At 41.1% G+C, this 144,179-nt stretch overlaps 1 protein-coding gene across 1 annotated transcript; it reads right to left on the bottom strand.

The window, feature by feature from the left end:
• Window positions 1-25,213: 25,213 nt before the first annotated feature.
• Window positions 25,214-101,144, bottom strand: LOC126473245 (U3 small nucleolar RNA-associated protein 4 homolog). Its single transcript, XM_050100164.1, has 16 exons — window positions 100,962-101,144; window positions 100,702-100,876; window positions 100,543-100,614; window positions 90,173-90,257; window positions 89,759-89,957; window positions 85,942-86,060; window positions 85,644-85,793; window positions 66,869-66,939; window positions 65,384-65,620; window positions 45,771-45,957; window positions 35,681-35,787; window positions 28,553-28,645; window positions 28,285-28,467; window positions 27,837-27,968; window positions 27,259-27,379; window positions 25,214-25,451 (listed from the first exon to the last, which is right to left on the bottom strand). The coding sequence occupies exons 1-15, from the start codon at window positions 101,069-101,071 to the stop codon at window positions 27,263-27,265; spliced, it is 2,037 nt and encodes a 678-aa protein (XP_049956121.1). The 5' UTR covers window positions 101,072-101,144; the 3' UTR covers window positions 25,214-25,451; window positions 27,259-27,262.
• Between the last annotated feature and the right edge of the window lie 43,035 nt (window positions 101,145-144,179).

The following is a 144,179-nucleotide window of genomic DNA, read 5'->3' as shown; positions in this document are numbered from 1 at the left end:
GGCTCACTGCAAAAGATCTACTAGTTCCACTAAGTACAGATGAGCCAAATAATAGTTTTATAAATTCGGTGAAATTATCGGTATCAAATGAAAGAAGTTTAGATGACAAAGATAGACTTCCAGTTCACAAGAAGCAGTGCTTAAGGTAGACTTGCCAAAATTTGGGTGGCAGACTATTTATCCCCAGGACAGACTGGATGTTGTCATGTCACTGAGCAACTCCAGAACTGAGTATATACATGGTTTCTCTAATTTTGCCATAAAAAGAATAATAGATGTGTTTGACTGTCTCAACTCATAAATAGGATGTTTAGAGAGGGAACATTTCCGGACTGTCTGAAACTGACAATTGTCTTGCACATATACAAAAGGGCCCCCCCCCCCCCCATGAACCATGGACCTTGCCGTTGGTGGGGAGGCTTGCGTGCCTCAGCGATACAGATAGCCGTACCGTAGGTACAACCACAACGGAGGGGTATCTGTTGAGAGGCCAGACAAACGTGTGGTTCCTGAAGAGGGGCAGCAGCCTTTTCAGTAGTTGCAAGGGCAACAGTCTGGATGATTGACTGATCTGGCCTTGTAACAATAACCAAAACGGCCTTGCTGTGCTGGTACTGCAAACGGCTGAAAACAAGGGGAAACTACGTCCGTAATTTTTCCCGATGGCATGCAGCTTTACTGTATGATTAAATGATGATGGCGTCCTCTTGGGTAAAATATTCTGGAGGTAAAATAGTCCCCCATTCGGATCTCCGGGCGGGGACTACTCAAGAGGATGTCGTTATCAGGAGAAAGAAAACTGGCGTTCTACGGATCGGAGTGTGGAATGTCAGATCCCTTAATCGGGCAGGTAGGTTAGAAAATTTAAAAAGGGAAATGGATAGGTTAAAGTTATATATAGTGGGAATTAGTGAAGTTCGGTGGCAGGAGGAACAAGACTTCTGGTCAGGTGACTACAGGGTTATAAACACAAAGTCAAATAGGGGTAATGCAGGAGTAGGTGTAATAATGAATAGGAAAATAGGAATTCGGGTAAACTACTACAAACAGCATAGTGAACGCATTATTGTGGCCAAGATAGATACGAAGCCCACACCTACTACAGAAGTACAAGTTTATATGCCAACTAGCTCTGCAGATGACGAAGAAATTGAAGAAATGTATGATGAAATAAAAGAAATTATTCAGATAGTGAAGGGAGACGAAAATTTAATAGTCATGGGTGACTGGAATTCGAGTGTAGGAAAAGGGAGAGAAGGAAACGTAGTAGGTGAATATGGATTGGGGCTAAGAAATGAAAGAGGAAGCCGCCTGATAGAATTTTGCACAGAGCACAACTTAATCATAGCTAACACTTGGTTTAAGAATCATGATAGAAGGTTGTATACATGGAAGAACCCTGGAGCTACTAAAAGGTATCAGATAGATTATATAATGGTAAGACAGAGATTTAGGAACCAGGTTTTAAATTGTAAGACATTTCCAGGGGCAGATGTGGACTCTGACCACAATCTATTGGTTATGACCTGTAGATTAAAACTGAATAAACTGCAAAAAGGTGGGAATTTAAGGAGATGGGACCTGGATAAACTGAAAGAACCAGAGGTTGTACAGAGTTTCAGGGAGAGCATAAGGGAACAATTGAAAGGAATGGGGGAAAGAAATACAGTAGAAGAAGAATGGGTAGCTCTGAGGGATGAAGTAGTGAAGGCAGCAGACGATCAAGTAGGTAAAAAGAAGAGGGTTAGTAGAAATCCTTGGGTAACAGAAGAAATATTGAATTTAATTGATGAAAGGAGAAAATATAAAAATGCAGTAAATGAAGCAGGCAAAAAGGAATACAAACGTCTCAAAAATGATATCGACAGGAAGTGCAAAATGCCTAAGCAGGGATGGCTAGAGGACAAATGTAAGGATGTAGAGGCTTATCGCACTAGGGGTAAGATAGATACTGCCTACAGGAAAATTAAAGAGACCTTTGGAGATAAGAGAACCACATGTATGAACATCAAGAGCTCAGATGGAAACCCAGTTCTAAGCAAAGAAGGGAAAGCAGAAAGGTGGAAGGAGTATATAGAGGGTCTATACAAGGGCGATGCACTTGAGGACAATATTATGGAAATGGAAGAGGATGTAGATGAAAATGAAATGGGAGATACGATACTGCGTGAAGAGTTTGACAGAGCACTGAAGGACCTGAGTTGAAACAAGGCCCCCGGAGTAGACAACACTCCATTGGAACTACTGACGGCCTTGGGAGAGCCAGTCCTGACAAAACTCTACCATCTGGTGAGCAAGATGTATGAAACAGGCGAAATACCCTCAGACTTCAAGAAGAATATAATAATTCCAATCCCAAAGAAAGCAGGTGTTGACAGATGTGAAAATTACCGAACAATCAGTTTAATAAGCCACAGCTGCAAAGTACTAACACGAATTCTTTACAGACGAATGGAAAAACCAGTAGAAGCTGACCTCAGGGAAGATCAGGTTGGATTCCGTAGAAATACTGGAACACATGAGGCAATACTGACCTTACGACTTATCTTAGAAGAAAGATTAAGAAAAGGCAAACCTACGTTTCTAGCATTTGTAGACTTAGAGAAAGCTTTTGACAATGTTGACTGGAATACTCTCTTTCAAATTCTAAAGGTGGCAGGGGTAAAATACAGGGAGCGAAAGGCTATTTACAACTTGTACAGAAACCAGATGGCAGTTATAAGAGTTGAGGGACATGAAAGGGAAGCAGTGGTTGGGAAGGGAGTAAGACAGGGTTGTAGCCTCTCCCCAATGTTATTCAATCTCTATATTGAGCAAGCAGTAAAGGAAACAAAAGAAAAATTTGGAGTAGGTATTAAAATCCATGGAGAAGAAATAAAAACTTTGAGGTTCGCCGATGACATTGTAATTCTGTCAGAGACAGCAAAGGACTTGGAAGAGCAGTTGAACGGAATGGATGGTGTCTTGAAGGGAGGATATAAGATGAACATCAACAAAAGCAAAACGAGGATAATGGAATGTAGTCGAGTTAAGTCGGGTGATGCTGAGGGTATTAGACTAGGAAATGAGACACTTAAAGTAGTAAAGGAGTTTTGCTATTTGGGGAGCAAAATAACTGATGATGGACGAAGTAGAGAGGATATAAAATGTAGACTGGCAATGGCAAGGAAAGCGTTTCTGAAGAAGAGAAATTTGTTAACATCGAGTATAGATTTAAGTGTCAGGAAGTTATTTCTGAAAGTATTTGTATGGAGTGTAGCCATGTATGGAAGTGAAACATGGACAGTAAATAGTTTGGACAAGAAGAGAATAGAAGCTTTTGAAATGTGGTGCTACAGAAGAATGCTGAAGATTAGATGGGTAGATCACATAACTAATGAGGAAGTATTGAATAGGATTGGGGAGAAGAGAAGTTTGTGGCACAACTTGACCAGAAGAAGGGATCGGTTGGTAGGACATGTTCTGAGGCATCAAGGGATCACCAATTTGGTATTGGAGGGCAGCGTGGAGGGTAAAAATCATAGGGGGAGACCAAGAGATGAATACACCAAGCAGATTCAGAAGGATGTAGGTTGCAGTAAGTACTGGGAGATGAAGAAGCTTGCACAGGATAGAGTAGCATGGAGAGCTGCATCAAACAAGTCTCAGGACTGAAGACCACAACAACAACAACATACAAAAGGGAGATTGAAATACACCCCAAAATTACAGACCCACAGCCTTTGTACCAATAATTTCGAAAATTATTGAAACATTAATGAAAGATCCAGATCTCACCTTGGCATCTGACACAGTCCCACATAGCATTTTGTTTAAGAAACTTGAGACATATGAAATAACTAAAACAGAACTAGCATTAATGAAATCATATTTTGCAAATAGAAACCAGATTGCTCTTGTAAATTTAAATAATAAATCTGATTTTCTGAAAGTAAAATGCAGAGTCCAACAAGGATCTGTGCTGGTACCTCTCTTATTTATTATCTATGTGAATGACTTCTCTAACCTACTACCTTATAAATTTTTCCTGTATGTTGATGATATAACTTTTATTGCATACATCATGATGTGAATGCTGCTAAACAAGTGAACAACTCCATGATGGAAAAGGTACCTCAGTTGTTCCAGAAAAAGCAGGCTGACATTAAATAATAGTAAAACTGAACATATCCTCTTTCCTCTTAGAAATATTAATAATGAACAAAATCACTCAGTAAACTTGTTAGTCACCTGTCTTGATAGTACATTATTCTGGAACACCCACATAGAAAAGCTCTATAGTAAATTATCAAGAGTTCTATTCTTCCCTACACATCTACATTATAGGATACTACTTTTGGGAAACTCTGCTGGGGCAAGAGAGGTCTTTATCTGGTGGAAGAAATCCATCAGATGTTTATTTGGCTAAAGCATATTAACTTCTTGTAAACAATACTTTGTTGAACATAAGATACTTAAGCCCCCAGCCTCTTCATACTCATGATACTTATGCAAGCTAAACAGAATACCCATGAGTATGAAAATAGGTCAGGTGTGCACTTACATAGTAACAGAGATAGGCACTTATTAGTCATTCCGTGGACTCAATTACGTAAAGTCAAAATAATTTTTCAGGTGCTGGCAAAACATTTTTCAACAATATACCTTACAGCACAATGATATTAGATAAAATAAATTTAAAATGGTGGTAATACATGGCTGAAAGAAAATGTGTTTTGTAAAATAAATGTATTTATATGTACTGAAAAAATGATAAACTTTCATTAATATGACTGTGAATACAACCTTATTTGTAGCCTACATAATCTCTGTAACAAAATGTTTGATAATCTAAATCTGTTTATGTTATAACCAATATCTATGTAATGTTATTTATACATGTTAACCTTTGTCCAATCAGGCATGTATTGACAATACCTTATTCAACACCACAGTTGTCCACAGGCAAATAAATAAATTTCAGTTCCATAGATTAGTAAATGCATAATTTATTTTATAATAGTGCATTAATATACATACATCAAAAAAAGTTTTGCATCACCTCAGTTCCCAGAACTCCTGATGATAGACATTGACTGTGGATATTGTATCACAGAACACAGTCCCTTTGACTGTTCAGAGATGTCAGTAATCACCCCTCCCCAAAGATGTAAACAACCATACATGAGCAGCACATATTAGACAGAGGGGATCCGACAGCCGATGCAGTTCCAGTCATTCCACCAGGAAGGAGGTACATGGCTCATGTTTTCTGTAGTTCAGCCATGCCTAGATGGTCAATACTGTGGTTTTATCACATCCGCATTGTTATTTAGTGGCAGGAAGCACTCTTAACAAGGGAAGTGTCCAGGTGTCTCAGAGTGAACCAAAGCTATGTTGTTTGAACATGGTGGAGATTCAGACAGACAGGAGTTGTCGATGACATGCCAACGCTCAGGCCGCCCAAGGGCTACTACTGCAGTGGATGACTGCCACGTACGGCTTATGGCTTGGAGGAACCCTGACAGCAATGTCACCATGTTGAATAATGATTTTCGTGCAGCCGCAGGACGTCGTGTTATGACTAAAAACTGTGTGCAATATCCTGCATTGTGTGCAACTTCACTCCCAACACCCATGGCGAGGTCCATCTTTGCAACCACATCATGCAGTGCAGTACAGATGGGCCCAATAACATGCCAAATGGACGCTCAGGATTGAAATCACGTTCTCTTCACCAATGAGTATTAGATATGCCTTCAACCAGACAATCATCGGACACATGTTTGGAGGTGACCCGGTCATGCTGAACACCTTAGACACACTGTCCGGTGAGTGCAGCAATGCTGTTTTGGGGTGGCATTATGTGGGGCTGAGGTACACCGCTGGTAGTTATGGAAGGCGCCATTACGGCTGTATGATAGGTGAATGCCATCCTCCAGCTGATAGCACAACCATATCGGCAGCATATTGACGAGGCATTCATCTTCATATACAACAATTCGTGCCCCCATCATGCACACCTAGTGAATGACTTTCTTCAGGATATTGACATGGCCAGCATGCTCTCCATACATGAACACCATCAAACATGCCTCAGATAGATTGAAAATGGCTGTTTATGTTGATTTCTACTCCAACTTTCTGTACAGGCTCCGGAACTCTCGGAACCAAGGTGATGCAAAACATTTTTTGATGTGTCCACATCGTTTCTGTTTATAACACATCAATGTTTCTGTTACAGAAGAGAGGCTCTATGTACTCAAGAGAAAGCAAATAAAACATGGGAGAAGAAGTGGGGATTTATGACTCAATATAGAAAGGTACAAATAATTCTACAAGAACAAATACACTATGTGATAAAGAATATCTGAACACCCCCAAAAACATACATTTTTCATATTAGGTGCATTGTGCTGCCACCTACTGTCAAGTACTCAATATCAGTGACCTCATGAGAGAGCAGGAATGGGTGCTCCATGGAACTCATGGACTCCGAACGTGGTCAGATGATTGTAAGTCACTTGTGTCATATGTCTGTATGTGAGTTTTTCACACTCCTAAACATCCCTAGGTCCACTGTTTCCAATGTGAACTGTGAAGGGACATGTACAGCACAAAAGCATACAGGCCGACCTTGTCTGTTGACTGACAGAGACTGCTGACAGTTGAAGAGGGTCATAATGTGTAATAGCCAGACATCTATCCAGACCATCACAAAACTGCAAAATTCCAAACTGCATCAGGATCCACTGCAAGTACTATAACAGTTGGGCAGAAGGTGAGGTATTTCACGGTCGAGCAGCTGCTCATAAGCCACATATCACACCAGTAAATGCCAAATGACACCTTGCTTGGTGTAAGGAGCATAAATATTGGACGACTGAACAGTGGAAAAACATTGTGTGGAGTGACAAACCATGCTACACAATGTGGTGATCTGATAGCAGGGTGTGGGTGTGGCAAATGCCCGGTGAATGGGTCATCTGCCAGTGTGGGTAGTGCCAACAGTAAAATTCGGAGGTGGTGGTGTTGATCGTGTATTTCATGGAGGGGGCTTGCACCCTTTGTTGTTTTGCATGGCACTATCACAGCACAGGCCTACATTGATGTTTTAAGCACCTTCTTGCTTACCACTGTTGAAGAGCAATTCAGGGATGACGATTGCATCTTTCAACATGATCAAGCATCTGTTCATAATGCACGAGCTTTGACAGAGTGGTTACATGACAATAACATCCCTGTAATGTACTGGACTGCACTGAGTTCTGACCTGAATCCTATAGAACACCTTTGGGATGTACTGGAACGCCGACTTCATGCCAGGCCTTGCCGACCACATCAAAACCTCTCCTCAGTGCAGCACTCAGTGAAGAAAAGGCTGCCATTCCCCAAAAAATCTTTCAGCACCTGATTGAACACATGCCTGCGAGAGAGGAAGCTGTCATTAAGGCTAAGGGTGGGCCAGCACCATATTCAATTGCAGCATTATCGATGGAGGGAGCCACAAACTTGTAAGTCATCTGCCAGGTATCTGGATACTTTTGACCACATAGTGTACATATAACACCTTACAATAATGTTTGTTGACTTTGTGTTGAAGGGTATTGAAACACTTCTTATGCCTTATATTCATAACAATTTTGGAAAAAATCTTCATTGAAATTATGACTCAACTATTAAGATATTTTGTAACTTGTCTTATCTTCATATAGTGCATTGTTCTTTTTGTACTCGTGAGAGTAAATTGGTCTTAAATTACAGCTCATATTCACAGCTGTCATGAGTTGTTTTGTCCCAACTGACCTTGCTTTGTCCCTGCTGTAGTACCTGTAATTCCTTTGATGCATCAGAGAGCTGGAGCCGAGTTTCGTTGAGCCAGAGGGAGATCTCGAAGTTTTCCTTGCGTAGGCGAGCGACGTTTTCAAGCTCGACAAGGCACTTGTGCATTGTTTCTTGTAGCGTCGTCGACAGAGACGAGCATGTACGGATGAGATGGGCCCGGACCGATGTGTCACAACAGGGGGGGGTTTGCTCTACAGAGCACGGGGGAAGTGAGTCTTGGACAGGTGATGAAACACGGTGTTTCACACTAGGTCTGGTGAAAGTTTGCGGTGTTGCAAGAAGTCAATGCCTAGTATAGGTTCGTCAATTTCGCACACTACAAAAATCCACTCGAGTTTGCAGTTTGTGGAGAGTGAGACGACGTGGGAAGTTGAACCCGAGCATTGTAGTTTAGTTGAATTCACGGCCTGCAGTGAAGTATGATGAGGGCGGATGTTCGACAATGCTAAGGACGTAGGCAGCAGCGACACATCGGTGCCTGTGTCCACTAAGAAAAGGTATCCCGACGAAATGTCTTTAATGTAAAGTCGTCTGCAATTATCAGGTCGTTTCCAGACAGAATGGAGCACTGGGGGGTGTCATGTTGTGTGCAGGAGGCAGCACCCGGACCTACCTGCGATTGGCATTTGGGAAGTAGCAGGGTGGTCTGCAGTTACATGCCGCCTCACCAAACCGTGTGTGGAAGTAACAGTACGGGTAGTGTGGTTGCATTTCCTGCAGAGCGTTCATTGCCAGTGGTGGTGGCCAAGGTTCGGTGGCCGCAGCAGGCTCGGTTGCAGGAGGGGGCGTGACCGTGGGCAGAGCCGGTGGCATCACAGTAGCTTGTTTACTGCTTCCTGGAGCGAGTGGAACGGTCGGCACAGTGCGGCCCTGGCCGCGTCCAACCGCAGGACGATGAGCCTGAACCCGAGACTTGTTAGGTAGGCAGTGGCTAGCGAAATAGAGCAGTGATGCATCATGTAGCTTGTCAGCAATTTTCACTCTTTTCTCTACAGGTTCGGGAGACCTCTGAGCCAGAGCAAAGCAGATGTGAGGAGATAGTTTATCTGACCAGATGGTGAGGAGAGCTGTGTCAGAGAGTAGATTGGCGCTGACCAGGGTACGTAGCCATCTCCAGAGCTGGGAAGGTTTGTCGTTGCCTAGTTGCTCGATGTGGAGCACTTGCCGTATTGCTGCCTCAGTTGAGTGAGCAAGCCGACGTAGAACTGTCTTTTTGGCTAGAGTGTACCAGGTAGATGAGTCCAGGGCATCGACCAGGTCAGCAATCAAGTCCTCCTGGTCATGCAGCTGGGTGATGAGGCACAGAAACCTGGTTGACTTGTCTGCAATTTTGAACCAGGTTGTAGCTCTGTCGGGATTAAACGGTGGCAGCATCGGTAAGCATTGTAGAATGTTCGGAAGAACAGGCTGAGTTGAGTTCGTCGGGGCACTGCCTGAAACGAGCTTTTGTTGCTGTAGTATTCCATGAGAGTGTGCCTCCATGGGATGTGGCAACAATGGCTGTTCAGGTGGCAGCGTGAAGGTGACATGTTGTGGTTGGGCACGATCCGTCGCGAAGTGGAAGGCCGACACGGGTGAGACACCGTAACATGTCGATTGCAGTTGCGGAAGCTCAACATGTTGCGGGTGTGTTCGGATTGACATGTCGCGGAAGACCGACGCAGATGAGGCACCAAGATGCGCTGAGAACGGTAGCAGAAGCTCTAATGGAGCCGGTGCGGGGGCGATAGGTGCGAAAATGTTCAAAGTTTGAGAATGCATGTCAGTCTGTGTAAAGCTCAATGTATGATCAGAGTTGGGGCCACCTGTGTTGCAGGGAGGCTGTGGAGGTGTGGGCTGTCCAGAAGCACAGTGTGGGAAATTATTTCGAACATGAGACGGAATGTGTGAATGTTCACTGTTCATAGTCACTCCACTTAAAACGGTGTGTGAATAAGGTGAATGTCATGGCACAAAACACTGAGGCATAGCAGTGGGACGGAGGTGTAGGTCAGGCACATATAACAAGTTATTGTTCCTGTTGCAGGCTGAGGTATCGAAGTAGGAAGGCATGTGCTGATGCTGAACCGAGGCAGGCGCGGGCGTGGTCGGATGTTGAGTAGGTTGACCAGTGAACGAATCAGTTCCGGCCACGTGGCAGGTATCCACATGGTACTGCACGGATTGCAGCATGGAAAATCGTTGTCATGGGGGTGGTAGGTTGTCCAACGAAGCATTTGCAGAAATCAGCATTGGTCCCGCACTGCATGGAGGTCCGTAAGAGGTAACTGCACAGTCGATGAAGGAGGGCACATGTGGTGGGAACAAAGGCGTTTGATAGCCGGTGTCATGTGCATCTACTCCATTGAATTCTGCATTATGTCTTGACTGTTCTAAAATCTGGTCCCTTTCAAAGTCTTTTTCAGTTTAGGGAAATGCCAGAAATCACTGAAATGCTAGGTCAGGGGAATAAGGAGGCTTACAAATCACAGCTGTGTTGCGTTTGGTACAAAATCTCTGAATAAATTAATAACAATGAGCAGATGCATTATTGGGGTGAAGGTTTCGACTGCCTGCTGCTCACAGTTCCAGCCGTTTGCATCTCACTTCCATTGCTATGACTGGAACTTTGATTCTGGATCATACCCATAACTCCAGGATTCATCACAAGTGATCACTGGGTTAAGAAAGATGGGATTCTGTTCACAGTACTCACCCGGCATGTACTGTGCAATCTCTGAATATAGTTGCTTCTGCTCAGTTGTTAGCAACATCGGCAAAATTTTGCTTACATTCACCTGAGGTCTAAATGTTTCATTAAAATGGAATGAATGGATCAAATGCTAATTTAACCTCATCTGCAAGTTCTATGACTGTGATTTGTCTGTTCTGGATCACCAGGGTCCTTATGTGATCAATAACAATCTCATTTGTGGGTGTTGATGGCCTATCTGAACGTGCTTCACTCTCCACTGATGAGCATCCATCTTTGAAGCAGTTTTACCACTCTTTTATCTGTGAGGTAGCCATTGCTTCCTCCAACACTTTGTGATGAAGCAAGCTGGGATAATTTTACTTCCCCTATTGTTTTGCCATCTGCGTACTTAAATTCATTTTTGAATTAATTACCATTAACATACATGAGTATAACCTGCATTTTCGAAAAAGAGAAAGGTTGGCTCTTAGTTTTAAGAATATAGCACCAGATCTAATTTTGTGATTAGTTTTATGCATGTAATTGATTTTCCAATTTATTTTGACTATTCCTAGTTAGTGTCTTTTGTTATAGGGTGAAATTAGGGACTGTTTTGTAACTTAAAGTCTATTGTTGATGTAGAAGCAAATATAAATTCCATATTAACTATAAACATTTTGTAGATGAAATATTAGTAATCTTAAAGTATCTATTTGGCTCCCTTCAAAAACATGTTAGCAAAACCAGCCCTTCATCAATTCCAAAGTAATTTTCAGTTTCATCGAAAGCTGATAACTATGTCTGTTGATTTCATCATTTAAACAAGTAATTCAGTTTAGCTCTTGTAGTAGAAGAAACTGTTAAAAAGAACCAATTTTTCAATGTATTCAGTTAATTTAATGAATTAAGTTTTAATTGTAATTTCTGTAAATTTAGCTTTGAACAATGTGTAGTTTCAGTACCTACTATTGTGAGGATATATAAGAGCCCGATTTTTGGTCCCGAGACAGTCAGTCCACGGCCAAGTTTCAGACGAGAAACCTTTGTTGGTTAGAACAACAACAACAATGCTTCAACTTAAATGTGAAATAAGTGCTACACAATTAGGCCATGTGTAAAAACAATGACAGTGTCTGCTCCATACGTACCTTTCTTTTCTTCAAGAACTGTGAACTTTGTGGTTAGGTTTTTACTGCTCACAGATATTCAACAGTAAACTATTGTAGCAGTATGTGAATGTTCGCCTGAAAACTATTAATGAGGCTCATTGAAAGTTAAACAATAGTGCACTGGCCATATTAAATGTGAATATAGGGGGTTATGAAAAGTGAAAGTAAACAACTGTGGAATGCAAATGTGCACCTGTCAGCTTCAACATTTACAGTAGACAGTACTGCACTTCCACCCCTATTTTTTCAGGCAGTACGTCAACACTGAGGACAACAAACGAAGAAATAAAGAAGGCGAACATCATCACAACTTGTTGAATCTTGCACACTGTTTCAACTCGAGAGTTGCTGAGCTCAAAAGAAAATAAGATTCAGTAACATTGTTCCACATTTTATGTCTTTTTCCCACAGCACAAAATCCAATGACTACCACTTAGACGTGTTCACTTGTCAACAGCTAGCCAGCAACTGGTTGTTTCTGCAGTCATGGAAAAAAATCAGGCATTCACACTATGTATGCCTAAAAGCAAAGAGTGCACACCTGATACCATTGTTGGCTTCAACAATAAAAAAATAAGGTTGGATGCTTTTGAACAGCCCTCATGCACCAAAATATTGCAAATCAATAGTCTTTAAAAGAATTCAACTCAATAGCTTCATCTCACATGTTTATTAACAGTGTCCATTGCAGTGACAGCATATGACACACAACAGATGTCACAAGTGTCTCTTATTCCACAACACCTGTATTATGGAACTAAGAATGTCTTGTGAAAGTGTGAATGCAATATCCATAAATCATGCATTTTTAAGGATTCTTTTGTCTCTTTTACTTTTGAACAATCTGTAATATCCAGAATCAAAAATCTCATCTGTTAATCTTGTCTCTTGCAAGGCTAAAATTTCAGTTGTTAAAAAAAAAAAGGCCCCTCAGTGTTTTAGGACTGGGGAGACTGGCTCAGTCAGACAGAAAGTGGAATTTTTATGAGTCCACATGTTTGAGCTGGTAAAAAGGAGTTAAAAATAGCTGTAACAGAATAACTGTGCAGAAGTAGTTACAAGCAAAGTCAAAGTTGTGGCAACTGTTTTCTAGGACTTTAATGAATTGCTCATGTTATTTCAGGGGCCTCCAGTTTTAAGTGTACTCATTTGCAAAGGATCTGCTGATTGATGAGCTGATTCTAGACTCCAGATAACACCAGTCCCTTCATATACAAAGTTTTATCTGCACATTAGAGAAATATACATATACTAATGCTTTAGAGAATCAGTGCTTTTAATGAATCTACAGAATTTGATGTGCACACATGGCAAACAGAAAGCTCTCACTTTTTTTAAGAACTATAATCTTTACAATTACAATAAACCATATGTTTATGAATGTGATGGAAATTTCAGAAAGTGTTTAGGAAACTATCTAGAGGCTGTGATAGTGATGCAAGACTTTTGTTGTTTCAGTTCTTGGAAGAAGAAGCAAAATCCCGAGGGATATCATTAGAGGCAATAAGTAAGGGATCTAAAAAACAAGAGATTACGACAGAGACAGCATTCACTGTTCCACCTTCACCTCCCATTCCTCTGACTAGTTCAGGTTAGAAATTCTGCCAGTTTTTTAAAAGTCTTCATGTAAATAGTGGGTAATTTTCTGTAACACATTCTAGTCTACAAAATGTTAATACTTTTGGATTAAAGGAGGTCACTCACAGAAAAAGGCACACACACACACACACACACACACACACACACACACACACACACACATGCCTGTACACGGTGCTGGCTGCCAGTGAAAGCAGCCATGTCATATACCAGCACTGCTGCAAACACTGCATAGCAAGCTGTCCACCAGGATGAACAGCCATCGCAAAGCAGTTGCAAAGAACAAAGTTCACCACCTGATGGTACAACATGCAACTGAGCACAACACACTCAATTTCAATGGCTGTTTCACAACCCGAGCCATCTGGATTCTTTCCCTCCCCACTAGCTTCTCTAAAACCAGTAAGGAGAACTGAATGTCTCGGTATTAGTGGAAGTACAGTGAAACAAGTTTCAAGAGAATATAGAGAAACTTCATCTCCTGTGTCATAAAAAAAAAAAGAGTTCTGGTGGGTGACAGAAGTATATATTGGATGAGTTTACACAGGGAGTCATAACAAGAAAACCTTCTATGTGGAAAAGCAATTTGCAACAGTGGCAGGTGTGTTGGAAAATTTGAAGGCTGAAGTGGAAGATTTTCCTGATATGAGTGAAACAACCCTTTGGCATGCTATTTGAAAATTGGGCTTTAGATACAAAAAGTTCAATAAAAAATCTTGTCATCATGAAAAATACCCAAGCAATAGGAAAAAGAGTTCTTGTGGGAAAAAAAACACTTGTGCAACAACGGATGGACTATTAATACACTGATGAGAGTTGGTGTGGTGCAAATCATTCCAGGAGGATTTCAAACAATGTCTGGTTCTGGAAAAATGCGTAAAATGTACCATATTCGGAATGAAGATGGGTTAGTGCAAAATGGTTGCTTATATTTTATTGGGCTAAAAAGGGATGTATATCATCATTCTGAAATAGGGCCATTCATTATGAAATGGATAACAGTACAAGTATTTCACATATTACCAATCAGGTACAATCGTACTACCGGTATTAATGTCACATATTACACAAGATTTTAACAACATAAAGCAGAGTCCCACTAATCCGAACCTCGGTAATCCGAATGTTCGGTTAATCCAAACATGAAAAATATTAGGCTAAGTATGGAAAACTGTGCAGTAAACTGCTATACATAAACACTTTTTTAATTAACACAGTACAGTAAACATTTATTAGAAAAACTGGCAAGAAAACATTAGATTTAAACAATGCATAACAAAGAAAGAAAAGTTGTCAAAATTACTAAAATACAGCAGACATTTTATCCCTACTTTTTAGATGACAAAAATTCATTGTTTTTTGGCATAATGAAGACAGTCTTGTTATATATGTGATTTCAGTCTTTCTCACTGCATTCCACTGATTAATTCTTCTCGGGTTATCAGCTGAGTGGTGGGTCATCTTGTCACATTGTTTAAATGAGTTTCATACCCATCATCTTCTGGTGAAGATGGGTATGAAACTCATTGAAACATTGTGACAAGACGATGCCACCACTCAGCTGACAACCCGAGAAGAATTCATCAGTCTGTTATATGATGCATTCTTGCGCCATCGTCTCATAAACATCAAATCAGCAGGTGTATCAGTGGGCTGTTGCTCCAAATAACGCAGCACAAGGTCAAGGGTTTCTGCAGCGTCACTGGTGGCACCAGCTCTCCTTTGTCACTTTCAGGCTCATTGCCACTTCCATCACAGCAATCCACTTCTTCCTAGTCTTGAGTCACAGCAGCAACTAAATCAGCATCAGTAAGGTTCTCCACACATACCCCATACACTGCCATTCACTCATCAACATCTCCTTTACTAGCTTCTTCACATCCAGGGATTGTCTGTATCATTTATAGCAGATTTCACTCTTCATTTTCAACTACGTTGTACTGAAATCCAAGAGATGTCCAGTTTTCTCCACGATTTTCTCAGAGTCTTTTCTTAAGCATTCTACTATGCCTCAGTGGCCCAATAAAAAACATCCCTCACATTGTGGTCTTTCTTATTTTGTCCACTAAAGGAATGCTGTCATATTGGATCAGCATTCTTAAAATTCTTTTCTGTAAATCAGTCTTAATGTTTGCAGTACACCCTGGTCCATCAGCTGTAGAAATGGTGTAACATTTTCAAACTCACCCAAGTATTCCTTCACTGCATCACGGTTAGAAGAAAACTTCTCTCCAGTAATTATTAGCTGACAGATTCCATGACGTTTTTGGAATCTGTCCAACCAACCCGTACTCGCACTGAAAGACTCACCACCATTCATTAACTTGTTCAGGTAAACAGCCTTCTCCTGAACCAATGCTCCACTCAAAGGAGTTCCCCTTTCTCTTCCTGCGTAAACCAAAGGAAGAAAAAGCTTCATCCACTTTATAGTACTTGGACTATTTCGAAGTCTGCCAAATTTTGAGTGTTTTTCCCAAAGACATTGCACAGGACTGTTCAAGCTTCACTCGGTTCTTTTTCCAATCACATTAATTGTTGCTTTAACAACACTCAATTCTGTTGCCAGTTTAGATCCATTCTCACAATTGTCTATCTGCTTCAAAGCACTCAGTTTTTCTTTGAGAGTTAACGTTGTATGTTTCCATTTACTCATGATGAAAATACGTACACCACACACCTGAACGAGTACAATACAACTGTTACGTGTGCCAGCAATCGATAACTAACATAACTGGCAGTGCACTGACCTGACAATACAAAGGTCTCAACAATGCATAACAACAAGGGCAGGGAGTGAGAGTGAGCCAGGGTTCCCACACTTGTTCCCATTTGTTACCATGGTGTACCTACTTATCTGCTTGGTATACTTCATTCTAGAAACTCGTCACTGTAATTCCAGCTAATCTGAACAAATTGGTAATCTGAACAAGGTCCAGTCCCAATTAGTTCAGATTAACAGGACTCTCTGTACTTTAAGGTACTCTCACAAGGGCTTGTGAAGCTTGATTTCCAAGTTTTGCTTCTGTTTGCAAAATTCCTGGAAAAGCATTTGATGTATAATTACTGTGAACATTATTGGTTCAAATGGCTCTGAGCACTATGGGACTCAACTTCTGAGGTCATTGGTCCCCTAGAACTTAGAACTAGTTAAACCTAACTAACCTAAGGGCATCACACACATCCGTGCCCAAGGCAGGATTCGAACCTGCGACCGTAGCTGTTTCGCGGTTCCAGACTGCAGTGCCTAGAACCGCAAGGCCACTTCGGCCGGCGAACACTATTGTTATAGCAATTTGCAGTGTTACTGCTTTCTCTTTCCTGAGTTGGTCCCTGCCCAGTTATTTTTGTTTTAAAAACAACAATTATCCTGTCACTTGCAAATTCTGTACAGAGAAGTTCGGGTTTCATAGGTTTAATGCCGGTAAATTAAAGATAACTCACACAAGATGTACATGTCAGTTGTAATTTGTAACCTAATTACCAAACACACAGAGAAAATTATCATTCACACATTAAATGAGAGTTGAAAATTTTTTATGATAGTATATTTCACGGAAGATAATTCCTTTAGGAATTATTATGAGATGGTTGTGTTACCTGATCATGTTTGCTCATAAAGAATCAGTTCTGGAAGATTTTTCTTATGTTTTCAAATTTCAGTCTTCTCTAACTAGCCCATTGTGTGTTAATCTTGTGTGCGAAACACAGGCGCTGTTTTCTATACTTATCTCTCTATGTACAGTTCCAGCAGCATGAGCTGCAAAGGCTGACTTCCTTAAGATAATGAGAAAGACAACCAAGGTAAAACACCCCCCCATGTATTCTTGAACAAGGTGGCAGGGCTATATTGTTTATTTGTGTATCCACAATGCTATCAAAATATTACATACTATAATTTTTTCTACAGTGTCTTAAATATACCTGATCTTTTTATATTCTTTATTTTTGAGGAAGTACATTAAAGATTATTTTATGTTTATATGAAACACTTTTCTGATATACAGAGTGTTCAGAAACTCCTGTTACAGACTTCTAGGATCTGTAGAGGTGAGTGAGTACATAATATTTTGAATAGGAACCAGTGTCTGGAAATTTACCATTTCCATGTTACAACCACACTACAGATCACACTTTATTAATAATTATAGTACAGTGTTACATCGCCAGTTAGAGTTACATTCTCAGCAAGTAAACCAAGTCCTTTCATCCATACATGTATTTTTTCATCATTGCTAACTTTACGACAGGAACGGGTATACAATGTGAAAGGCATATTGCTATATACATAACTAGGTCTAGACTGGGAGTTAGCATCTATTCCACAATGCCAGGTCTTGTAAGCGATGACATCTCGGTCGGCGAATGATTAGAGTCCAGGTAGAGATGCATTCTCACATCAGACAATAGCTAGAGTAAACCATCCACTTCCAGTACTCCCAGTGCCAACATCCAGACTAAAATTAACTCGACATCCACGGAAAAATATGGGTCCATTCAATATAAAACTTTGCGTGCGGATGTTTTTTTATTTTGGGTTAGGGGCACTCATCATCGAGGTTTATCAGGATCAACATGAAGATCAATTGAAATGAATTTGGTTAAAATGTAGAAAATGGCACGAAAGAATTAAAAGGCAATCTGAATTTATCAGGCATGAGCCAGTACATCACTTATTTTACAGTTACAGTCATTAACAACCAAACAAACAAACAAAAAGGAAACTTAATCAGTTTACACAAACATACTTCGGGTGTGCGGCATCTCCTTGGAGCACCACAGTCATACCTACTGACAGTACTCCTTTCTTGAAGCTGTCGAGTAATTGTGGCAAGAAGGGAGTCAGACATTGTGGATAACGATCTTGATAGATGAGCAGCTCTTCCATTACAGTGAGCTTCACCATATAGAAGGATTATGTCAACATTATTCTGCAAATGTGCACTCAACCATGTTGCTCTGACACTTGCAGACTTGTAAATGGGGGTAGAACCGGATCAGAAAGGGAGGATGGACATCAAATGACATCAGATGATCCAACATAAGCACCCCCACCATGTCTATCCTGTTGCATAACTAGCTAGCAAACATATTTTCGAACAGCTGTAGCATGAAACAGTATGTTTTTGGACATGGGCTCCAGTTCAAATTATTGTCTACTCACTCCTCTCTACAAGTCCTAGAAGAAGTTTGTAACGAATTTCAGAACACGCTGTAGGGCCTTTTTAATGTACTTCTCTATGAAAATTATTTCAACTTTTAGTTTCACAATTGTAAACTTGGTTGTTTAAAATACACTATGTAATTTAACACTACATTCATGAATTTAAAAATGTTTATATGCTGGTAGTCCTTTTCATTATTTCTAGTGTTTTTTAATTCTAAATGATCATTGTCAAAATCCTGCATTTCCCCTCAAACACCACACCATATAACAACAGGTTATGCACATTTGCTTATCAAGCCTATATTGTTTATATTTTCCACAGTCCCTATGCATTCTTAAAATCTAATGGTACGTACCCAACTTTTTGTTCAGCAGAGCAATATTTTTTTTTCTCTCCTTGTAAATTATCATGTAACCAAACACATAGAAACTTGATGTAAGATATTGTTCAATGCAACTGTTGTTGTTGCCTTCAGTCCAAAAACTGGTTTGATGTAGCTCTCCACAGCCAATTCTGTGCAAGCTTCTGCACAGCTACTGCAACTTGCATTTACTTGAACATGTTTACTGTAGCCAAGTTGTCATCTTTCTCTACCGCGTGCATGTGTTTTGTTTTGGGTTAGGGGCACTCATTATTGAGGTTTATCAGGGCCAAATGAAGATCAATTGAAATAAATTTGGTTAAAATGTAGAAAATGGCACGAAAGAATTAAAAGGCTATCTGGTATAAAATCACATTCCCTCTCTCCCAGTCTTATTCACAATCACCTGCTCAATCACACTAGCTCACAACATGGAAAACAATGCCACAAATGGGGAGGTGTGCAAAACTGGCAATTGAAACACAATGAAGACTGGAAGAAAACTAAAGGAGATTCACAGCTATGTGACTGGTTGATCACTCATCAAAAACTTAGATGACCTACCCACCCTAACAATAAATTATAAATGGCACCTTAAAATTTAGAGGAAGAAGTCTGACAATTCACAGAATTTTACAGGTTATATCACATCAGTTTGACTGTCAGCTAAAATAGATGGCAAATAAACTTCTGCCCTTTGGTCTGAAAATGAAACACATCAGGTAAAATAAGGCACGCTGTGATTTGTACACCATAAGCACCACATACTATAGGGTCCTCTCGCTGGAGCAAGAAGCCTGTGGCTTGTGCAAAGATGTGGAAGGAGCAGCTCATCCTAACTGCATGGTTGGAAGGAGGTAGGTCATGGAAATGTGGTGGACTTAATGAGGCGCAGCTTATTATCTGTCACTTCCGGCCATTCTTCTTCCCATCAATGCATAATTCTATGCCTCAACAGCGAGGTGAGAGCATACAGGGGTATGGCACACTGAACTAACAGAGGATTGTGTCATGCCTCCTTGGCTGCTACATCTATCCTTTCTTTCCCTGCAATACATATGTGCCATAGCACCCAGTAAAAACACACCTGCTTGTCCAGTGTTTGCAGTTGGAGGATGGTGTCCTGTATATTCTGGACTATTATATCTAAATGATTAATGGAAAATCTCATATAAAGATGTGAAACAAATACTAACAAAGAGATAGAGGGGCTGGCCAGTACTTACCTCAGCTCAGTACAGCCGATAGATACACATAAAACAGAACTGAAAATTTATGTTCCTAGCTTTCAGAACAAATGTTCCTTCATCGGGGAGGAGAGAGGGGAAAGAAAGGGAAGAAGGGAAAGGAGATTCAGTTACTCACAACCCAGGTTATGAAGCAACAGGGAAAGGAAAATAGGGAGGGTAGCAAGGATGGAGGCATGGTTGTCAGAGGGAAGCCAAAGATATTCTACTGGAAGTACTGTGCCAGCTTCAAACCAAAGAGGATGCATACAGAAGTAAAGAGGTATATAGTATAAAGATAAACACAACTATGTAGGATGAAAAGATGCGTGAATGGCTAAAGAGGAAAGAAGACTATTATATCTGCTGGGTACAACTACTGCACAGAGTGATGGAGACTCAGTGAGTCGGAACAGACAAGGACTCGAAACATTTGACAGCTGCTCCAGTACCTGCAAGACCATGTATAATTCCATGTTGAACACTGGGTAAAATCTTGAAGCTGTCAGATCTTGAGGATACAGTTGGGGAAAACAATAGGCCAACAAGTGAAGTTCCCATATTTAGACCAGTCTGCAAATACAGCAACAGAGTTGTGGTGCTTAGTTATAATGTCATAAAACAATGTATTGAAAACAGATGCAGGAGTGCAATATCTGCTGTACTGCACTAAATCTAAAATCAAGGGCCTCTGCAATAACCACTGTGGTAGGAAGTTAAAACACTGGAGATGGGGTTGCATTTTCTGCATAAAATGGCTACAGCACATGCTGCACACAAATCCCAAATGGTCTTGTTGCTCATGAACGACTGGAGAAAATGTGTTATATGGATAAGCAAAAGTGTGATGTGCAGGTGAAGTCAGAGCTGTGGGGAACTTACATGCCTGACGCACCTTAGGAGCTGCTGCCGGATGGTGACTGGACATTCTCCCACCTCAGCACAGAGGCTGGGTGTGGGGCTGTTCCTATAAGCACCTGTGGCCAGCCTAATCCCCCTCATGGTGAATAGCGTCAATAATTTTCAGATAAGAGGGCCTCCATATACTGTGAACCCATAGTTATCTGTGATCACAAGAAAGCCTTATTAAGCTGGAGCAGATGCGCGCCACCCGATCCGTTTTCCAAGACCTGTGGCTAAAGCACTAAAAGATATTCAGTGCCTTCTGGGTTGTGGCTTTGAATTCTCTCGGGTGTGGTAACCATAATGATTTGGAGTCAAACTGAGACCCAGAAACCTTAATGAGTCTTTAAAACATAAAATAGTGTCATTCAGATGCGATTCAGGTAAATTAAAAACATGAGAAGATTCATTAAAATGTACACAAACATATTTATCTACAGAAAATTTGTCTTTACAGTCCACACCTCTAACCTCTGCACTGTTAAGTTGCAGCTGACGAGTCACTGTTGCAATACTGCAGGAGGAACAGAAAACTGCAAAATTTGCCACCAATAAGGGGCATTGTACAGGACTTCTTACCATAGATGTGATACTATTTATGGTTACGGCAAAACACTGCCCCGAGGAACATCACTCTCCTGCTCAAAATGATCCAAAAGTGTGTCATCGGAACCTAAAATACAACTTACACAGGAAAGACCTTATGAAGATGGGGAGGTGGCGATGAAAGTCCTATTGATGGAGCTGCACAAGAATACTGTGTTTCCAAGTAGTGTTGCACGCCTTACTAAAGTCAAAGAATATACCAAGACAGTGGTGTACACATAAGTAAGCCTGCTGAATAGCTGTCTCAAGCAGGGTCATGTCATTGACAGTGGTTCAAAATCTCCAGAATCCACACTGAATGGGGCTAAGGAGTTGCATGGTCTCTAATAAGCAAGTCAGACGACAGCTAACCATTCGTTGCAGGGTCTTTCCTACACAGCTCATTAAGGAGGCTCTCCGGTAGCTATTGGAACATGTTCGGACCTTTCCTGGTTTCAGGAGAGGTATATTGCTTCTCTCCATGAGTTGGGAAACTAACCTATCTGCCATGTCAAATTAAAACAGTTGAGAAGGATTTTCTGTGACACTGGTGGCAAATGTCGAAGCCTGCAGTATCAAATTTGGTCATGGCCAGATGTAATATCACGAGTCTCAGGCAGTGCTGAATCCAGCTCCCTCATGGAGACAGGGCAGTTGTAAGAATCAGAAGTGTTGGCTCTAAAGTCCAACATGCCCATCTCTATGGTACACAGTAGCAGAAGAATTGTGGATCCTGGCTGGTATTGGCAGGAGTCGTTGCAAAATGCTTTGCTATCATCTAAGTAATGTCTCCGGGTATTGTTTGGAGACATCCCTGTTTCAGCACCACTGCTATTGAGAAACAACTCTGTTTACCAGAAATCCTCCTGATGGCTTTCCATGCTTTCTTAAAACAATTGGAATGGTTGATGGAGTCCAGGAACACTTACCATGACCTTTCTAACTTGCCTTAATGGTGTCTCAAGCTTTGGCTCCCATGACTTGAAAGGCCATGGGATTGTCTGCTGTTGGGCAGTATTTAAACCGTCGAAGAGCCGCATGGCTGTCCACATTGCTGAGCACCACTCACCTGTCCACCAAGGTACAGGTTGCCCTCTTAAGGTGATCTGGGATGAATAAGTCAGCAGCATGAAGGATTACTTGCGTGAAGTAGTTCACCCATTCCTAGATGGTGTCGCAGTGTTCAAACACAACCAGCCGGCTGAACAGTGTCCAGTTAGCTCTGCTGACCATCTATTTCAGTGACTTCTGTTCAGGTAATGCCCGATCCTGTAGGTGGATCCAACATGGAAAGTAGTTACTGAAATGATCATCAGTTGCTTCCGAGTGAGCAGAGCTGCAAAGACTGGAGAAGAGAAAGAGAGGTTGATAGCTGAGGATGATCCAGTAGCAGTGGAGAAATGAGTGGTGCCACATGTGTTGAGGATGCACAGTCCCTCCAAGGCTCGACCCCTACGGCAAGTATAGTTTGAGCCCCATTATACATTATGGGCATTGAAATCCGCATTAGGGGAAATAGATGGTGGAGTTGTTCTGCAAGGTCTGCAAGATCTTCAGTGTCTATTGCATCCTTTGGAGGTAGTACAGTGATAAGATAGTAACCTTCCGACATATATAAACTGCAACGGCTACGGTTTGTAGACCAGTACCCAGGGAGACAGCAGAGAAGTGGTGTGTGTCATTGACAAATACAGCAACACCTCCCTTGGTCCTTTCCTGGTCATGTAATCATAGTGATGAAGGGTATAGCTCTGCAATACAGGGGTATCACATGCTTTAAAATGGGTTTTCTGCAAACACAAGCACAGGGTTCATTCCTGTGCTATGAGTTTCAGTGTTTCCACATGTGTCCTGAACCCATTAATATTTTACTGTAGTATGGGAACAAATTATGATGGGATTGCACTTTCACTGGCTTCCTGCTGAGGGGAATGCAGTATTGGGCCAAGATGAGTGCCCTACAGGGACATCAAGGTCTATTGGCTCCAAGGACCAATCATGATAGACATCACGGTGAGTGACGCCAACATCCTTGGACTGCTTTCTTCGTGCCTCTATCAGAGGCTGAACTTTGCTTCTGGTTTTTTGACCTGTGGAGGCTTCGGAGCCACAACCATTACAGTGGTAGTGGCAGCAGTTCTGGATGGTATACTAGGCTGAACCTTTGGAGGGGCAGCGAGCACCAAGATGTCGGCAGCCATGGCCCTTTCTGGTGTTCTGAGCGTAGGTATGGGCTTCAAAATAAATGAAGCAGCACAAGTGTGTTGACAAATGCAGGTACTAGTGCTGACACTGGCAACCCCTGTTTGTGTAGTAGCATCAGTCTTTTGAACTGGCTGTTTAAGAACAGAAGCAAAGGAGGTAGGCCTAGTGAACGTGGGGTAGGGGTGGCTGCATGATCTTATACATCTTTTTGGCCTTACCATACAGGATGAGCTTTACTGTTTTAATTTCCTGTATCTTCCTTTCTTAAAGGAACACACTGCAATCCCTACTCCAGACAGGCTGATCCTCAGACCAATTTACACACTTTGGAGGAGACGAACAGCCAACTCCATCATGGGTGGCCTGATCACAATTGTCACAAGTGGCTTCTTCCTTACAAACAAGAGTAGTGTGCCCAAAGTACCAGCAATTAAAACAGTGCATTGGATTTGGGACATAAGGCCACATGCTTAGGCAAAGAAAACTTGCCTTGATGTGCTGTGGAAGTTTTGTGCTGTTGAAAGTCAGTAGAAATGAATCTGGAATCTGGTTTGATAAAATTGCCATCAATTGTGTGTGTGTGTGTGTGTGTGTGTGTGTGTGTGTGTGTGTGTGTGTGTGTGTGTGTGTGTGTGTGAGAGAGAGAGAGAGAGAGAGAGAGAGAGAGAGAGAGAGAGAGAGAGAGAGAGAGAGAGGGGGGGGGGGGGGGGGGGGGAGTCATGCGTGCGGGTTGCCCCCCCCCTTCCCTGATAGCTAAAATCCAACAGTCTACAAATGAATGTGCCTCTCTGCTGTTCAGTGCCTTCGCTATGTGGTGTGTAATCTATCCCAATATTCATAACACAACAAAAATAATCAATTTTTAACAACATAACGTACATAATTATATAGATAAAAAATCTACTCAACAAGCAGCAACTGGAGAACACACACATAAAATACAGTTTTAGGTATGAAAGCTTTCAGAGCTAGTGGCACCTTCTTCCGGCAGAAGGGTTGAAGGGTAGGGAAGAGGGGTGAAGGAAAATGAGTAAAGTTTTGAAAATTCCCCAGAACCTCAGGTCAGGGGACACTTACTGGATGGGATGAGAAGGAAAGACAATATTCATATTGTTATTTCATTCTGGATTTTCTATGGTTCAACTATACATGTGCCATTTCGCAACAAAATACTGTGCTACACATAATTTATACGTGGCAATGATGGTTAAGCTCCATTACTGTGGACTGAATTACAAGAAGAAATACAAGACACATTTTGGGCTTTCACTGAATTTCAATTTAAGCAACACATCTCTACACTTTCATCAGTATAACTTTTTATCAACTTCATTTTGAATGCCACAGTTGATAAAAACGTTATACTGATAGACAGACACATTAGGACTTTTAATGACCCTACAATAGTTATCGGAAATCTGTGTGTAAACAACACTGTCTGTTAAAGAGATTACATAGTACTATGGTCTCCACTGTCTGTATTCAAATAGAGGGAAAAAACATTGAAGTACAAAAAGTTTCTTTTTATCAACTCAATTAGTATGTACAATATTTTGTATCATTTTTTAAAAATAAAAGTAGATTTACATGTAATACTGAGACTATATTAGCATTTGTACATTGTACTTTTTCATTATCATTCCAGGTTTCATTGGATGGCGATCTTCCCTGCAGTCTTGCTCCCTTGAGAAAGTGGGTCCATTCTACATTAGCCCAGTTCATACAATTGAGCCACCAGACCTGCCAAAACAGAAACCACAGATTACAATTTTCATAGGCTGAGCCTCAGTTTGTAAGTAACACACACAAAAAAAATCATTTGATAGGGCAAGAAAAAGCTGTCTACCGTGTTCATGACAACATTGTAAACATAATATAGATGAATCTGTAAGCTTCACAATGATCTTATAAGCAGTGTAACTGAGATTGAACTACATTTTTACACTTGGAGTGTTCTAGTAAATAGGAAACTAAAGTATTGTTCTTCTGTAGGAAGTAAAACAGTAAAGTTTCAACAGGAGATTTTTCTTCGATATAATGCACTCCTTTGATGTCACACTAACAGTGTATGGTATATTTATTTGCTACGATACGAGTAACATCAAAATGAAACAGTCATGTGGGAAGGTAGAATTTCAGCACATAAAACTTTACATCTAAAGTGGAAGGTGGTACTGCAGATAGTAGCAATAGTAGATCATCTTCTCTCAGATACATTACAAATTTTTTCAAGCATGCTAAGAGGTTAGTAATGAAATTTAGATGGCTGAAGCTGTGTAATGGGGCACTGCAATATGATGTACTGCACAACAATTTTGCTTAAGTGCAGGAAAGTCTCCATCTAGTATATTTTTGAGAGTCTCAATAAACTTGCTTTCAAGCCACCAATTACAGCTCTCTTTAAGGTATGATTTTTCTGTTTACACTAAATCTATACAGTTGTAACTATCATAAATACACAGAATGTTGAGCTGGACTGAAACTCTCTGGACCTAGGAGGGGGTGATCATTGTAGTTGCCAACTCAAATTATACTCAAGAACACATGACGATTCCACGAAAGCATGCAAAGGCTCTTCAGATTACATCAAATTTTACCGAGAATTTTAAAATACTGAATGTGAAGGCTGTGTATTCCCTTTAATGAGGTGTGGGTTTCATGACGGCTGCTTGTGCTGAAGAACTGATGTTATGATTGCACTGCAGTATATATTTATTTAAAAATATAAATTAGCCAGACACCACTCACAATATAGTATCATTTTGTTCCTCTCAACAGCTACTTGACACAGTGTCTATCAACCTCAGCATGCACAGAACAGCATAAAAGATTCTGCTGCAGTCCATGAGAAAAATTGATGTGTTTCAAATCTCACTGTGGGGCACTGCAATCAGAACAGTTAATTTGGAGTTGGTATCTCTTGACATTAAGACAAAAATTGATAGGGCCACCTAATTCTTTGGACTAATCACAATGCTGGCACACTTACTTAAGCCTGTATTACCTAACTTGCCTTCACACATGTCTTATTCTAAACCAGACAGGAAAACATACCCTGAGTGCTAATTAATAGTCTATCAATTTTACAGAATTGTGCTCTACATTCCTACTTTACAAAACACACATATAACTGATTGGCACAATAATGTTGGAAAGGAAAATTGTGTTTACAATGATATTTAAAATTATTTGCTGATTTTGTAGGTTTACAGAGTTAATGAATTATGGAGTAAAAAGAAACAACTTTGTTCAATTAAGATAATCAGAAATGGCTCTTTATGAAAAATAAAGAATATTCCAGTATGGAAACAATATATACATTAATAAAAAATCTCAGTTACTTATTTAGCATAGCCTGATTTTTTAAATATACAGTAATGAGATATTCAAAGAAAAGTTATTAACTTACAATAATAAGGTATCTTGAGCTCTGTTATAGCTTTAAAATATGTTTATAACCAGGTGACATGTATTATAATAGTGCTAATATAATAAACATGTTCTGTATAAAACCTATATTCATTTAAATGTTAGTACTGGAACAAACCTTTTTACACCCCAAATCTTTTCTTTGCAAGTGTTGGAGGCAACTGTGAAATTAGGGTGGATGGGCTTACTTCAACAACAGCTAGTACGCCATCTGCCAGCCACTCTAAATGAACAAGATGCTGCAACAAAGAAAATTGGCAGCTTGAGTAACCAGTGTTTGAGCTTCAGTATGTGTGTGTGTGTGTGTGTGTATCATTATGGCTGTTACATTAACACAATTGCCACTTCTAAAATCTGTTACCTGATGTTAGAACTATGGCTGCACCATGAATAATGTTTATAAGAAAATTAAAGGTAACATAAAAAAATAGCTTGTAGCTGCTATAAACAAAAGTTAAGCTGTCTATATTTACTTCCTTTTCTCTCCACCAGGTTCACTTCCACCTCAGTTTTTTTTAACTGTATTAACATGTATGCTTGGAGCTTAACAGTCATTTTAGAATTTCCACCATGATCTGTATTTTTTGATCAAATTGATTTAAGTATACTGTAAAATACTTTATCTCTGATTTAGACAATGTGAAAAGGAGGAAAAGGCCAACATTCACAGAGCCCAGAAAACACAACAGTACTCACTTTGTATTTTTTAACAATGTGAAATGCGTGCACTATTGATGCAGCAGGTGACTGGCGTGAAATATTACTGTCTTGACTGTCTGAGGCAGGTGAATCTATTCTTGGTATTTTTGCTTCATTTGCAGGCAGTTCCTGGAATACAAAATAATGACTGTAGAACAAGACTAAGAGCAGCAGGAAATTATACTAACCATTTAGTATTTTATAAAAATATAGTGAATACATTTTAAGCATTACTCCAAAGAATCAATAATGGAGAAATCATCAAAAGAGAAATAACAGTCTAAAATCAATAACTGTTGCAAACACGTATTATGTTTCATTATTCCAGAAATATTATCTGCAATTAAACAGGGTCACTTTAAGTAATTCCATGAGTTTCACTTAGTACATTAAATCGTGAGAGATCTTTAGTCATGCATTCATATTATAAAGATGCATCACTTACCTTCTTTTTGTCTACAATACAGAAGGTGCTGTCATCCTGTAACATTATCATATCTGGGTTTCTACTGTCAAATATGACATTTGTTACCGGGAAGTTCCGCGACAGCCACTGCTTGGGATGTCGACCGTCAAGATCTCGGGAAAACTTTGTGAAAGCTTTCCGTCTTAGATCATATTCAGTAATCTGCAAAAGAGCGAAAGAAGTTTTTCTCTACCGTATAGTAAGTGCACAGACTCACAAAAGATGCTTGAATCTATCAGTTACTAACCTTGTGATCTGAATACACCACAACAAAATTATTGGTTTTACTAATGGCTGCTGCAGTTGCTGGACAGCGATAATGAGGAAGTGTCACATAATGCTGGAAAGAAAAGCAAATTAAATCGAAAATACCAAACAGAGATTACCATATTGTACATCATGGAATTTCCAAAGCATAATAATAAAAGAAGGCAAGGCAAAAAATATGTGTACCATAATTAGCTGTACCTGTCTTCATAGCCAAGATTGCTAATGTATGCACATGTCGTGGTGCTCAGTTCAGAGGTAGCTAGTTCAAATCCTGATGGTGAACAACATTTTTGTCTTCATTATGTGACCAGTATGGGGAGGAAAGATAGTGGCAAAAAAATCCTGATTATGGGGCATTGTACCAATGTGCTGGGTCAAATTCTGAATCTGTACACAATGTCTCAAAGTGAAGGCAAGATACAAAGTTGATGGTGAGCTATATATGTCAATGAGAACATAGAATTTGGTATTATTCAGGAGTAGTTGGCTATGTCTCTGCACCAGATTCTCTCTTCTTCTTTCATCAACAATGTGAACACAAAAATAATAAGCCACATGCACTCGTCGCATCACTTATACTCGAGAGATACCTTTACAACACAACTCTCACACACTGTGAAAGGAGAGGTGCCCCTTGATGCAAAGTAATAAAATCTTTCCAATTGTATCAACGAACCTATCTCTAGGGAATCACCATGCCAAAAAACTCATACAACTTTATATCAAGCTGCATGGAAGGAAAATGATTTTTCCCATCTGGTTTGATACTGTACGGCCTTGCCGTGGTGGATGGGCTTACCTAACTAATAGTGCCACAACTGTCGAAAGCGAAACTAGTGCGGTCATACACATTACACAGTACAATTAGTTTAAGGTGCAACTCATACCATGCGATTCACTTGCCATTTGTAGCCGAATCCATCTATGTTATAATGCTTAAGGTGCCATCCATGGGGAAAATTTTCATTAATGAAAAAAATTTCCCCCTCCCCCTCATACAGTTCCCCTCTTCTTCAATATTGTTCTGTTCAAATTTGACATCATTCTGAGCAATTACTTTTTAACTGGAACTTCAATTATAAGCACCCTCTATATTAGATCTAATGGCAAAAAATACACTTGATCACTGACCATAAAGGAAATGTAGCAACAATGATTATTAAATACTAAGGGCAACAAAAACATGTACAAAGAATTACATATTCTATAGGCTAGATAAAGTGGTAGCAGTGTCATATCTCAAGGAGTAGCTTGAAATATTTAGTTCTGAGCAGGAGCATGCAGAACAAGTGTGACTCAAGTTTACAAAAGTTGACCAAGCACCGAATAGTTATGTACCTGGCAGAACAGTACGTGATAGGAGGGATGCTCTGTGGTATACAATCACTATAAAGAAACTTCTAAGAAATGGTGACAGTTGCATAATCAGTGTACAACACAGCATAGGATTATAAACAGAAAGATGGTGTATGAAGTGAGTATGCTGTCAAAGGGGCAACGCATGAGGCAGTCAATGAATAACTTAGCAGAATCTTGTCGAAAGATCTCTCATTAAACCTGAAGAAATTTTGGTCACATGTCAAGGTTGTCAGTGGCACCAAATGTAGTGTCTTGACATTTTTGAATGAAACAGGAACCAAAACTGTGGGTAGCAAAGCAAAAGTAGAAATGTTAAACTCCACTTTTAAATGTTCTGTTGAAAAGGAAAATACAGAAGCAGTTCCACAATTTCCTTTTGTGCAACTGCAAAAAGCTGAGTGTTATAGATATTAGTATCAGTTTCACTAAGGAACAGTTCAAACCATTAAAATTAATGAATTTGCAAATGAGATAGTCAACAGGTATATTGTAGAACCCTATAACAAATAACTGTGATCACTGGTTGCACGACTTCTAGCCAAGGATCAAGGCTACATGTGGATATGGTATTTTTTATTTCCACAAATTATTTGACTCAGTATGAAAAAATGTCTATTAAGGAAAGTATTATTACATTGGTTAATAAACAAGATTTGTGAATGGATTGAGGATTCACTTAAAAAGTTTCAACAGGTAGTACCAACTGAAGAACTGTCGAAAGCGAAACTAGTGCGGTCATACACATTACACAGTACAATTAGTTTAAGGTGCAACTCATACCATGCGATTCACTTGCCATTTGTAGCCGAATCCATCTATGTTATAATGCTTAAGGTGCCATCTATGGGGAAAATTTTCATTAATGAAAAAAATTTCCCCCTCCCCCTCATACAGTTCCCCTCTTCTTCAATATTGTTCTGTTCAAATTTGACATCATTCTGAGCAATTACTTTTTAACTGGAACTTCAATTATAAGCACCCTCTATATTAGATCTAATGGCAAAAAATACACTTGATCACTGACCATAAAGGAAATGTAGCAATAATGATTATTAAATACTAAGGGCAACAAAAACATGTACAAAGAATTACATATTCTATAGGCTAGATAAAGTGGTAGCAGTGTCATATCTCAAGGAGTAGCTTGAAATATTTAGTTCTGAGCAGAAGCATGCAGAACAAGTGTGACTCAAGTTTACAAAAGTTGACCAAGCACCGAATAGTTATGTACCTGGCAGAACAGTACGTGATAGGAGGGATGCTAGATTGTAGAACCCTATAACAAAGAACTGTGATCACTGGTTGCACGACTTCTAGCCAAGGATCAAGGCTACATGTGGATATGGTATTTTTTATTTCCACAAATTATTTGACTCAGTATGAAAAAATGTCTATTAAGGAAAGTATTATTACATTGGTTAATAAACAAGATTTGTGAATGGATTGAGGATTCACTTAAAAAGTTTCAACAGGTAGTATCAACTGAAGAATTTAGGAATATTTTTTAGCCACAAACATATTGCACCCACAGGGGCCCCAAAAACGAGATTAGATTAATTACAGCAAGCACAGAGATATCTGAGCAGTTGTTCTTCCCATGGTTGATACTCAACTGGAGCTGGATGAAAACTTAACACCTGGTACAATGCTAAATATACTCTTCATGCACTACACAGTTGTTTGCTGAGCATGTGTGCAGATAACCAATAAACAAAATCCCTGAGTGACTCCAGAAAATACTGCCTATCAGATGAACTTGACAGCATCTTTTTGGCTCTAAGTTTCTGGCTTCCACAAACAGCAGTTTCATTTCTGATCTGAAGGGGTGGACCCACATTAACAAATTTGCAAAAAATCACACAGATACTTTTTAACACACTCCAAACATAGACAAAAATTTTGTTTTGGTCAATGTGGCAACAACTTGCACCCTTTGGCGTCAGATATTTCATATACCTTTTGTCCCCTATCATCCAAAATTTTATTGTTCAGAGAAGTACAGCCTATCTTGAATTTACCCCCTGTATCTTAACTGTTGACAATGGAAGAGTAGATTTCTTATAAATTTTTACCAACTTTGGACGAAACACTGTGTGGCACAGCGGAAGAAAAGCAGGACAGTACATGCCACTCAATCAATGAGATCAACGTCACTGATGCACAGGGTGAAGAAATTGTTTCTTATGCAGAGGTAAGAAATAAAAATATAACTTTTGTTATGTGGTGTGTTTATTACTGCAGTCTCTAAAACATTTAGATTTATTTGGAATAAAGTGAAGTTAAAATGGTTTTTTAGCTACAGAAATTCAGTTTTATGAAATTGGAACAGTTTTAATCTTTAGCCACTGGACAAACTCTTTCCTCAGATGTAGAAACACACTCACATTTGTATGCACACCACTCACTCATACATGACCATTGTCATCTCTACACACTTTTTCTACTTCCTGGTGCTTCCTTGTCAAATTCCCAACAGCACACACTTTAAACCCACTTACCACACACACCATGACACACTGACTTGCCAGTCACCCTGTAGCAACCATCTCTACTGCTCACAACACACAACAACCATAAATATTGCGCTCTGTGTCCCACATTCTCCTCTAATATAAGTATTCCTGTATCTTTCCACTACCTCCATTGACACAGACAAATTTCCCTGGCCCTGTCTGCACCACATATATATTCCTACTCCTTGTACCTAACAGACCTGCTGTACACCTTGTCTTCAATATAGCCCCATAAAAAGGAGTCGCATGTGTTCAGATCTGGAGAACATAGTGGCCATTCGAGGCCCACGTCAGTGGCCTCTGGTTACCCCAGAGCCAGAATGCAGTCCCCAAAGTGCTCCTCCAGGACATCAAACACTCTTCTGCTTTGATGTGGTTGAGCTCAGTCTTGGATAATGGGGATGAAATAATCTTCCAAAGCCTTCACATACCGTTCGCTGGTCACCCTGCCATCAAGGAATATTGCACCGATTATTCTGTTACTGGACATTACACACCACACAGTGCCCCATTGAGGGTGGAGAGACTTCTCACCCCTGAAAGGCAGATTCTCAGTCCCCCAAATGCACCAGTTTTGCTTATTGATAAAACCCATCCAACTGAAAATAGGCTTTGTCATTAAAACAAACCATATTCACATCAAAGTCTTGTTCATCAATTCCGTAAACAATGGTGTTGGCGAAACAACTGCTGTTCCATGACCCTGGGGCTTAATGGCTGATGGGTTTGAATTTTCTATGGGAAGAGATGCAGGTCTTCAACAATAATTTGTGGCTGGCAGTGTCTCACAGTTGACTGCCACCCGTTGTGCTGCTTGTCTGATCGATGTCCTGGGGCTGGGTTGAAACACCATACTCGTCTTCTCTATGTTTTCATGTGTTTTCACCCTTTCTGGGCGACCAACACTGCCAGCACTGTCATCACGACAGACACTGCCAACACTATCATCATCAAGTTCTCTCAAACATGCAAATCAAATTCTTGATTGTTAGCACACTTGGACCAGTTGTCTTTAGCTTGAACTTGGTCACAAACTTCCTTTGAGCCAAAGTTGGGCTGTTATTGCTCACATAGTAGGCCTTCACAAGCACTATACAGCCAGGCACGCTGGATCATAACATTTTCATGTGCAAATGGCTAACAACAACAAGGCGCATGCACATGTGCATGCTGATTCCCGTCATGCCCTGTGCAGTTTGAACATCCTAAAACAAACCATTCAGAAATTATGAAGACTTTATTTCATACTGTTCAATAATTGTCATCCCGTGTGTGTGTGTGTGTGTGTGTGTGTGTGTGTGTGTGTGTGTTTTCTGTGTCTATGGAAAGATTTGTCTAGTAGCGAAGTCACCTTTCAAATATACTTTAAGTGTTCCTCTCTGTTGCCCAACACCTCCTATGTGGTTCCATTATTTAGTTTTAATCCTCAAAATGAAGTGTTCATTTTCAAAGATCATACCATAAATGTTGATAAAACCCGGATCAACGTTAATTAGAAAATGAAGCTTTTCATTTTTGGCAATGAGTTAATTACTGAAACAAATCATATGTAGCAAATATAAAACCAGGTAAGTTTTAGTAGGACTCGCACTCTCAGGGTTCAGTACGAACATTCTGATGAGCGTGTTTGCAAGTATCAAAACACATGACATAAAGGGCAGTATTCTCTCACTGCAATGGCTTAGAGGCTTATATATTTTTACACCATCAAGGGTAAGGTATTTGCCATAAATCTGGACTTTGACACCTCTATCTCTTCCGAGGAAAAGGCTCTTAATAGACACAATAAAGTGATCCCATAAGGGTTCCGTTTTTACCAACTGAGGTATGGAATGCTAAAAAAAAGGAAGAAAAATAGGGTTTCACGTATCATTGATGACAAGGTCATTAGAGATGGGAGCACAAGCTTAGAATGAGACAGCCCTTTTCAGCAGAACTATTCCTATATTTGCCGTAAGTGATTTCGGGATATGCCATAAAATAGGATTTGTGAATTATTAGCTCATTCACCATCAGGTCAGTCAATTATGAAATCCAAAGATATATGAATGCAAGGAAAAGAAAACAGGGCGTACACACTTCTCTAGCAAGGAAGAAAGTGGAGGGGAGAGGGAGTGGGTGTACGAGTGGGAGCTGAAATTAACTGTTAACACGTAACTATACCAGGCGTTTTCTATGCAAAATGGAATGTTAGGATACTGGCAGCATGAGGATCACATACAACAATGGCAAATAGAGAATAGCCGGTTAATAGATATGTTGTTTGGAAACATTACACCACAACAACAACAACAACAACACTGACACTCCTGCAAAGTAATAGACTTAGGATTAGTGCAGTGTAAATGAACTATACTGAAAACAAAAGTATAAATTATCTCCAAACAGAAACTAAAATCATATGAAGAGAAGAAATCTTCCACGCAAATGCATACACATACACAAATGTTATGTGGGACAAATGCGCTAGACTTTGTAATCAAATGTTCTTATAATCAGCAACTGAGAAGGAAAGGTTATGGGTAACAAAATCATATAGGGATTAAGCTGTATCAAAATTTAACAGCTTTATTGTATAATTTTTTTCAGAAATAAGAGTTACACATTGAGTCCCATGTCATTCAATGCATTATCTAGTACAAAAGATATTTCACATGATAGAAAATTAATCAACCTATCCTTAATTAAGTGCATTGCACAAAATTTTCATAAAATTTGTGGAATTATACACAATCCAATTACCACAATCAACATGGATTCGTGTGCTATTGACCAACAAAACTTCAGAACTGTGTTTCTTCAGAGGCAACACATCATAACATTGTTCCTGAGTACTGGAGTATTAATTACTTATTGTTCACTATTTCTTCAGCACTGGCTGCATATTACAAGTCTCATTTTTCAACAGTAAACCAGTTAACAGCAGTAAATGGTCACAGGCTTGAAAAATACTAATGCATTTATGTTGATGTAAAAGAAGATATCATGAAACTCAAAAACTTCATACTGACATTGATTTCAAATGACAAGTATTTTACTTACTATATGCATCCAAACAAACTTACTTAGATGACAGAATAGTAAGATATTACATTAATACTACTTATCAAAACTGCTAGGCAAAGACTCTGGTACATAAAAAAGCATAACTTGTCATGTACAACAAAACGATCATACAGTTTCTTTTCCCTTTTGTTTACAATAGAACATATTTTATATATATGGTTTATTACCTTTCCACTCTGAAGGAACCATACTGCAATGTGACTTTCATGGTCAGCAGCAAATAAATATTGATCATCTGGAGAGAGGCCCAGCAGGAACACAGTGTCAGTATGAACTATAACAAGAAAGCACTTTAACAATATTTTAAATTCTTTCTAGCAGGTGAATATAAATTTTATTAGTAGTTTACTTCTGTTCTGTAGCAGAACCCACTTTAGATCTAATAGATCACACCTTTATGGCACTTGCAAGCAGCACCATAATTGCAGTAGCCACCCGAAAGATCGCGGGATGCGCACATCGGCAAGGCGCGTCACGGACAGTAGTTGCCCAAGTAAAGTCTCGCCTACCAGAGGGCATGTGAGAATTCAGCCGCGCCCTCTGCCGACGGAACAACAACAACAACAACAACAACAACAACAACTCAGGCAGCACAGGCCGTGCCCAGCCAGTTCATATCGGGCATGCCTAGGAGACAGTTCCCAGTCTACACTAGGTGGAGTGCGGCAGAAAAGTGAGTCATGTTACTACACAATTGGCAACGAGTAGGGTCGTTCTTTCGCGTGTTGCATTGTTGTTCCTGTTTCGCAGCTTCTCCACAGCATGGAGGATTTAGTGCGGGTTTTGGCTGAGCAGCAGACAGAGCTCATGGCAACCATGAAACAAGTGCTTCCGGCATTGCTCTCCACGCAGTCTGCTCCAGCGCCGTTCCCTCCTCCCTTTCCCCCGTATGACGAGACGGCGGAGGATTGGGACGCATATGAACATCGCCTTTGGCAGCATTTCCAGGCGTTTTTATGTTGCCAATGCGGAGGTATGTCGTGCTCTTTTCTTGTCTTGGATATCTCCCTCGCTGTATCAAGATTTGCGGCAGCTAGCGCTGTTGCAGGAACCCTCGTCCTTGTCTTTCGACACCTTGTGTTCATTGCTGTCTTCCTATTATCGCCGCCGCAAACATGTTGTGGCTACGGTCGAGTACTATCAATGCAAGAAACACCCCATCAGTCTTACCGGGCGTGGGCCGCTATGCTGCACGGTCTTAGTTGCAAGTGTCATTTTGTCACGGAGCAGTTGGTTGGTTGGTTGGGTTGTTTGGGAGAAGAGACCAAACAGCGAGGTCATCGGTCTCATCGGATTAGGGAAGGACGGGGAAGGAAGTCAGCCGTGCCCTTTCAAAGGGACCATCCCGGCATTTGACAGAGCAGTTGCGAGAGTCATATGCCCACGTTATGGTGCGTGACGTCATTGTTCGCTCGGCCCCTGATAGGGAGGTCTGGCAATGGGCCCTGCAGTTGGAAGACCCTTCCCTTGAGGAAGTCCTGTCCATTGCTCAATCATATGAAGTCTCTCACGCTGCAGGTCAACAGTTGGAAGAGTGGTGCGATGTCGCGGCAGTTCAGGGTGGCGCGGCCGCGTCCGCCGCATCCGGGGTGGACGTCGTGTGAGCGGTACAATCCGGCCGTTACGGCCGCTCCCGCACAGTGCGTAAACAGAGTTCTGGCCACCGGTCCCTGTTACCGTCCTGTGTGTCGTGCTATATAAATCATGATCGGTCAGAGTGCCCCCAGCATTGGGCCGTTTGTTGCAAATGTAATAAAAAAGGCCACATTGCTAAAGTTTGCCGCTCAGCCTCAAAAGAATCGAAGGAAGCAGGTACAGAGGACATGGACGTTGACATTCAGGAAGTTACATCGGGCCAGGCTCCGGACACATCGGCACACAAACTCTTTATCGAGGTGTCGGTTCGGTTACGCCGATTGCAACTGCAAGTAGATACGGACGCGGCAGTTTCCTTGTTGAATGCACAAACTTACTCCAACCTTGGGTCGCCCCCGTTGGCACCAGTTTACCGGCATCTACGTGGTTATGGTAAACAGTTCATTCCCGTACTGGGTCAATTCACTACCGACGTTACTTACAAATCAGTCACTCGGCCTCTTACTTTTATTGTTGTCAGTGATGCGAGCTCCGCTAACCTTTTTGGATTGGATGCCTTTCAAGCTTTCGGTTTTCCTATCACAGACACCATACAGTTGGTCTCCAAAGACGTTCCCTACCGATCACTGGAATCTTTGATCTCTGACTTTCAGGATATCTTTGAGGAGGGCGTGGGGCGTGTTTCGAACTTTGAAGCTCACTTAACGTTGAAGGCATCGGCTCGCCCACATTTTCTACATGCGAGGCAGATCCCCTTGGCCTTCCGCCCTCAGGTAAAAGCAGAACTAGAAAGGCTGACAGCCCTCGGTGTCGTTCTTCCCATTTCTTCTAGTGAGTGGGCTTCGCCCCTCGTTACTGTCAGGAAACCCTCAGGAAAATTACGTCTTTGTGGTGATTTCAAGGCCATCATTAATTTCCAATTGGTGGTGGACACCTATCCCTTGCCTCGTTCTGAGGAATTGTTCTCCGCCATGGCGGGAAGCCAATATTTCTCAAAAATCGATCTTTCGGAGGCTTATCATCAGATACCGCCTGGCAGTCATCAACATCCCGTTTGGCCTATACCAATACCAGCGGTTGGCCTTCGGAATATCCAGTGCCCCGCCGATATTTCAGCATTATCTTGAGAATGTCACGTCAACAATCCCTCATTGTATTAATTACCTGGACGACATAATTGTCACAGGCCGCAGCACGAAGGAACACTTGCACAACCTTCGAACCCTCTTTCTCAAATTCAGGTCTGTGGGCCTGCGTTGCAACCTGCGTAAGTCAAACTTCTTCCAACCATCCATTGAGTATGTGGGCTACACCATCTCTCGACACGGTGTCCAGCCGCTAGGAAGTTTGGTCCAAGGTATCGTCGACCTTCCGCAGCCCATTTCGTTGAAGGAGTTATAAGCTTTTCTAGGCAAGATTGCCTATTACCACCAGTTCATTCCCAGGGCTTCCACCATAGCCCACCCCCTGTACTGCCTTCTGCGCAAAGGTGTTCCTTTTGATTGGTCGCCTGCATGCGAGCGAGCATTCACCTCGTTGAAGGGCCTCCTCATGTCAGCACCTTGTTTGGCTACTTTTGACCCCAATAAGCCAATGGTCCTGGCTACAGATGCTTCGCAGTATGGGGTGGGGGCAGTCCTGGCCCATCACAATGAGGATGGCTCGGAGCAGCCACTGGCGTTTGCGTCTAAAACTCTTAGTCCCGCGCAGGCCCATTACTCCCAGGTGGAAAAAGAGGCTTTGGCCATTGTCTACGCTGTTACCAAGTTTCACCCTTTCTTGTATGGCAGGAAGTTTCAGTTAATCAGTGACCATAAGCAATTAGTATCATTATTTGGCCCTGCCTCTAAGATTCCGGATAGGGTGGCCCACAGACTGCAGCGCTGGGCCTTGTTTCTCTCTAAGTACCATTATGACATTCATTTTCACCCTACTGGACAGCATGCCAACGCCGACGCTCTTTCCTGTCTTCCGGTGGGCCCGGATCCTAAGTTCGATCGGGAGAAGATTATGTGTTTTCATTTGGATGTGGCATCCCGCCAAGCGGTTGATGGCTTCCCAATCACTAGTTCTAGAGTCGCCAGGGAAACAGCAGCTAACCCGGTTCTCTGGCAAGTAGTTCGCCTCGCCTCGTTCAGCAGGGGTGGTCGTCCCGACCTCCAGGTCGGGCCTGGGCCCCTCTTCGTAATTATTTTGTTCTACGAGACCGCCTCTCAGTCTGGGAAGGAGTTTTCCTTCTGGCTACAGATGATACAGCTCCTCGCGTGGTTGTTCCTGCAAGTTTGCGAAGGGTGGTCCTCACATTACATGAGGGGCACTGGGGTGTTTCCCATACTAAAACCTTGGGTCGCAGGCGTGTGTACTGGGGCCTGGTATTGACAGAGAAATTGAGCACTTGGTGCAAGCCAACAGGCATCTCCCAGGTCAGCGTTCTCTTCATGGCCGCCTGCAACCCAGGCATGGGAACGTGTTCACATAGATTTTGCGGGCCCATTTCTCAATGGTTTTTGGCTCATTGTCATTGATGCTTATTCCCGATGCCCACATGTGGTTCGCTGCTCCTCAACCACTTCAGCAGTTGCCATCCAGGCACTAGCAAAAATCTTTTCTGTGGAAGGTCTGCCAGTCACTCTGGTATCAGACAATGGACCTCAGTTTATTTCGCAGACCTTCCAGGATTTTTGTAGGCGCTTCAGTATTCGGCACGTTTTCTCTCCCCCCTTTCACCCACAATCCAATGGAGAAGCCGAGCGCATGGTGCGCACATTTAAGATGCAGATGAAAAAGTATGTGCAAGAATTTCCTGCGGAGGAGGCATTGACGTTTTTCCTGACGGCATACCAGACCACACCAATGGGAGAAGGCAGCCCCGCAGTGTTCCTCCATGGGTGCCAACCTAGGACACTGCTGCACCTCCTCCGGCCTGTTCCTCGCCAGTCTTCGCAAAACGGGGTACCCGGCTTTCCACCGGGTATGTCGGTCTAGGCATGTGGGTTTGATCGCAATCCATGTTGGATACCGGTGGTGGTCCTGTGTCGCAATGGCTGCTGGCTCTATACCTTGCAGGTGGGGGACCAGGAGGTACGTCGTCACCAAAATCAGCTACGTCCACGTTTGGGGATCCACCCTCCGACCCCTCAGGTGCCGGCTTCCCCATTGCCGGCAACCGTGTTGTTTTCTCAGGGGACACTACCACCCCTCCCACCTGTGACTCCACCACACTGCGAGGGTTCTCAGCCTTGGCAGCCTCCAGTAGCTCCAGCACCGGCATCGCCATCGTTAGAGATGCCCCAGCGAGAGCCGGCCACCCTTGCGGGGCCGGTTCCTCAGGAGGCTGGTTCACCAGTGGTCGTCCCTTCCCCATCATCACCACCACTGGGTATTGCCCCGTCCGAGGTGGACCGAGATCCGGCGTTCGACGGCTTGTCGCCCGTTCTGTCCAGGGCTCCCGTGGTGGGACGACGGGGGCCTCTTTGTGTGGGTCACTTCCAACCGTATTCGAAGGTTCCGGCTCGAGGGTTGGCGGATCACCCCGACTCCAGCCTTCCAATGGATGTGGAGGTCATCGCTACTGCACAACCCTCCACCTTCAGACGCAGTGGTTCACGGTGGCTTCACTCCCCGAAGGAGGAGGAGTGCAGTAGCCACCAGAAAGATCGCGGGATGCGCACATCGGCACGGCGCGTCAAGGACAGTAGTTGCCGCAATAAAGTGCCACCTACCAGAGGGCACGTGAGAATTTGGCTGCGCCCTCTGCCGGCGGAACAACAACAACTCAGGCAGCGCGGGCTGTGCCCAGCCAGTTCGCATCTGGCATGCCTAGGAAACAGTTCCCATTCTACACTAGGTGAAGTGCGACGGAAAAGTGAATCGTGTTATTACAATAATAAATTAAAACTGCTTTTCATAAAGAAGCACATAAACAAATACTGGTCAAATATTAACATGTTATCATTTCATTGAAAGTTAAAAACAATTATTAACTTTGAAAGAAATCTTTAAAAAATTAGTGTCACAGAAAACTGAATCAGCATGTCTACATTATGAACACTATGTCACAATAAATTTGAAGAAAACCAAAGCATTACAATAAGATACAAGAAATAAAAATCTGATTACAAGACTAGGAAAGCTACAGCACAAAAGAAACTGTTTTTGACAGAATAAGAAAGGATTCTTATTGTTATGATAATGTAAAGTTCTTGTTGGAATAAGAATAATGAAAGAAGTAAAGGTTATAATTCGCTGTACATTTGAGGTGTTTTGAGTTGCTGAGAGAGAGGTAAACAGGACTAAAAATGTTGCTGACAATGACAGTACAATGTAGGCAGATGGAACAATGTAGTCATGCAAGTGTGTTATGTGTGTGTATGTATGTATACTCTGCATTACTTACCTCTGAAGAGCATTGTCTACAAGATAAGCTGAGTTTTCAGTTTTGTTCGTGTGACAATTGAGCACTCAACTATATGGCGAATTCTTAACTTTCATCCCTCCATTATGTATAAAACAAACATATTGGGTTACTATACATTATATTGGGTATGACTACTTGAAAATTATAAATGACAAAATGTAAATAATGCCCCATGATGGACAAAGCAAATAACTGACCAGTCTCTTCAATTTTTCAACATCGTTTCACATATTTTTTTCTTTCAGCAGTTGTTAATCAGCTGTTATACTTAAGATATTTACAAATTACGATGCTACTCCCGACAGTACATAACCTATGTCAACAACTGCTAAGAATCTAATGATCAGGATACATCAATAATATTGTTAAATACTCATACAAGTGTACTTTATTAATGTGTGTATGTATGTCTACTGCTGACAAAGGCCTTAATGGTAGAAAGCTACCATTGTGTAAATCTTTTTGTTGTGCCTATTGCGACTAAGCATCTCCGCTATATGGTGAGTAGCAACTTTCCTTCTCTGGTATTGTTACATTCCATCCTGGATTTTCCATTGTTTGATACGTTATTAATCTCATCATCAAGTGCACAGAAATTAACTTTTACACCCTTTATTCCCATGGATGTTTTAGTGCTCCTCTGCTACTACACGATTCTATGAATGTGCACAAATTTCTTCTCAATTACTTCTGGGGAAATGGGCTAGAATACAGTTTAGGATCACTCCTAAACATCTCACCTAACAGTTAAGATGTTGATGTGTTGACAGGTAAATAAGAAAGTTGTGAAGGTTGTTACTTTCAATCCAAAAACATATACATTCCACCAAAAACTTTCCATTGACACTTTTTTGAGTACAATATAGAATTGTTATAGTTATTTTGTTCTCGAATGAATCTTTACTGGACTGAAACAGCTAGCAATGTTCCCAGCCAGCTTCTGAACAGCTAAAAAGTGAGTTTTAAGTCTTCTTATGGACATGGTCATACAATGTATCATCTCGAAAGTTACTACACAACATATGTTTACCTACGCAAATATGAGGACTTATATTACTATGTTCCTTATGTTGTAGAACACAAATTATTGAAAAAGAAAAACAGCCAGTGACTTTGTATCCAAGATCATTGTGAAAGAAGGTATGTAAAATCATTTAAATATATTTTAAAATGTAAAGACACCATAAGGAACTTCCTCATGATGTGTACTATTTCCGTATAATAGAAAAATTGTTTACATTTTATATGGCAATATATCATGAAACAAAGGAATGAAAATGTGCCATATATTTGTTTAAATTTAAAGTGCCCTGGACTGAGTTTCTTGGGCATTCCATACGGGTAGTGAATCCATCAAGTCTGACAGACAAAGTTGAATTCTGTGCATCACTGCCAATGTCAATTTTTGAGTTGGTAGAACCAATCTGTTTTCCTGAATTTCCGTGATATGTGGTTATTAAAGCGTAACTGTTTGCCATGGGCTGGTTATATACCTGTTTCCCTACTGCATGGTTTGTCTATTCCACTATCATATTTGCCTCATTTAGCAGTGTGCTGTCATAAACAGCAACTTTTACAGTTATAGCAACTATGTATTCCTGTGGCAATACCAGCCATACAAGAAAGATGTCTTAACACAGTAACATCGAAGTCTCTTCCACAAAATGTTATCCACAGAATGAAAAGTCTTAAAAGGACCACATGAAAAGAAAGCAGCATAATTCTAGTTCCTCAGTTGTCATAAATTTTCATCTTGGGATCAAACATGGGATTATTTAAAAAAGCTCTTTTTTTTATTGGGATCAAATGTGGGATTGTTTAAAGAGGGCCAAGAAAGTTAATGAGTATTTATTCTCAACAAGTAAAAAATATGACTTTTTGGGCTTAACAGTAACTACTGTCAAGAATCTGAGCAGTTAGTATGCACCGATGGAAAAAAAAAATTTGCAACACCATGACAGAGTTACGCAACACAAATGAAACAAAAGTTGGTAGGCAAGTTTCTACATCTGAAAGATTATGTCTATTCAAATTTCACACTAGTCGCACCAGGGTAGCGCTAAAACACCACTGTGAGAACCCAAGAAAACTTTTTTTTTAATTTATTAAATACATGCTCTAACGGTCGTGTGCATTAGTTACCTTCGAGACTGGACATGGTGAGTTGATGTCAGTCAAAAATACGAGGGTTGGAACTTAAATAGTGGCAACTATTTATTCACAACCGATACAAAAGAGTTACATGTTTGCACCTGTTACTGTCCTTCAAAGTAGTCACCAGTGTTGTGTAGAACCCATTGCCAGTGGCATGGAAGGTGTAGTATACCATTAGCAGAGCCTGTTCTGTTGTTGACGTGAATGGAGCAGTCTAAAGTTATGGTGATTCTCCTGTACGACTGTGATTGTGTTATCCTAACGCATTACGTTCATCAACAGCAGACCATCAGCGTACATTTTTGGAGCATCACCTGCAACCAGCTTTGCAAAAGAAGAGGTGACACTTTCTGCGCAAACCACCCATCAGTTTTCCACAACAATGTGCGGGCGCATACAGCACAAGTTGTGGCTGCTCTGTTCGGTCGATGGGACTGGGAAGTACTGTACTCCCATGACTTAAGTCCTTGTGACTGATTTGATTCCGAAGATGAAGGAACCACTTCATGGCATTCGCTTCAGAACTGTTCCAGAGATTCGACAGGCAGTAGACCGCTCCATTCGCACCATCAACAGAACAGGCTCTGCTAACGGTATACTATGCCTTCCACATTGCTGGCAATGGGTTCTACACAGTACTTATGACTACTTTGAAGGGCAGTAATAGGTGCAAACATGTAAATCTTTTGTATTGGTTGTGAATAAATAGTTGCCACTATTTAAGTTCCATATCTTTAAGGCAACAAAGACACCACAATCAATGCCTCACTGAATTTGAATGAAGTCCTGTGATAGGGTTATGAGTAGCTGGATGTTGCTTCTGTGATACTGCAGAAAGACGGTAGGAATGTAGTCACTGTGAATAATGGCTGGCATGAGAATGTATGGTTGCAAGACGACCAGGCTCCAGATGGTCACATGGCACTACCTAGAGGGAAGTCTATTGTGTTCAGCATACAGCTTTGGTGCATCATACTGCATCTGCAGCAGCAATCTGTGCAGCAGTTTGCACCACAGTTACATGACGAACGGTTACAAATTGGTCATCTCAAGAACAGCTCTGAGCCAGACGCCCGGCAGTGTGCACTCCACTGACCCCAACCCAATGCCACTTATGACTTCAGCAGTGTCAAGTGAGAGCTCACTGAGGGAGGGGGAGGGGGGAAGCAAGGGGGAGACCTGTTGTGATTTCTGACGAAAGCTGATTCTGCCTTGGCACCAGTGATGGCCATGTGTCAGAAGGAGGTCAGCTGAGGGCCTGCAACCAACCAGTCTGCATGCTAACACACTGGACCTACACCTGGAGTTATGGGCTGAGGTGTGATTTCGTATGACAGCAGGAGCACTCTCATGGTTATCCCACACCACAGTCGACTACAAATTTACGTATGTCAATCTGGTGATTCGATTTGTTGTGCTGCCATCCACGAACAGCATTCCACAGGGTGTTTTCCAACAGGATAACACTCATCCACATACTACTTTTGTAACCCAACATGTTCTACAGAGTATCAACATGTTGCCTCAGCCTGCTCAGGCACCAGATATATCTCCAACTTAACACATATGGGACATCATCGGACAACAACTCCAACATCATTCACGAACAGCATTAAAAAGGGTCCCTACACTGACCAACCAAGTGCAACAGTCATGGAACTCCGTCTCATAAACTGACGTTCAGCACGTGTGCAACACAATGCACATACATTTGCATGCTTGCTGTCTACATTTTGGTGGTTACATCAGTTATTAATGTACCAGAATTTCATATTTGCAATGGCTTCTCTCACACTTACATTAACCTGTGATCTTCTGATGTTAATCACTTAAATATGGTATCTAGATAAATGTATTCCTGAAATTTCATTATTTTATATCAATTATTTTTAGTATTGTGATTGTTTTTCCTTCAGTATATTTCATAAATTTAACACCATGTTCACACGTTACATGCTGAAAGAGCAGTATAACTTTAAGAAGGAAATTACCAGTATACTGAAAGGTGCACTGTAAATTTCAGCAAATGCACAAAACTAATTGGTACATATAATTACTTATGCTTTTGATGAAATATTCTGATTACTTACGTTTTTCATGAATTGGTCTGAGACAGTATACCAAACATGGTTGATCAGACAATTGGAGAACAACTATTGCTCCCTGAAAAGTTGCTATTATAAGTCTTGTACTATCATGACTGAATAGGAGATGATGAGCTGGTTCACACTCATCTGGCAAATGTTTCACTTTTTGTAAGCTTATGTCTTCATCTTTCTGCAAAAACAAAACAAGTTTCAAGTTACACAACTGCTTTACACACTTTAATATTTCCCAACTGATTGCAAAAATAATTACTTAGTTAAAAAATGTATTATTGCAAATACTGAGTAAAATCTTGCTCACAAATAACTCCCTTGGTAAATATACTGTAGCTACTAGATGTTAACAATGTTTATATGATAACTAACGCACTTCATTTATGAAAACACTGGACAGTCATTTTTGAATGATCATTGGAAGCTGGTGATTAATGTAAACTCAATATGTTTTACTTTAAAATGAATGTTTTACTCTAAAGCAGAGTGTGTGTTTATTTTGAAATTTCTTGGCAGGTTACTGCCACTGCGTGCCACCAGAGTGAAACCTGAAAGCTTTACTCCTATGGGAAACACAAGGTTCTGGGTACAGCTTCCAGTCTGGCACACACTTTTAATCTACTAGGAAGTTTCAAAGCACACACATTCTGCTGCAGAGAAAACAATTCCGTCTCAAAGTGGCCACTGACCAACACTCCGGATGCCTTCCTTCAAGGGTGCTAATCTGACAAGTTTTGAAGGAGAGCCTCTGTGAAGACTTCATATAGAAGAGAGGTCTGGTACAGCTGAAGTTCTGAATGTGGACTGCGAGTCATATATGGTTGGCTCAATCAGTAATGGCATTCTTATGAAAGGGACAACAAGATCATTGGAGACGGTGTTGTAATTCAGCTTGTTCAACAACATAGTTTTTGTGAAACACAAATACTGTACAAATAAATCACAGAAAGTAAAAGTTACTGACTCTTCTGGGCATACAGAACTCTGGAAGTTGCTGAATAACTCACATCATAGTGCACAGTACTGTTTATAGCTTTGCCTAAGAAGTACTCCAATACAAACTGCCATCCCACGTATCTATAATCTGCTGGTTCTTTCACTGAAAACACAGCTGTAGGATGAGTGGTGTGTGAGTAGAGTACAGCATTAGGCAGAAAGGCAAATCTGTGTGCTAGGCAAATGTCACCAGTAGGTAACAAAAAAGTCTAAATTACAGTCCAGGACACAGCCATGTAATGCAAGGTTTTCATCAGTCGATACCCAAGAGAGCTTGCTGTAAACATTGACTACTTGACAAATTAAACTGTAATGGTCCACAGCAGCACTTAAATCTGCCGCAAGTGTTTTGTCACGTGACCTGGCACCAGCAGATGTATCCTTCTGCACCTAGCGAGCTTCCTGAACATAATGCATAATATACAAGAAGTATTAAGATACATAACACTACAGTTCAGCTTCTGAACTTGCCTTCAGTGTTAAATCAGTTAATGAGTACACAATATAAAGAACATTACAGAAGGCACCTCCTTGAATACACCAACCACATGTTATTACTATCACTGAGATTTATACTGCCTAGCACTAACAAAGGACACAATGTTTCTGTCTTTCTTTTCCCAAGCATTTATCCCGCCTACTTTGGAACCCAATCTTTAAGATACGGCAAAATTTATCTTGTTACTTAACTTTTTAATGGGATGCCCTTCTTGTTGCCACAGTCATCAAGGTAACATAAGGCAGGGAAGTCAGTGTGAATTCTGTCTGTGAATCGTGTAAACTTTGTTCTGAGTGTCATTGCATTTTAAATGTTTGTATATTGTATTCACTGATGTGGAATTTTGGGACCAGCCCTGCATTTGCCTAAATCAGCATGCGAAACAGTCTAAAAACTGCACTGAGGCTGACCGCCACAACAGCCCACAGTCACTAATCAGCCAAGCAGATTTCATCCGGGTTCGGCTCCCATCCCTGTCTCACAAGTTGGTGCATTGCATATTATGCTTTATGAATTAGTCACTAATAATGGACAGTATCAGAATATTTCTTCAATACATTCTCCCATCATGAGGGAATGAGACAGGCAAGATGTAATGCTACTTACATCAGCACAATTTTTGGATAGTTTATTCCACTTAGTTATCACAAATCGTCTCTGGTTACCCAAAATTTAGGCTGATATCAGATTTATTCGTAAGAAGGAATTAAGTTTTCAGTCACAATATTGGAGTAATATACTGGGGCAGATCTTCAGTAGTCACTCAAAGTACTGAGGTGAGAATGACGGTGACAACACTGATCAGAACCTGTAAATAACACATTCAATTCTGCAACTGGCTACACTGTAATGGTATTAAAGAGTTCAGTACGCTGTGTATTTGCATAGAGGAAGAGAATGTATGGATTTTGTAGCAGAATTACACCAGTTTGGAGATACTAGCTAGTACAACTATGGATACCTGCTCTCAATGATGTAGAAAAACTTTGTGAATACTAAATCTTATCTCAGATCACAATTATATGACATTATAGCTTTGTCAGGAAGGGCACTAATGGTATTCTAGGGGAATATGGTACTTCACAGTGACAGGTAGTTAGTTCTGGTATTCTGAGAGGTTGGAGACGAGACAATTCTAAACTTTTGTACAAGCAAGTCATCAATAATTTGTTACTTTTAAAATACTACACAATTCTGAAATCAACATGCCACCTATATATTACACTCACATTCACACTGCTTATACAACTAAACCGTCATCACGTCTCACCATTTATTAAGCCCAAAATGCATTGCATGAATCAAAAGAAACAAACTTCAGGGTACGAATAAGAGTAATTCTGATTAATTTTTTAATGTTTCTGGTATGATAACACATAGCAAATTGAACACTAAAACCTTCTTTAAACACGAGCTTTTTGTTACATGTGTGTCCAGTTTAGTGACAAGTGTATAATTATAATCTGCAGAATACTGGAAAATCCTTAGTGGAATAACACCCCCTCCCACATACACACCCACCAACAGCTAAACTCTCTTCAGATCCTGAAGACAAACTGATCAATAGGTTTGATTGGTTCTCTCAGATGGAATACTCTCATGAAGTAATAAGGTGCTCAACATCATATTTTTGTGTCTTTTCACCTATCCCATCCTTCCAATATAACAGAGCTGTGGTCTCTTCTTGTATTTTTTAGCACAAATTGCTGATTTTGTGAAACATGACTTGATACCATAGTTGGTAACGTTTCAGATTATAATTCAAAGGTTTTTGCATTTAATGTGAGTATATGTAGTGTGCAAGAGAAATACAACTTAGAATGCATATTAAACAATGTATGCCTCCACACAATTTGTCTGATGGACTGAATCTCTGATTACATAAATCCAAAGTGCTATACCACCTCCAGAACCACACCTAATAAAACACTGTTGTTTTCAAGTCAAACAAGATGTTGATGACTGCCTCTCTTTACCAGTTTTGTGCAGTATATTGGATTTATATATATTTTATAATAGGAAGTATGACTGCACATATCAATGTCTTTTTTGTCAAACACTTTATGACAGTTTATTTTCCAGCTTATTTGAGAGTATTCAGCAAAAACACAAACTACTAAAGAAAGCAATAACTTGCCTAGATTTTACGAAAACTGGGAATACACCTAGTTATTAGGCTGCCGTTTCCTGCAATGACTGAGGGATAATATGGAAATTAATACGGCAGATATCAAACAATTTCAAAGTTGCATGCTGCACTGCAAAGCCACGTAACAATATCTGCCCAAATGTTGCACTCCCATGATGAAGTGGTAATACTGAATGTCAAAATAAAGTTGTGATTGTTCTAGTAAGAAGTTTTTTAAATTTTTACTTGCTGGATATCTTTCTTATACGTATCTCTTATCACTACACATTTCATTTATTTGGTTGCCTAACCATCATCAACTGACTATCAGTTTATAGTTTTATTCATTACTGTGTTTGCATTCCCACTGCATATTCTTTTCATTGTCTCTGGGGTTGTGTCATTATTTCAATATTGCTGCACTGTGTGGTGCATGCATTGGGGCATAGTGGCCGGCACTGATTGCTGGCATGCTGCAGGCCACCAGCTCAAACCCTGTCAGTAGCAATTATTTGTCATCTACAATTTATCATTTCTGGAAAGATCTTGAAATATCTTATGTTTATAACATCTATATACACGAATATTTTAGTTTGCATGTATAGGAGCACTCTCCAGCCAAGAGTTCAGTTCAGTTCAGTTCAGTTCAGTTCTGCTCTGTTCTGGCTGTACATAGGTGTTCATAATAAATGTGCTTTTGATGCTAAGTGTTGTACTTCATTGATGACGTTGCTTTCAGATTTGGACTTGATTTGGGTTACGGTGTAACACTATCTGGTGAAGATGCTGGTACTCCAAAACATACACATCACTGTGGCTGCAATTAGGCAACAAAAAAGCTGTCACCTGTATGGACAGGAACCAGAATACAATCAGCACATTGTTTTCACAGTCTGTATATTCAGGAGACCAGTGGATCCCAGAAAAGAGTTTACCAGCTGCAGGTCTAGCAAGCATCACTGTTTTCTGGAGACACTGGTCAGGACCTCATGAAATGTCTGAGAAGATTCAACCAAGTTGCCAAATACAACAGGTAGGATGACATGACATGTTTGACAAATGAGTTCTTTTACAAGGATGGCACAGCCCAGCAGTGGTTCGCAAACAACAGAGACAGACTCATTAACTGGGATAAATTCCTAGCTGAACTGATGTAGACGAACTAAATATTTGGTCATGATGCCTTTGGTGTGCCACCTTGATGTGCTTACTATGCTTATTGTAGCATACTGGGGGAACACAATAATTTTTTTTTTCCCCCGAAGACATTTGAAGAACAGCTACGCTGCCTGACAACAGTGTTCAGAGTGCAAACCTTTGCCTAAATTAAAAAACCAACTCTTTGCCACTGAAGAAATAAAATTACCTCCATGGCATCTGGTACCAGCCCCACGAACAGCAGCACCTACCCTCCAAACTGGAATCAACCTCTTGCAGAAGTTCCTAAAGTCGACAAATGCGAATCAATGGATAATAATCTGCACTGTCTCATCTAATATGCAGACTTAAGAGCTGTGCTGGCTGAAGAAGCTCAAGAAATTGCGAAGTTCCTTGTAAAAGACAATAATCTGAGGCACAGAGTGCCCCATGTGATGATATCTGATCATGGAATAGTTTTCCAGTTGACTCTAGTATCATAGACAATTTCACATTGCGGCATCAACCACAGTATGACAACTGCCTATCATCCACAGATGAATAATAAGACATCAGTAGATATGCTCTCAATGTACATTGATGTCAAACAGAGAGATTGGAGGTGGGGGATTTGTTTGGGGAAGGAGACCAGACATCGAGGTCATCGGTCTCATCGGATTAGGGAAGGAAGTCGGCCGTGCCCTTTCAAAGGATCCATCCCGCCATTTTGCCTGGAGTGATTTAGGGAAATCACGGAAAACCTAAATCAGGATGGCCGCATGCGGGATTGAGTCCAGTGTCTAACCACTGCACCACCTTGCTCGGTAGAGAGATTGGGATACAACACTGAGCATTCTGACATTAGTCTACAACACAGTGAAGCAAGACACCACCGACTTCACAATGCTCTTTTTTGTTCCACAGTCAAGAGGCCAAAACAACAGAGGATGTAGAAGAAAGGCAATATCCTTGCTTACAGACCCTGGGCACTAAGGACAAAGGTTGAAAGTGCTGTAACACTAAGCACTAGCTAGTGAGATACAGTCCGGGAGACTTGTACAGCTCTCTATGCATGTGTGGATAGAGGGACTATCAGAAAAGTTACAAAAATGCTACTTTGCACCACACTATATCCTTTATTGCTTGGCATACTTCACATATGAAGTCTAAGATTATAATTCTTCACCAAGAGACAAAAGTGCAGAGATGTTATCCATGTCCTCTGTATGAAGCCCTGCTACAGTCTAGAGGTGTAGATCAGTAATGTGAGGTTCAAGGGAACCAAAAATCCACTCAAATGACTGTGAAGCTTTGATGGGAGGGGTTATTGTTGAGGTTCATCATAGTGGAACAACACAACCAGAATGCAAGGCTATGCCAGTGATACCAAATGGAGGGCCAGTGACAAGATCCAGCCCAAGGGTGCTGTAGTCAGCTTCAGTGAGAACTTCTGAAACAATGAGTGATTGTTTCTACAGGAGATGGAACAAAGCTGTGAGCTGTGGGTTGTCAGTTCAAATCCGACCACCAGTAATTATTTGTTATTTATTGTTCCCAAATTTACTGCCTGCCCTCCAGGATAGTTCTTGCACTCAAATTATTCTCGGGACCGAGAGCTGACTGAAACCTGAAGTGGAAGCTCCGAGATATTTAGCGGGTCATGGAACATACATTGGAAAGACAGATTAGAGGCCACAGAAGGGGGAATGTTCATTGCAGTTGACAAAAATATTCTCTCTATTGAAGTCGAACTTGAGTGTGACAGTGAAGTTATCTCTGATTGCATATAATAGGCTAGGTGAAACCAAGTTAATTGTTGTATGTTTTTACCAGCCACCTGATTCTTCTGTGACTGTTCTACAGTTATTCAAAGAATGTCTATGGTCAGCAGTGCGTAAATACCAGATCATGCAATATTAGTTGGAGGCAACTTTAAGCTGCAGAGTAAAGACTGCGATGTTTATAGATTCATAACAGGGGGTACAGACAAAAAAGTCATGCGAAGTACTTTTGTACATGTTTTATGAAAACTATCTTGAGCAGCTAGTTCAGCAGAACACACACAACAGAAATATCTTAGATCTTTTCGACGAAGACAGTACAGACATGGGGATTGGCCATCATGATTTCATTGTAGCAACTATGGTTACTGAAGTTAAAAATCAGTCAAAAAGGCTAGGAGAGTATTTCTGCTAGAAAGAGCACATAATCAGTTGTTAGCATCTCACTTAGACAGTGATATCACTTAGTTCCAGTAAGATGGCCGTAGAGGAATTATGGGAAAAGTTATTGTGCCCAGAATGAGATTAACACTCTGCAGCGAAGTGTGCGCTGATGTGAAACTTTCTGGCAGATTAAACCTGTGTGCCGGACCGAGACCCGAACTCGGGACCTTTGCCTTTCGTGGGCAAGTGCTCTACCATCTGAGCTACCCAAGCATGACTCATGACCCGTCCCCACAGCTTCAATTCTGCCAGTACCTCGTCTCTTACCTTCCAAACTTCACAGAAGTTCTTCTGTGAACCTTGCAGAACTAGCACTCCTGGAAGAAAGGATATTGCAGAAACACGGCTTAGCCACAGCTGAGGGGATGTTTCCAGAATGAGATTTTCACTCTGCAGCAGAGTGTGCGCTGATATGAAACTTCCTGGCAGATTAAAACTGTGTGCTGGACCGAGACTCAAACTCGGGACCTTTGCCTTTCACACGCCTTTTGCCTGCGAAAGGCAAAGGTCCCGAGTTCGAGTATCAGTCTGGCACAAAGTTTTAATCTGCCAGGAAGTTTCAAGTTATTGGGGTCTAGAGAATTATGTGCCTAGTAAGTGGATTAGGTACAGAAAAGACGCACCATGATTTAATAATGAGAGTCAGAAACCGCTAAGGAAGCAGAGGCCTTTGCACCCTCAGTTCAAAAGAGAACGGACAAATAACAAAAGGTAAAAGTTAGTAAAGATTTGTGAATCTGTGAAAAGATCTATTCGCAAAGCATGCAACTACTACTGATGTCATATCTTAGCTAAAGTTCTGGCAGAGAACCCGAGAAAATTCTGGTCCTATGTAAAATCCCGAGTTCGAGTATCAGTCTGGCACAAAGTTTTAATCTGCCAGGAAGTTTCAAGTTATTGGGGTCTAGAGAATTATGTGCCTAGTAAGTGGATTAGGTACAGAAAAGACGCACCATGATTTAATAATGAGAGTCAGAAACCGCTAAGGAAGCAGAGGCCTTTGCACCCTCAGTTCAAAAGAGAACGGACAAATAACAAAAGGTAAAAGTTAGTAAAGATTTGTGAATCTGTGAAAAGATCTATTCGCAAAGCATGCAACTACTACTGATGTCATATCTTAGCTAAAGTTCTGGCAGAGAACCCGAGAAAATTCTGGTCCTATGTAAAATCACTAAGAGGGTCTAGGGCTTCCATCCAGCGACTTGTCGATCAGTCTGGTGTGGCAGTTGAAGATCGCAAAATGAGCTGAAGTTTTAAATTTCACGTTCAAGAAATCGTTCACACAAGAGAATCGTACAAACATACTGTCGTTTGACCATCAGACAGACTCCCATATGGGTGACATACTGATAAGCATCTCTAGTGTAGAGAGACAATTGCAGGAGTTGAAAACAAGTGAAGTATCAGGTCTGGACGGAATCCCCATTGTGTTTTTCAGAGAGCCCTCTATGGCATTGGCAGCTTACTTAGTTCACATTTATCATGAATCTCTTACCCAGCACAACATCCCAAATGACTGGAAAAAAGCGCAGGTGACTCCTTTGTATAAGAAGGGCAAAAGAAAAGATTCGCAAAATTGCAGACCAATAACCCTAATATCGGTTTGATCCAGAAGCCTGTAACATATTCTCAGTTCAAATATAATAAATTTTCTTGAGACTGAGAGTCTTATGTCCACGAATCAGCAAGGTTTAAGAAAGCATCATTCATGTGAAACTCAGCCTGCTCTTTTCTCACATTATATACTGTGAACTATGGTTAAAGGGCACACAGAGAGATTCCATTCTTCTCAATTTCTGGGAAGTGTTTGACATGGTGCCGCATTGCAGGTTGTTAAGGAAGATACGACCATATGAAATAAGTTCAGAGACAGGATATAGTTAGGAGTGCTCCAGGGAAGTGTGATACCGTGATAGGACTGTTGTTATGGTAGGTTTGAACAATGCAAAAGTTTTGCGGAGATGCTTTGGGAACTCAAATGGGAATCCCTGGTGGGAATGAGACATTCTTTTTGAAGATTGAGAAAACTTAAGAGGTCCAGCATTTGAAGCTGACTGCGGAACAATTCTGTCGCCTCCAACGAACATTGCATGCAAGGACCATAAATATAAGATACAAGAAATAAGGGCTCATACCGAGGCATACAGGCAATAATTTTTCCCTTGTTCTATTTGTTAGTTGAACATGAAAGGAAAGGACTAGTAGTGGTGGAGCATACCCTCCACCACAACTGTAATGTGGATTGCTGAGTATAGATGTAGATGTATTTATCATTTCTGCGAGGTTCTTGAAATTTCTTATGTTTTTGATGTTCATACATTCTCAAATACTCAATGTTTGTATGAATAGCTGCACACACTGCCCACGAAGTCCGTTTAATCTGGCTGTATGTTGGTGCTCATAATAAAGGTGCATTCAGCGCTGAGCGTGTTACACTGATGACCCTGCTTTCAAATGTGGATTTGAGCCTGGTTACGATGTGAAAATATTTTGAATTTTTAATTCCACATGAATAACTTAATTTCTGCTATTTTGTCAACTCATTAAACTGTATCTCTTTTTTCCTTAGAACCAAGCTTTCACTACCATACAGCAAAGCTAGCTATACCATTATGGAATTTTAGCAGCATTTCTTCATGTATAACAAAAACAGTGAGTCTAGATGGTTTCAAACAAACATGACCATCTTGAGACCACTAACGATGAAATCAACAAAATTGACCAAGTATGATACAGATAAGCAACATGCAAACTAACATCCAGCAACACAGTTACTAGATAAAATACATATACACCCTTGGTCACATGTGAAGCCAGGACCTGGAGCTGCTGTTGGTTCTGCAAGGTACCAGTCAACAATTGCTGACTAGCATGTAGATGCTAGAGGTTATAAGAGAAAAGCTCATCCTAAGTTCCAGAAGATTGGTAGGGTACAAATTACTGAATAACATGTGTAGAATAGAAAGAGACCTCACACTGTATATGCAGGCATCATAGAATATTGATTATAATCCACAACAATATTTAAAATACTTAAAAGGAGATTAAAAACTTCAAAAGTCAACAATAGTGGTTAGAATTTAAAGCAACTGTCCTCTGTGTGCACTAGATACAACTCTCACATTGTGTACAACTTTCCACAGAATGTAACACAGGTGATACAAGCAACCAAGCAGAGATACATACATTAGGGCGCCAACCAGTTGCCACAGGGATGCTTGCTCACTATTCATGCTGTCCCAGCGGTAACATACCTTGCAGGCCAGCCAGCAGGATGAAGCATGGTCCACCTTATGCTCAGCATTATGTGAAGTTTATGAAATACCTCCACACACTTAAAGACAGTCAATTGATTACAAATCATGAATGAAATTTAAAAATATTTATTAAATTAAAATCCTGTTTTTTTTTTTTTTTTTTTTTTTTTACAAGAAGAATAAAAATGCCACTCGGGCTGTAGAAAGTTTTCTATTAAAACCACGCCAATTTAGGCACACACTCAGGGGATACAAATTTTGTCAACAACAACAAATAATGGAAAATCAAGGATGGAATAATGACAATACTATTAAAAGGATCAATTGCTACTTACTATACAATGGAAATGTTGAGTCGCAGACAGGAACAACTAAAGATTGTTAAACAAGTAAGCTTTGGGCCAAACTCAACATTTCCACTTCATGGTAAGTAACAATGTATCTTTTTCATAATTTTGTCTACAACATTATTTTATGCTGTCTGAAGCCTCTCCCGATCCTTCATATCACTGATAAATTAAAGCTAGCCTTATGGCCGTGTCCACATCAAATCTAGCTGATAATATGGGACATTTCTTTCTATTAATTTGCAAACACTTCTGGCAGGTTTTCATTTATCAAAGACACGAAGGACAGGGAAAGGCCTCAGAACAACATACAACAATGTTGTAAACAAAAATCACCTGAGGACGCACCTAATCTGGCGTGAAACCAGTTGTGGTTTTAATAAAAAAAACTTTCTACTGCCAGAGCTGTGTTTCTTGTCTTCTTAGAAATTCTTATAAAAACATGGTCATTTGGCTGTGGTTGTCTGCAATCCAAAATAATACTACAAAATCAGAGCTGCTGGTAGTCCCACAGTTTATTAGGCAAGTAGCATTAAAAGTACATCAGAACTAAGCACTAGGAAACTGAGATGTCACTGCAAGGACTGAAAACATAACATTAATATTTTTTATTAATAAGCAGTTATGTAGTAGTAGCTATATTTGAAAAATAATAATAAAATCATGTAAAAAGTACTTCTTAGTAAAAAGATACTATGATGTGCATATAAATATTTAGGTACAACTATATTGCAGTAAGTCTTCAATTGCAATAACATACAAAACTGAGCATCAGGAATAAAAGAGTTAAAACAGAAGAGCAGTAAGCACACACTGCAATAAATCATCAAAAACATCACTAATATGTTTTTCTTTGAAATCAATCTACTCATTCTACAAGTTTTGGAGCCAGATTTTATGGTGACTATAAAGCTATATTTTACTATGAGGTGTTTTATATGAGAGTTTATTTTTATTTTTAAAATACAGATGCTAATGCATATGTTTCTGTTTAAAACCAAGTATTAATGTTATGTTTTTAGACCTTAAAGTGACCCTCATCTTCATCCCTTTACTTTTCATGTGAGTTTTGAATGCTTGCAAATGAACCTAACTAACAGTGTCACTAATGGCAAGTAATGATTTTATTTTAAACTTAAAAAGATATTTTTAATTTTCTTTAACAATTTCTAATTAACTGCTTGACTGTAAGCGCATATAGATGTTTTGAAATTAAACCTCGTACAATGCGGAGCAGGAGGCAGACCATACTTCATTCTACTGACTGGCCTGTGAGATGTGTTACTCATGCGACAGCAAAAATAGCAAACATGCATACTTACAGCAACCACTGGCATCATACTGTATCTTTTCAAGACAGTTTGTATAGCTTATGTTACACTCTGTGACATGATGTACACAAGTAACAGTTCTACCTAATGCACTCAGAGATTCTAACCACTACCATTGCCTTTTAAGTTTTTAATTTTAATTCTTTTCTGTAGTACAAATGTTATCTCATTATTTTTTCTCTCACTAGTTTAATCTACCAATCACATTTGAAATGGTGGGTGGAGCTTTCCCCTTTCACCCCTAGCATCTACATGCTAGTCAGCAGCTGACTGGTACCTTGTGGTACATACAGCAGCTTTATGTACCAACTCCACACATCACCAAGGGTATACACATATTTTATCTTGTAACTACGTCACTGTACGTTAGTTTGTATGTTGATTAACTAAATCATACTAGCCCCATTTTGTTAATATCAGAGTTACTGGTCTGAAGGTGGTCATGTTTTCATCTCTTAGAATCGAGTGTACTGTTGGTGATTCATATCTTCCCAACATGATATTTCGATGTCGTAACTAATCATGTTCATCAGGAAACACCTGATGAAGATGCCAAGTTACAATTGTGAAATATTGTGTTAGGAAGATGCGGGCCACCAGCAGTACAACCTGTTCTATGTGATGACAATGAATTGTCAGGACAGTCCAAGAAATTATACTGTCATGTTTGTTTGAAACTGGTTAGCAGAACAAATAAATATTAACTATGGTCCAGATTCACTGTTCATGTCATACTGCTTTACAAGACTGCTGTTATTCCAATATAACTCCAAAAATTTCTTTGTGTACGTATCTTCCCAATATTCTACAGAAATACCAAATTTATCTGACAAAAAGATTATCCTGACTAATCAAATTTATGAACAGTTTTACTGATACAAAATATCTCCCTTAATAAATTAACATTATATCTATTCTCAACTTATGACATTTACTGGTTGTCTACATTTTGATAATTAAAGGACAAATGAAATAAACAACAAGAAATTGTTTACCTTAATTTTTATTTTCACTTTTATTTTGCTTATTATCTTTGTGGTATAAATATTTTTAATCACCACCACCACCACCACCACCACCACCACCACCACCGGTATCACTATCTTAATTTGTAAGCATAATGGCATTTCTTCCGTAGTGACACTCCTCCCTTAATCGGTCATCGAGCCAGGTGGCGCAGTGGTTAGCACACTGGACTCGCATTCGGGTGGATTACAGTTCAAACCCACGTCCAGCCATCCTGACTTAGGTTTTCCGTGACACACACATGAGCGATGGAAATCGTGACACATTCGGAAATAAGCGGCCAAATATTTTCAACAACCAAAATTATAAATGCCATTGCTGCCTGAGAGCTGTGCTGTAAGGTTTCTGCCTAATCACAATTTGTGAAGGCATAGCTTTCTTTTTCGCAATGCTGTTTATATATTAATCTGAGGCATTAACTTGATTTGTTTGACAACATTGTCCATAGTGGTTATATACCGTCTTTACCCGAATCTAACCCGCGCTTTTTTTCCCGTTTTTGAAATCCAAAAAACCGCCTGCGGCTTAGAATCGAGTGCAAAGTAAGTGGAAGTTCTGTAAAATGTTAGTAGGTGCCGCCACAAGTAACTTTTTCCGTCGAATATATGTTGCGCTACACAGGCATGCTTTGCAGGCACAAAGATAAATACTGGCGCCAAAACCTCTGCGTCAGTAAATAAATTAAAAAAAAAAAGAAAGAAGGTGGAAGACGAGCTTTTTCCTCCGCCCCGAGTTTCGACCACTGCATTTTCATACACTATCCAATGAAGTAAATACAAATTCCGTATTGTTCATCTTCGAATGTAGCAGCCTTTCAATGTACTACGAAAATCCGAGTGGCAAGACTGTTTGGGATGTTTGTCAATATGGCCAACTCTACGTTCTGAATTTTTTCCTACCTGTGACAAGAGATGGTTGCTAATAGGAACTTTTATGAATTGTGAATCACATGCAGTATTCTCTTCATCATAAGAATAACACGAATATAAAAATTTTGCCATGTATTCTTTCGTGTTTGCTGCTACTTCATTTAAATCCGGTCTGCATAATAAACTACGAAACTAGAGTGAGACAACAGCAATCGCGGAAGAATATACATATCATGCCATGTTTATATTAGTATTATTCCTACGCCGATTAGAGATACAGTCAGAAATGAAGCACGACAACTGACTAGATTTTTAAATCTAAGATGACTCTAATTTCTGTGCAGAAGGTAATGTACTAAAGAGGCATCTGCAAAGATATTCAAACGGAGAAAAATTTTCACTAAACTCTCCTTCACAACATCTTCTATCACACGCAGTCTATTATTTGGTTCTTGTTGATCATTATCAAAGAAAGCAGCAGTGTAAGTAACAACACATTGCAGTCTCTTGCCATTGTTTCGCTAATGAGACGATTTGATTTATTTATTTATTTATTTTTCAATTGGAAGCGGCAGTAGCGCGTACAAAAGCAAGCCATGCCGCGAGCGGCGACAGGTTGTAAACACTCATTATCAGAATGCGACAAACAATGCGTGACAGAGTACAATAATGCTATTTCAGCTTAGAGTGACGTAAACACCTATAACAAAGTAACGGCACTTATCATATCAAAGAAAAATAAGCAATCAATTCAGCCCAGACGAAGCACGTGAAAAAGGAAGGGTACCCGTATAAATACGGACGGAGCGCCTGACGCATAGCAATGGCTACCTGGTAAAGCTTAACTGCTAAGCTTACGACTCGAACCAAACTACTGTAGCTGTATCGTCATTCATTCGACCTAAATTGTCTCTCATATTACAATGGACCAACTTTGTTTCGATTTGGAGGTGCGGCCTAAAACTTTTCTCTCTCCTTGAATTTCGTATCTCAAATTTCAGGTGCGGCTTAGATTCGGGAAAAATTTTTTTCCTTGATCTCGAGTCTCATTTTTCAGGTGCAACTTAGATTCGAGTAAATACAGTACATACTGAAAGTATTTTAAATCAGTCTTTGCAAACTGTAAGAAATTGCATATTTTGTACACAAATGCATTTTATTGAAATAAAACATAATGAGTGGTGTGTAATGAAAGATATTTACAATATGGCTTGCTTTCTATATCAAAAAGCAGTTCATTACAAAAGATGTTAACTTTATTTACAGTATTTTATGTCCAATTTTCACACACAGGAAAAAACACCATCTGCTTGCACAGTTTTGAGGTATTCCTTTGTGTGGCACAGTTGATTCCAGCCTCTCCCACATTTCTTTGTGGTGCTGCATTTTGTTATGTTTCACCCCAAGTAATGGAAAGTTCTACAAATCAATGTGCAATTACACTGGAATCAACAGTGCCAAATGAAGGAATACCTCGAAACATGCAAGCAGATGGCGTTTCCTGATGTGAGTGAAAATCAGACACAAAATACTATAAGAAAAACCGATATCTTCAATAATGAGCTGTTTTTCGATCTACAAAGAAAGCCACATCATAAATATCTTTCATTAGAAACTGCGGACTATGTTTTATTTCAATAAAACAAAACACGTTTGGTGACAAAATATGCATTTTTCTTGTAGTTGCAGACACACATTTGAAATACCTTCAATATGAGATATAAGTTATCCTTATATTATTTGTGCTGCATGCGTAATGTTCTACAATATGACTGGCTGATGAGTCATGCATTCTGTTCTGTGATTGGCTGATAGAAGCAAATCAGTTAGGTGCCATCTGTATTTCATTGCTTACTAAAGCTTCACCTGCGAATGAATGACAACCCCTATATTAAGCCATTACACAACACAAAAACATTAACCTCAACAACCAAAGCTTTGACTGTGAGTGTGAAACGACCCTGTATTTTTCAAATGATGAATTCATGAAAATGCCTAATCTTATAGTGGGGTAAGTACAGTAATCAAAAAGCCATCAGTTTTTTCTCTATTTCAGCCTTTGATCTGTATTTGATTTCATGGTGTAAGCATTTGAAATATGTAACTTGTTACACAATTAAAATACTATTACAGTTCCGCACCTCAGTCAATAATGGAACCCTTATACGATCACTTTGTTGTCCGCCTGTCTGTTCCACTGTTAAGACCCCTTTTCTCAGGAACAGGTCAGTAAATAAATTCAAATTTATGTCACTTACTAAGAACTACAATCCTTTGATGGAGTAAAACATTTAAACTTTGACGTCAATGCAATTAAAAGATTTTTCTATATTTGCGACATTTTTTGATATTCACAAGCTTACTCATCAAATCCTAAAGGGCGCTTCCTGTTGACCTTGAGTCATGAAATTTGACAAGAAGCAGTGTTTTACACTACATGTAAATGAAAAAATCTGTAATTGGTTAAACTGTAATTATATCCATAAAAATATCTTTTTGCCGTTAGAACTTACATTGCATTCTACATCCATCAAAATCATTATAGAAAAATATTTCTGCAGGGAAACGTAAAATGTGAGCTTTAGTCATGCTTTCCTAAGAAAATAAAAATATTTTAATAAATCTTCTCTCTCTCTTTCTCTCTTGATATATAAACTGAAGTCTCTTGCTTGCTTCTTTTTGTATATCCAGTCTAATCTCAGGGACTACTGTAGAGATGTTGACATCTTCTTGCAATTCTTGGGACTGATATCTTGCCAGTATCAATATGAATAACAACCAAAAATTATTGAGATTCTCAAGCCCCAGCACAGATGAACTATCTGTATACACTCACAATAAAACACCACAAAATAATAAATGTACAGTAATGAGACATCAGGAATATGTTTGGGAGGTAACATAGTTAAGTGACTAACAGTGCAAGACCTCACGTTAACATAAGTGCATTGCAAATGTGACATGCTGGTACATTAATAACTGGTGTAACTGCCAATAATTTTGATCGCAAGCATCCAAATGTGCTTGCATTGTGTTTCACAGCTGCCGGATGTTAGTTTGTGGGATGGAGTTCCATAACTGTTGCATTTGGTTTGTCAATACAGGAACAATTAATGCCGTTTGTAGATGACAGTGGAGTGGTCATCCGATAATATCCTATATGTACTCAACTGGAGACAGATCTGGTGATCAAGCGTGCCAAGGCAACATGTCGACGCTCAGTAGAGCATGTTGGTTTGCAACAGTGGTATCTAGGTGCGTGTTATCCTCTTGGAAAAACCCCCTTGAATGTTATTCACAAACAGTAGCACAACAGATTGTTGGGTAGCAATTGTAGTGTGTGGATGAGTGTTATCGTGTTGGAAAACACCCCTTGGAATGCTGCTCACAAATGGCAGCACAACAGATCAAATAACCAGACTGATATGAAAATTTGCAGTCAGTGTGCATTGGATAAACACGAGAGTGCTCCTGCTGTTATACGAAATCACACCCCAGACCCTAACTCCACATGTGGGTCCAATGTGTGTAGCACGCAGACAGAATGGTTGCAGGCCCTCAACTGGCCTCCTCTTAACCAACACATGGGCCATCACTAGCACCAAGACAGAACCACCTTTCATCAGAAAATACAACAGACCTCCACTCTGCCCTCCAACGAGCTCTCGCTTGACACTACTGACACCACAAATGGTGTTGGTTTGGGTTCAGTGGAATGAATGCTACAGGACACTTGGCTGAGAGCTTTCCTTGAAGCAACCGATTTGCAATAGTTCACTGTATCACAGTGATGCTATCTGCTGCTCAAATTGCTGTTGCAGATGCAGTACAATGTGCCAGAGCCATACACAGAACACGATGGTCTTGCTTCTCAGTATTGCCATGTGGCCATCTGGCTCCCAGTTTTCTTGTGATGTTACTTTCTTGTCACCACTTCTGTCAGGTCATGTACAGTGGCTACATACCAGCGAAGTCTTTAGCAATATCGCAGAATGAACATCCAGCTTCTCATAGCACGACCTCATTCAAACTCAGTAAGGTGCTGATGATGGCGTCTTTGCCCCCTCAAGGGGATAGGGTGTCAAAAATTTTTAAAAATGCAATTTTTCAAAAATATGCCTATTTTGTTGTGCACATTTTCCTGAACAGTTTTTTTGTATAAAACATATATATTTGAGAGATTATAAGGCACCTTATTTGGTCTTAAGTGTATCAAGATGAAGCGCCACACCTCTTTGCACAGCATTCTTCTGTCATATGTAAGTGAAGAATATCATCACAGGAATTCTCTACCAACTGATGTGATGGACCTATATTCCGGGACCTTGCAAATGAAAACTTATTGAAGAAATGTCTTCATGGCAGTACATAAAACCCAAATAAAAGTTTTAACCAATGTGTATGACAAAGACTACCAAAAACCATTTTTGTGGGAAATGCATTTGTTATTGGTGTTTATGATGCAGTTTCATTTTTTAATGATGGTGCGCAAAGCAGGAAATATATTTTAGAGAAAATGGAAATTAAGCCTGGAGTGAACTGCATCAAAGCTTTGTATGCAATAGACAGAGAGCATGTTGTGAAAGCAGATAAATCATTTTCGGGGGTGATAAAATCAAGTAGTGTGTGTCAGAGGAATGTGTAAAGGAAGAAAACTGATTTAGAAAATGAAAAAGAACCTGCTTATGGTGCTGGACAGTTCTAAAAGAACTTTAACAGCCATTTTCCGCAAAACACAAATTTCTGTACTTAGGTACATGTAACATCCAAAATAAATATCGTATTACTTTCAAACTTGGTAAGCTTATTAAACACAAACTCATTAATGCAAAATTCAAGAATTTTCCAAATCTATTAAAAACTGTGGTAAAAAATGAGATAATTCACTATAAAATTTGGGTTTTTTCAAAAGGTGAAGTTCAAAATGTAACAGCCCATTTATTTTTTCATAAATTAAATAAATTCTAGAGTTTCATACACCTGTAAGAATGGTTTGTATGCTGTGCAAAATTTATCGAAAATCTCTCTTACTTATGAAGAAAAGTGTGCCTATAGCAACAAATGCAGCCAATAATAAGTGAAAAAATGATGAAATTTCACATGTAGAAAAAATTATTTTGCTACGTTTTTGAACTTCCACTGCCATGAGTGTGAATTGTGAATCCTTCCTGGCCATGCTGACAAAGTTGTATGAATTTATTTGTAAAAGTATAGATACTGGAAATTAAAATGTCTTGTGGTGCCTCTCCTGCTCAAAGTCCGCCCGTTTGACATCTTACCCCCCTTAAAGTGTTTCTTGCCTAACATCAACTCACCACGTCCAATCTCAAAGCTAAACTAATGCTTACAACAGTTACAGTGTGTATTTAAAGTAAACCTGATTTGCATCCTCATAGTGGCGCTACTAGCACCACCCCATATGCAACTGGCATGAGAACTGAATAAACATCACCTTTCAGATGCACAATAAATTTCGTTTATGTCGTACAACTCTTTATTAGTGTTGTGCTTTACCATCAGTGTAAATAATTAAGTTTGTATGGAACCCTCAGCACGAGAGTCCTGTTCACATTTGGCCTTTTTGTTGTGGTTCAGCTTCTAAATAACCACAATCTATGTCTTTGTCACAGGAACATTCATTTTGTACAGTTTCATTTTACTTGAAAATGGTTTTCTGTAAAGCACTTGACTGTCTATGAAAAGAACTGCTGTCAAGCTTACGTCACCACATATGTATTAGTTTTATATGAAATTAAAACTAAATAAAAAGAAAGATTAAATGTCAATACCACATGAAAACTGAAGAGCCGCAAGCAACTACATGTAGAATAAGCTAACCACTGGCTGTCACCGCTGATGGTTGCTGCTGTGACTGCTTCTGCACCTCGACTGTTAAGGGTCAGCAGTCGTGTGGCCGGTTGTGACATGATACCGTCCCTTTCTTCACCTAGGCGCCACACTTCTACAAAGTTGTGATGTCTTAACAAAATACAGCATGCCTCATGTGCAACCACAACACTCCGTCCCTGGAAACATAATACCCAAAATAAAACATTACCATTAACAAAAATTTAAGAGCCATCATTTGAATACTACTAATTTATATGGTTACTACATCTGAAGTTAATGTTTATTTAAAAACTTGTTTTTGAAGAAATCCTGAAGTAATACACCTTAAGAGGATTATTGTGTCATTGTACAAAGAAAATGACAAGAAGAAACTAAATATATACACACAAACTCTATTGGTTTCACAGTTTAGAAAACCGAAAATTTATCAAACAAGCACACTAACTAGACACAATAGTAATAAGACTATTTGGAACTATTTTACAAGGCATTTTATTTAATATGTGACTGTTTCTTGACATCAAACTGTGTCCTTACCCTGTGAAAAGTTTCATCATAATCTATCACTTCAATTACACTGGGCGACAGATTTACAACAGATTCATCTTTGCTCTCCACCTTAAAATATCTAATGAGCTGATACAAAAGAACCAAGACTGGTCATGCAAATTTGTGTATTTAACAAATGCATTCAGTCAGTTGTGGTGACCTACAAGGTAGGTTCCATTCAAGTCCTTAATGCCCGCATTCTTTCCTTCCACAGAACAAAATATTATTGTATGTAGTTTTCCACAAAGTGGTGGAGGAATTCTGCCATTTACGTTTGGTTGTTTCCTACAGTGGTGATCTAAAAATACAGTACCTCAGTACTTGTGTGTGCAGTAGCCACTATGAAGCAACTGTTGTGCTGGTGGAGGAAAATGCAGTTAGTTAGTTAGTTCCTCCCCCCTATACCCCAGTACCACCATTCTACAGCAGCTGTAATTGGGTAGGGCTTCGGTAGGCACAGTTCACTTCCTCTACTCTACATCGCAAGTGAATACTCATTCGGGATGTCTTGAACAAACTGTATTTATGTGTGCAGTGGAGGCATGTGTTGCTATGAATATTACATCCTGAAGCACTAACTGGAATTTCCTATTTCAGAATAAATATACTGAAAAAAACTTTAAAATTATTTTAAATGATACTGTTTTAATTCAGTTTGGAATTTCTTGGAATTACTGACATGCCACAACAAATATGTTACAAATGGAATTGCAGGTAGAACTACATCAGCATTGTTATAGTACAGAAGATGAGAAATTTGAGTTATAAAAGGGTTTAAAACTTAACAAATTATTTTATTCAGTCAGTTTTTCACTGTGTTACCATTACATCAATATTTCCTTAAATACTGAAGATAGCAGTAAGGCTGGACATACCTGAAGGAGGGGAGGATATTTTACCAGGACCTTTGGAGGATAACTGCTAATTGCCAAATAACCATCTAAACCTGTAGAGTGGAAGAAAAACGGTCACAGTAAAAAATAAACACAAAATATTGCAGAGGTTTAAAATCAAACAATAGTAACACCAGGTTTGAATACCAACAATATTAGGAAAAACAGATTGCTACTCACTGAGTTGCAGACACAATGAAAACACAGTTACAAATTACAGCTTTCAGTCAAACCCTTCTTCAGCAAAGAAAACACGCGCACACACCCCCATGCGCGCGCGTGCGAGGCCCCCCCCCCCCCCCCCCAACACACAAGCTAGCTCACCTCATGCACACGACTCCCACACAGTCTGGCCACCGGGAGGACCTCACTCTGTGACACAAAATGCAGATGAAAATAACATACTTGATTTCAATGGCTGCTTCACAACACAGGCCATCTGGATTCTCCCCTCCACCACCAGCTTTTCTGAACTCTGCAGATGGGAGTATCTTTACAATACATACACTCTCTGCTCCCAAAATTATCCCTGCCTCAAACTACAGTAATTTACTTTTCCCACACCCTCCACCTAACAGTTTCCACCCTTTCTGTCCTATTACCTCCATCCCTTTCCACATCTACTCACCCTCATTGTGTTTTGTCCCCTGCCAATGCACCTGCCCATCCATTTCACTTCCCTGCTCCTTTTGTTTCCCGTTTCCCATTTTATCCCCCTTCACCCCCCCCCCCCCCCCCACACACACACACACATCCCACAGCTTCTGCCACTACAACTGGCAGTTTTGTTAAGTGACCACCTAGTCCCAGCATGCCCCACAAAACAGCACTCTTCTCTCCCCCCGACCCATACCCTGCTATCCCTCCCCCTTCCCTGCCTCACCCCAGATTCCTATTCACGTGACAGTTGGATTCCGGTCAGAGCTGCTGCTGATAACAGTCATATGTGCATTAGGTGTGTGTGTTTATGTGAATAAGAGTGTGTTTTCTTTGCTGAAGAACACTTTCACCAGAAGCTATAATGTGTAACTGTCTTTTCATTGTGTCTGTCTGCAACCCGACAGGTTGTCTTTACAGTGAGTATCAATCTATCCTTTTTTAAATATTATTGAAATGTAGAAATCCATAAATGGCCATTTTGCATACTGGAGCAAATAAGAAAAGACTCACTGCAATATACAAAACTTAAAGACATACATATACTTGGCTGTCTTGCGAGCTGGAGCAAATAGGAAAGGACATTTAAAGAAATACACATTGTGTCTAAACCGTGAATATCTTACCTTCCTTTTTACTTCTGCTAGCTTTCAACTCTCTCCCACTTTAGCTACCTATGGAATGTTTTCAGTTTTTGATTTCAAGTGGCTCTGAGCACTATGGGACTCAACATCTGAGGTCATCAGTCCCCTAGAACTTAGAACTACTTAAACCTAACTAACCTAAGGACATCACACACATCCATGCCCGAGGCAGGATTCGAACCTGCGAACGTAGCGGTCGCGCGGTTCCAGACTGAAACGCCTAGAGCTGCTCGGCCACATCGAGTTTTTAATTCTTGGAAACTTGCCTCATAACTATTCAGTCTTTATATACTTTGTATCTGTAGACCTTCTTACAAACATTAAGGCAGAAATTGTAACTTTTCCATTTTTATACATAATTCATATTAATTTGGTAGGACACTGCAGAGCCAAATTTATCCCTCGAAGTCTCTATGTAGCAAACATAACTGTTCCATCAATTAAGATGTGAAAGTTATGTTTCTATCACGGCAGAATAAATAATGTATTGTGTTTGCACAGTACGAGAAAAATGTTTATTTGTAATTCTTCAGGCTTTTCCAGTGATCTGTAGACATCTTGAAATGCCAGGTGTTCTGCTGGATATCAGTGTAATCCATGCACAATATTTCAACAATCTGACTCGTTGTCTTCATCAGGTCAAATTGAATGTGTTCAATATTTATACCTAATGCCTTCCCACCACGGTCAGTTCTAGACACTCCATATGCTGTCTGTTCCCACTAGAATCATCCTGAGATGTTCCGTTTTCAGCCTGGTGCACCTGGCATTGAGTTGAGTTCTGTTTTCAATCTGGTGCAGCTGGCAGTGAGCTGATGTTCCATTTTTGGTCCGGTACACCTGACAATGATCTGGCATTCTGTTCTCAGTATGATGCACCTGATTGCTCCATTTGGGCTCATTCCCTGTCTCCCCATTCTCAGTTTCTCTTTTTATCAGGTTCTGCTGCTGCAACCACTGTGTTTTTCAGAACTCTAGTGCAGGATCCTGGGCTATGATCAGATGATACTCAGCATCACAATTCATGAGATTTTCTGCCACTTTTATCTGTGTTGACACAAGGGAATTAAAAATGTTAGCTGCCAGTGGGCACTGATTTAGATCAAAGGGGATGGTTGACAATGTGTGCCATAATGGGATATGAACCTGGGTCTCTTGCTTACTAGGTAGATGCACTGATCACTATGCCCTCCAGACACAATGGATGCAACAACTGCACAGACTACCCTAGCACACCTCCCGACACACCCAAATTTTCAACTTATCCAAACACTACCAATGTTGTGCCCCTTTCCCATTATCCTCATTACTTGTGGCATTTTGCTGATTCCCATAAGTGATCAAGCTCAATGTGCATCTGCACTGCAGGGATCATTAGCTGTCCTCACCACAGATGCACATCGAGCTTGAACACTTAGGGAAACGGCCAAATGCCACAAGTAATGAGGATAATGGGCAAGGGACACTATATCAGTAGTGCACGGATATGTTGAGAATTAGGGTCAGATGGTTGGTGGTGTAGGATAGTCCATATAGTTGCAGTGACCACTGTGTCCGGATGGCATCTTGATCGGTGCATCTGCCTAGTAAGCTGGAGATGCGGGTTCAAACCCTGGTCTGGTTCAAATTTTTAATTTTTCCCATTGATTTAAATCAATGCCCTCTGGCAGCTAATGTCTTTAATTCTCTTGTGTCCTGATTCATAGTGGCTGCAGGATTACAATAGTGCCTGTTCTTTCGGACATGTCTGAAAGAACAGGCACCACATACATATTTATCTGTATTGAATCTCTTATAAGGTTGAAAGAATATGTGAATATCTTGGCCAGAATCCTCATTTTTTCATAGATCATAGTATGATTCAGATCTGGACAGTACTCTGCAATGGCTGATTTAGTTCCTATCTTAGCAGGTGTGCGTGTGATGTTCTTATTGTCTAGAAAATGTATGACATGCCAAATTGGCAGTATATGATAAATTTCTGATTCATGTAAACCAAGGACATATGGGATATGTTCCTATGGGAAGAGTGAAAAAGAAGACAAGTGCTCCCTTGAAGGCAACAGACATACCTGACAATGTCATTAAACAACTAAAATTAAGAGTGCCAGTTCCACCTAGACTGTATGGACTATGTAAAGCACACAAAGAGGGTGTGCCACCATAACCAACTGTCAGCAACACTGGTGCAAAGTTCAAGCAAGCAGCCAATTATTTCAAGAAATTACTGTGCTCTAATGTGGAGAAGTTTATTCTTCATAACCACAACTCGGAGAAGTTCTTCAATCAGTTTTGATGTGGCCTCCCTGTTTACTAGCATATCACTGAAAGACTCAGTGGAACTGATTGCAGAAACATTTGACAATATTCTGATGGGCCTGTTCAGACATATACTAACTTCAATATAGAACGAGATTTTCACTCTGCAGCGGAGTGTGTGCTGATTTGAAACGTCCTGGCAGATTAAAACTGTGTGCCCGACCGAGACTCGAACTCGGGACCTTTGCCTTTCGCGGGCAAGTGTTCTACCATCTGAGCTACCGAAGCGCGACTCATGCCCGGGGTTGTGAAACCAGTCATGTGATCTAGAAGCTGAGCTGCAACCACTGTGCTGCATTCTATGTGGGCATGACCACCACCAACCTGTCTGCCCGCATGAATGGCCACTGACAAACTGTGGTTAAGAAACATGTGGACCACCTTGTTGCTGTGCACGCTGACCAACCGGATGTCCTTCATTTCAATGACTGCTTCACAGCCTGTGCCATCTGGATCCTCCCCACCAGCACCAGTTTTTCTGAATTGTGCAGGTGGGAACTCTCCCTGCAATATATCCTATGTTCTCGTAACCCTCCTGTTCTCAACTTTCGTTAGCATTTTTCTCACCCATTCAGCCCCTTCCCTGTTCCCATCCCAGCACTAACACAGTCCCCATTCCATCAATGCACAAAGTCTTTTTACGTCTCTTCTTTTCTGCAATCTCCCCCACCTCTCTCCTGTCCTCCGTCTAACCTCCTGACTGTACCTAGCTGCCCTACCCTCTCTCCACTTCATTCCTGCACGTTCCCCAGCAGCACTTCACTGTCCCCCACCCCAACACAGCTATCCCTCCCTTTCCCTGCACCAGCCTTCTTCTTACCCCCACCCAGTTGCCACTCCCATCATGCATTGCTGGTTGCAGTGTGGCTTCAGCTGCCAGAGGCTGCAGTCGGTGTGTGTGTGTGTGTGTGTGTGTGTGTGTGTGTGTGTGTGAGAGAGAGAGAGAGAGAGAGAGAGAGAGAGAGAGAGAGAGAGATCTGTGAGATCTACTTTCACTAAATCTAAAATTATTCTGGACCTCTTTAGCCACCAAGTTGACAGTTGGTTCTATCCCCAGTTAGAGCTGATATTTGTCTCAAACTAAGTGTCACTAGGTCATGCTTTGCACAGATCCAAAATGGTTCCAATCTTCATTAACAATTAGTCAAATTGCTTCCCTTGAAGGGCAAGTTACGCTTTCATGTACCAGTGATTCTACAACAGTGGAGAAGCTGTACATCTCACACACCATGAGGAACTGCTACTAGATGGTAAAGTCGCAATTCCTCAACTTCAGCACAGAAGCTACATATAAGAATAGCCCTGAAAGCACCTGTCACCAGAATAACCTCTCCACAGTACACAACAGCCTTGCAGTACATAGGTATTGGTGATTCACATACCATGTATCCATAACCTAGCAAGGATCATATGAAAGCATTATAAAAGAGGAGCAGACATACTTTGTTGGCTCCCTAAGACCTGTGCCTAAGACACTTCAATGCCTTGGGGGAACTTGACCTCAGATGTCTTATCTGTATTACCCACAACAGCTTTGAATCAAATATGACCCACACAATTAAATCAAATCAATACAACATCAAATTGTATCCTTCATCCACAGACTAAGGAACAATGCAGTGAGCTCCTTATTTTGAACCTTATACTACTAATGGCAATTGAAAACATAATTACATTTAAAATAATGGCTTGAGGGGGACTCGATTCTCTTGCTAAAACATGTCAGATAAACTTCGCCAGCTCGGTATCTGAGAAATCATGAGCAAAGGCACATCCATGGAAGCCCCATTGATAAAGCTGTTGAAGAATACTGTGCCTCCATACAGTATCATATGATTTTTCTGTTGAAAAATGTGCCCATAAAATGCTTCTTTTTTTCTTTCAGGATCATCAGTCTTCTGAGTGGTTGGATATGACTCTTCACAAATTCCTCTCTTGTGCCAACCTCTTCACTTTTACTTGTTGGATGTATTCAAATCTCTGTCTTCCGATGCAGTTTTCACCCTCTACTGTTTCATCTAGCACCATAGAGGTTACTCCCTGATGCCTTAACTTATGACCTATCATCCTATCCTTTCTTCTTCTCAGCGTTTTCCAGGTGTTCCTTCCTTCGCACATTCTGCGCAGAACCTCCTCAGTCCTTTATCTTATCCATCCATCTGATTTTTAACATTCCTCTGTAGCATCACATCTCAAATATTTTGATTCTCTTCTGTTCCAGTTTTCCCATTGTCCATGATCCACTACCACACAATGCTGTGCTCCTCCAAATGCTCATTATCAGAAATTTCTTCCTCAAATTAAGGCCAAGGGTCGATACCAGTAGACTTCTCTGGGCCAGGAATACTCTCTTTGCCTATGCTAGTCTGCTTTTTATGTCCTCCCTGCTTTGTTCATCATATGTAATCTTGCTTCCAAGCAGAATTCCTGAACTTCATCTACTTCAACTGCCTCTCTGGTGCCTTTACCTTTTCTAAAGCAAAACTGATCATCATCTAACTGATCCTCAGTTTTCTTTTCCAGCCTTCTGTATATTATTATTGTCAGCAACTTGGATGCATGATCTGTTAAGCTAATTGTGCAATAGTTTTAGTACTGATCTGTCCTTCCTATCTTCAGAATTTTGTGGATGATATTTTTTCTGGAATTCTGATGGTGTGCATCACCAGTCTCATAGATTCTACACATCAACTTGAATAGTCGTTTGGTTGCCACTTCCCTCTGTGATTTTAGAAATTCCGATGGAATGTTATCTATACTTTCTGCCTTATTTGATCTGAAGTCTTGCAAAGCTCTTTTAAATTCTGACTCTAATGCTGAATCCCTTATGTCTGACCCCAATTTCTTCTTCTAACATGCCATCAGCCCTTCAATGCACTCTGACCACCTGTCTGCTTTCTCTTCTTTGTTTAACAGTGCAATTCCCATTGCATTCTTAATGCCACCACCTCTGCATTTAATTTCACCAAAAATTATTTTGACTTTTCTATAAGCTGAATCACCCCTCCTGACAGTCATTTCCTTTTCGATTTCTTCACATTTTTCCTGCAGCCATTTCACCTTGACTGCACTGCATTTGCTATTTATTTCATTCCTAAAGCATTTATAATGCTGCATTCCTGTCTTTCCCTGAACATTTTTTTACTTTCTTCTTTAATCGCTCAACTGACAATCAGTCTCTTACCCAAGGTTTATTTGCGGTTACCTTCCTTGTACCTATGTTTGTCTGTCCAAAATCTTTGATTACGCTTTCTAGATATGTTCACTCCACTTCAATTGAGTTGCTTACTCTGGTGTTCCTTATTGCAGTGTCCACATCATTAGCGAACTTCAAATGCATCTCGTCATTCTCAGCATTTCCTTTTACCCCTTCCTTCCACATTGATTCCTTCAGAAGATTCTCTTGAACTTCAGTCTGCTCTTCATGATTACCAAATCATGAACTATGTCTATATGTGCGCCTGGGTACATCTTACAATCCAATACCTGATTTTGGAATCCCTGTCTGACAATGATGTAATCCAACTGGAACCTTATCATTTTCCCCCTCTTTTCCAAGTATACCTCCTCCTCTTGTGATTCTTGAACTGAGAAGATTCTTGAGCATAGTATTCACTATTACTAACTGAAATTTCTTGCAGAACTCAGTCTTTCTCCTCTCTCATTCCTACTGCCAAGCCCATATTCTCCTGTAACCCTTCTACTATTCCTTTTCCTACAATCGTGTTTCAATCCCCTATGATTATTAGATTTTCATGAATTATCTGTTCAACATTCTCATATATTTTCTGTATCTCTTCATCTGCTACTTGCGATGTTGGTATATATACCTGATCTATCCCTGTCAGCAATGGTCTGCTGTTGAATCTGATGAGAACGACCCTATCAAACTGTTTACAGTAGCCCACTCTTTGCCCTACATTCCTATTCATAAAAAATCTACCACCGTTACACCATTTTCTGCTGCTGTTGATATTACTCTACATTTGTCTGATCAGAAATCCTTATCTTCTTTCCATTTCACTTCACTAACCCCACATCTAGAGAGCCTCTGCATTTCCATTTCCATGTTTTCTAGTTTTCCTACTACATTTAAACTTCTGACATTTCATGCTCTGACTCGCAGAATGTTATCCCAGTGTTGGTTATGTCACTTTTTCAAAACATGGTCACCTCCTCCTTGGCAGGCCCCACTTCGAGATCTGAATGGGAGACTAATCCTTAAGCTTTTGCCAATGGAGAGATGATCATAATACTTTTTTCAACTACAAGTCACATGTCCTGAGGATACATATTCTGTGTCTTTAATGCAGTGGTTTCCATTGCCTTTTGCATTCTCGTGCCATTGATAATTGCTGATTCTTGTAAATGCTATCTCAGTACAAAAGCCTGTTGCATAGCTGTCAGACAGGTAGTCAATGGTGGAGAGTGTGCAGGGATGTTTCCTGAACTCAAACCAAGACTTGTTAAGAAGCTTCCTGGTCGCCAACACTCAGGCCACAATGAGTTTGCCATAAGTTCCAAGGTTTTCCATAAAGAACTCGTTAAGGCAATGTTTCAGTAATCATTTGGGTATATGTGGTCCTTCCCTTGTTTTACGAGATGACCAAAACTGCTTCCCTTAACAAACTGAGAATGTATGCTGTCTTCCACATTTTATTGAAAAATTCTAGAAGGATTTCCTTTTATTTTTATTCAGGTTAACCCAGTACTCTACTTGATTCAGTAGTCTACAGTGCAGTATCACAAGCTCAAGACCATAACAAATTCAGCTCCAGCGTGCTGTTACAGAAATCAACTTTTCTTGGACATTAAGTCCAATCCATCACTTTCCATGATTACAGGGTGTGACAGGATGCCAGATACAGTGTGACAACAGCAGTTGTATTGGCAAAATGCTGTGCCATTTTCAGGGTGTTGTTCGGAGATGCTCTTCCTTCAGTATAGCCGCTGCAGGTGGCTTACTTGTGCTTTCCAGAAACCCATTTAATTAGTTCCCATACTTGTTTAGAGCAAGTGGAATGGTTTAGAGAGTTAAGGGATGTAGTCAAAATTTCATCTTAATCTCCTTTACAACAGTGGAATTTGGTTTTTAGCATCCAAAAGGAAGCAAGAGTCTCAGCAGTTTATCAGCAGAGCCACTCACTGATCCTGACTGCGGTGCAGTACTTGAGCACTGCTTGGTCTTCAAAATGCATCCTGATGATGAAGCTGTCATTCGAGTGCAAATCATTGACCACTTCTCACTGAGCAGTGTTGGTGACGTTAGGACAGCATACAAAAAGATCAGTGGCAGAGAATGATCCACGGCAGTACTGAAGTGGACACTCAGCCCCTTCTTCAAGAGGTATAATATTTCAAGAGACATGAGGACCTGTTTTGGAAAGACCTCACTGCTACTACTGTGGAGGCTTAGTTACCCACTGTTGTTACGGCAGGTCGAGTCTATCAGTTCGTGAAAGGGCTTCTGTTGCAGTTCACAGCTAAGACAATTTCTGCCTGCCATCATTACACAGCTATGTCCCAGGGTCAGGTAACAGGACAAGAGAACAAAGGTTCTACAACGCACCAACAAATTAGTAACAAAGTCATACAAATTAATTAAAAGGTTTACTTATCTTTGTGACTAGTCGAATAATTAAGTCTGCAACACTGATTGTAATATAACACAAAAAAGGCCCTCAATGGCTAAGCACAAATAATCATAGGTTAACTTCATAGTACATAGCAAATGCAATTTGCAACTACTGTCTGTTTACTTCTAACAGTTCACTGAACAACATTCCCTGTGTATGTCAGCCCTGGACAATGATCTATAACCAAGTGGGCAAGAGCTGCTCTTCTATCTTCCAAGTAGACTTCTGTCCGTTGTCGTCTGGTCATTGGCAGATTACACTTGGCCACAACTGTCCGAGGCGAAGTCGATATCTTCCTCCTCGGCGTCACCCTTGGCGGTGATGGAACTCGCACAAGTGGTGAACCACTATGGCACTGGCACCAGCTCGTATCTTTGTGCCTGTGGTGTTTTTGCCCTGGCTTTGTCTTGTTCAGATGACACAGCACCCTCGACAGCTCATCCTCAATGACAGTACTTGGTAGATCCCAACAACACATTAGATGCATTGAAGTTTCCCCACAGAAGAGCAACGGACAGTAAACTGTGCAGTAAGGTCCCTTAATAGACTAGAACTAGGCTTGTATCTTCATTAGTGGGCAAGTATATGGGAGTAAGTGACATGCTGTATGTCAGATGCACTACAGCAGCACCTGCTTGCAAGTTAATGTTGAGGAGGAGATGCAAGGAGTGGCATTTGCCACAAACAAATATTGGCACACCGGCCATTAGACCTTCCCCTGTAAGGGTATCCTTACGGTAGTGGCTGTATCTTCTTAGTACAGGGTTATCAGTAACTTCAAGATGAGTCACGTCAAGATAAATACAAAGAAAGGCCTTCCCTGTGCTAATAGTTTGAGCACCTACATGTGTCTTGGTTCAAATGGCTCTGAGCACCATGGGACTTAGCTTCTGAGATCATCAGTCCCCTAGAACTTAGAACTACTTAAACCTAACTAACCTAAGGACATCACACACATCCATGCCCGAGGCAGGATTCGAACCTGCGACCGTAGCGGTAGCGCGGTTCCACACTGTAGTGCCTAGAACCGCTTGGCCACCCCGGCTGGGTACATGTGTCTCCTGAACCTATTCACACTGCACTACAGTACGAGAGTCACTTTGTAGGTGTGGTTTTCCTATGACGATCTTTAACTTGGTGCCAAAACTGTAGACACATGGCAATTGAGGGTTTAGATGAGGGACTGACTGGTTTCACCTGGCAGACTTCATATTCCAATCCAGAGGAGATACCAAGTGGCACAGAGACACAATGAAAAAGGGACTGCTAGATATTGTCAGCTACTGGACTAAGTTATTCAGCAGAGAGAGACAAAATCAAACACACACATTCCCACATTTCCATCACAGACTTTCCATTGTTTGGCTTCATAGTTCATTACTTTGAGAACAGGTCATCTGCAGACTCATCAGTTAAAACAAATGTGAAATGGTCTGAGAGTTCATTCTCTTCCACTTCTGTTTATTTTAATTCCACTGTGATGCTTACTAGGCTTTCTAACAATCTTTTGTTGTTGTGGAGCTCGCTTTCATGTGCACTTAGTACACTATTCATCTTATTTGCTTGTTACTGGCAATGGCATAATTGTTTACTTGCAACATGTGCTTGAGCAAGCATTTGTACTTAATGATGCTGATCTGCATCTGAAAAGACATGCTGCCTTTGGTAATTGGCATCCAAACTATTGAAGCAATTGGTGGCTGCATTGACTTGTGTAATTTTTTTTCCTCAACATGTGACACATACTTGGTGACTAATCCCCTGTGCCTTCTTTTCCTCCTGAAACGTTTCGCAATTTTGACTCCACAGTACATGATCCCAGGAGAACTTGGTATACAATTCAGGAAATCAGTCAGTGACTTCTGCTCTATAAGCTTCCATGCACATCACAATTAAAAGACATTTACACAGAGCTTTCATCCACAGTCTTCATCAGCAGAGGACAAACGTGCCATTCATACTCACAGCAAGCACACCTTGCACACACGACTGCCAACTCCAGCAGCTCAGGCCAGAATGCAACTGTCACGTGGGATGGAAGCTGCAGTCTGGAGCGGGTGAGGAAGGGGACAGGATAGTGATGTATGGGTGGGTGGAGAGAGGGATGCTGACTAGCGGAGTGTGCAGGGACTAGAATGCCAACAGGTGTAGCATCAGCAGTTTGTGGGACAGGGAGAGGGAAAAAGAAAGGAATGAAAAAGGTGAGGTGCAGGGATACATGGGCGGGTAATTTTGCAGAGGGCAGCAAACAAACAGGGTGGGAGACGAGAATAGTGAGGAGATTATAGGACAGAGGGGGTGGAAACTGTTGGGTGTAGGGACAGTATGTTACTGTACGTTGGTGCTGGGATAACTATGGAGCGGAGAGAATGTTTTAAGAATAACTGCCATCTGCGCAGTTCAGAAAACATGGCAGTGGAGGAGAGGATCCAGATGGCTTGGGTAGTGAAGCAGCCATTGAAATCGAGCATGTTATATTCGGCTGCACATTGTGCCACAAGGTGGTCTACTTTATTTTGCCCACAATCTAGCAGTGGCCATTCATCCTGGTGGACAGCTGGTTGGTAGTAATATCAACGCATAAAAAGCTGTGCAAAGACTGCAGTAGAGATGGAAATAACATGGCTGCTCGAAACAAATCCTGACCTAATCATCCTATCTACAGACAAATGTTGCACCATTGTTGTTATGAATCACAGTGACTACCTGGCAGAAGGCCTCCAGCAATTGTCTCACTCCTCCACCTGTAAACTCTGGCAGAGTGATCCCTTCCCGGAAGCCTGACACAACCTCCAATCCCAGCTTAAAGCCTTAGGCCCTTGTTAGAACCTTTCCCCCAAATCCATTTCCCTCCTGACCCCTATGACACTCAGCACACCCACCAACTACATGCTCCCCAGAATCACAAACCCAAGCCTGGATGCCCCATTGTGGCTTGCTGTTGTACCCCTACAGAAAGAATTTCGGCCCTCATTGACCAACACCTCCAACCAATTGCCCGTAATCCAGCCTCCCACATCAAAGATACCACCCACTTTCTTCACTGACTCTCCACTATCACTGTGGTGTCACCGCCAGACACCACACTTGCTAGGTGGTAGCCTTTAAATCGGCCGCGGTCCATTAGTATACGTCGGATCCGCGTGTCGCCACTATCAGTGATTGCAGACCGAGCGCCGCCACACGGCAGGTCTAGAGAGACTTCCTACCACTCGCCCCAGTTGTACAACCGACTTTGCTAGCAATGGTTCACTGACAAAATACGCTCTCATTTGCCGAGATGATAGTTAGCATAGCCTTCAGCTACGTCATTTGCTATGACCTAGCAAGGTGCCATTACCAGTTACTATTGATACTGTGAATAATCTACCGTCAAGAGCGACGTTCACCATTAATGGATTAAAGTTAAGTATTCCACCAGTTACGTCCGTTTTTTCTAAATTCTAATTTCCTTGTCCTGTTCCAGACCTCACGCCAGCCTGCGTGAGCTAAAACGCGTGCCTTTCGGCTTCCTCTAGTAACACGATGTTGGCTCTCCTGCCAACCTCAACATTGGCGACGAGGATGGGATTCGAACCCACGCGTGCAAAGCACATTGGATTTGCAGAGCGATAAACTTATTGTGGACTTGGACATTAACGGCAAAGTGATACCATTCCAGCTCGATACTAGGGCTGCAGTTTCACTGATCAATCAAGGCACTTACAAACTGCTGGGCACACCTCTGTTGCGTGCCGCAAATGTTAAGTTAACTAGCTATTCAGGTCAAGAGATCCCTGTGTTAGGACAGTGCAGCCTTCTTGCAAAATACACGGGGCAAACAAAACTTGTGTCATTTTACATCCTTCGTTCTTCTTCTGCAGTGAACTTGTTTGGTTTCGATTTATTTCAGTTGTGTAACTTGTCTATAGTAAATCAGGTCCTATCAGTGAACCAGACTGTACCTTCCGACAGTGTTTCTTGTCTATGTGAAGAATTTGCAGACATTTTTGCACCAGGCCTCGGTTGCGCTAAGAACTATAAAGCACATTTGGAACTGTAAGTAAATGCGCAACCGAAATTTTTCAGAGCGCGCAATGTTCCCCACGCATTGCGTGATGAGGTCGCAAAAAAATTACACGATTTGGAATCACACGGTGCAATTGAACATGTGCAGGCTTCTATCTGGGCATCACCCTTAGTAATTTTGCCAAAACCTTCGGGAAAATTGAGACTTTGTGTGGACTTCAAGGCAACAGTGAATCCACAACTAGTGATTGCAACTTTTCCTTTACCCCGCCCGGAAGATCTTTTTGACAAACTGCGCCCGGGTAAATATTTTTCGAAATTGGACCTAGCAGATGCGTACTTGCAAATACCGGTGGACAAAGAATCCCAGCGCGTTTTGGTGGTTAACACGCATCTTGGTTTGTATCGATTCAAACGACTGCCATTCGGGTGTGCATCCGCCCCTGCATTGTTTCAGCAATATCTACAAACTGTTTGTGCATCGGTCCCTACTGCAGCAAACTATCTGGACGATATTTTGATCTCCAGAAAGACGGAAGATGAACATTTAGCCAATCTCAGAACATTATTTCAGGTCTTGCGACAGAATGGTCTTCGCTTGCGGAAGGACAAATGTGTGTTTTTTGCTCATGACTTGCCCTACCTGGGACATGTACTCAATGCCCAAGGCATACATCCCAGTCCCGAGCACCTCCGTGCCATACAAGACTTGCTTTTGCCGCAGAATTTGAAGCAGCTACAGAGTGTGCTGGGAAAAATTAACTATTATCACCAATATGTTCCACATGCCTCTTCCACTTCAGCTCCGCTTCATCGCTTACGCCGTAAGGGTGTTCCGTTCGTCTGGACGACGGAATGCGAACGCGCCTTTTGCCAGTTGAAATCGGCGTTGCTTTCCAATACTTGCCTTACGCCATTCGATAGCCAGAAGCCCCTTTTGTTGATGGTGGATGCATCAGATTTCCGGATCGGTGCTGTGCTTGCGCATAAAGATGGATCGCACGATCACTCTGTAGCCTTTGCGTCCAAATTGCTCTTGTCTGTGCAAAGAACTTATTCACAGATCGAGAAAGAAGCATTGGCGCTCATATTTGGTGTTACAAAGTTTCATGATTTCTTGTATGGTCGTCACTTTACCGTCATCACAGACCACAAACCTTTGACATCGCTTTTTCATCCGACCAAGCCTGTACCTCCAAGTACAGTGCAGAAATTCATTCGCTGGTCTATTTTCCTCTCGCAGTACCGCTACGATATCTTGTATCGGTCCACTGCTAAGCACGGAAACGCTGATGCGTTGTGTCCCGTTTGCCTGTTGCTGAGGATAGAGCATTCGATTCCTCCGAACTTGCTTGCATGTACATTGATTCGGAAATCGATGACGTGGTCGAATCGTTTCCGATTGATTTTCGTCGTGTAGCTACAGCCACAGCTGCCGACCCTGTCCTTGCTACTGTTCTGCGTTTTGTTGCTACGCAATGGCCCTTGTCAAAGTCACGGATTGGGGATCCGTTGGTTCGCCGATTTTTTGCTCACCAGGAGAGACTTTTTGTACAATGTGGTGTTTTGCTGTTGCATTCTGATAATGATCAGTCCAGGGTCGTGGTCCCACGTTCGTTACAGTCCTCTGTCTCACAGCTTCTCCACCAAGGACACTGGGGTATAGTGGGAACGAAACAACTTGCTCGTCAGCACTGTACTTGGTTCGGAATCGATGCCGCGATTACGAATATGTGCTCTTCTTGCATGGTGTGTGCCGAACAACAATCAGCACTACCGCGGAAATTTTTTGCATGGATAAAAGCCACTTCCCCTTGGCAACGCTTACACATCGATTTTGCTGGTCCATTCTGGAATGCTCAATGGTTGGTTGTGGTAGATTCATTCAGTAATTTTCCTTTTGTTGTCCGGATGTCTTCCACGATGTCATCTGCCACCATCCAAGCGTTATCTGCTATTGAAGGTCTTCCACAGACAATTGTTTCCGACAATGGCCCACAATTCATGTCCGCAGAATTTCAGTCATTCTGCAAGGCCAATGGTATTCAACATCTGATGTCCATGCCATTTTCGCCACAGTCAAACGGTGCCACTGAACGATTGGTCAGGACTTTCAAGTCACAGATGTTGAAATTGAAAGAGTCGCATTCTCGGGAGGACGCGTTATTGCTCTTTTTGTCCTCGTATCGCTCTCAGCCCCGAGATGGTCGCTCGCTGGCTGAGTTGCTCCACGGTCGCCCTCATCGAACCTTGATGTCTTTGCTACATCCGCCGCATCAGGTTCCTGTGCAGTGGCAGACACCTGCTTTTGCCCCAGGCAACGTTGTCTACTACTGCCACTATCGAGGTTCACGGCGTTGGCTTGAAGGGCGCATTCTTCGCTGCCTCGGCCACGCTATGTATCTGGTTTTGGGGGCCTCTGGTGAGGTGCGTCAGCATCTCAATTAGCTGCGCCTCTGTCGTCGCACGGGATCTGCCGCTCCCCATCTGCTTTCAGCGACGGTGCCGTCCGGTCAGCGCCCTGGGGACCCATCTACTGGCTCGCCTCGGCCCCAGGTGTTACCGACGCTGCCTTCCATTTTGCCCCATGGCGACGCGCCGCCACTGCCGCCTGTTCTCCCGCCGGCGACACCCGCAGTGGACGCATCGCTGCAACTGCCGGGCGCCTCCTTGGGTCACGCGCCGCAGATCGCTTCCCGTGACCAGTTGTCCTCCGACATGGAACTCTTGCCTGCTCCGGACCGTATGTCGTCTTCGCCCGTCGAGTGCCCCGGCCCGATGGAGGTCGACCCTTCGGCCCCTCCTGTCTCTCTACGGGCGCATACACCGCATGTTGGCGTGCACCCTGGAGCAGGTTTTCAGGCGTTTCCTAGCTCCCCGCGGTCCGAATGGCAGCGTGCGGGTGGCACACCCTCGCCTGTTGTTAGGCTCCCCACCTCGTCGCATATGTGAACATGGGGTCCTCCCCACGGCCAGCGGAAGCCTTATGCCACAACCGTATGCCAATTTGCGGGGGAGGAATGTGGTGTCACCGCCAGACACCACACTTGCTAGGTGGTAGCCTTTAAATCGGCCACGGTCCGTCAGTATACGTCGGACCCGCGTGTCGCCACTATCAGTGATTGCAGACCGAGCGCCGCCACACGGCAGGTCTAGAGGGACTTCCTAGCACTCGCCCCAGTTGTACAACCAACTTTGCCAGCAATGGTTCACTGACAAAATACGCTCTCATTTGCCGAGACGATAGTTAGCATAGCCTTCAGCTACGTCATTTGCTACGACCTAGCAAGGCGCCATTACCAGTTACTGTTGATACTGTGAATAATGTACCGTCAAGAGCGATGTTCACCATTAATGGATTAAAGTTAAGTATTCCATCAGCTACGTCCGTTTTTTCTAAATTCTAATTTCCTTGTCCTGTTCCAGACCTCACGCCAGCCTGCGTGAGCTAAAACGCGTGTCTTTCGGCTTCCTCTAGTAACACGGTGTTGGCTCTCCTGCCAACCACAACAATCACCATCCCTTTACCTCCTGGATCCTTATTCATCACTATTAACACCACCTCCCTAAACACCAATGTCCCTCATGCACACAGTCTTAGCACTATTGAACACTATCTTTCCCAGCATCTTTCACACTCCAAACTCACCACCTCATTCGTCATACACCTTGCTTAACATAGCTTTAACATGGCCTAGAACTACTTCTCCTTTGATGGGAGGGTATACTAACAATCCACGGCACAGACATTGGCACTCACAGGGCACCTTCCTATGCCATCCTGCTTATGGGCCATCTACAGGTGACCCTCCTAACATCCCAAACGCCAAACCCCTAGTCTGGTTCAGGTTCATTGATGGTATATTCACGATCTAGACTCAGGGCCAAGACACGCTATCTTCATTTCTTCAAAACCTCAACACCTTCGCTCCCATCTGCTTCACCTGGTCCTCCTGAATCCAGTGTGTCACCTCCCTAGATGTAGACCTTCTCCTCTATGGTGGCTCCATCCGCACCTCTGTCCACATTAAACCCACCAAACACCAACAGCACCTACATTTCGACAGCTGTCATCCCTTTCAGACCAAAAAATTCCACCCATACCGCCTGGCCCCCAGGGACGGCATATCTGCGGAGACAAGAACTCCCTTACTCAGTACGCCAAGAGTCTCACCAAGGCCTTCACAGACCTACTCCACAAATAGATCTCCCATGTCATTTCTCCTCACAGCTCCAATCCTCCCACCAACCACAAGAACCAGCCACAAAGGAGTGCCCCCTTCATCACCCAGTATCACCCTGGACTGGAACCACTGAACCATATCCTTTGCCAGGGCTTTGATTACCTACCATCACACCCTGAAATGAGGGACATCCCACCCCCTTTGTACTCTTCATAAAGTGATGCTCTGGTACCCATCCAACCTCTGCAACATCCCAATCCATCCGTATGCCACTCCCAATCCCAACCCCTCACCATATGGTTGGTTCGTTTGGGGAAGGAGACCAGACAGCGTGGTCATCGGTCTCATCGGATTAGGGAAGGATGGGGAAGGAAGTCAGCCGTGCCCTTTCAGAGGAACCATCCCGGCATTTGCCTGGAGTGATTTAGGGAAATCACGGAAAACCTAAATCAGGATGGCCGGACGCGGGATTGAACCGTCGTCCTCCTGAATGCGAGTCCAGTGTCTAACCACTGCGCCACCTCGCTCGGTCTCACCATATGGATCATATCCCTGTTGAAGACCCATGTGCAAGACCTGCCCAATCCACTTGCCCAGCACTTCTTATCTCAGTCCTGTCATAGGTTTATCAGGGGCCGGGCCACCTGTGGAAGCAGCAATGTTATTTACTGGCTCTGCTGCAATCACTGTACAGCTCTTTATATTGGTATGACTACCAGCTGTCCATGGGGATGAACACCCACTGCCAAAGTGTTGCCAAGAGCAATGTCAGCCACCCTGTGGCATGAACAGCCACTGCTAAACTGTGGCCGAGAGCAAAGTAGGACTCCTTGCGGCAAAACATGCAGCTGAACGTAACATGCTTGATTTCAGTGGCTGTTTCACAACCCAGACCATCTGGATTCTCCCGTCCACTACCAACTTTTCTCCTTGGAACACATTCTCTGCTCTCAAAATGTCCCAGTGTCAACCTGTGGTGAACTACTGTTCCCACATCCTCCACCCCCTGTCCTATCATCTCCTCCCCATTCTTGTCTCCCACCCTATTAATGTCCTGTCAATAACAAGGCGATTACAAATGGGACACAAAGGCAGGGAAAGAAAATGGCCCTGCTCTTTTGAAAGGGACCATCCCAATGATATTCCTTTCTTCGAGTATGAGAAAGAAGGAGGTGGAGCTAAGGTGTGACAAGGGGGCACAGAGAAAAAAGTAGGGTAACAAAAAAGCAGCTGAGAGAGTCAAGAGCTTAAGTTATTATTCAACATATGTCCATTAAAAGCTTAACCTCACTTTCACAAAAAATCTTACCTCCTGAGAATAGGTGACCATTCTCATCCAGAGCTAATGCTCTGACGTCGTGGTCATGAATACGACGTTGTACTGATTTTACCCAGCGACTTTTTCGGCCCTGGCCCTTGATTTTTACATTAACGTAATTGGCAATGATTGGATCCATCCCTGTATGAAAATTAGATATGTAATACACAATAAAAACTGATACACAATTTGACATGCACCATTCAGTACACTAAAGATTCTTATAATTAATGCAAAAGTACAAGACAGATCCCATTTACAGAAGTAATTATTTAATTTTTGCACTAACCAGCACAATAAATGTTTGTTTGATCTCTAGAAAGACACAAACAAAAAATGTCTGCCATGTGGCTCTCATGACTTTCCGACAAAACACCCATGTTGCCATCCCAAAAGCACACCTGACCCCTGAAATGAAGAAGCCACAGATGTAATATTCACATAATTTCATAGTGTTACAGATATTATCTCTACCCATTCCCCATGGTTCTACATGATTAAAATTAATGAATCATGTGAACATTACTGGTAAGCATCTCAGAACATTTACAACACAAGAGACCTGCCACCTGTTCAGTCATACCTATATTTGCTTAACCATGCAACAATAAAGATATTTTGCGTAACCCCAAATTTTTTCTTTTTCTTCTTTGAACTTTCTGGGGCTACTCAGCCGTACACTGGCACATATAAGCAGACAAAATCTCACATATATATGGTATTATAAATGAGAAAGTGTGTGTGTGTGTGTGTGTGTGTGTGTGTGTGTGTGTGTGTGTGTGTGTGTGTGTGTGTGAGAGAGAGAGAGAGAGAGAGAGAGAGAGAGAGAGAGAGAGAGAGAGAGATTAGATTCAATTTTTGTGCCATAGACCCAAAAATGAGATGATTCTTCTGGGTGTGGAACATGTCAGAAAATATAAAATAAAAAAACATAAATCATCTGAATGAAATACTTACCACTCTGATCATTTGTCAGGAGATAGTAAAAATAGGTGATACATTACAGTAAACTGGATCTGCTAATATTTACAGAATTAATACACTGTCGAAATGAAACATAGTTATGCATTTTTAATAAAGTGATCATCCACAAAATACCTTGTCTTGATTGTTGTGGCCAAGTGCTATCAAAACTGAAATATAACAGACATTTTTACTGAAGCTGGTCTAACAGTCCCTGTTTAGAAATTCACCTATTGAGTAGAAGAAGTTGCCTATCAAAAAGTCTTTCAAACTCTGTTTAAACAGTGCTTTATCTGAAACCAAGTTTGTAATGGTAACTGGCATTTTATTGAAAATGTGTGTTCCTGAATACTAGACCCCTTTTTGGACCAAGGTAAGTGATTTTAGGTCTTTATATTGATTGTTCTGATTCCTACTATCGATACTATGTATTGAGATATTGGTTGGAAACAAAAATATATTAATTGTAACAAATTTTATCAAGGAATAAATATACTGAGAAGCAGTGGTTGGAACACAAAGTTCCTTGAACAGGTTTCTACATGATCTTCCTGAATTTACACCAAAAACAATTCTTATTACATGCTTTTGCACGCAAAAAATTTCTTCTCAATTTGATGAGTTATCCCAGAGTATGATCCCGTATGACAAAATGGAATGAAATGAAGCAAAGTATGCAAGTGTTTATATCTCTTACATCTGACATAGTTTTCACAGATTTGTTTAGGCGCTTCAGCAATTCTGTGGTATGCCCTTCCAAATTGAATTTATTATTGAGTTGTAATCCCAGAAATTTAACACTGTCAATCTCTTTGGTCTGCCTGTCTTCATACGTTATACATATGTTGGTAGGAAATCTCTTAAAAGTTCTGAACTGGATATAGTGGGTCACATTTAATAACAGTGAATTAGCTTTAAACCATGGATTAATGTCAGTGAAAATTTGATTAGCAGCCATTTTTAAATATATACGTGACTTGCTACTTATTACAATGTTTGTATCATCTGCAAACAAATCAAACTTAGCATCTGAAAATGTAACAGACGAGAGGTGTCTGTGTAATAGTAAGTTTGTTACTCCTTCAGACTGAAATGGCAGGATGGATTTGATTGAAATTTGGAATGGAGGTACTAAATTAACACACAGGCAATCTTATATACACCTTCCTATCAAAGGAGTGGGGGTGAAAAAGTAACGTAGATCTCAATGCCTGATTACCCATATTTTATTCATCCAGTATTAGAGAATGATAGTACTTAGTGACTTGCAATGAAGTTTACAAATAATATCGAACATCAGCAAAATTTTTCTCGCTGATAACTCCCATGAAATGACGGTAGGAGAAAAAGTTTACTGCTTACTACATTCTCACTGTTGATGCAGTAAGACTGCAGCAGAAGCATGATATTTTACTTTATTACTTCTTTACTACAAAATGTTTCCACAACATTTTGCAGACAGTATCCACATATACCACTGAATGTACCGGCAAAATTATACCATTGGATAGCACGTAGTTCAGCAGGCTTGATGTCATAAACACCGAGCTGTACAAAAAACTGCCGCATCAAGCATGGCATTTCAATTTATTACTTCTTTGCTACTAACTGCATTCCCAACATGATTCACAGACTGTAGATACGTATACCACTGCAAGTGACTGCAAAATTTTATCATTGTACGACACACAGGTCAGGAGATACAACATCATAAATACTGAGTAGATGAAAATAAAACTGAAGGGCAAAATTCACTATAGGTGAGATACGTGTGCAAAAACATGTGAAATATATTTGACAAGGTGCATATGCGGACAAAGCCAAGGGTAAGAAGCTCATCCTAAACTCCTGGAATTATTTTAACCAATTTGGTAAACAAAATAGATATGATCTGGAGAGAAATGGTGTGGGGGTAAGAACAACTGGTTTCCTACTGGGCAGAGTAATAATGTGGAGAAAGAAGGGGAGAGAATGAGATGGACAGAGAGTGGGAAGGAGGAGAAAGGCTAATAGAGGACTTGAACAGATACATACCCAGGTTTTTTTATTTTTTATAAATAGCTGTTTAACCACAGGTCACACTAAGGATCAGACTCTGAATGTGGCTCTCCAGCAGGGATACGACTTCCTCAAATCCTGCCCTGAAATGAGATCCATCATTCATGAAATCCTCCCCACTCCACCAAGAGTGTCTTTCCGCCATCCACCTAACCTTCGTAACCTCTTGGTTCATCCCTATGAAGCCCCACACCACCTTCCCTACCCTCTGGCTCCTACCCTTGTAACCGCCAATGGTGTAAAACCTGTCCCATGCACCCTCCCACCAACACCTACTCCAGTCCTGTAACCCGGAAGGTGTACACGATCAAAAGCAGAGCCACGTATGAAAGCACCCACGTGATTTACCAACTGACCTGGCTACACTGTGAAGCTTTCTATGTGGGAGTGACCAGCAACAAACTGTCCATTCGCATGAATGGACACAGGCAGAGAGTGTTTGTTGGTAATGAGGATCACCCTGTGGCTAAACATGCCTTGGTGCACGGCCAGCACATCTTGGCACAGAGTTACACCGTCCGGGTTATCTGGATACTTCTCACTAACACCAACCTGTCAGAACTCCGGAGATGGGAACTTGCCCATCAGTATATCCTCTCTTCTCGTTACCACCAGGCCTCAACCTCAGCTAATTCCATGTTGCCGCCGCTCATACCTCACCTGTCATTCAACAACATCTTTGCGTCTGTGCTTCCACCTCGACTGACATCTCTGCCCAAACTCTTTGCCGTTACAAATGTCTGCTTGTGTCTGTGTATGTGCAGATGGATATATGTGTGTGTGTGTGTGTGTGTGTGTGTGTGTGTGTGTGTGTGCGCGAGTGTATACCTGTCCTTATTTCCCCCCTAAGGTAAGTCTTTCCGCTCCCGGGATTGGAATGACTCCTTACCCTCTCCCTTAAAACCCACATCCTTTCGTCTTTCCCTCTCCTTCCCTCTTTCCTGATGAAGCAACCATTGGTTGCGAAAGCTTGAATTTTGTGTGTACATTTGTGTTTTTTTGTATGTCTATCGACATGCCAGCGCTTTCGTTTGGTATAGAATGCTACAGTATCTACAACCAACTCTGAAAATATAACAACTTGCCTTGAGTCACCACTAATTACAGTAAAATCATCAGTCACTGCTAAGCACCACACAATAGTTTCTTTTTTGGTTTGTGAGCGTCCTGTTGTCATCCTATGGATGGCGTGTCCAGTATTCACATTCCAGATGCGTATTGTATCACTTGAGCCGCTCACTATGAAATCTCCAGTTGCATCCCAAGAAAGACACAATATACGGCCTGTCAAATCAAATTAACAATAATTACTCATTACAACTGCTCTTTTTTAAAACAGGGAAAACAAATAATGTATTCGCAGTACATCAAAGACAGAAAAACTATTACATAGTATATTTGCAAAGAAATAGGTTTCAAGAGAAAAGATGACAATCCATACCCCCTAATTTAAAAACTATGGTGTTGAAGTGACTACATAATAAAAGTTTATCACAAACCTTCCTGTTTGTCCAGAACTTTTTCATACTGCAGTCCATCATCTGTTATGGAAAATATGTTAATGTAACCATCTTCTGTACCGACCTGGAAAATTGATATATTAGCTAAAAGAACATTGGGAGAAAAATAACTTTCATCTGCACTACTTTTTGCGAGTGTTGTAATCTGATTTATATGAGGTGCTATCCAAAATTTTCGGGAGAGGTGCTATCATCTGTTGAAAACCTTAACTTTGGGCTAATAGTTACCATCACCCTTGAAGTAGTTCCCATGAGCACGTACACACCAGTCCCAGCGCTTGTGCCATTGGTCAAACATTTTCTAGATGTCCTGTTCTTTGACGGTTTTTATCACCACCCAGTGATGCTTCTTGAATCCTCTCTAGAGTGTCAAATTGACAGCCTTTTAACTTGAGTTTCAGTTTTGGGAATAGTGCGAGTACAGTACAACCGCCATGTTGTTTTTTGCCAAAAACGTCCTGGTGAGCAAGGATGTGTGACAGGACGCGTTGTCATGATGCAGCAGCCAGTTCCCTTGATGCCAAAGTTTGGGACATCGTCGCCGCACGTTTTCATGGAGCCATCGCAAAACGTCACAAAAGTACGCGGAATTCACTATTTGGTTGGGTGGGACGAATTCTTTGTGCACAATTCTCTTGGTATTAAAGAAAATGATGATCATGCTCTTCACTTCGCTCTTAACCTGTCTCACTTTTTTGAGTCTTGAAGAGCCACTCAAACACACGCGTCCAGCTCATGCTCTGTCCCCCAAACACTTGCTGAATCATTGCAAGGGCCTCCATAGCACCCGAGATTCGCACAGAATTTGATACACACGCGCTGTTCTGTTCGCAGACCTATCGTAAAATCACCACAAACCAAACACAGAGTACTATGGATATCACTGTGGACATCCAACATGTCCTCTCAGATGAATGCCACTCCGCACACTGTCTCATCAGATATGCAGCTGTCGCCACCTAGTGGTACAAAGATCTACTACCCCTGCTTTCCAAATGGTAGCACCAGTCCCGAAAGTTTTGGATTCCACCTCGTATGTACAGTGCACAATGTTAGTATTGATATGCTGTCAATCTGCTAAACAGTAGGTCTTTTCAATGTGCTACCATTGCTTTCAAATGCGTTTGTACCAACATTTCAGTTTCTATCTCGCAACAGAAGCAATGCCTTCAGTTTGTTACGGGGAGTTAGAATGGAAAAAAATTCTTTTTCAGATTTTTGGATTTTTATCTCATTATACAATTTGCAATTCTCCTAATAAAATGATTATATATATAGTGTATTTTATTAAATATAATCTAGACCGTTTGAAAATGTTAAAATTTTTACATGCATTACTTCAAGATCTAATAAAATCGCTAATGTTTTAATGTTTTATACAGAAGGCTATGGATTGCTGTGTTATAAAGGTTAAATTATGTGTTTGTATTGGTAACACAGTCAAAAACAGTATCGCATCATTTCATAGTATAAACACACAATGTATGTCAAAGTGCTAATGTTTTTCCAAGGAAAAGTAATGAACGGATTGGTAAATGCTTCCAGAATGATATTTTCACTCTGCAGCGGAGTGTGCGCTGATATGAAACTTCCTGGCAGATTAAAACTGTGTGCCGGACCGAGACTCAAATTCGGGACCTTTGCCTTTCGCAGGCAAGTGCTCTACCCCAAAACGATATGGGTTCCACGGTAATAGATTTTCGAATAAAGGAAAACATTGTGTTTGGCATGTGAAGTTACAGGCAATGAAATACAGGCAAACTCGTTAGTATCTAGAGACACACCCATTAGTGCTAAGAAGATTAAAATAAAACATTGTGATACACAGTTTTCTCATAACGAAAGTAATGTAAATGGTAGGTTAGGTTATATTCTGATAGATTTACACATCCTAACAAGGGTGTTGGGTGAATGTGTGTGTTGTAAAATATGTGGAGGGCTAGTTAAAACATGAAGACAGTGAGGTATCAAATGGACTAGCCAGGAAACTTGTCATTAATTGTGCCAGTTGTAAATATATTCATTCATTTTGGAATTCTGATAAGTGTAAAAATAATTATTTTGGAGTAAATGTTAGGTGGTTTTATGGATTGAGAGTTATTAGCAAAGGATACACTGCAGCAGAAACAATGTGTGCGTGATGAATATGCCACACCCACCTTGTAAAATGGACAAGTATGCAGGATTTATTGGAGCTGATGTGGAATCTGTTGCATGTGAGTGAATGAAGGGTGCTGCAAACAAAGCTGATGGTATGACTGACATACCAGTAACTTTTGATGGCACTTGGCAGAAGCACAGAATTCTGTCACTACAGTGATCAGTGTGGACACTGGAAAGGTAATAGATTTCCAGATTTTAACCAAACATTGTTATAAGTGTAATTCAGGGAATGAAGAAGGGCATATCTGTTACAGAAATTATGAAGGAACAAGTGGTGGTATGGAGTTCTCTGCAGCTATTGAAATCTTTAGTCAATCTGTGAACGAAAAGGGAGTGTGTTACACTAAGTTCTTAGGTGATGGAGACTCAAAAGCATGTAACAGTGTACTAACCGCTCAGCCTTATGGTGTGAAGATTATCACAAAACTGGAATGTGTTGGTCATGTCCAGAAGAGGATGGTCACCAGGTTGAGGAAGTTGAAACAAAGTCTGAGAGACAAGAAACTTTCTGATAGTAAAACCTCAAGAGGCAGGCCGACAGGCAAAATGACTGATGAACTACAGCAGTATTATGGGATGGCCATAAGAAATAATACTGAGGATTTGTTGAAAATGAAGCAGGCGAAATGGGCTACCTTCTGCCACAGACTGTCAACTGATGAAAAAGCAGTACACCACCTTTGCCCTCCTGGACCTGATTCATCGTGCAATTACCACAATACCCCGTACTCAAACAGTTCATGCAGCCATCAACATACCATCATGGATATCATAAAACCTATTTACAGAGACCTGGCAAATCCTGAATTACTGAAGAAGTGTCTGCATGGTCAGACTCAAAATCCCAGCGAGTCATTCAATAATCTTATATGGACTCGCTTACCAAAAAATGTTTTTGATGGAATGAAGACACTAAAGTGGGGGGGGGGGGGGGGGAGGGGTTTGTCAGTCATGCTGTTACTGTTTTTAATGATGACAACTTGGTAGGGTGAAAGTGCTACAGCATATGGGAATTAATCCTCAATCAAACTGTATCAGAGAACTTGAACAGATGGACAAGGTCACATTGATAAAGCAAAGTATGCAGTACAGTTGGCCACTAAGCAGTCCAGAAAGAAGAAAAAACTTGGAAAAAGATAAAGAGGATGATATACAGTATGTGCAAGGTGCTTCTGAGTGCCTAAAAAAATTAAGCATATATTAAGTGAGTTACTGTCTTTTGAAACTTTAGAAGCCTTTCCTGAAAATTTACATTTTCTGTCACATTTTCCCTAAATCTTAGAAACCACTTCGAGTAGAGTATTCAGATTTTCAAGGAGTAACAACATACATATTGTGAGTCTACTGAACTAAAAGAAGAACATAATGTTGTGTGTAATTAAAATTATTTAGGATAATGTAGAAAAAAAGTAAACAAAATTTTAACTGTGCAATTAAAAAATTGTATTTCTGGAACCAGTGGCTGAAATGCAATTATTATAGTTCAGTAGACTCATAATATACAGTATAATGTCCTGTAAAAGTTTCATGTCAATGGCTACAGTGGTTCCTGAAATACAGGGAAGCCAAGTCACTAATTTTAACATTATCGAGATAGGGCGTTCCATCTCCCCTTAAATAGCTGTGCATCTAATTTCCATGGTTAAATGGTGATGTTATGTATATGCAACTCCAACAGATGATAATCAGGGGGCAAGCATAATGAGCAAGACAAATTGTTTCAATATCTTGAAAACAAATTTTCAAAGAAATTCAATTATAAATCATGTCAGTAGGAGAATGTCCTCTAGCACTCTGAATTGCTTTTTGTACTGCAATACTTCCACTTTGACCTCAATAAAATGATTCACATACAGTGATAATGTATGTAGACAAAGCTCTGCTCTGAGATTATCATACTCATATAAAAATATTACTACTTTTTGTTATTTTGTGCCAATGATGTGCGTAAATCATGTTAGCTGTGTATAAACACTAGAGAAACGGAATATTGAATAATCACTGACTAAGGAAGTACATCTGAAATCAATATAGGAATCAAAGCAAAAGTGACTGATACATCACAAATGTACATTTTGAACCTTTCTCTGTCATCAGTCATACAAATGTTAGACATGCTCCACTTCCTTTTATCACGACCATGAGCACACCTAATACACTCAATGGTCCAAATACATTTTAATCTTTGGTATCCACTAAAATTCTCCTCCTTCATAATTCCCCTGATTACTCAGTTTCTTAACTGAGTGCATTGATGTATGTTCCAGCAACATGTCCTCTTTGCAAGAGTTCTAGACGTGTCTTCCATGGTCACAATCTTATTAATAAATATTATTTTCTTACTGTCTATATATGTGATTGACATACTGTTGCGTTCAAAACAGACGACCAACTGAGGTAGTAGAATGGTTAAGATAATGGCCCTACGCCTAATTCTGGAGGAGCGGGGTTCAAATCTCTGTCTGGCCACCCTATTTACCCCATATTACTACACATAAAATTCCAACGAAGTCCTTGAAAAAATGCTGTGGAAGTTTCCTGGCCCACTCTTTCATTCACATACTGAGTGAGTGAGTGTGTGTGTGTGTGTGTGTGTGTGTGTGTGTGTGTGTGTGAGAGAGAGAGAGAGAGAGAGAGAGAGAGAGAGAGAGAGAGAGAGAGAGAGAGAGAGAGAGAGTGAAAAAGAGAGAGAGAGATAGAGAGAGAGGTTTGAAGAAGAATTTTATCATTGAGAGAGAGAGAGAGAGAGAGAGAGAGAGAGGTTTGAAGAAGAATTAAGAAGAATTTTATCATTGAGAGAGAGAGAGAGAGAGAGAGAGAGAGAGAGAGAGAGAGAGGTTTGAAGAAGAATTTTATCAAAATTTTTAGCTATTACTTGCCGGTCTGTACAATGCTCTCCACCTTTTCTAATTGGTGAGTAGTTATTTAACCTCATACGAAACATGGTGTAGTCCGTTCTGGACTTTGGACTTCCCAAATGAGGATGACAGGTCAGTTCCGATAAATCAGAGCCTTCGACACCATCCACTGAGTTTGACCAATGAAGTCATCCTATGCCCAGAAATGCAAAATGGAGACAATGACATCACTCATCCCCATGGCACAAAAATATGAACATCAATTATAGAATTGTGTAAATTCTTAATAATAAATATTGAATCAAGGAAAATTGGTGCTTCTGGATAGGTACAAACTAAAATAACCACAAACCAAAGAAAATACTAAAATAGAAAAAAACTGAAAAACGTGACACAACAGTTGGAAAAAAAGAGGCACACAAAATCAGTGTGAACCAACTTGAACTGATGCCAAAAACTGCACTCAAACCATACAATGTAAATGAAAGGCCCGGTGCCAATACAGTAAGTCAAAATCAATACTGATACAGAAAACCAAGAAGCAATGCCAATATTCTGTTTGAACAGGACTACTGACCAACCGCTGTCTAAAAAGCAAAATAAATGTACCCCGAGGGGGGAAAAAGAACAGGACAACATTACATAGATAAAAACAGTAAGACAATAAAACTGAGCTCCAATATAAAAGCTGTTGAATAATATTGAAATCATTTTCTGGAAAACTCAATAATTATGACTTCATAGAAGTATCAAATATTACACACAGTACAAAAAAAGATGCATTACGCTTCTTGTTAAACATCTTTCATACGTCACCAACAGATTATGAAAGTACTTATGACACTAACACTTGCATATGATGGCATTTCTACCAGAGAATTAAATCTTGTGCAGAGAGAGAGAGAGAGAGAGAGAGAGAGAGAGAGAGAGAGGAGGATGGAGGGATCTGTATCTACAAAGATACTCTGAAAGCCACCATATGGTGTGTTGGCAGAGTGTACCCTACACAACTACAACTTATTTCCTTCCCTGTCCTACTTGAAAACAGAGCAAGGGAGGAGTGACTGCCCATACGCCTATGTATCTGCCCTAATTTCTTGTGTCTTATCTTTGTGGTCCTTATGTGCAAATTTTGTTGGCAGGAGTAAAATCACCTGGCAGTCAGTTTCAAATGCAGGTTATCTAAATTTTCTCAATAGTGTTTCTTGAAAAGAATATCGTTTTCCCTCCTTGGATCCCCATTTGAGCTCCTGAAGCATCTTCAAAAGACTTACATATTGTTCGAACCTACCTGTAATAAATCTACCAGACTGCCTCTGAACTGCTACAATGTCTTCCTTCAATCCAACCTTGTACAGATCCCAAACAAACAATCAGTACTCAAGAATAGGTGATACTAGCGTCCTGTATGTGGTCTCCTTTACAGATGAACAAAACTTTACTAAAATCCTCCCTAAGAACCGAAGTTGACCATTCGCCTTCCCTATTACAGGTCTCAACTGCTTGTTCCATTTCATATCACTTTGCAACTTTACAGCAAGATATTAAATGACTTCACTATAGCAAGCAGGACACTACTAATACTGTACCTGAACATCACAGGCTTGTTCTTCCTACTCATCTGCGTCAACTTACATTTTCTAAAATTTACAGCTAGCTACTATTCATCACACCAACTATAAATTTTGTCTATGTTAACTTTTAACATTTACAGTCACTCAACTATGACAACTTAACGAACACTATGGAATCATCACCAACCAACCGCAGATTGGTTCCCACCATGCATGCCAAATCATTTATTTATACAGAGAGCAACAGTGGTCCTATCACACTTTCCTGACGGTGCCCGTCTCCAACGAACACTCACTGTCAATGACAACATACTGTGTACTATTGCTTATGAAGTTTCCGAGTCGCTCACATATCTGTGAACTTATTCCATATGTTCGTACCTTTCTTTGTTAACAGCCTGCAATGGGGTACTATGTGAAACGCTTTCCGGAAACCTAGAAATATGAAATCTGCCTGTTGCCCTCCATCCATAGTTCATGGATGTGAAACGCTTTCCGGAAACCTAGAAATATGAAATCTGCCTGTTGCCCTCCATCCATAGTTTATGGGATATCATGTGAGAAAAGGGCAAGCTGAGTTCTGCATGAGCAACACTTTCTAAAACCATACTGATCTGTGTGCGTAAGTCTCAAGAGCCTTTATTATATTCAAACTGAGAATATGTTCCAGGATTCTGCATTCTGGGCTGAAATTGGCAGTTTGTTTCTGTTGGTATAGCCACAGTATGCGTTAGACAAAGCGAATCACTGTATCTAATGTTTTCTTTCAGCAGAAAATTTGATTTGATTACATTTGTTTCCAATACAGAGTGTGCTAGAATAGTTTTACTGATCTGATTATCATGAACTTTAAGGTTTGTTGCTGACTTTCTTATTCATTTCACGAATGGAAAGAATTAGATGTGTTGACAGACTGGTCTGTAGTGATTCCAGAGGCATAGGTTATGCTGTACTTTGATAATCTGATTGAGCTGGAGAAGCCAACGAACACGAGTGAAAGAAAAGCAGATGTTCTGACAAACTGACATGTAGCACAGCCTGAGGCCAAAATTAGGTTGGAATGTAACAGTTTTGTTGGAGAGTTGGCAAAGCCAATAAATCTCAACACAAAAATATGACTGCCATAACAGACCGATGTGTAGAGATACATGTTTGTCACTGCAATAACCCATTTGTATATCTTATTCCCGATATTACTGAAAATTACAATGAGGTTACATTCTAATCTAATAGAACAAAATACTAACTAACATTATTTACAAACCATAGGAAATTATGAATGGGGATTCTAATTTGCTACTGACAACCAATTCATGCTTTGTGTTCGGTTCCCATCATCCATCACACGAGTTGTGAATAACACTGGTGTGAAATACAACAGCAGCTGATGCTGTAAATGCACTTTTAACTATTATTTTACTTTAACAGTACCTATGATTGTATGAATCATAAAATTCTACTTCATAAGGTAACAATGTTACATTTTTACCTGTACTGGTATCTGCCTAGCATGGATGCAGTCTTCCTTTCATGTCAGAAAACAGAGGTTCTCAATGACAAACTGCACAACAAAACTAAAACCAAACTCTGAATGGGAGAGTGGTTTTCAAGATCTGGTGCCATACCCCATTCTGTTTTTAACTTACGTAAGCGACCTTACTGTGACTCTGGCTGGCACTGCAAAAAGTGCAATATTTCCTGATGACATACTACAGAATTCACATAACCAAGAAGACAGTCAAAAAAACCTAATCCTTTTCCATAGATAACAGTTTCCACACTGATCGATTACCATAGATTTTTGGCCTGCAGCTACAGAAAATTCATTTTTTATACTGATATTTTAGTTGTACACTTTTTGGTTATCTTCCAGATGAGCATACTGAAATTCAGTCCGGTCACTCAGAAGGTGGCTCAACAATATATGTCGAAAGTATTGTTTGGATGACACAGGGTTTCTATGGCTGCAATCCTGAAATCTAATGAATCAGTGAATTTACCTGAAAAACTTGAAGTCAACAGTTTGGGTCTTAATCACGGAAAGGCACACATTAAATATACCTTCAAACAAAATTATCTGTTGATGCCAGAAGTGTATGTTAATAGCTTTCTACTTCAGCTTAAGAGGTATACTTACACCTAACATCAATTACTTGTTGGATATAATCCCACTGTGTTCCCTACAGGTTTTACTCTCCATGCTCGATGAAGTTATTACTTGATTCATAACACATGTTCTATCATGTCCCTTCTTCTTGTCAAAGTTTTCCACACATTCCTCTCCTCACTGATTCTGCAGAGAGGCTCCTCAGTTCTTATCTTACCAGTCCACAAGCTTACATTTGATGTGGATGGGGCAGGAAATTGGCAGTGTCCTTTCAAAGGAACCATCCCCCATTTGCCTGGAGCAATTTAGGGAAATCACAGAAAATCTAAATCACGATGGGTCTGAACTGTCATTCTACTGAAGCGAGTCCAGTGTGCTAACACCACTGCACTTGATTAAAATTCCTTGAAGAAATAACTGGCTAAAACTGAGTCCACATACATATAAGCCAATCAAAAATCTCATTTCAGCTAGTTTTGCACTTAAAAGCCTCGGAAATACGGAAGCGTCCGATCCCACCCGTCTGCTTTGACCCATGACGTCACAAATATGGCGGAAACAAAAACAAACACACACACTTTCCACAAGAAGCCTAATGACACTAACGGGACAAGCGCGGGAAATGGGGTGTTTTGGGTGGGGGGCAAACTAAATATAAACAAATTTAGACGCCTTGCGTAGCTACAACGTGTAAGTGAAGACAGCCATGCATGAATACCCACCCACCTCCCCAGGGGTCGTAACCTCTGCAACCCATAGAAGATAAAGATGCTTCAGTAGCTGGTTAGTGTTTTTTGTCTTTTTTAAAAAAAAATCTCACGGGATAGAACGAACAGATCAGAAAGGTAAATATAATAAACTAAAACAGAAATTCGAGGAAACAGATAAATAAAATAAGTAATAAGTGTTTTTAAATTTTAAAAAAATCTCACGAGATAGAACGAACAGATCAGAAAAGTAAATCAAATAAGATCAAACAGAACTGGAGACAGCCACACTCAAACCAAACTCCGCGCCGTCATGACGTCACACACGACAACACCCTTACGTCACGGGTCAAAGCCGACGCGTTGGATCGGACGCTTATGTCGACCCAAAGCCTCTTATTATGTTGAGTTGAAGACAGGGGTGTTAACTTATTTGGCTCTTCTGTTTCCCAGTATAAATTTTTCGCTAACAAATCTCATTGGCAAGAGAAACTGCATATGTACACAAGCCTGTGCTCTAAACTATACAAAAACAAATGAGCCTATTTTTATGTTTATGGTATGCAAGTAGAAGAAAGAGCACGAAATCATGCACACAGATTAAGCCTAAGATAAAAACAAATTCACTCGCAAACCCTTAAACCGGTCAAAATGACAACACAAAGCAGCAATCTGCGAGTTTATGACAAGTTTTCGTTCCAAACACGCAAATTTCTGATGTCTCTGAAATATTGTTAAAACACGTACACAAAAGGGGCTCCTTTGGCAAAAACGAACTATAAATTCATTCATATGCGTGGAAATGTTACGTAATTGTAGGCTACAGTGAGTACAGATTTCATATAAGTTAACAGATGTAATACAATATTGTAAGAAGAAGGAGTGGAAGGGAAATAAACTGAACGCCCATATTATTGTAAAGCTGCCACTGATTACTTACTGCTAGTGAAGAATGAGTCCTATTTACGTCCAAACACCAGGCAGAAAATCCTGCTGTTACCGGCGTGACTGACTGAAAAAAAGGAAATTTAATGTTGAACGAAAATATTTTTTCCATTCCCTTGGTCATCTTGATTTGTATCAAACGAAAAACACGTACCTTGGGGGAAAGTTTGATGAGATTATACTCAACAATAACACCCTGAAGGCCAGTGCTGAAAAGTCGAGTTCCACACCAACTAAGTGCTTCTATAGAACTATCCGATGCACCAGGAATGAAACGTTCCACGTGGGGAGCATTACTTACATCCCAGATTTCTAAGGAGCTGCCAGCTCTGCAAAATAAAGTATTTAATAACATATACATGTTAAGCATGTAATAAGTGAGAACTTTATTAATCTGTCACTTGGGATATACACCTGGATACGGCAAGTTTTCGGTGGCTTGATTCATATGCTATGCAGTGTATGGCTCGTGGCTCCAAATTATAGAACCTGATGTTATGCACTTTACACAAATTCTTTTCCATTCCTGACTGTTTCACTTCCACACCAAAATATAAACAAACCGACAACGTGCCCACATGGCTTCTCGTGCAAAGATATTCCGACCCGAAGTAATTCCACGAGGATCAAGGAAGCAAGCGTGTATCCCGAAGGCGCTCCTCTTTGGAATCGAAGGTATGTCGACACACAACGAGGTTTCACAATCTGCGCAAAGCGCACGTTGCGTGTGGACAGGATTTGCGCAGATACGAGATGGGAGTAAAAGTAGAAGTTGGAGGGTCTGAGGAGCTTTCTCAAAACTGTAGGCGCCGACTACTCCTGCGCAGGCAAATTGTACCCTGTGAATACAAGATCGCTGCAAATCAGGCGTGCGAAACGTGTTTGATTCACTTGTTTGATCAGTATGTTGTAGCGTTTCCTGTTTATGCATGAAGAGTGAACTTAAAAAATGCAGATACACGCTAGGGCTCCAGAAAGTTCATCGTTGAACTTACTGAAATGTGTATGAGTCTAACATGTTTGTGGGAAGTTAAAAGCTAGGAATACAGTAATCAAGATAAGAATGTTGGTTGGTTGATTTGGGGGGGGGGTGGGGGGTGGACCAATAGGGTCGTCAGTCCCAACGGGAAGAATAGTAAGGAAGTCGGTCGTGCCCTTCCAAAGGAACCATAGCGGCATTTGCCTGAAACGATTTAGAAAAATTACGGGAAACCTAAATCAGGATGGCCGGACGCTGGTTGGAACCGTATTCCTCCCGAATGCGAGTCCAGTGTGCTAACCACTCCACTACCTCGCTCGGTGAGATAAGAAGGCATCTGCTTACAGTTATTTCACAAAAAACTTAAAGGTGGTCGATCCTATGGCAAACATGTACACAGTACCTATTACTAATAAAAAACCGTAGCCGATTGTTTACCGCAAATAGCTAAACAAATTAACGAAATCTATTCGTCTGGGGCCGAGGTCGACGAAATAGATAAACCAAATTTGTGGTATTAGGACATCTTCTGCTTTATGACCGATGAAACTGAATCATACAAAACACAGTTTAATATTTCTCTTGTAGATAACAGTAACTGTTATGAACTTGTCTTTTGCAAATCTGTTGACTCATCTACAAGACAAAAATCATGCAAATAACGACTGAGGGATATTAAACCAGAGCTGTATGCAAATCCTCTAATAGATGCTACTGATAGATAACATTTCATCAAACTGAGGTGGCACTAGCATGTAGATAACTGAACCTAAATGCTCAGTTGTGATTGCTTTGCAATTAGAAATCGCTCTTATTATGTTGGCCTGCAAAAAGAATTACTAGCATATTTTCACTCAGTCCTGTCCTGTGCTATAATCTTATATGACAGAATACACACACACACACACACATTCGGATACCTAAGAATTCTTACATTTGTTTCAATTCTTAAAATAATATGTAGTTCATAACAAGAATGATTAGGAGTGAACTCTAGAATCCACTATACTAGAAGGAAAGATATCGAGGAACACAATGAATGAGATAGGCAATGACTTCCTGTCTAGAATTCAGAAAAGAATTTAATATTTTGGTGCAAAATTCCATAATAAGACGTTGGTATACATCACACAGTGGACTGAAAATCCTGACTCAGAAATAAGCTAAACTGTTGCTCACTGGCTGCACCTACAAATTCTAAGAATAGTCTAAGTCTGAAACATGTCCAAAACAGTAAAAATATTATCAGAAACCTATCAGAATTGAGGTACTTTATTTGCCTTTCTGAAATCCCACTTAAGAACACAATAGATAACTTCATACATATTGAGTGTGATTTCACTTAATGCTTGTTTCAAAGTTGCAGTGGAACATTCTAGCTCCTTGTAGTTTTTTCTGTTGCCAGCAATCTTAATGTCAGTGACAGCCACTCATATTGAGTAATTACTCTCTTCATACAAGTATTTTTCCTTATTATACAAGTAAGGCTACATGAGATAAAAGCTAATTATATGTTTACAAATCCATAATCAGATAAATACAGGAATTGTCAGACTTGCCACACAACTCATGAAGTAAATTTATGTGTGAAAATTACCTTCACTGAAGCTGCCACTGTACTGACCATTTTGCTCTGCCTTTCTGTTTCTTGCATTTTTTTATTTTGAAAACAGGTTGTGAACACAAGCCATAACAGAATTTCCTCCATTACTGATTTCTGAATAAATGAAATAAACTTTGATGTTATAACAGCCTAATGGCTTGCTGCTGAAATTTATTTTTTAGGCACACAGGTGACGTATGAGCAGTAGGTTGGAACTTGTGTTGTGTGAACACAGCACATTTGCAGCGATTTATTTCATGCAAGACATATGTGCAGATATCTGTGCAGGCAGATAGTTGTATGCAATTTGCCTGTGCACAAAATATAGGAGGTCGAGTAAGTAGTAGAGAAAAGTGCTAATAATAAATTGTACATGGTTTCGAGTTGTAAGACACACACGGGCTTCGATTTATGTAGTAATTCCAGAAAGCAATAACAATCAGAGCAGCAAGTTCTAAGTTCTTAGGCTTGGATACTGATAACACTTAAACTGCAGAAAATATGCACTAAACCTGCTAAAGTGTTTAGGTTCAGCTATTTTTGAAATAAGAACGATTACGATCTTTTGGACATACACATCAGTAGCATACAACCATTTTCATCTTTGGGCCACAGACATCGGTAGCTTAATATGTTTTTATCTTAGGCTTGGATATTGCTAATACTTAAAATGCAAAAAATATGCTCTAAACCTGCTGAGGTGTTTAGGTTAAGCTACTTTTGTGATAACAACAGTTGCCATCTTTGGGGCACAGACATCAGTAACTTAATATGTTTTTATTCGTTAATGGCCTACTTGATAGTTATGTGAGGTAACTTATGAGACAGGTAAAAGTATTCATTGCGCAAATGAGAATAATTCCAATCATGTGATATTCACACACACTTATGTTTTATTCATCTGTTTAAGCTATAGAGAATCTTAGACACACCACCTCACTACATTTATTCTTTGATTATATTTGTTAGCAACAATAAATGTCAGTGAGATGAAATGTTGTATTCACTATTGAAACACTAAAAGGAGAATTATCTGTACCGTCTTCTGGTGAATCTCACTTTAGTGCAGGAAGAATTAAAGATATAGTATATGAGTGCACTGAGAGACTGTGACACATTTTTCAGTGCTCTTTGCCACACTGCATTGTTATGTGCCATATTATTATAATTCATTCTGTAGTTTTTTTAACTGAAATACGTCACAACATGTGTGAATAAAATCCATAACTTTGCCACTGTTGTCTTATAATAATATAAATTACATTGTCAACCGTAACCTCTTCTTGATTGATAGTGTAATTTCTACAACTGTGCGACAACAGTGACGAATTCATGGATTATATTACCTGACACCAATGGTTTTATATCACCTAATGCGATGTTGTAAATGTTTTAATGAACTTGATGATGGTCTGTGCAATGAAACTGTTGTTGTATACGAAAATTTTAAAGCAGCTCTTGATAGTAATCATGATGTTCTTTAAATATTTATGAGCTGTGGGGTACCACCTTCTGAAAGTATTTAGACTTTAATGGTGAAACCCTGTGGTGATTGACTGCTGGTAAAATATGAAAGAAGGTACTAACTCATTCCATAGGTTAGGTTATTTTAAAAAATAGCAAATTTTTGCTAACACATTTTCTGAGATGAAGTAATTGAATTATAGACTGAAGCTAAGGACTCATACTATTAACAAAGCAAATGCAAAAGGTTTGATGATTAAAAAGATTTATTTGTGGGTAAAAGTTACAAATCTGTTGAATTAAATATCATATATCTATTGAAATTTGTGAGATGATAATTATGTTGTCTTTTTTTTCGCCTTTGATACAAACTTCATACCTGGTTTTTGTTATTAATAATGCTGGTAATAGTTTTCTCACTGAAGAAGTACTGCATGACAGGAAGTTTTGATCTTTGTGTTTAAAACGAAAAAAGGGAAGGGAAATGACCATATAAATCTACAAAGTAAAGATCTTTTTGTTTGGATGTTTTAAAACAGATGTGAAACCTTTGTGTCAAAAGCCAGACAATGTGTGAGAAATTTTCGACTTTTCCCATATTTAACACTGAAAGGAGAAAAAGTAAGTTTACCATTTCCAGTAAATATGCAAAATGTGTCATCTGCATTTATCAATGTAAGATGTATTTTATCCATAATTTTATTGATATGACTATAAATATATTTGCTATGCACAGTTTTTAATTACATGAATGTATATTTTCACTGTTAATGATGCTAGTACAAATTATGTATATATAGTAGTACCTATAAGTACAATATTTCAAACTTTGTCTGTTACTATTTTACCTGACCATACATTTAAATTATTGTCATTGGACACTGCGAAATTCGCTTTCTTTCTGTGAACTATATATTCTGCCACATATGTAATAGTAATACATAACATCAGAAGATTACTGATTTCAATTCTAAATGGGAAAAACTGTGACCACTAGTTCCACTGACTGTGACTTGGCCTTGCTATGACATGTGCTATGACTTTGTGCTATGACTTTCACATTGGTTTCAGAGGTCAGCACATCAGAGAAGGAGCACATGTGGTCTACATGTATCCATGATTATGAGTGCAATTAGTGATCTGTGAAGTGTTATTCTATCTTAAATGGCCAGCATATAGCCTAATAAATTCCCACTAAGGTTGAATAAATTTTGTTGAATGGGCAAATTTAACATGATAATAATTGTCATGAATGTGATAGATACACTATATGCAGCTTTGATGAATAATGAATTTTGCAGGTGGATTATTAAAATAATAAGGCAATATGTCTTATAAACACAGCCAAAAATAAAAATAAAAAATAAAGACAGCCAATGCAAATAGTTACTACTACAATGTAAACAGTTTTTTATAACAGACTATTTACTCTCAGCATTGTAGCAAAGAAATTTTATCTCCAGTACTACAGCTGAATTCTACTTAATGCTAGACATTCTGTAGATTTATACCATCATGATATTGTGATCTCCAGCCAGATTAATACTGTGTGGCAGACCAGAACTCAAACATATGGAATATGTGCTTACTGAGTGAGTTATCCAGTGCAAACCACAACCCACCTACACACCTTTATTTCGATCAGTATCTATCTCCTACTTTCTAAGCTTCACAGAAGCTTTCCTGCATACATTAAGGGATTATCACTCATGAACGAAAGGATATTATGGAAAAATGACTTAGCCATCGAATATCAGATTGTTTCCAGAATGAATCTTTCACTCTGCAGTGAGATGTGTATAGTATTGAAACTTTCTGACATATTAAAACTATCTCCCTGTCCAGCATGCAGTTTTGACATTTTGTTACCTATAGATCTGCTGCATCATCCTGAAAGGGCACATCTGCAACTTATGATAATAGGGGGAATTTTTTCGCATTGTAGTCTAAGTCTTGCTGGTTGATTATCATGTAGTAGATGGTCTTGCTCCCCTGAGAGGAACAGTGTATCTTTAAAAATCAATAGAAGACACTTATCTTTCTGTTCGAGAAACATATTTTATATAACAAGAACTGCATCTTCTATTGAGTTTCAAAGAAAGATCCTATAATGTCTACTGCATCATTAAAGACAACATCAACATATTTCATAAGTGAAGAATTACACTAATCAGAATATTCACACTCTTCACAGAGAATCAAAGTGATAGAGTAGAAACTCTGATTACTAGAGAATAGTCTTCCTGGTTACTGAATTTCCACTTAATTTAGGACTGACATTTTTTTACTTTATTATAGTGGTGTCTGCCAAATATGAAAAATATGCATAAATTAACTTGGAGATAATTCAGCTCTTTTAACAACTAATAATCTTGATGGTAACCCAGTCTACTGTTAGTTTCCATGTTAGACTGTTTTGTAGATGGATTGCACAACTTCGTTTTTATGAGGATTTCACTTAAAGTGAAGTCGTATGATATGGTTGACCTGTATCCCACATAAAGCTATTTAAGCTACCTAATTGGGAAAGTTCTTTCTATCATTCATGCACAATGGCACCTTACCTTCACAAAGTGTGAGAGTTGTGTGTTTAAGTGTACCAGTCGAGTGCAGGTTCGAGTGTAGGTGACTAGATGACTAATTTCTGTGTGTGTGTGCGAGTGTGTGTGTAGTATGGTGCCATGTTTGTACCAGATGATTGTGAGAGAAGAAAGAGGGTGCAACTCAGTACCAGCATATAGCTACTGCCCTCAAATGGCACCAAGTGGGTCTCTGCAATTAATGTCCCCATGTGATGGATGGGCTACCATCAACACTTCATGAGACACTGTGGCAGTTTAGTGGGGATTCACCTTGGTGAAAAGATTTGGTGGAGAAAATTTTACATTTTCACAAATCACAGCTGAATTTCTATAAGAGAAACAGACACTCCATGGAACTATGAGGAAGAGAAGTGGGAAAGTAAGTCAAATGTAATATTAAATTCTGGTTATTATTCAGAATTTAAATACCATTCAAAGAATCTAGATGAATGATGTCACAGGTAGATTTGTAAAGCACACTTTCAATTTAATTTCGCTAACAGAATCAAGATTCTCTATCAGCAACTGATCATATAAAATGAGAGAGGCTTCATCATTGGTAAAAAATAAATATTAACAAGAAGTGCATATTATTAACAAAAACAGTTTTGAATGCAGTTATTATATGTAGAAAAACAATGAATAAATAGTCATTGATTTAAATTTAGTTAATAAATTGATATAAATTCATACAAACATAGTTTGTAAGACATCATTCACAGTCTGCGACCATCAGAAAGTACTGACTGCTACTGTGATAACAACGCCAGTTTTCCAGTGTCTGTGGGACTGCGGCTATTCTCCAGCCTGAAGATAATGGGTAGGGTTCCACTAGGCCAGCAAAAGGGTGGTGTCCTGGCCCAACCGGATGGTCTTCAAATGCTAGCGTTTTCTCGCAGAATAACTCTCGTTTCCTAGCCCCCTTTGGTAAACAAACTTCTGAAAGTGTCGGCAGGCGGCAGCACTTTACAGAGGTACTCTGAGCGTTAGCCGGAAACGGCCAAACGCAGTGTGTGTTGCCTGCCCTGGAGGCTGATTGGTCGAAATGTCGGCATGTGTGGGCAGGTCGTAAAATCGAGGTGTCGGTCAGTGGCCCTCGTAGGATGCAGAAGGCGAATTCGAGCTCTTTGGGGCGGAGGCGATGTGGAGGCGTACTTTGTGAAGTTTGTATTCAGGGTTGCTTTCGTGTATGGAAGGTTCAGAAAATGTAACGAAGTGCGTTTCCTTTCGCAAGCCTGGGGAACGTCTTTGTCCATTACTTGCTTTCGAGGTGGGTGTTGCTGTTTTGTGTACATTGATTTTCAGGAAGACACCGCCTAACGGAGTCTGGAGTAGCTGGTTAGCTACAGACGTTATCTGACGGATGAAGTGAAGTTGGCGGGGGATGTTAGAAGACAATAAACTGCATTTTGCTTCAATGGAAATATGAACTGTGGAGTTCTTGTGTATGTTTTCATCCTCTTTAACTCTAGTCTATGATCCTCTGTAGTTTACAGAGGAGACGCTAGAAACAGGTTTATGACAGTGTAGAGACTTACTGTGATGTTTGTTGTCCAACCCAGTGGACGGAATGGGGAGTATTTTGAGAACAGACAGTTTGCTGGAGGATTTGGATAAATGGTTTAGTGGACGTGACCAATCTAACCTTGTCTGGCAGGTCAAAGCAGGGGTGGCGACCATTATTTAGCTTGATAGCATATGTGGAATAGTGAATAGGAATTATCCAGGTCTGCCAGTAACCATGCCAGTGGGAGTCTGTGGAGCAATACGTCGAATGAGTTGAATCGCGCACTACACGATGCTAAGAGTTGTGGCTGCAAGGGGACTTTACCAGACGCCGCTAGATCTCCGAGATGACGGACGAGGAGGAACGTGTTACTTGTCGACATCTGCCAGAATTGGAGCCACGGCGAAGAATTTCATATCACCAGCCGGAGACATCGACCATCGGCTGCATCATGAAGAAAATCGAATAAAGTAAATCCGACCGCCGAGGGCAGTACCGTTTTGAGTAATCATTGGATACAGTTGTTCACTATTGTGGTTGTGTTCGCTATTATCTCTTGAGAGCTGTGGACTACTGGAATTTGTTGCGGATGTCTACCATTCAAATGAGTAGTGCGCGAATAAACAGTAGAGATATCTAATACATCTGAGTTTAGGGAGAGAAACAAATAACGCAATTGGTAGAAATTAGTGAAGACGAAAATGGGTCTAATAGCGAAATTGTTGGCACAACTGGAGCCAGTTAAGAAAGAAAGGAAGACGAAAGAGAGAGAGAAAGAGGCTAGGGGACGCAAATGGAGGAAAGAAAAGAGCTGAGAAGAGGGCTGAGGAAGAGCTTATAATGAAGGGGCGAGAGGAAGAGAGAAACAAGTGGGCTGAAGGTATAGCAGAACAGTTCAGATTAATGAAGCAAGCATGTAAAATGAAATAAAGGAACGAACAGGAAGGGATTCAGAGGAATTAAGAGACGGAAATTTAACTTCACTACACGGGAAAGATGACGATGTGTACGGCTCAAATGATGATCTCTCTCTCAGAATAATGGTGAGGATAATATTTTAGCCCCACAAGAAGCAGATGTAGCCGTGTACCGTGCATCTAATAGCAGTGGATTAGAAACCAAGAAAGAGGAAGATTCAGATGAACTAGGAGATGCATCTGAAGAGAGAAGACGAGTTTTGAAAGTGTTGGTGCACAGTCAGGTATTACCGATTTGGCAATGACAGTTAATAGTGACCTCAAAAACAAGTTCTCTACAAAAGCCGGACGCGGAAGGTAATCGCAGATTTGGGGTGAAAAAACCGTTAACCAGTTGTCAAGTGCGGAAGGGTTTTGCGGAAATAATCCAGAATGAAAGATTAACAGAACCAAGAAACGAAGAAAATGGATGCAATAAGATGGAGATTTTATCGGTAAGGTAGCGACCAGGGGAAAGCGAATTAGAGCTCAGAAATCGATACGATTCCAGTGGTGTGAGGCTCTTGAGAGCGGCCAATACCTGAGTGCAGTTGCAGGCACCAGAGCGACCTGCTTTAAGTTGTTGGTGCACCTACGGGGTAGGCCACTGAAGAGCGGAGATCGAGACTAAATCCGATATCGAAGCACAGGCGAATCTGGAGGCAGATTAGATTGTGATCGGTGCATCATCGATCAACGAAATCGCAGGCTCAAGAATCAAATCTTCCTTAACGCCTTAGCAACCTCCGCTACTTGAGACGCTGTGCCGTCACGAATCCTCCCCAGTGATCACTTTCAGTGAAATGAATATGCAACAAGTTTGCAGCGAGTATATCAGTGATATGCGTATCAAAATACGCGCTCGAAACATGGGAGACACTTACTGGTTAAAGCGTTAAGTGAAAATGTGTATGGATCACGGGTGGCCAACGGAGCATATGTGTTCGTGCTGAAAATTTAGTTGGTGAGTGATTTCTGAATAGCGATTGTTTTATTTTTCATTGTGGTACTGATACTCTCAGGTTTTAATGGATAGCTCGACAATAACAGTTTCCATTGTTGAACGATTATGTAGGCTTCATTTTAATTTAGTTTGTAATAGATATGTTTTATTTGTATTTTACCTCCTGATTTCATAGGCTTTTCAGTAATATTATGGATGGAGAGACACCTAAATTTTATGGTCTAGTTATTTAGTGTCCCTTCATAGTGCTTCTGAGACTATAATTTATCTTGGAATGTGTAGATTTAATCCATAATACTTAAAATTTAACGATGCAGTACAAATTTCTTTGCTTCTTTAATCTCATGAAATTCGTTTTCTTTATTATTGCATGATTGTTGCTTCCTTAGATTATTTATTTTACGTTGATGGACCCTGATTTATTGTTTCTGAGTCTATTTTCTTGTATTGAAATCAGTAATTCCTTATGGCTTAGGAGTATTGTAAGTATTCTGAAGTTTATTTTTTCGCCGAAATGGTGTTTCTTGTGGAGGACTGCGATGTTGTATCATGTCATGTTAGAGGGAGAGATTTGTCTCTTATTTGTTAATTTTTGTTAGTTTATGAGTAAAGATCGTGGTACTGCAGTTATAGATAGACTAGTAGTTGTCAGTTATATGGTGATGATTTGTTGTTTTTTTCGCATTACAGATAAATTCTTTTTAAAAAGTACTGTAAATGTTACTTTTTCAAGTATCTTGTCTTTATTTCATTTTTTAATAAGATAAAGTATCAGAAACGTTGCTTTGTAGACATAGAACTGTATTTCAACTAAGGTTCTCGAACGACAGTTGAGAAGTGTATATGTGGATTCTATAATAAACATCCAGCCAGCCAATTGTTCCTTTATGTTAAATGAATTTTTCGGCTCCAAGATCTTCATCTGTCGCAGAAAGATGGAGGGGGGGGGGGGGAGGGGGCTCTGTAACGGATAATTTTTGGCTGCGGCCTTCGACAAGTGCTGATTGCTATTGTGAGTAACTGCGACTATTCTCTAGCCTCAAGGTAGCGGTCTGCGTTCCACTAATCCAGCGAAAGGGTGGTGGCCTGGCCAGAATAGGTGGTCTTCAAAGACGAGCGTTTCTCCCACAGAGTGGCTGGCGTTTCTTAATACCCTTCAGCAAACAAACTTCTGAAACTGTTGACAGGCAGCAGCACTTTACAGAGGTATTCTGAGCGCCAGCAGGAATTGGGCAACAGAAGTGACTCCTTTCTGCTTTTGGTACTGATAGGCCGAAACTTCGGAATCTGAAAATAAGGTAATGGAGCTGCAGGCAGCTCGCGAAATGGAGGAGTTGGTCGGTAGCCCTGGTACGGTCCACGAGGCGAATTCTAGCTCCTTGGGATGGAGGTGGGGTGGAGGCGTACATCGTGAAGATTGTAATGAGAGGCCAGTAAGGTTGCTTTCGTGTATGGAAGGTTCAGAAAGTGTACATAAGTGCGTTCCGTTTCACGTGTGTGGGAAACGTCTTAGTCTGTTTCCTGTTTTCGAGGTGGCTGCTTCTGTTTAGTGTGAGCCGAATGTTTAGGAAGGGGCCGCCTAACAGAATATGGAGCAACTGGCTAGCAAGAGACGCGTAACTGATGAAGTAGAGTTGACCGAGGGATGTCGGGAGCGAATAAACTGCGTTTTCCTTCAGTGTAAATTTGAACTGTCGAGTTCTTGTGCATGTCCTTACTCTCTTTAACTTCAGACTATGATCCTGTGTAGTTTACAGAGGAGATGACGGGAAGTGGATGGTGACAGGGCAGAGACTGATTATGGCGTTCGTCATCCGAACCAGTGGTTACACTTGTGAGTCTTTTGAGAGTATTGATGTTGCTAGAAGGCTTAGTAGTGGTACAGTGGAAGTGACAAATCTAACTGCGTCTTGCGGGTCAAAGCAAGACTGGCGATCCTTATTTAGTTTCATACTATATGTGTAGCAGGATGTAGGAATTATTTAGGTCAGCCAACAAACGTCTCGCAGGGAGTCTGCGGACCAATACCTCACGTGATTTGTCTCGTTCACTGCACGGCGGTAAGAATCAGGGCCACGAGGGGAATTTGCCAGACGGTTGACGAGGAGGAACGTTTCAAGTTGTTGTTGTTGTGGTCTTCAGTCCTGAGACTGGTTTGATGCAGCTCTCCATGCTACTCTATCCTGTGCAAGCTTTTTCATCTCCCAGTACCTACTGCAACCTACATCCTTCTGAATCTGCTTAGTGTATTCATCTCTTGGTCTCCCTCTACGATTTTTACCCTCCACGCTGCCCTCCAATACTAAATTGGTGATCCCTTGATGCCTCAGAACATGTCCTACCAACCGATCCCTTCTTCTGGTCAAGTTGTGCCACAAACTTCTCTTCTCCCCAATCCTATTCAATACTTCCTCATTAGTTATGTGATCTACCCATCTAATCTTCAGCATTCTTCTGTAGCACCACATTTCGAAAGCTTCTATTCTCTTCTTGTCCAAACTATTTATCGTCCATGTTTCACTTCCATACATGGCTACACTCCATACGAATACTTTCAGAAATGACTTCCTGACACTTAAATCAATACTGGATGTTAACTACAGTTTTTGCCCTCTACATCTCCCTCTAGTACCATGGAAGTCATTCCCTCATGTCTTAGCAGATGTCCTATCATCCTGTTCCTTCTCCTTATCAGTGTTTTCCACATATTCCTTTCCTCTCCGATTCTGCGTAGAACCTCCTCATTCCTTACCTTATCAGTCCACCTAATTTTCAACATTCGTCTATAGCACCACATCTCAAATGCTTCGATTCTCTTCTGTTCCGGTTTCCCCACAGTCCATGTTCCACTACCATACAATGCTGTATTCCAGACGTACATCCTCAGAAATTTCTTCCTCAAATTAAGGCCGGTATTTGATATTAGTAGACTTCTCTTGGCCAGAAATGCCTTTCTTGCCATAGCGAGTCTGCTTTTGATGTCCTCCTTTCTTCGTGCGTCATTGGTTATTTTACTGCTTAGGTAGCAGAATTCCTTAACTTCATTGACTTCGTGACCATCAATCCTGATGTTAAGTTTCTCGCTGTTCTCATTTCTACTACTTCTCATTACCTTCGTCTTTCTCCGATTTACTCTCAAACCATACTGTCTACTCATCTTATTAATCCCTCTTGGTTGTTGTACATATTGTATATGACCCGTCTCTCCCTATAGCTTACCCCTACTTTTTTCAGAATCTCGAACAGCTTGCACCATTTTATGTTGTCGAACGCTTTTTCCAGGTCGACAAATCCTATGAAAGTGTCTTGATTTTTCTTTAGCTTTGCTTCCATTATTAGCCGTAACGTCAGAATTGCCTCTCTCATCCCTTTACATTTCCTAAAGCCAACTGATCGTCACCTAGCGCATTCTCAATTTTCTTTTCCATTCTTCTGTATATTATTCTTGTAAGCTGCTTCGATGCATGAGCTGTTAAGCTGATTGTGCGATAATTCTCGCACTTGTCAGCAAAAACGAATAACAATTTTAAACAGGAAGCATGTTTAATACTGAAACCACATTTATATTCATACAAAATTATATCAGGATTATTCACTTCATTGAGTATTTTATGCTATAAAATAGGTTGTGTGCCAGCCAGGCTTACTTTAAGCCATGTTAATTTCAAGGACTGAGCTGACTGTTGAAATTTGTTGTAGATTTCGAGAGAGTTCTTGTTGTGTGATTTTTCAGTTTATTATGAGCATGGGCCTCGGAATAAAGTAATCCTCTAGTACAATCAAAATAGGAGCCAGCATTCAGTGACTAGTGTCTGTAGATTTCTTCTTAACTCAGCGATCCCTACGAACATCACATGTTTCGGCAAGCGATGATCGAAGGGATTGCTGTGTTAAAAATAAATCTACAAATACCATTCACTGAACGCCGGACCCTTTTTTTCCGGATCAGAGGTGCGATTTTTCCTACACGTCGGTCAGGGGGCCTGAAGATGGTGTAATGTAGCGCCGAAACAGGCCGCTCAAATAAAATAACAATTGGAAATTTAGACGGCTGAAAGTGTTTCCATTCGACATTTTCTTTTCTTCCAAAATTCTACAATAGACCGACTCAGAAATATAGGCCTATAGTTTTGTGCGTTTGTTCGACGACCATTCTTGAAAATGGGAACGACCCATGCTTTTTTCCAATCATTAGGAACACTTCGCTTCTCTTGAAACCTATGGTTCACTGCTGTGTAGAACCGAAATGGTATCTTGTCAGGCCCAGTTGTCTTTCCTCTATTGAGCGATTTCAGTTGCTTTTGTATCCCTTGGTCACTTACTTCGATACGTGCCATTTTGTCGTTCGTTCAACTATTTAAAGATGAACTACATTGTGACCTTCCTTCGCGAAACAGTTTTGGAAGAAGACCTTTAGTATTTCCGCCTTTTCTGTGCCATTCTCTGTTTCAGTACCATTAAGGCTACGATCCGTTTATTATGTGAACGTAAGAGCAATACTTCTTAAGATTTTCTGTCAAGTTGGTAGACAGAGTGTAAGGTGTCAGGCAAATCCAACACCTTCCATGAAAACCCTGACATGATAAGCAAATCCAGCAGTATGTCACATAGCTCTGAATAAATCGTGACATTAAATTAACCAAAGTAATACGGGTAACGAATGAGCAAATGGAATACCACAGGCTAACACAAGAATGCCTAAATGCATGTCATACCTTCCCACCGTGAGACAGACGCAGTTTCGAGGGGAGAAACGAGAACAGAAGCCAAGAGCAGAACCGTGTTAAGCTAGAAGGCCCTACGATAAGGGACGGACACCCACGTCGCCAGCGAACCGCCAGGACTACCCCCTGCCCCTATCTAACCAACGACAAGGTAATGAACGCACGCGATGCCGCATAACAGCGCATAAAGCTTCACTCAGAAATGCAGAAGTCTCATCTGTTACACCCCATTTTTGCGTAATACTAGTGTCGATCGTCAATTAAAGCTCATGGTATTCACATTTGCTACGTAAGTTAAAATCTGAAACGCTATGATTTTTCTGTTATATAATTACTGAGAAGCCACATCAGCCACTGTAATTTACGACAAGTTAGATAAGTAATTAAAGATAATTGAGGGTCACTGTAGACCATTTTGATAGTTTTCTCTTTTGTGAAACTTAATTCAAACCTAGATTATAGATGTGATATGGTATAGGTCATCCTTCGATCCATTGTAGAACTTGGAAACCCATTCAGGGAATATTCATTCACATTTTTGTTGAATGCAGTTGGTTTTTATCATCCTGTATTAAAACATTCCTTTCATCAATAGTGCAATTTAAAAACAATGTTTTGTGAGTAGAATAAAATTTCCAATGGCAAACTTAACTGCTTTTTCGACGTAATTTTACCAGCTAACTAAAAATAGGAAAGCCTTGAACCCCTTCCACTAAATATAGTTAGTATTAAGATTCTTTTACAGGGAGTGCAGTGGAGCTGATGCTGAAATCATTAAGCATTTGATTATATCATCGCTAGTCTCACTGAACTCTTCTGAACTCGACATGTCATGTGTGGTCTGGCGTCTCCTTACCAGCAACAGGTCCCAGGTTCAAACTAGTCAATTCCCTAAAAAAAACATGCTCAGAGCGTCGTTGTGCGAAAGTGGTAGGGAGACACGACTTAGAACAAACAGACACCATGCAGAATGTTAGAGAATGGCGACCCTGCCAGGATGGTAAAATACCATGATTGAAGGTCGACCACATGCCCAACTAGGTCAGAATAATATCCTGCAAAAAATTTTCGTAACAATTTTTTTTTCTGGATGTTATAAATAGTCGAAAACAGTAGGTGCAGCGATAGATAGTAAGAAAGTATTCAATAGAATGTGAGACATTCTAGCAGAGACAATAGCATAATAAAGTTATGAATTTTAATATTGTTAGAATTAAGTTTTCTCTCCAATGCAAGCGCACAGGTGGCGGATACATCGTTGACAAGTTGGTTCTGACCCAACAAGTAAGTGAATGGATTGTAAGTCTTGGGTATAATAAGTGTCAAGTCGTGTGAACAAAAAGTTTATGAAACGCGTGAGATCGTATGAGCGCATGTTGACACGAAGTAGGGCGCGTGAATTGCTTTTAAAACAGAAAATAAGGGATTTGGAAAGATTACCAATGGCATATCGAGACATTGACCGAATTTAGGTAGAGACCGAGCATGAAGATGGACAGAGAAAAGAGGACAGTCCAACAGACGATGTAGTATCGCGAGAAATAGGACAGATAATGCACCATAACGAGGATAATGTACGCCAAGGCACAGAAAATCTAGGTCAGCATACGACAGAGGAGCAGGAAAGTAGAGAGACAGTCGATGAGGATTCTAACTTGCGTTTTGAATACATAGAACCCATAGTACAAGTAATAAGTGCTCCCTCACCACAGAGTACAAGGAATTCGAGCAGAAACGTGTCACCGCACAGTTCAATGCAGTCGGTTGCGAACCAACACTTGGGCGAAAACACAGAGCGTAGGACGTCGGAAGAAAACGCAATAGGACCACCAATCCGGCAGAATTATTATTACGACAAATTACGGAAGCCATGACAAGGCAAAATAAAGAAATAGCGAACCAAATTCAAATTCAGAATGTAGAAACGATGTACCAAATTGCAGAAACCACGAGACAAATGCGTGAGATTAAAGAACAAAACAAAAAAATTCAGTTACACCTAAGTCATATTGTAGACGAGGCAAAAGAATCTTGAGAAGTGATAGGAAACTTAGTAACAGGTCACAGTCAATTGAGAACAGACATTGACAAGGTACAAGCGGACGTACAAACATTGCGTAATGACACTCAGGACGAGATCAAAACATTACGTACAACACCCAGGGAGAAATCAAGAAACTAGAGAAACAGATAAACGTAATTACTAGACAAGCAGCAGGTACAGCGCGTGAAATTGTTGAAAACTGTGTTACACAAACGTATCACAAAAGCAGCGCTGAAAAGATATGATAACCGTATAGTCAAAATAGAAGAGCAAACGAAGCAACAATTTCAGAAATTGCGAACAGAGTTGTTGCAAACCATTGAAGAGCGTAGTGAACAAGATCGAACAAGCACTGAGTCTGCAACCACATCCGTATCTGTAACAGCATCGGAAAAACAAGCAACTAACGAAGATATCATGCATTTTCGATTCCAATCACAGGCGGGAAATAACATACGTGAAATCAGACAGCCTGTACCGCAACAAACACGTTTCGAAATTCTTGATGAACAAACGGCACCACAAACACATGCAGAACCACAAATGTATGTTTCAAGACAGTCTGGATCGTGCAATGAAGCGGCAAGGTTAGTCAGACAAGATACCAAACCAATACGTGACAATGGAAAGCCAGGTCGCGAAGAGTACAGTGCAATGCATTCAGATACACGTTCACAACCGATGGAAGAAAATTATTGCGTACCACTCCAACGATACTACGCGAGGGTACGCGGAAGTTACAGTGGACAATATCCAATGGATCTACCACAACCGGAAAGAACGACGGGAGAAATGATCAGAAACAAAAGTGGCGAAGAATCGCGAATTTCATATGGAACTATGACGAAGTACGACAACAATCATTTCCTCAAAGTCAGAAAATTTCAGCACTTTCGAGAAGGAAACTCATTACATCCACGAACTTTTATTGATCAATTCCGAGTAGGATTACCAGAATACTGGACGCTAGCACACAAATTAGACTGTAAATGTGCACACATGTCAGGAACAGTCGCAGAAACCATGCAGAATGTTGCAGCGACATGCCGAACGTACGAAGATTTCAGACAGAAGTTTCTCTCACGATATTGGTCCAGCGAAGCACAGAACAGAGTGAAGTACGAATTATTATAGAAGTCATATTTTGAAAATTCAGGAGAGAAGAGTCCCGTGAAATTTTTCTAAGTAATGGCAAAGAAAAATCAATGCTTAGATGTACCATATAGTGACGGAGAGTTGATTAAATTATGCGCGATGAAGTTACCATTGAAATACCAGCAATCATTAGTAGGTCGCGGAGGCAATGACGTCGAAGCATTTAAAGGTATTCTAAGGGAACTAGAGTTCATATTTTCGGAAGATGACGTAAGAAAAAGACGAAGCGCACGTGAAAACGAAACCAAAAAGCAGTGGAATCCACAAGACACAGTACGAAGAAACAATAATTACGAACCACGTGATAACTTCGCACCAAGAAACGACAACAGATTTCAACAAAAAAACGGTTATGGATTTAGAAGAGAATATGGCAATAACTATAATTCACCCAGGAACGGCAACAAATATTACAGAGGGAACAATGACAACCGGAACGGGCATTGGAGAACCAATAGACCGACAAATTATGAACAAAGAAACCAATACCAACAAGCGAAGAGAGAATACAGATACACTCCTGGAAATGGAAAAAAGAACACATTGACACCGGTGTGTCAGACCCACCATACTTGCTCCGGACACTGCGAGAGGGCTGTACAAGCAATGATCACACGCACGGCACAGCGGACACACCAGGAACCGCGGTGTTGGCCGTCGAATGGCGCAGCATTTGTGCACCGCCGCCGTCAGTGTCAGCCAGTTTGCCGTGGCATACGGAGCTCCATCGCAGTCTTTAACACTGGTAGCATGCCGCGACAGTGTGGACGTGAACCGTATGTGCAGTTGACGGACTTTGAGCGAGGGCGTATAGTGGGCATGCGGGAGGCCGGGTGGACGTACCGCCGAATTGCTCAACACGTGGGGCGTGAGGTCTCCACAGTACATCGATGTTGTCGCCAGTGGTCGGCGGAAGGTGCACGTGCCCGTCGATCTGGGACCGGACCGCAGCGACGCACGGATGCACGCCAAGACCGTAGGATCCTACGCAGTGCCGTAGGGGACCGCACCGCCACTTCCCAGCAAATTAGGGACACTGTTGCTCCTGGGGTATCGGCGAGGACCATTCGCAACCGTCTCCATGAAGCTGGGCTACGGTCCCGCATACCGTTGGGCCGTCTTCCCCTCACGCCCCAACATCGTGCAGCCCGCTTCCAGTGGTGTCGCGACAGGCGTGAATGGAGGGACGAATGGGGACGTGTCGTCTTCAGCGATGAGAGTCGCTTCTGCCTTGGTGCCAATGATGGTCGTATGCGTGTTTGGCGCCGTGCAGGTGAGCGCCACAATCAAGACTGCATACGACTGAGGCACACAGGGCCAACACCCGGCATCATGGTGTGGGGAGCGATCTCCTACACTGGCCGTACACCACTGGTGATCGTCGAGGGGACACTGAATAGTGCACGGTACATCCAAACCGTCATCGAACCCATCGTTCTACCATTCCTAGACCGGCAAGGGAACTTGCTGTTCCAACAGGACAATGCACGTCCGCATGTATCCCGTGCCACCCAACGTGCTCTAGAAGGTGTACGTTAACTACCCTGGCCAGCAAGATCTCCGGATCTGTCCCCCATTGAGCATGTTTGTGACTGGATGAAGCGTCGTCTCACGCGGTCTGCACGTCCAGCACGAACGCTGGTCCAACTGAGGCGCCAGGTGGAAATGGCATGGCAAGCCGTTCCACAGTACTACATCCAGCATCTCTACGATCGTCTCCATGGGAGAATAGCAGCCTGCATTGCTGCGAAAGGTGGATATACACTGTACTAGTGCCGACATTGTGCATGCTCCGTTGCCTGTGTCTATGTGCCTGTGGTTCTGTCAGTGTGATCATGTGATGTATCTGACCCCAGGAATGTGTCAATAAAGTTTCCCCTTCCTGGGACAATGAATTCACGGTGTTCTTATTTCAATTTCCAGGAGTGTAGAAGAGGTGGAGGTAAGACCACCAAACCCCGAAAAACGTTCGAGTTGACAGCTAAGCGCCCATGCCAAAGAGAATGACGCGTCGACCCATGATAATCGCAGCACCTTGAACAGAGAAGTAAATACCTTATCACGAGAAGAGAAGAAGGAAGAAACAAAACCGCAGGGACCAGATGAAAACGAAGACAGGAAAATAACAATATCGTGTTGGGACAAAATTAATTGGGAGAATACTGACGAGGAAGATGAACTACCAGAGGCATGCACAACGAATGTAGGAGGAAAGGACGAAGTAATGAGTATTGCAGAGCTATTTGAGATGGAAACCAGGGAAAGCGAATTCAATGAGTATAATGCGCAGTCGACAGAAGTTGAAAATAAGTTGCTAGTGGGAACACAACCCAACGTATATAATGAAGGAAGTTATGAAGCGATAATTAGAGCATTTAGATGCGATTATGTGGAAGTAGCGACGAAGAAGGAGAAGATAGACGAGGATGAGGAAAAAGTAGAGGATGTTGAAGAAAGCGTAAATGAAGGAAGAAATAGAGAAGAGGAAATAAAAGAGAGAGAAGTAGCTGTCGAAGCTTATCCTACAGAAAGTTCGAATTCACAAGGGAAATTCCTGAAAAGACTCATGTATGACTCAGTGGAGGATTCGTTGATGCAAGAAGAAGAAGCACAGAACCAACCCTTTCAAATTCAACCAATTTTGAAGGCCATGGTAAAGCATATCCCAGTCAATATTGTAATTGATAGCGGAAGTGAACTGACCGCGATCTCAGGAAATTTATTCACGCATTGTAATGCCAATGAGGAATTGCCAGTTCTGAAAACACATAAGATTAAAGTAAGAGGTCCTATTAGAAACAATGATGCGGAAGTTACGAGACAAACAAGGTTAACTCTTTCATGTCAAGGTCAAAAGATCGAAGGCAACTTCGTGATTATACCTAAACTAACTGTAGATTTGATTATAGGTGCAGATTTTTTAAATGAGAGACGAGCGATAATAGATTGGGGAAAACTAGCATAACATTCGGGAATGTCACACTTCTCTTTGAGCAAAAGCTAAAATTAGAAGAAATACCGGTTATAAACAAACAATTAAGAATGATGCAAGATAAAGAGGATGAAGAATTAGAATGGTATGCACAAAAGGGGGAATCACATCAACTCATGTTAGAAGTCCATAAAGAAATCGACGAAAAACTGCAAGAAGTTCATGGTATTTCAGAACACAGTAAAAGAGAATTAGAGGGTATTTTACGAGATAAAGCAGAGGTATTTTCACCTAAGACTGGCAGTATTAAACACTTTCAGTACAAGTTTGAAATAAAACAGCACAAACCATTTAGAGTGCCACCCTATACAATCCCATTAAGCTACAGGAATAAAGTATTCCAGGAGATATCTAAAATGTTAGATGATATTATTGAACCAGCTACCGCCACATATAACAGCCCGCTCCATATTGTACAAAAACGAGATGGGGGCATCAGGTTAGTGCTTGATTCCAGACAGATCAACACAATCATAATCACTGAGACAGATCTCCCAGAAAAATTAGAGGAATTGATACAAAACTTCCGTGGTGCTAAGGTATTTTCATCAATTGACTTATGGAGTAGTTTCTGGCAAATAGAATTGGCCCCAGAATGTAGAAAATTTACAGCATTTATCGTATTCGGTAGATGTTACCAATTTAAACGATTGCCATTTGGTTTAAACATATCATCAGCAGCGTTTATTAGGGGATTTAATACTATACTCAGTCCTGAAATTTCACAAAAAATTACTTGTTATGTTGATGATGTGATTATAGCAGAACCCTCTTGGGAACATCACAACGACACATTAAATCAGTTTTTACAGATCATGAAAGAGCATGGGTCACAGTAAATATAACAAAATCCAAATTTGGAAGGCGAGAGGTCAAATTTCTAGGACACATAATTTCAGAGAAAGAGGTAATGCAGGACCCAGAAAAACTAACGGCAATCAAAGAATTCTGTAGTCCATATAATAAGAAAACTCTCAGAGGATTTCTAGGTCTCACCGGATTCTATAAAAAATTTATTTGTATCGACTCTCTCGCAACACCACGCCTATGTGCACTGACTGGAAAAAACACGCCATGGGTATGGGATCAACAAGCCAATGAAGAATTTTTAAAAGTGAAAAACGCACTAACAACAGCACCGATTTTAGCACATCCTGATCTAGCACAAAATTTTTGTATGGCCACTGATAGTGCAAAAACAGGTTTAGGAGTTGTTTTATTCCAAGAATACGAACAGGCAGGGCTAAGATCATATAGAACAATTGAATTTGCCAGTCGTGTACTCACAAAAAGCGAGAAAAACTATTCAGCCACGGAGCTGGAAGCATTGGCTATTGTATGGGGCTTCCAACGTTTTCGATACTTCCTATTCGGAAGAAAAACAAAAGTATACACTAACCACAAAGCATTAGAATTTCTGTTATCCGCCAAACTAACTCATGGAAGGTTAGCCAGATGGATGTTAATACTACAAGGATTTGACTTCACTATTACACACATACCAGGACCAGCGAATGTATTAGCAGATGCTTTATCACGATGTCCACAGGGTGCATCCAATAACATAGGTTTGGAAGCAGCAGAAGACCAGTTTACAATGTACTATATGAAACAAGTACCTTTCGAAAACTACATTACGACAACATTGAAAAACATAGGCAAAGAACAGGACAAGGATCCCGAAATACTAGGAATCAAACACAAGTGGAGAAGTAAGGATTTTCTAGACATCGACAGCACTATCTCGTAAAAAACAATGTTTTATTTTTTAGACGAAATGTTGCAACGAATGAATGGTTAATTTATATCCCAGATGAACTAATTAATAAGTACATATGGTATACACATTTAAGTAATGGCCACTTTGGACCAAAGAAATGCTTTTTAAAAATAAAACAAACAAGCCATTCTCCTGATATGGAAAGACGAATTAGAACAGTATTAGTCAAATGAAAAATATGTATGAGGGCTAAACACGTCACTTTCCAAACCAAACCACCTGTGTTTCCAATAATCCCTAAAAAATTAAAACAAATAGCTGCAACAGATTTGATGGAGCCCCTCCCACGCACAAAAAATGGATATATTTTCATACTTGTCGTTCTGGAACTTACTTCTAAATATGTTACCTTGATACCATTAAAACGGGAAACAGGTCTTACTATAAGTAAAGCATTTAGACAAGATTTTCTCAGACAAGTAGGTCAAGTGGAACGAATAATTTCGGATAATGGCCCACAATACAAATCAGTGCAATGGCGGAACACGTTAAAACAACACAAAATAAAACCTATCTACATATCTAAGTACAAACCTAGCGTAAATCCAGCAGAACGATCTATGAAGGACATAGGCACTTTATGCCGATTATATGCAGGCAAAAGACACAACACTTGGGATATATACCTTAAAGATTTTCGAGAAGTAATAAATGAAATGCCACATAGCACTACACTACTACCTCCAGTTACTGTACTTAAAAATATTGAACCCCCAAACATAACCAGAGAAAATGTTAGATTTCCTATTGTACCACGTAGACAGCACAAACAAGTCATAGCAACAGCACTCTCCAACATCAGAAAGGCCGCCATTAAAAGAAAAGAAAGAGGAGATAGAACAGCAATTAATAGAGCATTCTCAGTAGGCCAGAAAGTATTTGTAAAAACACACCATCTCTCCAGCAAACAGAAACACAAAATACATAAGTTTTACACTACATACAAAGGACCTGTCATAATTAGCCAAATTGCTCATGATAATGCTGTGGAACAAATGAACCCAAAAACAGGCAAAACCTTAGGACTTCACCATGTGAGCCATGTCAAAAAGTTTTAAGATTAATTTTATTACTCGTAAATAATCAGCACAATATTTCAAGATTATGTTGCAGATAAGATCGTCAGGAGAAAGAAGAATGAAGAGAGAGGAATGTGGGAAAAAGAAAGTAGTTTCAATAAAAACAAAAACAAAAAAAACACCAATAGTACCATAGATTAAGGTGAAGGGATAAAGCACAGATAGTCTAACAGCATGAAATACTAAAATGCTATACACCACAACACTACACAAAAATAAAAAACGAATTTGAGGATTACTGTAGAAGTTAAGACTCAAAATATCTTAGAATTGTAATATGGAAAGGGTGCCGAAATTTGTAAAGCTTTTTAAAAAGGTGTAAAACAAAGTAGGTACTAGACGTATGTTAGATGAATATAAATAAAACTTTTTGTAAGAACCATTGTAAAAAACTCCAGCAAAAAACCAGATGCAACGACCCACAAGTTGCAACCAGAGAAGTATCAAGAAAGGAAAGGACGTAATTAGCAAGACACGATTCCTACAAGGCAGAAGCGTCGAGAGAAGGGAAAGGACAGTGAGACCAACAAAGGGCACCTGTAAATCTACTGCTGAAGGGGCAGACAAGCAAACACCGGACTTTCACCGCTCGTAAACCCCGGGTTGCCCTGACTCAGTGGAGCGAGCAAAAAATGGCATGACGAGAAGACTGCTTTGGCAAGCCACCACTGCTAAAAAAAAAAAGTGTAAAAGTCACAATACTGCTATTAAACAGCACACTAATGCACGAAACTGAAGAAAACTTCCACAAAGTAAAAATGACACGTCCAAACAATTTATCAAACTGTTACTAAGAGGAGAACTTCAAAGTGACTAGTTATCAATAAACATTCCCAGCCTGCATCTTGTGGTCGTGCAGTAGCGTTCTCGCTTCCCACGCCCGGGTTCCTGGGTTCGATTCCCGGTGGGGTCAGGGATTTTCTCTGCCTCGTGATGGCTGGGTGTTGTGTGCTGTCCATAGGTTAGTTAGGTTTAAGTAGTTCTAAGTTCTAGGGGACTGATGACCATAGATGTTAAGTCCCATAGTGCTCAGAGCCATTTTTTGAAATATTTCCATATCCTGCCCAGAGAAGATCCAAGAATCAAGTAAGAAGCAGAGAAAAAGCAGGATGAACAGAGGTTGAAGATTCGCAAGATTGAGACCAAGAAAGAAAATGGGTGAAGAATAGATATACCTTCCCAAATCGCTATCCTATTGTAATCTAGTCATCTGCGAAGTATCACAACGAAAAACGAGCGCTTTCAGTGACACATAACGATGACTTTCACGCATTCAAAGCCAGTAAACCAAGAGATTCTGCACTCACAGCGCCATTCCATTATGAAACCTCCACAACAGCAACACGCCGTTGCAAAGCCAACAAGGAATGACGAACGAAGCTATACATTAAATACTTGCCCACATCCATCTCACTCAAGTCCATCACCTTCGTGTAAAAACATTCGCCAACATCATACTTAAACATTCATAGGGTTGTGTGAAAGTGTGAAATCAAATTATGTGGTGTAGGAATTGTGCAAAAGAAACGTGTGAAAACTAAATAAGTTAAGCACACCAGACAGCTAATAAACTACAAAATCACAGTCATTGACTATGGACTTAAGTAAAAAATAGACTATCGATAAAAATAAGTCATTAGATCTGAAATGGACAGTATATAAAGAACAAAAGTAAGGCATAATAAACACTAAAACTATATGCCACTTATTTTCTCCTCATAAAAATAAAAGAATAATTATATTTTACTTATTTTCTCCCTATAAAAACAAAGAATAAAAAATTATCTTGTTGGATGTTTTCCCTGTTTTTAACATTTGTACCATTTGTTAGGACAATATCTCAATACTTGTGTTTGTATATTTCTTTGTCAAAGCAATTCTTGGAAATAATTCTTATTTGTTAGTGTAACAATGTTGAAATGAGTGTCTAGAAACAAAAACATTTTACTGGTACATGATATTTAGAAAATGTGTTAGGAATGGATTTTACTTAATTACTACATTTATAAAAGAAATATTTCTAAGAAAATCGATGTGAAAGACTCCTCACTTTCGATAACAAATTTCTGAAAAAAACAAACTTCACACTTAAATAAAGAAAGAAAATGATTAAAAATTAATAATAATAATAATAGCATAAAAATATATTTCTCTTGTCAATATAAACATATTTTTGAGAATAATGTAGAAGAATGTAAAATATAAATTAGTAATAGAAACTAGCATAGAACCAGAATAATGTGGCTGAACAGTAGGCAACAAAATTTAGATAAAGGAATAATTTTTGACTGACTTAGACAACGATTCAATCATTGCCTTTCTTCGGTGTAAAAATTAAGTTCGAAGGGTGGTGATATGTAAGGTGTCAGGCAAATCCAACACCTTTCATGAAAACCCTGACATGATAAGCAAATCCAGTAGTATGTCACATAGCTCCGAATAAATCGTGACATTAAATTAACCAAAGTAATATGAGTAACGAGTGAGCAAATGGAATACCACAGACTAACACAAGAATGCCTAAATGCATGTCATGCCTTCCCACCGTGAGACAGACGCAGTTCCGAGGGGAGAAACGAGAACAGAAGCCGAGAGCAGAATTATGTTAAGCAAGAAGGCCCTACAATAAGGGACGGACACCCACGTCGCCAGCCAACCGCCAGGACCACCCACCCTCCCAGCCCATGTTAAAAGATAGAGCCCTCCAGAAGACCAGTATAGATCTTACGATAACACTAAAAGGGCCACACCAGCTGCAAGTTTAAGTGTGAGACTTTTTCGCGTCTCTGTTACGTTGCAAACGTTAAAAACATTGCCCCACCACGAAAAGTAACCGCCAGGACCACCCCCCCCCCCTCCAGCCAATGTTAAAAGATAGGCCCTCCAGAAGAACAGTATAGATCTTATGATAACACTAAAAGGGCCACACCAGCTGCAAGTTCTAGCGTGAGACTATTTCGCGTCTCTGTTACGTTGTAAACGTTAAAAACATTGCCCCACCACGAAAAGTATAACGTTTCTCATTGGATAGACAGAGTTTTTGTAGGCGGAGCTTAAGGTTAACATTGAGACCCTGATTGGTCAGATGAAAACACAAATAGTTTTGTTTAAATCAACTTCGGTAAACTGTAGTAAGGAGAAGTTAGGAGGGAGTTGCTTCCGAGACGGGGAGCTGTATGGAGCTGCGCCGCCCGCCGCCCCCTGACACTGCCTAACCAACGACAAGGTAATGAACGCACGCGATGCAGCATAATAGCGCATAAAGCTTCACTCAGAAATGCAGAAGTCTCATCTGTTACACCCCATTTTTGCGTAATACTAGTGTCGATCGTCAATTAAAGCTCATGGTATTCACATTTGCTACGTAAGTTAAAATCTGAAACGCGATGATTTTTCTGTTATATAATTATTGAGAAGCCACATCAGCCACTAAAAATTATGACAAGTTAGATAAGCAATTAAAGATAACTGAGGGTCACTGTAGACCATTTTGATAGTTTTCTCTTTTGTGAAACTTAATTTAAACCTAGATTATAGGTGTGATATGGCACAGGTCATCCTTTGATCTATTGTAGAAATTGGGAACCCATTCTGGGAATATTCATTCACATTTTTGTTGAACGCAGTTGGTTTTTATCATCCTGTATTAAAACATTTCCTTTCATCAATAGAGCAATTTAAAAACAATGTTTCGTGAGTAGAATAAAATTTCCAATGGCAAACTTAACTGCTTTTTCGATGTTATTTTACCAGCTAACTAAAAATAGGAAAGCCTTGAACCCCTTCCACTAAATATACACTCCTGGAAATTGAAATAAGAACACCGTGAATTCATTGTCCCAGGAAGGGGAAAATTTATTGACACATTCCTGGGGTCAGATACATCACATGATCACACTGACAGAACCACAGGCACATAGACACAGGCAACAGAGCATGCACAATGTCGGCACTAGTACAGTGTGTATCCACCTTTCGCAGCAATGCAGGCTGCTATTCTCCCATGGATACGATCGTAGAGATGCTGGATGTAGTCCTGTGGAACGGCTTGCCATGCCATTTCCACCTGGCGCGTCAGTTGGACCAGCGTTCGTGCTGGACGTGCAGACCGCGTGAGACGACGCTTCATCCAGTCCCTAACATGCTCAATGGGGGACAGATCCGGAGATCTTGCTGGCCAGGGTAGTTGACGTACACCTTCTAGAGCACGTTGGGTGGCACGGGATACATGCGGACGGGCATTGTCCTGTTGGAACAGCAAGTTCCCTTGCCGGTCTAGGAATGGTAGAACGATGGGTTCGATGACGGTTTGGATGTACCGTGCACTATTCAGTGTCCCCTCGACGATCACCAGTGGTGTACGGCCAGTGTAGGAGATCGCTCCCCACACCATGATGCCGGGTGTTGGCCCTGTGTGTCCCGGTCGTATGCAGTCCTGATTGTGGCGCTCACCTGCACGGCGCCAAACACGCATACGACCATCATTGGCACCAAGGCAGAAGCGACTCTCATCGCTGAAGACGACACGTCTCCATTCGTCCCTCCATTCACGCCTGTCGCGACACCACTGGAGGCGGACTGCACGATGTTGGGGCGTGAGCGGAAGACGGCCTAACGGTGTGCGGGACCGTAGCCCAGCTTCATGGAGACGGTTGCGAATGGTCCTCGCCGATACCCCAGGAGCAACAGTGTCCCTAATTTGCTGGGAAGTGGCGGTGCGGTCCCCTACGGCACTGCGTAGGATCCTACGGTCTTGGCGTGCATCCGTGCGTCGCTGCGGTCCGGTCCCAGGTCGACGGGCACGTGCACCTTCCGCCGACCACTGGCGACAACATCGATGTACTGTGGAGACCTCACGCCCCACGTGTTGAGCAATTCGGCGGTACGTCCACCCGGCCTCCCGCATGCCCACTATACGCCCTCGCTCAAAGTCCGTCAACTGCACATACGGTTCACGTCCACGCTGTCGCGGCATGCTACCAGTGTTAAAGACTGTGATGGAGCTCCGTATGCCACGGCAAACTGGCTGACACTGACGACGGCGGTGCACAAATGCTGCGCAGCTAGCGCCATTCGACGGCCAACACCGCGGTTCCTGGTGTGTCCGCTGTGCCGTGCGTGTGATCATTGCTTGTACAGCCCTCTCGCAGTGTCCGGAGCAAGTATGGTGGGTCTGACACACCGGTGTCAATGTGTTCTTTTTTCCATTTCCAGGAGTGTATTAAGATTCTTTTGCAGGGAGTGCAGTGGAGCTGATGCTGAAATCATTAAGCATTTGATTATATCATCGCTAGTCTCACTGAACTCTTCTGAACTCGACATGTCATGTGTGGTCTGGCGTCTCCTTAACAGAAACGGGTCCCAGGTTCAAACTAGTCAATTCCCTAAAAAACACGCTCAGAACGTCGTTGCGCGAAAGTGGTAGGGAGACACGACTTAGAACAAACAGACACCACGCAGAATGTTAGAAGAGTTTTTCTTTCACATTCGTTGAACGCTTCAAGCATAGCCCTCCTTACGCTAATTTTGGCTTCGTTGAGTTTTTGTTTATCTGTAACCATTTGGCTACGTTTAAATTTGCAGTGAAGCTCTCTTTGCTTTCGTAGCAGCTTCCTGATACGATTATTAGATCACAGTGGAGCTTTTCCATCACTAAACAATTAAATGGGTCGTTTTACCGACCCCCGACTCAGAAGATATAGTTGCAGAAAAGTTCATGGAAAACTTGAGTCTCATTTCAAATAGGTACCCCACTCGTACAATTATAGTCGTTGGTGACTTTATTCTACCCTTGATATGTTGGAAAAATTATACGTTTAAAGCCGGCGGCAGGCACAAAACGTCATCCGAAATTGTACTGAATGCTTTCGCAGAAAACTATTTTGAACAATTAGTTCATGAGCCCACTCGAAGCGTAACTGGCTGCGAAAGCATACTTGACCTCTTAGCAACAAATAATCCAGAACAAATAGTGAGCATCGTGACGAATTCAGGGATTAGCGACCATAAGGCAGTAGCTGCTAGGCTGAATACCGTAACTCCTACAACCATCAAAAAGAAACGCAAAGTATATCTATTTGAAAAAGCTGATAAAACTGCTCTTAACGTCTTTTTTAAGAGACGGTCTGCACTCCTTCCGATCTGATCATGTAAGTGTAGAAAAGTTGTGGAATGATTTCAAAGAGATAGTATCGACAGCAATTGAGAGATATATACCACATAAAGTAATAAGTGATGGTACAAATCCCCCATGGTACACAAAACGGGTCAGATTGCTGTGGCAGAAGCAGCGAAAAAAGCATGCCAAATTTAAAAGAACGCAAAATCCTCAAGACTGGCAAAGTTTTGCAGAAGTTCGAAATATAGTTCGTACTTCAATACGAGATGTTTTCAATAATTCCACAACGAAATTCTGTCTCGAAATCTGCCAGAAAACACAAAGAGATTCTGGTCATAAATAAAGCACACCAGTGGCAAGACGCAATCACTGCGGGATAACAACGGTGAAGTCACTGATGACAGTGCCACTAAAGCAGACTTACGAAACACGATTTTGCGAAACTCCTTCACCAAAGAAGACGAAGTAAATATTCCTGAATTCCAATCAAGAACAACTGCCAAGATGAGAAACATAGAAATAGAGGCGCTTTCCCATGGTTATCCCTTGCATCCTGATTAAAAATTGTACGTCACTCTGGTGATTCGACCTGTTGTGCTGCCATTCATGAACAGCATTCCAGGGTGTGTTTTCCAACAGACAACGCTCGCCCACATACCCTTTTGTAACACAGCATCCTCTACAGCGTGTCGACATGTTGTATTGGCCTACTCGATCACCAGATCTGTCTCCAGTCGAGATAATATGGAACATCATAGGACGACAACTACAGCGTCATCCACAAACAGCATTAACAGTCCCTGTACTGACACACCAAGTGCAACAGGCATGAAACTCCATCGCACAAACTGACAGCCGGAAGCTGTACGACACAGTACATGCACACTTACATGTTTGCGCTCAACATTCTGGCGGTTACACCAATCATTAATATACCAGAATTTCACATTTGCACTGCCTTGTCCTGCCCGATAGCTGAGTGGTCAGCGTGACGGATTGCCGTCCTACGGGCCCTGGTACGATTCCCGGCGGGGTCGGGGATTTTCTCCGCTCAGGGACTGGGTGTTGTGTTGTCTTCATTTTGTCCCCATCCGGCGCGCAGGTCGCCCAATGAGGCGTCGACTGTAATAAGACCTACACCAAGGCGATCGGACCTGCCCCATAAAGGGGCCTCCCGGACAATGACGCCAAACGCTCATTTCCATTTCCACTGCCTTGTCTCGCTTTTACATTAATCTGTGTCCTTGAAATGTTTATCACTTAAATCGAGAAATGTAGTCCCGAAATGTCGTTACAGTACATTAATTATTTTTGTTTTAGTGTGTTTTTTTTTTTTTGTCAGTGTAGTCGCCTAATGAAGCGTCCACAGCGACTATAGAATCAGCTGTTTTCGTTGTCCTAACTGCCCAGCCTATGTCCCCTAGTCTACTCTTGTTTAGCAGGTATTCGACACGTCATTCTTCCAATTCATCCTGCTGGGTACAGACAGCGCCACCGTGCAGATTTACATGTGTGTACCGTGGCGCAGGTTATTTCTACGTGGACGCAAACGACGCGACGCTTGGCACTTAGCCGGTTGCCGGCAGCGAACCTGTGGCCCACTAACGATCTGCTGGCGTCGGGAGGCCCAATATAAAATATTTGCTAATTAATGAGGGGATTTATAAATCACGAGCTATACATTCGTACAGGCAGCGGACAAGGTACACCTTTTAGGATAATTTAAGTGACTTAATTCTGTGTCTCTAACTAACCGCGGTGCATCGGCACCCCTGACAAGCGTGCATTTTTTATTGCCTAACAGGTGACGTGTTTCTTCGAAAGCTGTGGCGCGGGGACTGAGGGGGGAGCAGCTTCCATCTTGGCAGTGGTCCACACTCAGGTACAGTCGTTCTCACCGAGCAGGCCGCAGCACAGGCTGGAGGCTGAGCTCAACATCTTACTAGTTATAAAGGCACGCTGACTAAATCTTCCCGGTTAGCAACACGGAAGCCGAACATCGTCGCTTTGGTCCTCACGTCAGTTGACAGTATGTGTAGTGTTACATTAAAAACAAAATGTATATAGTGCGTGCAGTGTATGGGAGAGAGAAATGAATGAACAGTGTAACACCGAGCTTTTACATTATTAACCCTTGGGTGCATGAGTGGCTAAACTCACAAAAATGCATGAAAGAGATCTATAAAATATAAAATGCTGATATTGAAAGAAATATTATCAAATTTTGAAGGGGTTTGTGGCACAAATTGAAGAAAATAAGTGTGTAATATGACATTTTTACCTTTATATTAGCATAATATGAAATAAAATATTTCCTAGTATTGAATAACTGACTCTTTAGTCTTACTGATCAACACCGAGGAGACCGAGCGAGGTAGCGCAATGGTTAGCACGCTGGTCTCACATTCGGGAGGACGACGGTTTTATCCCGCGTCCGACAATCCTGCTACAGGTTTTCCGTGATTTCCCTAAATCGCTCCAGGCAAATGTCGGGATGGTTCCCTTGAAAGGGCCCGGTCGACGTCCTTCCCCGTCCTTCCCTAATTCGATCACACCGATGATCTCGCAGTTTGGTTTCCTCCCCCAAATAACCCAGCCCAAGCCAACATCGAAGATTTCCTCATTAAAAACGACACCTTCATAATCAGTTTAACTATGCTGTTTCCAGATTTTTTTTTTCATCTGCGGAATGTCTGAGCTCTTTTTCTATCTAATCGTGGTGTACAAGTGGACAAATGAAGCATAGTCTTTTCGGTGATCTTCCAGATTGCGAAATCTTCCTCTGTTGGCAATGCGTGCCGTGGCAAGTAGAACTTTCTTTTGGAGATGTGGAAAGTTGATTCTCCTCTCCATATGAGAAGAACTCTCCTTTTATCAGAATTATCTTCCATATAGGTAGAATGTTGCAGTGAAAACAGCCACAAGGCGTTTCTTACCGCTGAATCTTCTTTACTATCCCTTTCAAGCATATTTAAGTGCGATCTTGTCAAGAACATCAACTCGTAATTTACAAAACGTTCTCTCGCTTATTTTTACGTCTTTCATCTACAATGGTGCTGTGGTGCAGAGAACTTAACAGTAGCATACTTTTGTTCTTTTTGGCAACATAACGTACTATTGTCAAATTGTCTTTCGAAACAAAATGATGATAGTAAAACTTCTCTGGACATCAGAGACATTCTAGCGGAATTTCCTTTTTGCGTTGTTACACTATCTCTCACTGGAGCAGGAGGAATTTTCGTGGAACTGTGTACTCGTATTCTGCTCATTGGTGGTAATGATTTACTCTGTTGAGCTCCATTGTGATCGATAAGGAAGTCAGCCATTCTGTAGTCTGTATCATCTAATTCTTCACACTGATTGCTTCACTTGGGACGCTAGAAGATCTGGGTTCATTGTCCTCGGGACCATCAGTATCGGAATTTCTGTTATCTTCCCGATGAAAGTGAGCTTCATCTTCAAGCCACTCAATAATAGCTGACTGAAAATTTCTATCACTTGTTCTGGCTTCAGATGATGATATTTTGTCTTTTACAAGCAGTATGGTATTCACGCTCTAAGGAAGAATAAAAATGTGTTACATAGTTAGTCTTATGCTCATCTGAAATACTTTGGCATTGAGAAATACATTTGCCATCTTAGCAGTACTCGGCTGTAGTTTTGCATATTTCGTAATTCTCAACAAAGGGTATAACCATGTTGAACTGATAGTTGTTATCATTAACATGCTACTTTAACACGCCATTCAGATCAATGGTGAATAAACTATTGGAAAGATGAATTCTTTGTTAAGGTGTGTAAAAGACCCCTGGCGCCCGTTACACCTGTACGATTACAAAATTTACAAAATAAAATAGTTTCTTTGACTTATAACCAACTGTATTTCCAAGCATTATATATGACATGAAAAAACTTTGTTTTTGGACAGTTAACTGAGGTTTCCAGGTATAAAACACTCCTCTTTGCATCCAAGGCTTAGGTAATTTCTTTGCAAAACAGAATGTCTGAGTAGGGATAAACCAAATGAGGTTGCACTTTTTTAAACCGACTGGTCTTTTATTCGGGTCGGTGGATGCTCCAGTCTCAAGTGTGGTTCCTACTTTAAGGCCACGGCCACATACTATCTCATCGTTGTCAAACTAGGCCTGTAACTATGTAAATGCTTGTGTATATAGTTTTTGTTATTCTTAAATTTTAGTACCAAGGCATGTCCAATATCCTTGTAAAACTGATCTATGGATGAATGAAATTACTACTATACATTTACAAATGGATGCCTTAGTACTGTGGAGATCTACACATGGAGGAGGGGGGGGGGAGATGGGGTAAGAGGGGGTTCGGATTCTCTTATTCAGTCAGAATTTTCATACATTTCTAGAAATGATTGTCCGCCAGGGCCGCATTTTTAGAATACACAGGCCTATAGACCGAAACTGTGGTGTGCACAGTATCAGAAATAACTGCACCGCTAATACTGCATTTTAGAGGAATTTTCGGAATAAAATCCTGTGACGCAGCATTTGAGGTTTATTATCTAATTTTATAAAAAATTACTTAATGAATGTATAAGACTAACAAAAAGAAAAGAACCAAAATAATTAAGATTTTCAGCATGATATGTTAACATCGCTATGAACAACTCATTCTATTGCTGTACAAAAAGCACAGAGGTAGACTTGAATGAAAATGTACTAAAGGCTGCATACATTAGGTGCGGAGAGAGACAAGATTGAACACTATGCCCCTACTTGTTCAACATGTTGACTGAATGGCCACATACAAATTTAAGCAAAAGACCAAAGGCATCAAAATCGTACGTTTGCAAGTGACATTGCATTAATTGCAGATTAGGAAAATGAACTGACAAGGCAAACTCCCCATCGCAACCCCTCCTCCCTCAGATTTAGTGGCGAGGTGCCCCACTGGAAAGCCCGTCAAAACTGGACATAGATCAAGCATGAAAACAGGAAGAAGGTGTACTGAACTGAGGTAAAAAGAAGTAAAATGCAGACAGTGTACTGTCCGAGATTAACATGTGCAAAATCGAGCGACTTTGAATGACCGTGGTTCAAATGGTTCAAATGGCGTTGAGCACTATGCGACTTAACTTCTAACGTCATCAGTCGCCTAGAACTTAGAACTAATTAAAGCTAACTAACCTAAGAACATCACACACATCCATGCCCGAGGCAGGATTCGAACCTGCGACCGTAGTAGTCGCGCGGTTCCGGACTGCGCGCCTAGAACCGCGAGACCACCGCGGCCGGCAATGACCGTGGTGTCGTGATTATGTGATCATGGAGTTGGACTGTGAAGAGGGAGATCCAGGTTCAAATATCCTTCATGCCTCACTTTTTTTTCACACGATTGTGAAATGTCCGCCGGCCGGTGTGGCTGAGCGGTTCTAGGCGCTTCAGTCTGGAACCGCGCGGCCGCTACGGTCGCAGGTTCTAATCCTGCCTCGGGCATGGATGTGTGTGATGTCCTTAGGTTAGTTAGGTTTAAGTAGTTCAAAGTTCTAGGGGACTGATGACCTCAGATGTTAAGTCCCATAGTGCTCAGCGCCATTTTTTTGAAATGTCCGTCCGGTCATTGACGTATCTGTTCGCTGCATTCAAATTTGTGTCTTCGTAGGTGTAACGTTTGCAACAGCGACGTGTAACGAAGGGATTTCCAGACGTACGTATCACGTATTTGTTCCACACAATTACTACATGTTATGCATCTTGTGCTCCGTTTTGGAAGTTTCGACTCTTGAATTCCTTTGTTGTAGCGTAGTTCACACCAGTTTGTTTGTTGTTTTCATTTCTGTGAGAAGTCTATGCGGCATTTCGCCTGCTCTCACTATTAATCACATTTACTTGCGACGGTAATATATTCTGGCCACATATTCTGTAACCAATATATAGGAAGATAATCGCCAAGACTACAGAAGGAGAACAGACATGTCAAAGACCGGACGGACGGTTCATAAATTTGTGAAAAAAAATTGGGACGCGAAGGAGGTTTGAATACGGACCTCCACCCTCGCATTCCAACTACACAAACACGACCCCTTCGTTCTCCAGAGTTGCTTGATGCTGCATATCTTGAGCTTTGACTGTCCACTGTTTCTACTTTGCTTCTTTTTCCACAGTTCAGTACACCTTCTTTTTTCATGCGTGACTTGTGTTTAGTTTTTGACGGGCTATAAAGTAGGTCATTTTACCACCAAATCTGAAGGGGTGCGCTGGGGAGTTTTCCTTGTGAGTAAAATGCTGTGAGTTTTATCATAAACACTAAAGAAAGCAAAACTGAAACCGAACTGTTCGAAATCCAAAGAAACGATTGTGAAAACCTCGAATGAAGGGATACCAGCAAACATCAAGGTAGGTGATAACAGCATACAACATTGCAGTCAGTTCTGTTACCTAGGAAGCATTGTCATCCAAGATAATTGGTGCACCCCGGAAATTAGAAGGAGAATTTCCCTCGCTAATGAGGCCTTCTGTAGCAAGTAACAGCTTCTGACAAGCAGGCATATAAGTATTAAAATCAGGGAAGAACTCAGCAGAACATTTGTCTGGAGTGTATTGTTATGTGGCTGTAAAACGTAATCATAATGTAACAGGATAAGTAACGTCTGGAAGCAATGAAAATGTGGATGTGGAGAAGGATGCTGAAAATAAGCTGCAGAGAGAAAAAGTCGAATGAGTAGTTCCTCAAGGAAGTGGATGAAATAAGAGAACTAACCACTTCCGCAGAAAAGACTAAAATGAAATTCGTTGACCACACGATAACAAGAATTCTCGACCATCGTACTGGAAGGATAGGTTTCAGGGAAGAAAAGAAGGTGAAAAATGCGGTAGAATTAAATCTGGATCCTGTGATGGATGGGTTTCAATTCAAACAGTACGCTGACTTAAAAAGCTCGATTGGGGAGAGAGAAAAAGGGTTGCATAGACAAGGACTAGCCATTAACAGATGATGATGATGATCACGATGATCATGAAGTGCTATATTTTTTTTAAAAGAGAAGAAAAAGTCGAGTTTCATGTCAGTGCAAAAATCACTACTTCTAAATGGCATGCTCTATGCGATCAGTAGTATACAGACACCTTCATGTTAACTGTTTCTTCTGCAGCTTGTTGGTGCAACAACAGAATTGTAAATGAAAAACACAATATTGTGTATCTTCTACAGGATCAGTGGGCGTTAACGTGGGATATTTCCATCATTCGCCTTTATGACGGCTTGTACTCTGCTGGGTACACTTTCAGAGAAGTATTTGGATGTCTATAGAGGAATGGCAGCCCAGTCTTCCTCAAGAGCCGAAATCAGAGAATGTAGTGATCTTGGGCACTGGAGTCTGTAGCGAAACCGAAGGCTGGAACACTGCACAGGCTAGTCCGTTTCAGCAGTGCTATTTTCCGTGAACCATTGCCTCGCGTTTGCCGTTTTAGAACAGGGTACATTGTCATGCTGATACAAACAACTGTTCCTCTGTATGCAGTACACAAAGCTGTAACGTGTGTTCATATCCCTCTGCATTTAGCTATTTCTTAAGCGCAGGAAGAAGACTGAACCCTAACCACGAAGAACACCCCGTTCTTCAATGTTGGCAGGTAACATGCTCCAGCCATTCGCCAAACCCAAATTCTTCCTTCGGATTGCCATAGGAATAGAGTCATTCATGACTCCAAATCACTCATTACAGTCATCCACTGTCCAGTGGCTTCGCTCTTTACACCACCTCAAGCGTTGCTAGGCACTAACCACAAAAATACGAGTATGTCGTTTACGAGCAGCTGCTTGATCATTGTAGCCCAATCTTTTTAACTCCCTACAGACAGCCACTGTGTCAGTTGGACTTCTGGTAGCACTTTGGAACTATATATAGTAACTGTTCTCGAATGAACAGATACCATTGACGACCGTACAGCTTCTCTAGAATAAATGATAATTGAAACCCTCAGCTGCCGACAGGTGTTGTTGATATACCTTGATGGGAACAGCTGAAAATGTGTCCCCATCAAGGTATATCAATAACACCTGTCGGCAGCTGAGGGTTTCAATTAATTATCATTTATTATAGAGAAGCTGCACGGTCATCAATGGTATCTGTTCTTTCGAGAACAGATACTATGTTCACATATATATATACAGGGTGAAAAGTATTTAAACAGACAAACTCTGGGAGGTTGTAGGGGACATCAAAACAAATATTTTTCCCTCATGTCATTTTTTCCTATGAGGAATTATTTAAACCGGTAGAGGAAGGTTTCTCTGGCGGCAAATTAATTAAACCAACAAACACTTTTCCATTTTTTAAGACTAGGAGACAACACATTAAAACAACCCAATTTCAATTACAGTAGATCGTCAAAAATGCCTCCATTGACATGTAAACGTTATACCGTCGGATCATGTTCTGTCTGACACGGGAAAAAACCCCAGGAGTATCCTGAATTGTTCCTGCTGCTGCTACTATCCGGGCAACCAGATCCTCTTCTGATGCAATACGAGTTGCGTAAACAAGGTTGCGCATCTCTCACCACACAAAAAAGTCCAGAGGGGTCATATTTGGGGATCAAGCAGCACATGATACAGGACCACCTCTGCCAATCCACGTTTCTGGGAACTGTCGGTCCAGGAATCGACGCACACGATGACTGAAATGTGCCGGTGCCCCGTCGTGCTGGAACCAGATGCTGTGTCTTTTAGGGAGCGGAACGTCTTCCAGCAATTCTGGCAATGCTCTGGCGAGAAAATTGTAATAGTGTCTGCCATTTAATAGCCTAGGTAGCAGATACGGCCCAATTAAACAGTCCCCAACAACACCGACCCACACATTAACGAAGAACCGCACTTGATGAGCGCTAGTAACTATGGCATGTGGGTTATCCCCACTCCAAAACATGCGAATTGTGCATGTTGAAGACTCAATCACGCCCGAACGTCGCTTCATCGGTAAATAACACAGCGGATGGAAATGTAGGATGCATTTCACACTGTTCCAGGTACCACTGCGAAAATTGTGCTCTGGGTGGATGATCAAATGGTTCCAGGTTGTGGACACGCTGTAAGTGAAATGGACGTAAGAATTGCTTTCGAAGGACTGGTCTTACATTCGTCTGATTCGTCCCCATGTTACGTGCAATTGCACGAGTGCTGATTGAAGGATCCCGCTCCACATGCTGCAAGTCAGCTTCCTCAAATTGCAGCGTTCTTACCGTGCGACGGCGTCCCTGTCCAGGTAATCTGCTAAATGACCCGGTCTCACGCAGACGTTGGTGCACAGCAGCAAAGGTCGTATGATGCGGGATACGGCGATTAGGATATTGTTGTTGATAAACCCGCTGCGCAGCTCGTCCGTTGTGGTGTGCTACGTAGTAGGCACCAACCATACCAGTGTACTCACTCCAGATGTATCGCTCCGTTACTAATCAGAGACAATGCACTACTACACTGGTGGACAGCAGTTGCCTACAAGTGAAGAGCGTAATACGCCCTCTAACAACTGAAGAGCGTAATACGGCCTCCACCGGCTTAAATAATCCTCATAAGAAAAAATGACATTAGGTAAAAATATCCGTTTTCATGTCCCCTACAACCTCCCAGAGTTTGTCGGTTTAAATACTTTTCACCCTGTATAGTTAAAGGCTACCCAGCCATTGACCTTCGTCTGTGCGAATGCGCACAGGTTGCCCAAACTCTTACGGGAATCGCCAAAGTGTGCGCGAATAATGAGTGGATGGGCAAATATCTATTAGGTACATCACGTATGTAGACTGTGGACAGTTGGGAATGTGGGTCTCACGGGAAGCGTGCAAGGGATAAGTCCCTGCAGTCGCGCTATTCGTGTGTCCTCGGTGGCTCAGACGGCTAGAGCGTCCGCCATGTAAGCAGTTGATCCCGGGTTCGAGTCCCGGTCGGGGCAGACATTTTCGGCTCTCATCCATGAAGATATGTCAACAACACATGTCGGCATCTGAGGGTTTCAATTAATTATCACTTTGGAACTCACTAGCGATTCCTTCTGCTGATTTCAAGCAGTTTTTACAACTACCCTCCGCAATGCTTGCCAGTCCCTGTCCGTCAGTTCATGAGGTCTGCCTGGTGTTGGTTTACCTGTGGTTGTTCCTTCGTGCTTTCAGTTCCACAATCACATCATTAAGAGTCAACTTGGGTTAGTTTGTAAAGCTGTAAATGGCTCTGATGGATTTGTTACTCAGGCGACATGCAATGGCTAGTTCATGTTCGATATGTGTTCTCCTGACGTCACTATTTGTCTATCGACTTCGCGCCTCCTCTGAAACTGACATGCACACCTTTCGCGACACGTCTTTCGAGACACCTGGCGGTCAGTTCCGTATTTCAAAAGGGTGTCCAGATAGTGCATGATAACTACAAGCAAACTGACGGCAGCTTATTACGACCAAAATATTTTTATAGAAATACCATTGTATTTTGAAAGAAGTATTTGTTTACTTGATTTCTGAATTTCCTGCTAAAACAATTGTGGTGATTACGTGGCCTTGGTATGACGTCACGAATCAATAAGTTACCTATCAGACGCTATATGTCTTAAGACATCTTGTAGGTTTCCCACAATATCATACTGACTAAAGTCATTTGTTAAATGGTGTCCTCCAGCTTGAAGAAATCAAGAATCCGCTCCTGGCGACAGGAAGTAAAAGAAAGAAAGACTATCATGGTCTGGATGAAATGAGGTTCGGAAGGCATTATGTTTTTGCGAAATATAGCTCGCTTCATCTACATCTACATCTAGATCCATACTCCGCAAGCCGTCTGACGGTGTGTGGCGGAGGGTACCTTGAGTACCTCTATCGGTTCTCCCTTCTATTCCAGTTTCGCATTGTTCGTGGAAAGAAAGATTGTCGGTATGCCTCTGTGTGGGCTCTAATCTCTCTGATTTTATCCTCAAGGTCTCTTCGCGAGATATTCGTAGGAGGGAGCAATATACTGCTTGACTCCTCGGTGAAAGTATGTTCTCGAAACCTCAACAAAAGGCCGTACCGAGCTACTGAGCGTCTCTCTTGCAGAGTCTTGCACTGGAGTTTATCTATCATCTCTGTAACGCTTTCGCGAATACTAAATGATACTGTAACGCAGCGCACTGATCTCCATTGGATCTTCCTTATCTCTTCTAACAACCCTATCTGGTACGGACCCCACACCAGTGAGCAGTATTCAAGCAGTGGGCGAACAAGTGTACTGTATCCTACTTCCTTTGTTTTCGAACTGCATGTCCTTAGGATTTTTCCAATGAATCTCAGTCTGGCATCTACTTTACCGACGATTAATTTTACATGGTCATTCCATTTTAAATCACTCCTAATGCCTACTCTCAGATAATTTATGGAATTAACTGCTTCCAGTTGCTGACCTGCTATATTGTAGCTAAATGATAAAGGATCTTTCTTTCTATGTATTCGCAGCACATTACACTTGTCTACAATGAGATTCAATTGCCATTCCCTGCTTCTGTAATCTTTTGGAAATATTGGCGGTGTTGCCAACTGAAGTGCCAGGCATTTGGTTGATCGCCACAGGGAACTTGAGGTGGGGGACCGCGGTTTTTCAGAAGTGATTCACATCCGCTGCCCACCGAAAAATCCAGCCGAAAAAGCCCGTACTAAGGTGTAGTCACTTGCGATTGTATGACTGGCTTTGAAACACGCACATTTTGCTTTAAGTGTTGAATATCTGTGCGCATACTACTTTGTGATGCGGGGCCTCTATGCTGCAGTGGAAATGCTAGCTTGTTATCTGTGACTCTATTAAACCTCACATTTAACACTGTCGAGTGCAACGGGAAATGCCATCTCTTTTCCAGTCACGATATACGCTCACGGAAAGAAAATCTCAACACCAAGGAGGAGTTGTGCGACATAAATGAAAGTTGGTAGGCGTGTTTTTACATCTGAAAGATAATGTCTATTCCAGTTTTGCAGCAGTTGCGTAAGAGTGGCTCTAGTAGTGTCACTTTGAGGATGTAAATCAGATTTGCTTTAAATGCGCACTGTAAGGATCGTGACCGTTAGTTACCTTTGAGATTGGATGTGATGAATTGATATTAGTAAGAAATCCATTTGAGGCGACAAAGACGCCTTTATCAACACCCCACAGAGTTCGAACGAGGCTGTGTAACAGGACTACGAGAAGCTGGATTTTCCTCCAGCGATACTGCAGAAATACTCCACAGGAATGCAACCACTGTACTTGACTGCAGGCAATGGTAGTCACGAGAATGTACGGTCGCAAGAAGACCGCGCTCCGAATGGCCAAGTGGCACTGCCGAAAGGGAAGACTGTTGCGTTTAATGTATAGCTCTGGTGCATCGTACTGCATCTGCAGCAGCAGTTTGGGCAGCAGATGGCATCACAGTGAACAACGAAATGTTAAAAATCTATTATTTCAAGGGCAGCTCCGAGGCGGAAGCCTTGTGGCGAACATTCTATTGACCCCAAACCACTGCCATTTGCGACGAACCTACATCTGGGGTGCGGTTTAGTATGACAACAGGAGCACTCTCGTGGTTATCCCACGCACGCTGCCATTCATGAACAGCAGTCTAGGGGGTTTTTTCCAGCAGGATAACGCTGATCCACATAAATCTGTTGTAACCCTACATGCTCTACAGAGTGCCGACATATGCCTTGGCCTGCCCAATCATTCTGTCTCCAAATGAGCACGTATGGGACATCATTGGACGACAACTCCAGCAACCAGCAATAGCCGTCCATGTATAGACCGACCAAGTGCGACAGGCGTGGAACTCCATCCCACAGAATAACATCCGTCACCTGTACGGCATAATGCATGCATGTTTGATGCTTGCATTCAACATACTGGCTGTTCACCGCTTATTAACGTACCAGCATTTAACATTTGCAATGACTTACCTCGCGTTCAGATTAACGTGTGATCTTTCTATGTTAATTTAAAAGTTAGCTAGGCAAATGTATTCCAGAAATTTCACTACTGTACATTAATAATTTTTTGGGGTTGCGATTTTTTTGCGTTAGTGTAGCTTGGGTCTGTTTTGTTGTTATATTATCCACGGGAAACTATGCTGTTTCCTTGTAATGGCGATGGTTTTGGCGCTGTCCTGCAGCGAAAGTGGATGCCCACCAATACAACCCTCTCCTGAAGTACAGTCCTGTCGCTTCTTGAACAATCGTTATTGCGACGCAGAAGAAAATCCCTGTGTGGCGCACGGACCTCAGCGTTAATACCCTGCATAACATCAACGTGGTTCCAGCATATTTCTGCCCGACACGGGATTCCATTTCTCACCGGGAACCAAATGGTTCAAATGGCTCTGAGCACTATGGGACTCAACATCTGACGTCATCAGTCCCCTAGAACTTAGAACTACTTAAACCTAACTAACCTGAGGACATCACACACATCCATGCAGGATTCGAACCTGCGACCGTAGCGGTCGCGCGGCTCCAGACTGTAGCGCCTAGAATCGCTCGGTCACCCCGGCCGGCTATATGAATGGTGTTGTGGTCTTTGGGCCGAAAGTGGAGACCGTAACTCTGCATTCTAATCCATCCTGTGCGTGTCTCTCCATGTCTGCATAATTGTTGCCACCTATACATCCACTTTATCCTGTGTACTGTAGCCATACCTTGGTCGATTTAATCATATGAGGATGTAATTTGATATCGTTA

Source organism: Schistocerca serialis, chromosome 4, assembly GCF_023864345.2.
Source record: "Schistocerca serialis cubense isolate TAMUIC-IGC-003099 chromosome 4, iqSchSeri2.2, whole genome shotgun sequence".
In the NCBI taxonomy this organism is placed as follows: Eukaryota; Metazoa; Arthropoda; class Insecta; order Orthoptera; family Acrididae; genus Schistocerca; species Schistocerca serialis.
This window is presented reverse-complemented; position numbering and strand designations above follow the sequence as displayed.

Excerpts from the sequence above, each read along its gene's own strand:
- LOC126473245 (XM_050100164.1), bottom strand. The coding sequence starts at position 101,071 with ATGGAAAAGAATTTGTGTAAAGTGCATAACATCAGGTTCTATAATTTG. Across the intron at positions 28,646-35,680 it reads GGTTCCTTCAGAGTGGAAAG|CATTATGTGACACTTCCTCA; the intron begins GTAATAAACCAT and ends TTTTCTTTCCAG. Across the intron at positions 27,969-28,284 it reads GTATTGTAGACAAAAAGAAG|GAACTGCCTGCAAATGAAGC; the intron begins GTAAGTGATGCA and ends TTTGTATTCCAG.